General features: G+C 31.3%; 16 protein-coding genes across 25 annotated transcripts in view; 10 read left to right on the forward strand and 6 right to left on the reverse strand.

Annotated features, from left to right (window-relative positions):
• The first annotated feature begins 1,456 nt into the window (after positions 1-1,456).
• Positions 1,457-3,341, forward strand: LOC113863047. The gene is made up of 5 exons (XM_027496429.1): positions 1,457-1,709; positions 1,800-1,903; positions 2,025-2,196; positions 2,283-2,402; positions 2,495-3,341. Exons 1-5 carry the CDS (start codon positions 1,542-1,544, stop codon positions 3,206-3,208), a joined length of 1,278 nt encoding a protein of 425 aa, XP_027352230.1. The 5' UTR covers positions 1,457-1,541; the 3' UTR covers positions 3,209-3,341.
• A 661-nt stretch (positions 3,342-4,002) lies between these two features.
• Positions 4,003-5,041, reverse strand: LOC113863048 (30S ribosomal protein 3, chloroplastic-like). Its single transcript, XM_027496430.1, has 2 exons — positions 4,730-5,041; positions 4,003-4,383 (listed from the first exon to the last, which is right to left on the reverse strand). Exons 1-2 carry the CDS (start codon positions 4,931-4,933, stop codon positions 4,102-4,104), a joined length of 486 nt encoding a protein of 161 aa, XP_027352231.1. The 5' UTR covers positions 4,934-5,041; the 3' UTR covers positions 4,003-4,101.
• A 2,530-nt stretch (positions 5,042-7,571) lies between these two features.
• On the reverse strand, positions 7,572-8,510 carry LOC113863520. Its single transcript, XM_027497124.1, has 2 exons — positions 8,409-8,510; positions 7,572-8,071 (listed from the first exon to the last, which is right to left on the reverse strand). The coding sequence occupies exon 2, from the start codon at positions 8,069-8,071 to the stop codon at positions 7,862-7,864; it is 210 nt and encodes a 69-aa protein (XP_027352925.1). The 5' UTR covers positions 8,409-8,510; the 3' UTR covers positions 7,572-7,861.
• A 1,316-nt stretch (positions 8,511-9,826) lies between these two features.
• LOC113862977 (NADPH-dependent diflavin oxidoreductase 1) lies at positions 9,827-15,711 on the reverse strand. 2 transcript variants are annotated; one of them, XM_027496318.1, is made up of 12 exons: positions 15,443-15,690; positions 15,215-15,292; positions 14,982-15,086; positions 14,661-14,752; positions 14,191-14,375; positions 13,589-13,686; positions 13,176-13,250; positions 12,865-12,975; positions 12,379-12,501; positions 11,482-11,601; positions 10,782-10,998; positions 9,841-10,695 (listed from the first exon to the last, which is right to left on the reverse strand). In XM_027496318.1, the coding sequence occupies exons 1-12, from the start codon at positions 15,569-15,571 to the stop codon at positions 10,166-10,168; spliced, it is 1,863 nt and encodes a 620-aa protein (XP_027352119.1). In that variant the 5' UTR covers positions 15,572-15,690; the 3' UTR covers positions 9,841-10,165. The 2 variants fall into 2 exon arrangements, with proteins under 2 accessions (XP_027352118.1, XP_027352119.1); XM_027496317.1 differs by having other exon boundaries at positions 9,827-10,695; positions 15,215-15,711.
• A 788-nt stretch (positions 15,712-16,499) lies between these two features.
• Positions 16,500-47,309, reverse strand: LOC113861939 (protein SWEETIE). The gene is made up of 48 exons (XM_027495054.1): positions 47,055-47,309; positions 46,318-46,525; positions 46,066-46,172; positions 44,575-44,811; positions 44,376-44,465; positions 44,210-44,297; positions 43,016-43,080; positions 42,006-42,110; positions 39,944-40,033; positions 39,718-39,798; positions 39,534-39,602; positions 38,647-38,772; positions 37,434-37,537; positions 35,946-36,078; positions 35,418-35,524; positions 33,593-33,700; positions 33,331-33,498; positions 31,991-32,077; positions 31,726-31,819; positions 30,554-30,622; positions 30,342-30,464; positions 30,193-30,261; positions 29,881-29,985; positions 29,452-29,540; positions 28,476-28,632; positions 27,726-27,875; positions 27,136-27,185; positions 26,941-27,040; positions 26,798-26,854; positions 26,643-26,710; positions 26,208-26,301; positions 24,205-24,410; positions 23,726-23,870; positions 23,540-23,608; positions 21,860-21,916; positions 21,539-21,625; positions 21,193-21,321; positions 20,898-21,101; positions 20,302-20,766; positions 19,818-19,883; positions 19,517-19,614; positions 19,301-19,400; positions 18,969-19,113; positions 18,475-18,782; positions 18,259-18,393; positions 17,966-18,130; positions 17,754-17,879; positions 16,500-17,549 (listed from the first exon to the last, which is right to left on the reverse strand). The coding sequence occupies exons 1-48, from the start codon at positions 47,220-47,222 to the stop codon at positions 16,770-16,772; spliced, it is 6,651 nt and encodes a 2,216-aa protein (XP_027350855.1). The 5' UTR covers positions 47,223-47,309; the 3' UTR covers positions 16,500-16,769.
• A 3,307-nt stretch (positions 47,310-50,616) lies between these two features.
• On the reverse strand, positions 50,617-51,649 carry LOC113863775 (probable carboxylesterase 17). Its single transcript, XM_027497473.1, has one exon. The coding sequence runs from the start codon at positions 51,640-51,642 to the stop codon at positions 50,617-50,619; it is 1,026 nt and encodes a 341-aa protein (XP_027353274.1). The 5' UTR covers positions 51,643-51,649.
• A 5,780-nt stretch (positions 51,650-57,429) lies between these two features.
• LOC113861510 (T-complex protein 1 subunit zeta 1) lies at positions 57,430-64,596 on the forward strand. Its single transcript, XM_027494364.1, has 15 exons — positions 57,430-57,694; positions 57,783-57,846; positions 57,950-58,085; positions 58,662-58,813; positions 58,955-59,002; positions 59,215-59,307; positions 59,746-59,852; positions 60,572-60,686; positions 60,823-60,909; positions 62,080-62,284; positions 62,417-62,511; positions 63,180-63,248; positions 63,335-63,442; positions 63,559-63,677; positions 64,053-64,596. The coding sequence occupies exons 1-15, from the start codon at positions 57,561-57,563 to the stop codon at positions 64,126-64,128; spliced, it is 1,608 nt and encodes a 535-aa protein (XP_027350165.1). The 5' UTR covers positions 57,430-57,560; the 3' UTR covers positions 64,129-64,596.
• A 1,509-nt stretch (positions 64,597-66,105) lies between these two features.
• LOC113861870 (2-alkenal reductase (NADP(+)-dependent)) lies at positions 66,106-68,617 on the forward strand. 6 transcript variants are annotated; one of them, XM_027494951.1, is made up of 5 exons: positions 66,106-66,375; positions 66,455-66,635; positions 67,066-67,232; positions 67,707-67,789; positions 67,983-68,617. In XM_027494951.1, exons 1-5 carry the CDS (start codon positions 66,151-66,153, stop codon positions 68,359-68,361), a joined length of 1,035 nt encoding a protein of 344 aa, XP_027350752.1. In that variant the 5' UTR covers positions 66,106-66,150; the 3' UTR covers positions 68,362-68,617. The 6 variants fall into 6 exon arrangements, with proteins under 6 accessions (XP_027350752.1, XP_027350751.1, XP_027350754.1 ...); XM_027494950.1 differs by having other exon boundaries at positions 66,138-66,395; positions 66,451-66,635; XM_027494953.1 differs by having other exon boundaries at positions 66,138-66,375; positions 67,722-67,789.
• A 2,559-nt stretch (positions 68,618-71,176) lies between these two features.
• LOC113860625 (14-3-3-like protein A) lies at positions 71,177-73,945 on the forward strand. 2 transcript variants are annotated; one of them, XM_027493066.1, is made up of 5 exons: positions 71,177-71,229; positions 71,463-71,983; positions 72,064-72,186; positions 72,794-72,910; positions 73,489-73,945. In XM_027493066.1, the coding sequence occupies exons 2-5, from the start codon at positions 71,498-71,500 to the stop codon at positions 73,549-73,551; spliced, it is 789 nt and encodes a 262-aa protein (XP_027348867.1). In that variant the 5' UTR covers positions 71,177-71,229; positions 71,463-71,497; the 3' UTR covers positions 73,552-73,945. The 2 variants fall into 2 exon arrangements, with proteins under 2 accessions (XP_027348867.1, XP_027348868.1); XM_027493067.1 differs by having other exon boundaries at positions 72,794-72,897; positions 73,518-73,701.
• A 742-nt stretch (positions 73,946-74,687) lies between these two features.
• Positions 74,688-78,775, forward strand: LOC113861489 (glycine--tRNA ligase, mitochondrial 1). The gene is made up of 7 exons (XM_027494331.1): positions 74,688-75,852; positions 75,937-76,131; positions 76,223-76,447; positions 76,761-76,820; positions 76,946-77,026; positions 77,119-77,524; positions 78,074-78,775. The coding sequence occupies exons 1-7, from the start codon at positions 74,869-74,871 to the stop codon at positions 78,304-78,306; spliced, it is 2,184 nt and encodes a 727-aa protein (XP_027350132.1). The 5' UTR covers positions 74,688-74,868; the 3' UTR covers positions 78,307-78,775.
• An 828-nt stretch (positions 78,776-79,603) lies between these two features.
• Positions 79,604-86,618, reverse strand: LOC113861199 (heparan-alpha-glucosaminide N-acetyltransferase). 2 transcript variants are annotated; one of them, XM_027493857.1, is made up of 14 exons: positions 86,489-86,618; positions 86,033-86,364; positions 83,418-83,555; positions 83,195-83,276; positions 82,906-82,982; positions 82,537-82,643; positions 82,213-82,327; positions 81,973-82,089; positions 81,770-81,861; positions 81,012-81,078; positions 80,846-80,924; positions 80,663-80,754; positions 80,285-80,428; positions 79,604-80,109 (listed from the first exon to the last, which is right to left on the reverse strand). In XM_027493857.1, exons 2-14 carry the CDS (start codon positions 86,306-86,308, stop codon positions 80,083-80,085), a joined length of 1,413 nt encoding a protein of 470 aa, XP_027349658.1. In that variant the 5' UTR covers positions 86,309-86,364; positions 86,489-86,618; the 3' UTR covers positions 79,604-80,082. The 2 variants fall into 2 exon arrangements, with proteins under 2 accessions (XP_027349658.1, XP_027349659.1); XM_027493858.1 differs by lacking the exons at positions 86,033-86,364; positions 86,489-86,618 and adding an exon at positions 83,622-84,029 and having other exon boundaries at positions 79,651-80,109.
• A 5,013-nt stretch (positions 86,619-91,631) lies between these two features.
• LOC113863393 lies at positions 91,632-94,018 on the forward strand. Its single transcript, XM_027496959.1, has 2 exons — positions 91,632-91,933; positions 93,511-94,018. The coding sequence occupies exons 1-2, from the start codon at positions 91,632-91,634 to the stop codon at positions 93,935-93,937; spliced, it is 729 nt and encodes a 242-aa protein (XP_027352760.1). The 3' UTR covers positions 93,938-94,018.
• A 1,018-nt stretch (positions 94,019-95,036) lies between these two features.
• On the forward strand, positions 95,037-101,029 carry LOC113861943. 2 transcript variants are annotated; one of them, XM_027495061.1, is made up of 4 exons: positions 95,037-96,528; positions 98,337-98,908; positions 99,007-99,226; positions 99,429-101,029. In XM_027495061.1, the coding sequence occupies exons 1-4, from the start codon at positions 95,308-95,310 to the stop codon at positions 100,776-100,778; spliced, it is 3,363 nt and encodes a 1,120-aa protein (XP_027350862.1). In that variant the 5' UTR covers positions 95,037-95,307; the 3' UTR covers positions 100,779-101,029. The 2 variants fall into 2 exon arrangements, with proteins under 2 accessions (XP_027350862.1, XP_027350863.1); XM_027495062.1 differs by having other exon boundaries at positions 98,337-98,907; positions 98,997-99,226; positions 99,429-100,920.
• A 13,372-nt stretch (positions 101,030-114,401) lies between these two features.
• Positions 114,402-117,685, forward strand: LOC113861672 (protein HEADING DATE 3A-like). The gene is made up of 4 exons (XM_027494639.1): positions 114,402-114,602; positions 114,850-114,911; positions 116,478-116,518; positions 117,462-117,685. The coding sequence occupies exons 1-4, from the start codon at positions 114,402-114,404 to the stop codon at positions 117,683-117,685; spliced, it is 528 nt and encodes a 175-aa protein (XP_027350440.1).
• An 11,564-nt stretch (positions 117,686-129,249) lies between these two features.
• On the forward strand, positions 129,250-132,068 carry LOC113861673 (protein FLOWERING LOCUS T-like). Its single transcript, XM_027494640.1, has 4 exons — positions 129,250-129,553; positions 129,670-129,731; positions 131,532-131,572; positions 131,686-132,068. Exons 1-4 carry the CDS (start codon positions 129,356-129,358, stop codon positions 131,907-131,909), a joined length of 525 nt encoding a protein of 174 aa, XP_027350441.1. The 5' UTR covers positions 129,250-129,355; the 3' UTR covers positions 131,910-132,068.
• A 4,692-nt stretch (positions 132,069-136,760) lies between these two features.
• The window catches only part of LOC113862606 (protein HEADING DATE 3A-like), a 6,091-nt gene continuing 609 nt past the window's right edge, over positions 136,761-142,242 (forward strand). The window contains exons 1-3 of the mRNA XM_027495683.1: positions 136,761-136,985; positions 137,098-137,159; positions 141,541-141,581. Coding sequence (XP_027351484.1) covers positions 136,785-136,985; positions 137,098-137,159; positions 141,541-141,581 — 304 coding nt within the window. The 5' untranslated portion in view covers positions 136,761-136,784. The remainder of the gene's footprint in view (positions 136,986-137,097; positions 137,160-141,540; positions 141,582-142,242) is intronic.

Raw genomic sequence — 142,242 nt, forward strand, 5'->3', positions numbered from 1 at the left:
ATTATTAATTATTATATAAAGATTATTATATTAAAAAATGAAGGTAAATTCCCCTCCAAAACTTATTGCAACTTTTTCTCCAAAACTCATCTACTTTTATATATATAAAGATAAAGATTTAACAATAAGAAAAAGATGATTAGTTGGTTAAGATTAGTGTTAAGTTATTTTCTTAGTATTTAGATTATTTTTAACTACATTTTTAAAAATGATGGTTAAAGTTAGGTTATGAGCAAAAGTGAAACATGACAAATTTATTAGCGTGTAATTTCAACTTTAAATCTTGGTACAATATTAAAAAATATGAAGTTAATACTAGCATCATATTAATTTAATTAATAAAAAATAATTTTATTCATTATCCAAAATTTGAAAGTGGTGTCTTTTATTTTCCCCTAACATATTTATACTATTCTAATTTCAAAATACATATTGAGCTAATTTCGTGTATATTTTAACCTAGATAATCTATATATTTAATCAATTATCGTTGCATGAGATAACCCATTCATATACTGCTCACATTAAACCTCATTTATCTAATCTCATTCACCACGAATTTGGATTCCACAAAGATCTTCACCGTTAATTTTGCAGATTATAATATTTTATAGTTAATCAATTTTATATTTTATCATAGGCAATTTTTCTGCCGGAAACGTTGGACTATTTGCCACATCATCACTCATTCCAACATTGAATGCCTTTGCTTATGATGAAAAATGCTTCTAAGATATTATTTAACATAATTTTTTATATTATATATTTTTTAATAAATTTCAACTAATATAAAATACATGTAAAAAATATATTCTAATGCTCTTTCTCTTGCTATTGATTTCAAGGAGTTTTCATTGTATTGTTCCAAACGCGTAGCCTAAACTCTTGACCACAATGACCGCCACCACACGTGCTCTGTTTTTATTTTGAATAAAAAAGCTTTATTCATTAGCTAAGTTAGACAGCAGCCACATAAGAAAATGCAATTACTACGCCCATCAATTTCAACTTTTGGTCAACACAAACGTATAGTATTATGGTGGCTTACCAAATCATCACTTTCTTACAACTTCTTCAGCCCAATTAGGACAACATAAATCATTAACAAAACATAAACGACAATAATACAAGGTTTTTGACCACGTCAAGCTAGTTTCCATTAGAAGGGGTCATCATATTCCACATGACAGTGTTACCCCTGTCACGTTTTCATAGACCCCATGCTAAATTATCAAAGTTTCTAGTCTTTATGAAGGAAGCAGATAAGAACTACCCAAGCTTGGTATTAGGCCAATTCAAAACAAAGAAGGAACTCTCGTAGTATGATACTGGGGACAATTTCATTTGTAAAGTGTATTAATTGAATAAAGTCAAATTTGAACTCTTATCTTACCATAGTGGTTTTCTTATAGAGGAATATCCCATCATAAAATCATTCATTCCCCTCCTCTTGTGGATACGTAAAGAAGCATCTTGTGCTATCTAATTCCATTCATAACTCGAATTCATTTGAAGAAGCAGGAAATTGTTGAAGTAGAAACATGGGTCTGCTTGGAAAAAGCTTCACTTCCAAATTCAAAACCATCACCACACTTGCTGTTTCTAGGATTTTTATCTTGAAGAACCAACACAAAGCTAGAGCCTCTTATGCATGGTCTGATGTAGCTCAGCTCTTGAACCTTGGTTACCATGATCGTGCTCTACCTCGTGTATGCACCCACCTACCCTTTTCTTCTCACACACTATCTAATTCTCTATCTTACAAATAAACATTGAATTTATTCTCTACTTATTAACAGGTGGATCAATGGATAATCGAACAAAACACGCTGGATGTATTTGCTATGATAGAAATTTACTGTAATTTCTTGAGAGAAAGAGCTGAAGTTCTTGAAAAGAACAAGTGAGTTTTATCATCTCCTTGCTTCTATAGTAATTGTTCATGAATTATTTAATGACACATGCATTTTGATTAACTATCCTATTTTGCTAATTTGGATTTTTTTGAAATAATGTTCACGTAGGGAGTGCCCCATTGAGCTCAAGGAAGCAACATCCAGCCTTATCTTTGCATCCTCAAGGTGTGGAGATTTTCCAGAGCTGCACCAGATACGAGAGATTTTGACATCAAAATTTGGGAAAGAATTTGCAGACCATGCTGTTGAGTTACACAAAAATAATAGAGTGAACTCTAAGGTGCTAATTAGTTATTATAATCCTGTGAGAACTCATTTCAAGTGAATTGTCCCATTATTCTGAGAACTTTCCTTTGGCTTATGTAGATGATACAAAAGCTTTCAAAACGGCCGGGCATGGAAATCAAAATGAAAGCGCTTAAGCAAATTGCTTCAGAAATTGGGGTTACCTTGTGTTTGGAGCAGGACCCTACATTGATAAATATGGTAAGGGAACCTTGTCTCAAAAAGAAACGACAACATGCACTAGCTGATTTGAGATATTTCATATTGAAACAAATTCTCTTCCACTATTGCAGGATAGATTGAATATTGGTGATCCTAAGCATAAAGAAAATAGCCAAAACGCCCCTATTAATATCCAGAATGAGAATTTAGCTGATAGGAATGAAGAAAGGAAGAGGTACAAGGATACAACGGCCGCTACTAAAGAAGCCTTGGAATCTGAATCTTCTGGGATTGAAGCCAGTAAACACTCAAATCATAGAGTTGTTCTTGACAAGGTGCATGTGCATCCCACGACGAGCTCTAGTTCTAATCAAGAGGATGTGATCATATCAACAAGCAACCACGGTATTGAACAGAAGGAATGGGAAAGGAGAGAACTTAAAAAACAATTTGCATGGGAGGAATCTCGTTTAAGTCAAATTCCAAGAGATAATGTGACAACATCAAAAAGAGAGTTAGTTTCCAAGGAACATGTAGAGGAAGCAAATGGAGAGGGTAACATGATTGTTGAGTTGGGCTCAATCAAGAGCTTCCAATTGGATAGCAATGATCACAACACTCAGTCTGATGCATCTACAGAAAATAAACACTTGAGTGAACAAAGAATTGACCCTTCCTCGCACGCTATAAGATGGAATCCACAGAGGTCTCAAGCTGATCCCGCTCTAAATCATATGGTAAGAAGACCTGTGATGGTAACTACGGGTAGAACAAATTTCCCAAAGGGGATACATACGCATCATGAACACGTGGACTGGAAGATGATGTCAGTGAGGACAAGATGAGCACAAAGATGAAGCCAAAAAAAAAATTGTGGAAAATTCAGATTGTTTTTCTTTTTTATTTATTCCTCATTTGTTGTTTCTTCAAGAGTGTACAAATTGGTAATCCTCAAAAAGTATTAAAAAAATGCAATTTTTAAAAATCCAAGTGCAAGATTATGTGAAAACCAATCCAGATCCTAAGGGCAACATCTTGAAGGCAATATGGTTTCCCTCTAGCATAATACCAGTGTAACAATTTAACTTAAGCCCCCAAGCATGTTCTCTTTTTGAACGTCAAACTTAGCCAAGCTTAAGCGGACAATCCATGGTATATTTTAAGCTTACCCCAGTAATGATGAAAATCAGTTACGCCTAATACTTAACAAAACTAGGTTATGATTGCTGGTAAAAGGGATAGACAAATTTGAAAATCAGAATAATTATACACTATCTAATCGACAAGTGTGGCCAATGCTTGCAGTAACATAGTTCAGTGTGAGCAACAGACTTGTATGAAGTCTTCTAATAATGCATGACAAGTCCAAAGTTCATTCTTAAGATACGATGTTTCTAGATATTTCAAAATTTGCGCTGCTGCACTCTGAATGCTACTGATTATCATACATTTGCATCTTATGGTCCTCAAAGAGAGATTCTTTTTCATCTAAACGTTAATAGTGATATCAAGCACCAACAATCGCCAACAGGTTGGCAATCGAACTTCAGTCAGTGATAAAAATATGACAGACAAAATACTAATGAATCATCTAAAAGAATTTGGTACTTGTCTGGTATACATAGCCGCAAATGCAATAAACAGAACAACTGTAACATTAAAAGGGGAACAACCTATTGTCACAAAACATTACCCCAAGAAGAAAGAAAAAAGTATGAAAAATCATTCAACATTGAGCTCAAGACAAGTTGCCACCACTTTGCTGCCACAGATTGATGATATCAGTAGCTTGATTGAGAAGAATAATCATCTGCTTTTGAGATATCCAAGGCTTGCTCTCAAGTAACTCCTTGAGCTCTTCCCAAGCATCTTTCCTTGGCCAAAAGTAATAAGGGCTCAGAGGAATGGTGCCATGCCCTGGTATCATCTGATCAAGTGCAATACCAATGTTCTTCTCCATCCAAATGAACTTTAACACAAGCCTTGGCTTGTCCGTTGGCTTCACAACCACTCCAAGCTTCTAAATTCACAACAAACAACAATAATTAAAAAAAAAAAAAAAGCGCTTCAACCAGATAAATTAAAATGTCTCATATGATAATACCCTGAAATTTCTGCACTCGTTTTAAACATTCTCGTTGGAATTACAAAGGACATGGATCTGCTTGTCTTCCATTAAGTTCATTATTCTTTCATTTATCATAAAAAAGGAGGAATATTTTACCACCCCAACTTCTTTATACTGAAAAAAATTAAGACTTCAGTATCCAATTAATCAAGAAAAATGGAAACAAAAAAGTGGGTTTTATTACTATTGACAGTGGGAGCATAAATTTGAAAGAGAAAAGTGAAAAGGGTGATAAAACCTGAGGCTGGGGAGGAAGAGGGGTGTCTTCAGCAACAGCGATTTCGGTGGCAGAAGCACAGAGCTTAAAGCGTGAGGGTGTTGGAGAAGCCACGTGAAGGTGTGGATTGGTGAGTGCGAATGAGGGTTTGGTTCTGATAGAAGGAAAGGTTAAAGGTTTCAAATTGGAAGTGGGAAGAACAGATGCCATTGATAATGTGTTCATCTCGCAATGTCTCTGTGTTTGTCACTCACACACACACAGGAACAGAACAAGATAAGGAAGATCCTTCATCTCCACTGGCTCCGATTCACTTTCAATCGGGTCACCCGCAAAATTTGTACGGCTTTAATTTTGGCATAAAAAGATTGAAAAATGATTGTTGTACATTCAAAATGTTTCTTTCAATTAGGATTTAAAAATACATTTAAGTTTTGTTAATTGAAAAAATGACTTAGGAGATTTTTATCCCTTTAAATAGATAAACTTGATTTTATTAAGATTAGTTGGAATCTTGTGTGATTTCTGAATATTAAGAATTAAAAGAAAATAGATGTTAATTATTATTTTTTAATTTTTTTTAATAATAAATAGTGTATTGTTATTTGTCTTTTTTAGATGTTGACAAGTATCTTTTAGATAATTATTATAAAATAAAAATATAAAAAAATTAGTAATATATATATTTTATTTTATTTTTTTGAGATAAAATTTTCTTACACTAGTGTAAGTTTAAAAATTATTACACTTAATCTTAACCTTTCATTTAACTTAAATTTAACGAGTTATAATTTATTACTTTACTAGCTATTAGATTTAAGTTAAATGAAAGATTCAGATTAATTGTAAAAGTTTTACTTACACTAGTATAAGAATATCCTTTTCCATGATTTTTAGTAAAAATTTTTCTTTCATTTGCTTAAGACACTACTCAATAAGATTTTTAATTTATAACTTAAAATGGTGTAAAGATATCAAAATTATTTTGTTATAAAACATTAATTTTAATTCACGAGAAAGTTTTTTTTTTTTTTTGTTAAAATTATTTCAACTATTTATTTCTTTATCAAAATAGATTTATTTTTGTCAAAAATTTGCTTTTCCAACCCTTAGTAAACAAAACTTATTCTTTCTTGTTTGATCTTATATAAAAATTGACTCTTTTTTTATGAGGTATTATTAACTCAAACTATAAGAGAAAAAGCAACAAATTTGTCTATAAACTCAAAACAAATAACACCATTTAATAATGAAAGATTAAACTTATCAAAGTCATCAGTCACATGATTAACTTCTCTGAGGATATGAATACACGCCACGCTTTGACTGCCATCGTCATTCTAACAATATGATTGACTAAAAAGTAATAAAGATAATCCCGATGACTATCTTCATTTAGAAATTAGACAACAATTAAATCTAATTCAATAATAAAAGCAGTCTCAATGCCATGATAAATAGCTCATAATTCTAAGTGGAGGACAGAATAAGTTTCAACCATTCTTGAATATGCAAAGATACTGAAACAATCTCTAAGAACATCTTTCTACAAATAGTACTCACCCGATCTTATATCTCATTCAACACTTGGTAAGAATTTAACTAAACTTGATTAAACACAGTCAAATTCCTAGCCTTCCAGTTTAAGTCCAATGCTACTGCAAACGTTGTATTCTATACCTAGTTTGGATCATTCAGATTGGCATCCAGCCATTGTTTCAGTTACATATTAAAGAAATCACAATGCAAAACTCTACTAGATAAGTTATGCCAAATTATATTAATAAAAATACAATCCCGAAGGATATGTAAAGATGTTTCACGAGCTACATCACATAATGGACAACTAGCGTATGTCGTTAAACCTCTTGAAAGCCTCCACTCATTTGAACTTCAACTATTATGAGCAATTTTCTATACAGACATCTAATATGCTCAAGTCCCTTCCATTTTCAGATTGAATTAAAGAAATAACGTAGACCAGTTATTATCAATAGAAAGAGGTCTAACACCTCTTATCTCATAAAAAATTATTACCAGAATTAGCTCGTGAACTGACTCTAAGACACATATATGAAGAATCATTTTTAATAAAATAACTTTCATTTAATTTTTTAATTTTGATTAAAAATATGCACATTCAACTTAGTCCTCAATATCAATAGACAAAACAATAGATAAGGTGTAAAATAAATTTTATTTTACAAAATTCAAAAATAATGTGAAAATTTTCTAAAATCAAAACACTTACAATTTAAGGTGAGAGGGGCTTTACTCAGAATTTTTTGTACGAATGTGAATTAGAACTGGACGATAATTTCAGGTTCATATAACAAGAAAGGGTATGGGAATAACAAGGATAATAGTAAGAGAAAATATGAAGGAATCCAGAATTGCATCCACTTCTTTCCTCGGTGGAGCTCAAGGCATTTAAATTTAGGAATCGTACCAAAACATTTGATTTTGGCTAAAATCAACGATGTTGTTTAAATGCATATTAGAAAACTTAATAAAACCACCATAAATTACGTTTCAACGTAAAAGTGATAATTTATAACGTTGAATTATAATTTTGAAATGAATTTACGTTTGGGTGGATTTGTCGCACAACCAAGTAACTATTTCTATCTAAAAAAGAATTGTCACAATATTGTCCTTAGAACGCACTTCAAATATATCTGTTCATACAAGTAAATGGAAATCATCTCATCGCACATAACCTCATTCACAACTAGAATAAAATTACATCCAAAAGAAGAGAATAAAGAGATCGAAGATATCTTTATTTCGTTTTTCTTCTACCCTTTGAGGAAATAAACATCAATTAAGTGAAGTTAATATAGGCAAACAGAGAACCAGTGCATATGGTTTTGATTTGAAGTTCCCTAACTCTCATACACCATAACAGTAGCAGCTGTTCTCACATATACTATGACCACAAATTTGTATCATCATCGAAACACCTCAATAAGGCCAAAACAAGATCTCAATTATAGTTTCCCTACCACTCAATCATTGTACATAAAACTGGTTGAAACTTGTTAACTACTAGATTAAATATCATTATTCTTTTTAATATTCTCAAACCAAAACAGTGAATACACTCAAAGCATTGTTTTTTTTTTTTTTTGTTGATCAAGCAATGAATGATCTTTAGACCTTTGATGATGGGATGTTTTCATCAACCGTATTCTTGGTCTTGTCAGCTTCAAACTTATCTATAGCTACCTGAAGTTCATCAGTACCTCCAACAGCTCTCATGGTGTAGAAGTAAGCACCAAACACAAAAGCTGTTAAACCACCAGCAACAACCAAATTCTTTGTCTTGGGTGCAAGGCTCCTATATCCTAAAACTCCAGCCATCTTTGTGCACAAAACACAAAAGAGAAATTAAATTAAGGACAAAGTGATCCAACACAACAGTGAAAATAACATAAAAAACTATGCGTGTCCTTAGAATGTAAACATTTCCACAAACAGAATGAGGGCAGTACCAACAACACAACTAAACACAAAAAAATTGAAAATTTCATCCAAAAGTAACAGTGTTGATTTCATGGATACTACTGGCTACTGCTATTAAGAAAACCTTTCAAATCATCATCATCATCATTATATGTTATGATCCAACAACTGAAAATTTTTCAAAACTAAAAACAGAGAGAGGGAGAGAGAGAGAGAGAGAGAGATTCTGCGTTACCTCACCGAACGGAACAGATCCAATTCACTTGCTTGTGAACAGAACAGAACAGATATCTTCGTTATAAAAACCCCTCTGCGACAGTGGAACATGATGCAGCCTTGTGCACATACATTTGGTTCTTATATACATGTCAATAATTTTTGTTTTTATTTTTCCAGTTCTTATATATGCATTAAAAGTAATATGTTTTACTCTTTTGCCAAAATTAAAAATGTATTACTTTTATAATTTGTAAAGATTATAAATAAATAAAATTTAATTAATTTAAAATCATTGTATATTTTAAAGACTGAAAATATATTCAAACTAAAATAAAATCAAAGGGTGTAAAAGCTTTTAAGATACCTTTTATTATACTATTTGACATAAAATTTAGTTTAATGATGATAATTTTCTGCATTCCGTCTGAGACTCATAAGATTAAGATTAGTGCGTTCGGTATATAAAGATTATATTTATAACTTTTAAGAATCAAAATAAATTTTTTACAATATTAAAAAAGAAATATATTCTATTTGTATTAGCATTTAACATTTTTTTAATCTTGACTAGTAAGTGTAAAAGTTGTCATATTATTATTTTTATTGTGTTGTTAAAAAGTTTAACATTTTAACAGTTTAATAATAATACATAATTAAATTGTAATATGAAATTTGTATAATAAGTTAACAAAAAATGATAATTCCACCAAGAAAATGAAAATAAGCTTGAAAACATTTTTAATCTTTAAATATACAAGGGATATCAATTTTAAACTATTTTGTGTATAACCAAGTGTACGCCATAAATGAAACTAATAATTTTGAAGGTTTGAATTGATATTCTCAATTCCTTTAAGTTATAACTATGAGTATGCCATAAATAAATAAAACTAATAATTTTGAAGGTTTGAATTGATATTCTCAATTCTTTTAGGTTATTTGACACCAAACTAGAGAAGACTTTTAGCTCAATCGTTAAAAAAGACTGGTTAAAAAATAAAAAATAAAAATTTTTGTCTAACATTCTAATAATTTTCTTATTTAAAGATGACTCTAAGAATGCATATTTTTATTAAGCTACATTAAGAAAATATGACTTTTTTATTATTTAAGTTGACCATTGCATACAGAATAATGTTTAGAAACTACGAAACCAATTATTCACAATATAAACTATCATGATGTTTACCATCAACTTAAAATATGACTAAAATATGCTTTGTAGAGCTTTGATAATACTCTAATTTTATCCTTTAGCTTTTGAGATAGTTAATTATAATATGCTAATAAAACCTTAATCAAGTGGTCTAGAATCCAATCCTTGCATGAAGAAGCATGTTAGAAATATACTATAAAATCATGGATATACCTTCACTTGAAAGCTTAATGATTTTGGGACATACACATGGAATAAGCCCAAAACCACATGTGGTAATAATCAGAATAAAAAATAAATATTCACTGGAAAATTTTTGGAAACTGTAATCTATGAGATCAAATGTTTGGGCAGGAAGGGAGGAGGAATACAAATGGTACTACCTAATTAAACCTAGAGATCCAGAAAAAATAAAGCAGCCCAAAAATAAATAAATAAGGGAACTATTATTGGCTATAATTACAATACCAAAGGTCCAATTTTACCATAAAATATCTGCATCACTCTGATCCATCGTCCATGCCATCATGCTGGATCTTGACACTTAAACTTCCCACCCAAAATAAGGAGTAGAAGACAAATTTATAAGAACATTGGACCAAAGAGGAGAAAGAATTCTAAGACCATGCCTCAATGTGATATTTACCACACTTATCTAATGCTCTAATCCACCTAATTGCATCTTCCCTTGAAACCTCATTTTCTTTGGATACAATTTCCTCAAAAGCTGATGTTACATCTGCAGGCATTTTGGTTGAAGAACCTGCTATATAAACAGCAGCCCCCTCAGCTAATAGGTTCCAGATCCTTTGGCTGTGTTCCCTCATCTTATGTTGAACATAAACCTTCTGAGGCTGGTCTCTTGAGAAAGCAACAAAGAAACCTCCACCTTTTGCTTCTGAAAGCACCCCATTGTTCTGTGAATGAGTCAACCAGAAGTCTCGGTACAAAAAGTCAGCATCTTCATTTCGACAACCAAAGAAGAAAATAATTGGAGCAGTGGAATTGTTTTTATTTTGAACTGCTCTTTCCTCTACAAATCCCCGAAAAGGTGCACATCCGGTCCCAGGCCCAACAAGTATGAGGGGAAGGGACGGTGATGGCGTAGGAAGGGAACCTTTAAGGAACCAGGCAGGAACATATATGCCTGCTTAAAAGAAGTACATAAAAGAGTTAAACTAATGGTTGCTTAACTACATAAACTGCAATAAGTGGTTTATTTTGCACTCATACCATCGTGGGGATCTAGTGTAGCCAGCCATGACGAGCATAGTCCTTTCTTTTTCCTCTTGTAAGGTGTTGTCCAGGACACCACGTTCACAGTCAAGTGTACTTGATTGGGGTGTGCCAATTGAGAAGAAGATATCGAGAATGCTCTTGTTTTCAGTGGAGGAACCAATTGAACTAGCCACTCAAATGGCATTTGTACAGAAGGAAAATCCTCTAACACCTATTCTCCATCAAATGAATAGAACATATATATGCATAAGTTTGAAATGAAACAAACAGGAAAACAAAAGCATACAGCAAATGAATAGCTTAATAATTGTTAAATCAAAGCTAAATTAGAAAACTAGCATTTCATTAAGGAGGCTTTCATATCCTCTCCCTTTCTTACCCATTATATAAATATTTTTGTCTTACATCACTAATCTAGGTAGACAATATTAATATGCGCCCTTTTGCAGCATATTTGAGTCAGGGTTTAAGAACCACCAAAAATTATCAATTTTTTTTTTCCAATTTTTTTTCCATTCATTGATCACTTTTAGCTTGTCTTAACTCCAAAACATAGCTCTTTAACCATTCCCCACTTTGTTGCATACCAAACATATATGAAGCTGCTTAACATACCATGAAGAATTCAGTGCATAAGAATAGCAAGTCACTCACAAAGCAAAATCATGTATGATGTACAATTCATTGACGTTACCTCAAGAACATTTCTCCTTTCCTTCTGGTTATATTGGTACAGGTCATCTCTTCCTTCAGGTGAAGCAAAATATTTCAGTCTTTCCATCTCATGTTCTGCAATTGCAAAAAAACTCATAACCTGGAACATAAAATTATTGCTTGGTTAGCTTTTAATGCAGGAAATTACAGGCATGTAAAAAAGCATGTTTACAATCAAATATCCAAACTGATGACCATTTTTTATCATGCTTCTGTCCTGTGTCTCAATATTTAGGAAATCATCATGCACCAGAACAAATTTATACAATACACATCATACATTCAATCAGCTATGGAATGAGGGGCAGTGTAGGAAAAAAAGAAAGAAAAAGGAATATACTTTTCAAGAATAAGGTATAAGAGGTTTTACATAAATTAGCACTAACATACATAAAATTGAACAATACATCAGATTTCTGTATATAATTTCAGTCAATATCTTTAGGTTTCAAGAGGATGGCCAACAGTCATTGTCTCTCCATAGCCAAGATGCAGCATTGGCAGTTCTATTAGCTTAATGCTGTCATTTAGTGGCTGGTAATTGATTTACCTGCCAAGTGACATGATCCAAAGACCAGCAGTTTGACCTAACAAGGATTTTTAATGGAGAATTTTAGTGGAAGTGGAGAAATTAAACCATTAAATATATTGAAAAATGAACATTAATCAGTCCGTTATGTTGGTTTCCATTTGATTCCACAATGCAATCAACTCTAGCAATTTATTAAACCATTACAACATCTAAACCAAGATGAAAAACTTACAATAAAAAAGAGAGGGAAGAAAATAAAATAACAGAGGAAAACATTGAATTCAACATGGAATTCTCTTTTAAAATGGCATAATAAAAGGTCAGTCAAAACCTACTGCATCTTGCCTCAAAGAAATATCGCCGTGGGGAAGCTGAAGCTACATCCATTGAAAATTGCACAAAAGTTCTTAATTTTACAGGAACTCTGGATCCATGAGCATTGCGATCATTCACTTCTCTAGGACTAACCTGAAATTTAGCAGATTTCTTAGTAGACAAGTTTACATACACACGTCAATGAAAAACATTAATTTAATAAAAAAATGCCAATGATGTAGAAGGAAGATACAAAGTAAAGTACAAGCAGAAATGAGCAATTATACGATTCTACTATTTCCAGAAAAAAAAATTCCAGGAGAAACAACCATAAGGCTTGTTTCTTTTATTTCTACATCACATTGAAAAGATTCATTTTAGCATATTAAATGTGTCAAACAATGTTTAAAGGATGCATTTATCTGTGGACATGAGGCAACATAGTGTGATGTTAATGCTGAGGAAGGTTGAAGAACAAAGAACCCAATTACGATTATCTCAATTTGAAAGACTTACAGTGATGAATGAATCAGGATCCAAATTACAACGTCGTATGAAAGCATCAACTGCAGTCGAATCTTGACCAGGGAGAATTTCAAGGACATCACCAGTGTCATATTCAATAGCCTGAGGAAACCATAATGCATTTTTAATTGAAATGAAGATATAAATAAATTTTTAGGTTGTAGCTATTAATTTCACATGATATAAAAATGGAATTTGAAGAAAAGTAATCTGTTCTTAAAATGTACCAAGTACCAACATCAACAAGTTCAAGTTTATACATCTATGTACAGCAAGGTTAAATAAGGCATAGGATAGCTTACATGTGAAACAAATTCAAATTCAAAATGCCGAACATCTTTTCCACAGTTCGATATTGTCAAAGGAAGATTCTTCACCTGCACATTCATAATCGAATAAATTGGGATGTTCAATAGAAACAGATGACTCGGTGGTATATAAGTTTCTTTGGAGAGTTTGTTCATGACAAATATAGACTTAGAGCACCATGTAAAACTGCTTATATAAACCACTAGAGTGATAAATATCAAGTGTATTATTTTATATTACAAAAGAGTTGATGAATCATTTATTTACTATATATACACTGGTTATTGATGGACAATGCAGAGCACCCTGTTCATTGATCACTACTACTGAACACTGTTTGTCAGCAGAATGGGCATATTCTAAATATTGTTTACAACTACAAGTGATAGTGTGTTTTATCCAATACCATCTTCAGAAAGCAGCCAGGTCTACTTCCGTCAGAAGATGATTTTCCAGGATGCATTGAACGAGCACTCCCAATTTGAATATTAAGATGCGTTAAATCTGAAAAAATCACATGTTAATTTAGTCAAACATATCGAAACAAAATGATTTTTTCTTATAAAAATGAGGGTCTGCAGCTACAGCTCAACCAAAGTTATCCATGCATAGTATTGAGAACACCAAGGCAAAATTTTCACAAAAAAATAGAGATTACATCATTATAATAACATATATACAGTGTAATGTGTTTTCCCAAATATGACAGGAATCATATGCTCTTGGCAGTTTAAGCACCAATAACTTCAAAGACTTAACCATTACACTGTCAAAGACTTAACCAAATCCAGCAACTCGCCATAGATTCCAGAAAATGACTATGTAATGAAGTAATGAAAGCAAAGGGTTCAACTTATCATCGAAACATATAATGTGTCCTACCAAATTTATACGGGGAGTAAATCATAAACAACAAAAGCAATATTCATACAAAGACTTCCTGAGGTCACAAAATAATTGCTACAGGAACATTGTAAGTGAACCAAGAATTTAATGAGTTTGGGATACCTGAGGCACTAGAAAAATGTGACTCAACATTTTCAACGTCATGATATGTGACCTGGACCTTGGGTTGATCAATCAATACTGTATCTTGAATCACAGCATCAGGACCATTTGGTAAGAATTCTGGTTTAATCTCGTTTAACATTCTCCACAGAGAAGACATCCAAGGATCTAGAGAACCTTCATAGCTACAAATAATTATACCATCTTTAGTCCCTTAAAAGATATTTTTACACATTATAATATATTATCTACAAAAGGAAGCATTTACCAAAGAACAGAAGAGACGTATTCCCATACATGACTGAATTTCAACAATTAAAAATAATAAAGAATTAAATACTCTACTAGTACATTCTAGATTAATAATCTATCCAACAACAGCAATGTTTTTCAAACTCCACAAGCATAAAGATATATATTTCAACTAAATCAAGCAACACTTTCTTAATTGACAACATAATCCATCATACCCTGAAGGGTGCTGATCATCTCCCAAGCCTCTTTCCACAATAGATGTTCCTCCAAGGTCCGTTAATCTTTTGTCTAGCTTCTTTGCAACAAACTGTGACAGTTCACATGTAAGGTTTTATCCAAAACATCAAGCCAAAGAGAATAAACACATCTGCCAAGACAGTAAAATCTCATCGATGGAAATTGTAGTCATGCATCAACATGTACATAGTCAACAAACAAAGCAGCACTCATGAGCATTACAATACTTCATCTAACAAATAAGACACAAAACAAGCAAGAATAAATATTTCCCTAAGATAACAGACATGATTGATTACATTGTACTTCTGATAACTAGAATCACCCAAGCCAAAAACCGCATAGAGAACCCCTTTCAGCCAATGCTGGCTTAGGTTTCTCTGAAGAAGATACCTCCAAAAAACCTGCAAAGGGAAAAGAAGAATCAACACAACTATATTAAAAAAAGACCCCTAAGTCAATCCCACGAGAACCTAAATAAAATGAAATATAAAAAGGTATATAAAGACCGTTTTGACTTAGAGCTAATTACCTTCATGGAATCAGGCGTATCACCCTGGCCTGTGGTAGAAACCACAAAAATAACAGCCTCCTCATCTGGTAGCAAACTCTGTACATAAACCAAGCAACATTGCATTGAAAAAGCAGCAAAAAATTCAACTTTGATTTCAAAAGAACAGTTTTTGCCACACCCAACAGTGCAAAACGAAAGGCCATAAGAAAATGAAATCACACATGAAGAAGAGGAAGAAGAACACACAGGATCATATTCATGGACAGATTGAAGGTTAACGGGGCAAGCTCTTCGTTCAGCTTCGCGAGTAATACGTTCAGCTGCATCCAATGCATTGCCAGTCTGAGTGCCATACAGTATCAGCAGTTTACGCATCTCTCTCTCTCTCTCTCTCCCAAAAATTGAAAAGCTAAGAGCTTTTTTATGAATAACTAAAAGGGTTTTGGAGTGGGATGGACAAGGAGAGGATATGAGCGGCGGAATGACTAACGAAAGTTCACGACATTTTTTAGAACCGAACTAACCATATAAAGTCAAACGTACATCTTATTTTCCACATTATTATTATTATTATTATTATCTCTTTCCTTTTATCTCTCTCTTTCCTTTTGCTTATTTCACACCCCAAATAATTTTCCACAACGTAATATTCTATACTTTTTTACGCTTTTAGTTTAATTTAATATATTTTAATCTTAATTTTAATACAAATAAGTATTAATTGTTTATTAAATGATTTTCTTAGAAATTTAAAATGTCTAAAAATAAAAAAAATGATAAAAAACTACTAAATACATAATATTATATAAAAATGTTCTTAAATGATGTTCTATCAAGACTGCTTGAGCGATTATGCATTTGTCTTTAATTAGAATGCGATATTTTTTAATGGTACATTACAATATTTAAATAAAGACTGTTAAATGAACAATTTTATAAATAATTAAAATTATCAATAGTTCACCATAATTCTTATAAATTATAGACTAAGCTTTAATGTTGGTTTTATTAATCATTGTACTTCTGAATGATAATATAAGTTTTGAAAGTACTAATAAGCAAATTGATATTCATTTATTATCATACTTTTCTATATATATATATATATATATATATTTCTTTAATAGCTACAGTTGTCGCGACTTACCAAAAAGAATTATAAATGAAATTTTAATTTTGTTAAATTTTTTCACTTTTTTTTATTTTTATTTTAAGTGAACGTAAAATAGTATTTTACATAACATCTTATGAGAATGAAGTAACATAACATAAAAAGTAAACATTGAATAACTTGTATGTTTTGATATAATAAATACTTTTAATATATTTTTAAAAAAATTTGTTCTCTTATACTAATGAATACAAAATAACAAGCCCTAAATATAAAAGTAGATGCTACAAATTTTAATTAAAAAAAAAGTGGATACTACAAATAATATAATGTTGGAATGGAAAAAATGGCACTAGTGGACGACACAAATTTACAAGGCTTCAAACTATGATATTTTGCCGCGGTTTTTCTTGCAATGGGAGTTATAATTGATATATCTTATGCCTTCAATATACAAATACCTTACGCTTTATGGTCTTCAGCAAATGGTTCTAATTTCGTACTAGACTGTTCGCTTTCTATTGGACTTTCAGACATTTCTAGCTGCGAGTCATGACTTTCGTTTTCATTTATACTGTCTTTCTTAGCATCTTCATCGCATCTGTTACATGGTTCACTGTTATCAGGTTCACAAAATCCCTGTTGAAGTGCCAGAGAATCTGACACTTCTTCCTCCTTAATGGATCCTTCAGCTTCTAACTCAGGCTTCTGTTCACAACAAACCTGTTCATTTCCTGGGAATGACATTCCCTCTTCTTGAAGCCCTGAGTTTTCCAAATTTCCCTCCAGCTCTATCTTCTCGTTATCATGTGGCCTGTCGGCACCAGGATTAGTTTGATCATATTTCTCAACAGCCTCTAGACATTCATCGCCTTTCAGCTCCTTTTCACTATCGATGGATTTGGAAATAGAACATTCCTGAAACTCAGAATCTCCAATAGAACCTTCCATTTCTGATGACATTTTAACCAGGTTAAGATCGTTGCCTTCACCAGCATGCTCTGCTTCTGATTCATCTCCATCCTCAGTTTTAGAGACAGGAAAAGACTGAAAAGCATCCCAATCATCTTCGCTGACTTCATCTTCTTCCTTGTCATTTTCATCTGTTTGCATCACAGCAGCCGATGATGCAGACTCTTTCTCTTCAATTCCTTCTGATGGCTTTGGGATTTTTATGTCCAAAACTGGTAATTTTAGATCTGTTGGATTTTTATCATGTGTTACAGAAGCTCGGATTACATCCTGCATGTAGATTATATTAGAAATTATAATGGGAACTTATTATCACAGAAAAAGGAATTTTCCATTTCCAAAAACACAATCTTCATCAAGGTCTTTCAGATAGTCAATTAGTAATTGTAGAAAATAACGAGAGGAGATGTTAATTGAGCAAAATAAATGTCAATAATCAGTCCGCATAGGCACATATTGGTGACACAGAAATACCTGGAGTTGTTGGCGATGTAGAGGAGGCATAGATAGTAAAACATCCTTGAAATGGATGGCTGATGAAGGAAGTAGAGCAAGGCGGGAAACAAGCTTAATGGCTGTGCTTCTTAAATCACTGAATTCCTGTCATTTGTTCACATGATCAAAAGAACGTATGACAAAATTAAGAGCAGCTAACTTCAGCAATAGAAAATCTCAGTTTACATTACCTGAGAGAACCCATCTTCCGTTGACAAGAAAATCATGACAACAGCCTCAAGTAGTAGGGTCATGAAACTTCTCTGGCAATCATTACCTTTTGACAGGGTTTGTAACAGCACCATGAGACTCAAGCATTCACTGGCAATGGTTACCGATTCTTTTGTCATAGTATTCTGGTATCAATAGAAATAGAATATCCTTTAGCTACACAATAAATTGGAAAATTCAATCAGCAAATAAAATGAACTGATAATGATATTAATAGCAGTAATGGCAAAATATATGCAAATGTTGCCTATACCTTCAACATTTTGTGGATCAAAGCGAAAATATCGGTAATTAGCTCCCCAACAAGAAACATTATAAAAGAGTTATCTTCCGTATTTACACCTTTTTGAATCTTGGCTTTAAGAAATTGCAAACCTATTACTTGAACCTGTCACGAAGAAAGTTCTGTCATACATATTTCTTTCAGGGTAACAGCCATGGTCTGTGTTATACCTATATATTCATTTACCTGCATATTTGAATCACTAAGTACAGTTTGGATACATCGAATGCAATATCGCAATGCACTAAAACAGATGGAGCTGCTTGCTTCACAATCTTCAGCATATTTACTTTCACGAGCTAGTTTAGAAATGGATATAATTTGTTCAAGAGAAAATGCAAGCTTTGTATGTATTAGCTTGCGTTGGTTGAAACTTTTAACCTCCTGTAAATGGAATCCCTCAATGCAATCCTTAGTCAGAGCAGCAACCACGCTCAGACAAGTTCCAAGCATATCTCTTAAATGGAGAATGCTATCATCAGGCTCACACTCATCTACAAAACAAAATTAGGTAAAGATCCATCAGCTGTGCTGTTGAATGAATCAAAATTGATTTTTCACTCCTATATTGGTACTGAAACAATGAGGAAACACACGTCATGTATTAATATGCAAACTAGCAATTCACATGGAAGCAGACAAGAATATGGACCAAACTAGTTCCAACTAAAACGGCTTACCATCAATGATTCTCTTTAGTAATGGATTTGTACAGTTGACCATGTCAATGGCTTCTGATAAGCACACCTCAGTTGAAGCCTCCCTAATGCACTTGTAGCCAATTAAAACTAATGCCAGAACCACCGACTTTGAATGCTTATGTATCTTATGTATCATAATAAGAGAAAATCAGCAATGAAGGTACTTTTTGAGAATGAGTTTAACAAAAGACCAATTTATGAAATATTGCACAAAGACTTCCATTAATACAGAATTATAAATGTTTCGTTTGACAAAAAGATATTGGCTCAGATAGAAAACAGTTATCCAGTATCAGAAACAACAGACACACCTTGGCCTCACTACGGTTAATGACTGACTTTGTTGCGTCACAAAGTGTGTGTATCTCATTTACTTCAGAATTCAGATGAGACACTGAAATTGCATCAGTACTGGACAACAGAAATACAGGAACACTTTAGTAGAGAATAAATATCCAATGCAAAACGTCCATCAAATAGTTGAAACTACAATAAATCATCAGTCACAGGAAACACAAATTAAATACCTCCGAGACACTTTAAAAAGGTAGTCTAAACAAAGTTCCACTGTCATCAGAGCAAAATTTTCACTATTGAAAATTTCTTGTGGGCAATTCTGTGCAACCTGTAGGGAAAAAATAGAAGCTTGAACTTCACACATCTCAAAAAAATTCAACAAGACAGTAAAAAGCTTATTAGATTAACATGGGAACATATTCTGCTTTATCAGGAATAGAGTGCTTTTAAGTGTTATCATAAATCTACCCCAAAAGGGGATAAAATAAAATGCAGAGACACAATCCTTAAATCAATTGATCTAATCTCTACCTGTGATAAAATGGATATAGCAAGACTATTCCAAGAATTATCGATGTAGGTGGAATATGAAAGAATCTGCATCCATTAAACATAAAAGGGTAAGTGTACTCTTTATGACCATTCCATATAATATGCTTTTAACCATAAGCATAGAATTTATCATGAATGTAAACAAGCAGGACTCTTCTACACTCCAATCTCCTTATACACTGTAGTGTATTAGCAATGATATATAGACAGAGTGCAGATAAGTCATCAATCCTTTCTCCTTTAAATAGCCAAACATTCTACTCTGAACCAATAAAGACAAAATAAGGTATAGGTACTAGGTTGTGTATTTATATGTCCAAATGAAATTAAATGGATAGGTTCAAGGAAATATCATTTGAAGTAAAATCGGTTATCTTAATAGGACTTGCTTCAGTAGCATTCACCTACATTAACATTTTTTCTTGGAGCTGTAAGTCAAAGAATCCCATAAGAAATAACCCACCTGCAGCAGTTCTTTGCAAATATCCAGGGTGAGTAACCCCGCTCCAAAAAATCTCTCAGTCAACAGAAATTGAAACATAGGGAGTACAATTTCATATAATTTCAAGCCTGAGGGTTTCACTTCATTACTTGGCAAGTTCCCACCATGCTTAGCATTACCAAAAGCCAGCTGTATAATTGATCGGCAAAGTTTAGGATGTTGTGACTGAAACAGACCAAGAAGAGAAAAGCCCCACAGGAACTTAAAATCTTCACACTTCAATTCCACCATGCTACATTGACTTGTAGCGATACAGTGTTTTTGGGTGTCTTCTACTGTGACTTTGGCACAATCATTTCCTTCAGAATTCACAGGAACTGCATCAAGTGCAAGTGCTTGCAAAATTACTGGCCAAGATTCATCTAAGCATGGACGCAACTTTGAAGAAACAATAGGTGATTGCAGTCCATCAAGGAACAGATTCCACTGCAAAAAAGGACCAAATAGAATAATAAGGCAACCATGAAAATATTAATAGATTCATGCTGAACCAGGTTTCATCTCCTAGATGAAATTATGCACTCATGAATACATGGCAAGGTAAAATTCAGACTTACCTTCCTCTTTGGGCTCAGGCATAAACATATATAACTATAATCCTTCAATGTATGGATCCAGTACTTCCCCAGAACACTTGAGCTCTTCTGGAACAATGGTAATAATGCCAGGTACTCATCAGGAACTGCATTTTGGTGCTTCCTCATGGATGCATATATATAACACTTGAGAGAAGCATGAGCAGCAAGAAGTCTTATTTTGATCTAAAATATAAATCATAAATAAGATATAAGAGTTAGATATAAAAATATCTAAAAAGTTCACAAACACACGATAACAATTAGAGTCACATGCCTTGCTTGTGACCCATTCTGCAAATGAAGGATAATAAATGTCCTCAAATTCATTCAATGGGCGTGAAATTAATGAGAATATGCGCCTGACCACCACTTGATCTCCACTGATAATTCCACTTGTCAGTATCTGAAAATTTCACATATTACTGATTTAAATTGGATTTCTTCATGTATTTTAGGAACTTCACAAAAATATTTCCAACATTCAAAGAAGTAACATAGAATATGTTCAAGAGAAGCCATCAATTGGATTTGCATAAGTAATATTGGGGAACTTCTAAACAAGCAAATAAACCAATTACAAAGATTAAAAAGAAAATGAGGAGAATTATGAAGCCTCCTACCTTGGTAGCCAAGTGCAATCCTGCCTCCAATAAGCTAGGATTAGAAGATGTGTCCAAGGTGGTACGAACTGCAGATACTAGCTGGGCCTATTTTCAGTGCAGTTTCAATTATTCCAAGTGAATTGCAAAACTCATAATCTACTTAGTCATAAGAATGACACATTAGTTCTATAGGACCTCTTAATAAATAGGCTTGTGAATTAACTAAATAAATAATCTTTAAAGATATTTATAAAAGTATTTGACTAAAAATTGAGATGTTGTCATGGAAAACAATTTGAGAAGGGGACTGGGGATGTTGAAACACATCTTGTCAAATACCTGATACTGTTCCAACAGAAGATGCCCAGGAAGCTCGGGGTCAACTACTTTTTCAAACTGTTAATCCAAATCCACATATAAGAACAAATTAATAAAATATGACCAGTAGGGAGATGACAACATTAAGATACACCTCATAGTACACATATCATAAAATTAAGCAGAAAATAAACACTGGTTAGTACTCTCTTTGGTCCTTTTCATAAAAAAACAAATAACTAATTCATCAATGTCAATAAAAAGTAGTTATATGTAATGAATTTATAGCTTATTCCAAAAATATTCATAGTAATAAATGGTCAAATTGTTAGCTCATACATTAAATGAATAAATATATCCACTTAAATATATCCACTTATATGGGTAACAGATGAGTGTTTTGTTAATATAAATCTCATAATAAATAAGGGTATAGAAAGACTTTAATAATTAATGCATCAAAAAATGGTTCTTTCTTTATTATATTTTGAACCTAAAAATAGTGGTAGTTGTTCCTTATAAGTAGGATTAGAGGGAGTATATTCCTACATAGATTCTAGATAATTAAAAAAAGTGATAGAGTTTGTTAAAAAACTTGGACCAAACTCACTCCCAAAAGCTAACTCATAAGAGAAGGACTGTCCTAATTCTTATAAGGAGTATTCTGACTCTATTCCTAACCAATGTGGGACATCTTAACACACCTCTCTCACACCCAGGACTGGACATCTGGTGCGTGAAATCTGCAAGACTGAACATCTACACGGATAGACCCAACAGGACTGGACATCTATGGACAGTCCAACGTTCAAACTGAATAGGCTTTGATACCATGTTAAGAAACTTGAACTTAACTCACTCCTAAAAGCTAGCTCATAAGAGGACTGTCCTAACCCTTATAAGAAGTATTCTGGCTCTATTCTTAACCAATGTAAGACATCTTAACAAAGCTCTTCAACTCTAGGTCAAACATTTTATTTGTTACAAAGTAAGCAATGGTTAAATTCCAACCCCCGCCCAATTGCTTAGACAGAAGAAAATATGTCCCTGACAGTATTAAAGTGTATCTCAACTGTAAGTTAGTTATAGACGGTTGGAACTGTGATATAATTAGTAGCTAACAGCAGTCTGTTCTGTCTATGAGTAGTTAAGAGTTACAGATCTGTAATCAGATTGTATTGAATGCAAAAAATTATCTCAGAAACTCTAAATTTTCTTTCAGTTTCAATACTCAGTGTGTGGATAAAAGTACTACTATTGGACAGAAGAAATAAATTACAAAGAAAATAGGATGATAAGATGTCATTAAAGGCAAAGGTGCATATGAGAAACATAGAAAAGACAAACTAAGCATTTAATACAATAAGGCTCTCCAATGCCTTTGCATATCTTTTAGGGAGGCTCACTTAAAGATACCATGGGCTTAACACCAAAGAGAAGCCAAAAACTGATATGAAGAAGTGAAAAGAATTCATGAAGATACAGATATTTCACTCAATCCAAATAGTTCAATATAACAGAGTATTATAGCTATCAGACCACCCTAAAGCCTCTCCCTTAGTTCTATAACAGACCCTCAAGCTAATAACAAGAAGGACTTAATCTGCCATAAATTTTTTGCATTGCCATAAAAAAAGACCAGAAGGGGAAGAAAAGGCATAGAAATTTCCCAGCCATCATATTTCACAGAGAACATACTACCTTGTCCACAATAGTTCCAAGAAGACTGACACCAACTGGCTGCATGTTCTCAAATTGAATTGTGCTTATCTGATATGGGAAAAGATGAGGAAAGGGCGTGATTGATTTTAATACATCTTTAATATTCAATTCAAGTGCAAAAGGTAAGTCATGCACAGAAAATATATTCTACTACATAAGCAGCACCTGATAAGCAAGTGATATTAACTCTTGCAAGTGGAGAACTAGCCAATCACCAGTGGCCTGCCCACTTGCACGTTCTTTCCTTGCCAGAAAGAGATCAAAATGTGCAGGATTTCTTCCTACAGCATCAGTTAGATGGCTCAAACATCTGCAATAACATTAATTATTCAAATGAACAATAATAAAGAAAGACTGAAATTGGATTCTTTAATCAGAGAAAATGATTAGCCAGAAAATATAAATCATGACAAAATTTTAAAATTATTTATTTACTAAAGGATGGGGATATTTTTAGCATTAGATACATTAACATCACATGACAGAAGCCTTTTTTAATTATCTGTAATAATAAAAAAAGGAGGTGCTTATATTTAAATTTGAAATAGGGTAAATTTATCATTTTGTCAGAAAAATGTAAGAAATATATGTTAAGTTTAATATTTAGAGTCAAAATTTAAATTACATAATTGATAAATACATACTCTGCCGCAAAAAGTCTGGTCCTATATCTAAGATACTTCTCCCTGTTAGTGGCACCAATGGAACCTTCAAACTTGTAACTCTGCACACCGTTGGAGCCAGGAACCATATTTTCATCATCCCCAAGATTCAATCTTGAATCACCATCAGGGTTATCATTTGCTGCAATATTATTGTTTTCAACATTCCTGATTGATGTTGCAAGGACCTGTAATAATCTCATTAAACAATTGTGAAGAGTATCATAAACAGTTGAAAAAAAGTATATGTTGGCCAAAAATCAAGGGTTATCATTTCGGAGTTGCTTCCAAGTAACTGGTTGGTATTTGATTGAGGGATGAATGATTGACAGAATATGCTTGGAATATTCCTCTAGCATCTACTGTAAATTGAGGGGTAGACTGGGAGCAATTTATGGACATCTAACTTTTCAACATGGTATCGAAGCAGCATCATCCACTGTGACTTGAACCCATCTGAGTTTTAGTCATATAATGTTTGCTGTCTTTTTTCTCACTGACAGTTTACTGGCCAAAGTAGTTTAACATCATTTAAGCTTGCTTGCCTTTTCTTTCGTGCATTAATCACTGTTCTTTTTGCTGCATCAATGATAGAATACCATTTTCATTAGAGTGGTTTGGTTAGAGGCAATTTTGATTTGGTACACGGTATTTAACCATAATTTGGAAAGGTATGATTGTCTAGCCTGATATTGTATGATAGAGGGGATGTTGACTTGATCCAGGCTGTTTACAAACCAAAAAACCTAGGTTTCTGGCTAGCCACTGCTGGATATGACAGGTCAAATATTTCTGGTTATTCTTGGTCCAATTTGGTTCTTGTCTGGTCAGATGACTTCAACTTCACATGGTAGGTAGCATGGTTGAACTACATGTTCGTTTCTTGAACTTTGGCTTCTGTATAAATTGAGTTTGTTGCTGGGTGATGTGCAAACCAGGTTTCAAAACACCATCCAGAATGGAGTCACAGCCAAAAAAGGTTGACAACCTCTGGAATCAGTGTTGTGCCTATTTGTATATGAAGGTTGAGAAGCTGAGAGAAGATTGGCAGGGATATTTAGGAGAAGAATCTAACAGATGTAGTTTGCAAAGATTTTGCTATTTGACAAAGGTTTCCCTCCATGATTCAAAATGAAAATTGCATTTGGCCATGGTGACTTCAAGATAAAATCTTATTAAGGTGGATTGCTACTATGTTTTAGTACCTGTTATTATTAAGGACAAAGGACACACTCAGGGTTAAGAATGCTGATGCAGATTAGTCATGGTCTTCTAACAGACCCGAAATCAAGGTAGTGGATTATCATTAAGCTTTGACTCTATAAATATGTGAGCTTTCAGAGTTGAAGAAGTTATCTTGGGAACTGTAGTTAAAATAAGTAATTTGCATCACGACTAAACATATAAAAGTTTATTACCATTTCATTCCTCAAAGGATCATATCATAGTGCATCACTACTAACTTTGCCAACTCAACTGATCAACAAGCAAACGTTTTTGCAAATTGGCCCCTCTCGTATTAGCTACAATTCTAACAAGATTGATACATACAATGCATTTATGTGTCACTATATTACAGGTTATGCATGAACCATTTTCTCACTGTAAATAAGACACAATTGTATGGGATGAATTCACTGAGGGTTTTCTGCATTTTCACATGATCAGGTTCACTCTCACTCCTTCTTTGCTTCCTCCCTTTGTTTTACAAGTTAAAACCCACATCTATATATATCCTTATACTAAACAATTCCATAGATAGCACCCAAAAAACAAGCCATTAATGCCCAAGTCTATATGTCTAATGTGGATTACAAGACAGCTCTTTTACTTTCAAACCTTTTGCTAACAGTTCATGTGAAAAACAAATGTTCATATCTCCCATATGTTCCTAGCCTTACTTCCCTTTGTGTCTTTTGAAGAACAGTTTCAAGACATTGCAATTAATAAGGCATATAAAAAATCCAATTTTTAAAAAAGCTTACCACTTTGCGGCATACTGAAATCCAATGTGAAGGACACGAAGGACAAGATGCATAGAGTAATCGCATAATTGTGGTTTGGACCAAGTTACCGATTCTGTATAAATGAAAGAAGTGAGAACTAAGCAGTCTGAAAGCCAAATGCGAATAGCTATGGTTGGCCATAGCCAATTTGTTGACAAAATATAAATGATAAATATGGTTGACCATGGCAATGTCCTCATCCACCTTTTTCATCTTAAATGAATTCTTTAAATGACCCCCTCTCCCCACTCATCTCCCTTCAAAAATAAAATAAAATTGTGAAATGCAAGGGAAAGCCAACAAGCAATCTATTACCTAAAATAATTTCACAAAAATAATAATAATAAGGGTGTTTGAGCTTAACCCAAGAACTAATCAGCAAGCAAGAGTAAGAAAGCTCTTTTGTGTACATACTCAGAATCAGTTTCCTCATCCAGCATAAAGAACAAGTTATCTTCAATCTGCTCAGTAATAACAGAAGCCTGAAAAGATTAAAATTAGCTCTCAGCACAAAACTCTGGTATGCTAATACTTCTACATTGAAAAACCTATCAAGATGAGGAACTAACTGGATCTTTCTCAATTAGATGCCTTAGAGTAGACACAGCAAGATGTCGTAAAGTGGGCTGCATTTTAAAAAAAAAAGAGTAAGTAGAAAAGAAGAGTGAATAACACATTATTACCTATAGAGAAAACTGTACAGGAAGAAAACCTGTCTTGATGACAAAGTAGAGAGAAGAGTCTGCACATGGGAGTGTACAGAAACAGCTTGGGGTGCAAAAAGAACAAGTTGTTGGGTGAAGCGTGCACTCCTGTAATAGAACAAGCAAAACTTACGATAATCATAAATAAAGGTAAAGCTTTAACAGAAAAATACTACTCCCAAAACCAGAATTAAGAAACATACTCGAGCATAGTTGAAGTTTCTTGCCAGTAGCTAATCTCGGCAATGGCAGACTGAAAACAAAAAAAAACTCTATTAGGTGCAGAAATCCCTAGATTGTGTGAACAATCTATGCCTCACTTCAGTGCCTATGGTTGGAATAAGATTAGGAGTTTGAATTCTATTTGGTATAAAGCTCATGGTCTTTTAAGGGAGCTTCCCAAACAGACATGCTGGGGATTTGGTAGCATTGGAGATATTTATAAATAATATTCCAAATAGAAAATAGAATTAAAAAATGTTTGTTTGATAAAAAAGTTCATAATTAACTATTATTATTAAAAATATAATAAATAATAGAATTAAATAAAAACAATACTCCAAAAAGAAAGGATTTGAAATGTATGATCTAAAAGCATATTTTTCCCCAACATTAGTGGAAAGTATTCTATTGTGCAGGGCTTTAGGGGTCTCTTGATAGAGATCAATTGTTAACTCCGAAATGCATTGTCTCCTATCATTGATATAATTTTTTCAATATTTTTCACTTGTGTTGTTCTTTTATTAAAGATGATCCCTTATTCTCCAAACTCTGAAATTATAAAACAATTCACCTTGGAGCGTGAAAAAAAGATGCTTCCAGGTGCAAGCTCAGGACCGAGAACAGTAACTATAGCATTTATTAGGCGTCCAACTCCCTGCTGAATGTCTACTAAACCATTCTCATCAGATAAAAGAATGTCCATGGCAAGAGAAAGGGTAGCCTGTGAAGAAAATTTGAGAGATACATGTGATGTTTACTAAGAAAGATAATATTACACAATGAGGTACATCCATCTAATTAACAAATAAAAGTAGCAAGCAATATTTCTTCATTTGTTCACTTAATTATTAGTGTGCAAAAAGATAAATCAAATAAGTAGTTACAAGAAGGAAGTAGGATGCTGAAAAAAGAACTTCTGTGACATAGGCCAAGGCAGGTGGCAACTAACAAATGAAGTGAGAGGATATGTCATGGTAACAAAACAAAGAACTAACACTCAGTTCACTTTATTGATAAAACATTGGCAGCATTTTTCTCAGCCTTGTCCATCATTAAATGCATTAATTATAGAAGAGTTTCCTGTAGTGGAGAAACACGATTATTGTAATGATTAATAGTTATTAAAAATTACTGGATGGCTCAGATGAATCAATCAGTGCCATTACATAGTGCTAAGAGTTAATTTGGTCCTGAATAAATATTTTCACATGAGAAGCTCTTCATGCACAATTATTCTGTCAGACTCATCAGTTTTACTTGTGCGACATAAAATCAGAAATCTATTATTGATACAAGATTCTGACATTTAAAATGGTAATACCTGGACATGAGAAACAAAGGACAAGCCAGCAGCTTCAATAGTTAAAAGAAGCCCATGCATAGACCAAATCTGCAGATTAGCTACCAAACTTTTAGCCAGAGAGGAGAGAGAGCTCACTGTTGCAGGCACTAAAGTTGACAAAGCAATCCCTCCTGCACTGCAGTCAACAGATATAAGATAAAAACTGTCAAAACTTGTATAGAGAAAAGATAATGTTGTAGACTTGGGATAGGTTGCCTGATTTATAAAAAAAAAGAAAAGTTGACCCTATAGCAATAGGAAAGGAAGTAAAACCAAGAATCAGTCATATGTTTGAAATAGTTGTTAGATTTGCATAGCCAAATATCTAAGCTGAGATTACAAATGTACAAGAATAATGCAAAAGAAGAGTTCAAACTTCAAAGGTCATGTAAGCCCTCTACCAGAACCAATGTGGTTTTTTGCAGTCTAATCCTCCAACGAATTAAGGGTCCATATGTTATAAAGTTGAGTGGAATTGATTTCAATAGTATTATTTTGAACTGTTGATTGTAAATGGGATATGTGATAAAAATGATCTTAGCCATAGAATTTTAGTCAAACATGTTTTTCATTGGAAAGTGTGAGAATTCGTTTTCAAATGGTTACCAAATAAGCACAAAGTCGTCTCATGAACTGGAACGTATTTTTTAAATAAACTACCGTAGAAGTGTTTTCTTTATGTTTGGTTCTTGAGGAGGATTTCTTTTCCTCTACTCTTTGTATCTCTCAATCTTCTTACTAGTTTTTTGTCATAAAAACTATTAATCACATTTTATTTTAGGTCCAAAACATTCAAAAACTCAGCATAATAGTGTTTATACTCTTCAAAGTACAGACAAAGACAGTTCAAACAAATCAAAACTCATCAGTGATTCAAAATGAAATCTTGGGGGAATTAAAAAAAAAACTGATAAAATAAACATGCATATTATCAACTGGTATCGTAATAAATGACCTGCGATGAATGCAGCCAAGTGCCAAAGCAATTGATCCAGCATAGTTGGAATCAGTTGCTCCATTTAGATCACCTAGTAGTGATCTAGTCTGCTTGCCACCATCATTGATGAAAAGAACAATCAGAAATGAAAACATTAAGTAGCATGGACAAAATCTAGAAGCTACATGTGTGTGTCAAGTGATATTGTGAGAAATTAGAACAACTAATCTTGACCATACAACTATATGTGGATAGTTAATATTGCTTTTATTGAAATGTATTCTTAACCATCTGCGAATGGTTGTATGGTCAAGATTAGTTATTTTCGTTTATCAAGTTCTCACATTTAATGCTCCTTATATTAGGAAGAGGATGTTTCACATATTAAATCAAAGTTACAACAGAACAGTGGAACATGTATCTTAAAGAGTGGACTGAAGAACTTGCCATCCTTGCAGTGAAGATATCATTTCCAAATCGAGCTAAATATCCAAGACCTTCAGATGATGCTCTACGCTGCGATGCACAAATGTCTCCCTCCGCCAAAATACCCTTCCATTTAAATTTGACAAACAAACCATAACATTTTGAAAGAAAAAAAAAAGGGAGCAACAACAAACAATAACAACATTTGGTATTAACAAATAATTGAAGATTAATTCTAAATACTCCTACAACATCTTCCTACTAATCCTCGAACTTATTAAGTGAAGATACTAGATGCATTTATTTTTTGTATGGGTAAAAAAGATTTCCTACCAGAAAAATAGACTGTACCAAACCCAAAATCTCCTTTCCTAATGTTTGTGTTCGAAAAGAGAGCAAAGCCTGGAAATGATAGCAAAACCATTATGTTAGGCGAGATCCACACAAGATACCTAGATAATCCCAATAGAAGGGTGGAGAACCTTAAAGCCAGCAAGCAAGGCCACACAAATATTGGTAAGACTAGCTGTACGCCGGTGTTGTTTTTTTCCAGTTTTCAAACATTGCTCAATAGTACCGACAAGGGAAAGCATGCCACCACTATCCTGAGATATAAAACACCAATTGATGTCACAATACTAACAACCATTCTCTGAATTCTGCAATTGTATGCTGAGGTTGTGGGCCGAACTACCTGTGAAGCAAATATGATCCCAAAAAATAGGAGCATCTGGTTCACCAAACTCTTGCTTATTGTCTCCGGCTTCAAGGTCAAAATTTAGTTGTTACTGAAGTAGAAATCCATCCAATAATAACAACAACAACAAAAATATGAATTGCATGTGAAAGACAAAATAAATGAGTTGGATGAAAAAATCAAAGTTTTTCTACAACTAAAGGGAAATTCAAACATAAATTGCACAATAACAACAAAATCCTTTTCCCACTAGCTTGTGTCAAGTTACATGGATCAAATGACACTCAAGTTCTATCAAATACCAAGTCTTCACCAAAGGCTATTTTGATCAAGGCCTTTTTAAATGGTTTAGGGGTTTTCACTATCTTTCTCCACCTCTATTTATCAAGCTATGCTCCATATAATCAGCTCTTCTTACCAAAGCCTCTCTCAGTCTTCTCAAAAAGCAAAAAGTCGTACGCAAAATCTGTCAGCTTTTTGAAAATAAGGTTTAAGTGTTTGGAAGAAGAAAAGAGGTAAAAGTGTCATGGAACTATCTGGTATTTTCTCTGTTGTGGAGCCTTTGGTTGGAAAAGAATGTAAAGATTTTTCACTTCTCTTTGGTGCTTGGCCAGTGCTCATTTCAAGGGGATTGTCATTTCAGATTTGCATAGGGATAGGGATGCACTATCCACTGTTATACTTGAGTTTTGGTTTGCTGGTTCTACGTATCTTTTGCTCTAAGGAGTTTTCTAGTGAAGGATATCTTATCCTCTTATATTTGTGTACCTCTTGTTTTGATCATTCTACTAAAAACATGTAAGCCCTAAATCATTTCTCCATTTTTTTAAACATATGAATGTTAAGCATAAGATTTTACATAATATTTCCTAGTATGTACAATAAAGAAGGGTCAAAGCAATTAGTATTAGACTATTAGTTCCGGTAGTTAGTTAGAGGACACTCCATTAAAAAAATTGGGGGAAATAGTAGAAAGGAGACATTCAACATTTTATATTTGGAGAGAAGTGTACAAGTAAGAATTCCTGGCAAAAATATTTCCAAACTTAAAAAAGTTAAAGAAAAAATTATAAGTTAGGTCAACATAGATAATCCATTAAACAATGTTTATATACTGTTAACTACACATGCAGTTGATTGTTAATGGTAATTCTCCATACAAATAATACCTGAGGAAAGCTAGAAATTTCATTCTCCCATACACATGGCACAAGGCCATCTTTACCTCCTTGAAAAGCTCGAAGCTCATCTTCAAACCAATCCCTGGACACAGTATATGGTTCATATAATTAAAAGGCAGACTTTTTATCATTTTGTGAACAAGATAGGAGATCCTTGTAATTTCATCTGATATCAAAGATTCATTGTAATTTACTCTGTTAAGTAAGAAAAAGATATACTACAAAGCATAATTAAATAAAAGCAGAAAGAAACCTTCCAGGAATCCATGGACCCAACCATGCATCTCTCTTGTCTAAGAGCAACCTCAAGCATGAACTTTCTTCACATTCTGAAGCATGTCTTATTAAAAAAAATGACAAATACACAGATCAATCAATGCCAATTTAACAGTTAATCAATTGTTACAAAAGTGAAAAGAATGCAAATAAATCATTTTAACATTTTTAGAACCAATTTTCATTGAAGTATATACCAATAAGAGGCCAAAATTTAGCAGAATTTCTTCTCTGTTTTAAAGATATTTTATAATTTATTCAGAGTTCACATGATATTCACTTTCTCATTTCTTCTTACATTGTTCGGCACCTGTTTCTGCTTGAAACTCTTTATTTGGAAATGGCATTTTAGTGAATATTTGGTGTACTCTAGCCCCTTAGGTCATTGTACTACTTTTTGATGATTAGCTTCAATAGTTTTGGTAAAAGTCAAGAGGCTTAAAGTCCTACTACAACGTGCAGTCTACACTACAATTTGGCGTATATGGTTGCAGCGTAACTCTAGTATCTTTAAAAAGGTTTCTGTGGCAAAACAATTGATCTGGGATAAGAATAGGCATTTGGCTTTTATTTGGCATGAGCACATGGTCTTTTTAAGGGTGTTTCCCTAACAAAAACATTGAGGAATTGTGCAGTAATTCTTTTTTTCTTCTTTGTAGTCTTGTGTTTTGATCTTTGTTAAGGAGGATTACTTACCTCAAATTCATCTTAATTTCTTCAATTCCTCATGAAATTTCTTTTTCATCAACCCAAAAAGAAAATTCTCAGAAACAGAAAATGGTTGAATATAATATCGATTGGCAAAACCAGAAAGAAAAAGGTATCATAAGGGCATTTTTACATATTTTCTCACAACACCAAACATTACTTACATGGCATTTAGAGGGACCATTACTTCACAGACAAAAGAAAATTGGAACATATTTTTGATGTATTGTTAGACACTCCTATATGTGTCAGGGTAAAAGTGGGATTATGTAGGCTATAAAAAACTTGCATATGTGGCAACAAATGTGGGAAGCATGGTGGTAAAGTTAGAGGCTGCTTGGGATACAAGGAAAAAGTGGGCAAATGAGAGAGGTAGGCAATCAGTTGGGAAGTTTTGGGTGGCTCTACCTACAGGGCCGAGAAGTTTTTCCTTCTTATTTATTTGCTTTTGTTATCAGTTTCTATACTTTTTGCATGTTAGCCTTGTGATCAGAGCACTGTTCTGATTATTTATTTTATTAGTCCAGAATACTTACTTCCTATCATGTATCAACAAATAATGTTCAACCTGAGGATGTAAATGACAGATAAATGCAGTGTAAACACTACCTGAATGGAAATGTACATAGTTGAATAATCTGAGGATGGTCATTTTTAAATGACATGGGATCAGGAAGAGATCGGTAAGCTATTAAAGTTTTGATGACGAATACATCCACTGCAGGCTTTACATATGGCAGATCCTTGGCTCTTAACACTGATATGTATGATAATGCACTGCTTTCAACATAGGTTAGGAATCACTATAAAATATCTCATGAAGTCACAACCATAAATGAAAAAAGAGAAAGCATACAAGAACAAGTTATACCTACTGAGGTATACAAGAACTGGTTGAAGTAGAACTCCATTTAAAACATTAGGAGATATAAAGCATTTTATAAATGCTGTGAGTGCATGAACAGCTGCAGACCATACACTACACAAATACAAGAGGAGATAATGAATTATACATGCACAATCAGAGCCAGTACACAATTATTATTCAAGACAAAACATCTAACCATATAAAGTGAGCTAAGAAACTTTAATTTTTTTAAAAATTTAAAATTATAAGAATAGTTTGGATCCTGAATACCTAATCACCTATCATAACTTAGTTCAATGAAAATTAATAGTAAATACATGTGCATTTTTTTTCTTTTTTCTTCCTTATAATAGAGCAACATATGAAAACAGAAAAATGGTAAAATGCAGGATGATCAGATGAAGAAACTCATTCAAAAAATCCATAATCCAAACCAACATAGAAGTTAGAGAAACAAAGCTATATGACAAAAAGATGTGTGGCATGTGATAAACAGCTAAGAACTCAAGCACTCCGCTCCCCAACAAAAAGTACCCCCACTTCTGCAACTAGATCAAAACACTCCTTATTCTCCTTTTACACTCAAAACATTTAAAACAACAAAAAAGGACCTACAAGTTAGGGCAGTCATATTCATATCAAAAGCTGTCATTATGAACCAAACTGTCCAAACAATTTTTGGGTACATTCCTCTTTTCTTTTTCTTTTATGTCTTGTCTAATCATACACCTGTTCAATCCTATATCCCATACACATAAACTTGTCCTTGTTGGCACTGTCCTGCCAAGCATTTACTCCCATAAAGCATCGCATGTCTGGTAGCTCCACAGCAGAGTTTTTCATTGAATTTGGAAAGTATTTTGCAAGCACAAATTATATCTGAAATGTTAAACTGTTTCATTCACCAATCTTGAATCTTATGTGTGACATCCCCATCAATCTGTAAGATGCATCCCAAGATAACTAAACCATTCAACTTGTGGAAAAATGTGATACCCCATTTTTTCTTTAAAACTTCATGTCTTCTTGAATTCACATTTATATGCTTCATCAAAAACCATTTGATACCGAAGCTCATCTCAATAGCTTAAGTTTATAATTTCTTTATCAGTAAAAAATATATATTAACGTGCCAGCTCCTGTATATGCCTAGTGAATACATCGTATACCAAAGGAAATGGTATAGGCTAAAAGTTGACCATCAGAATAAACCTATTGTTATCAGAAAATCTTAAACTTCTACAAATTTCTTGCAATAAAATTTGATGATTTATGTCAGTAAAATACATAAAATTTTAGTTTTGAACCAATGATATCAAGTTTTTGTATGACACTTTCAATGGAGTTAATTTTATCATTTTATTTAGCTATGTCTTTTAAATTTTAAATCTTTAATCACTTGTATTTATTACCAATTATTATAATATATGCTCAAATTATGTATATTGCCAAGTAGACTATATGCCGGCCAAGGTAAGCTCGTAGTAGCTGGAAAACATTTTTAATTGTTTCAGGGTTTAGATGGACCTTGATAGATACCATGTTAGAGAGGGAGAAACATTGTGGAAACTGTATCAAATGTGGAACCAGCTATTCTTACACCCAACTTATCACTAACTAACCAACTCTAATCAAATAATCACATAGTTAGAACTACTACTTGTGGCCCCTTAAGATTTTATGCAAACATTCACCATAGGGAAGGAAATTGAAAAATAAATTACAAAGATTAAGATAATATAAAAACAACTTGAGCACAGGAAAGATACAGGATCATGATCAGCACTGCATGATTAATAAAGATTAGTAACACTTAAGATGCACTTACTATATCCTTGACATTAAATCTTCAGTTTTCATAATTTCGTTTTCTGGATTCCCAGTAAAGAGGCTAGCCCAGAGGGCAAGAATATCAAAGACATCCTCTTCAAGCTCCTACATGCAAGGAAAAACCCCATGACATAAGAATTTTGCTTAAATCAATTATACGGCATACCATGAGATCTTATTCTAATAAAAAAATTTCAATTTCACCTTAACAATTCTTATGAAATGTGTAGGAACGTCCTGTTATAATTTTTCAAGAGGATAGATAGCTATAGAAAATAGGAAATGGACATGGACTTCAAAAGAGTAGGAAAAACTAACGAGTATTCTTAAGGAAGCCAGTAAGACTGACTCCCTTGAATACACGATTTTTCTCCTTAACGTTGTTCTGGAATACTAAGCCTAAATTTATGTAATGTAGATACCAAATATTTACATACAGTTTCCTTTATCATTTTTTTATTTAGTTTTTTACTATCATAACAAAATTGTAGCTTAAGAAAAACCCGAATTATCAATAACTTCAAACCTCCTTTGGTAAAGAAGCCAATAAAGATGATAAAAGCAACCATCCAGCTTCTTGTTCAACTGTGGCCGCCACCTGGTTGCGACTATGCTCTGTCAGCATTTTCTTTGAAACCCCAAACACTAATCTTGGAAGCCTGGTTAGGGCAAAATATTTCTTATTAGTACAGCAAATAAAGCATTAAATTCCATAAAAGACAATTTTTCTGTTGCTACCTATTATTGTGTTGTACATGTGTCCATTGTGTCATTAGAGACTGTCTGTTAGAGAAATTTAGGACTGTTTGAGTTATAGCCAGCGTGCTGATATCCACTCTAATGACAGTTTTATACAGTGATCTCATACATGCATACATGAATCCATATAGTGAGAAATCATTTGAAGTCACATGACCAACAACAACAAAAATCACATGACCACTTAAAAAATCCATTAGCCAACCATGCCTAATGGGATAAGCCATTTGTTATTGTTGTTGACTACTTAAAAAAAAATAAAAACAATTTTATAATTTAATCTTGACCATCCATGATAAGATTTAATTATTAATATTTATCTTTCTCACTCGCACAAAAAAAAAACCATCTCACTTAATGTATGACTACTTAAAAAAAGTTATTAGCCAACCTTACCCAGTGAGATATGTGATTTGTTATTGTTGTTGACTACTTAAAAAAGTCATGAATTTTTAAAAACTCACATGATTTATCCTTCACATTCACATAAAAAATATTGTCTCACTTAATATGTCTTGTATGTGTATATACTCATAGTTGCTATATTTCTAACACAGATCCAATTATCAGTAACAAACCGACTGAAAGTTATGAAACTGGTTCACAGTCCCAACTAACAATATTGAATTGCTAACAGTCTCCATTGACACAATGGACATGTGCCAACACACTAATATTATCTAGCACCATAGTGAAACTAATATTGCAAATTACAATAGGAGTTGACTGAGCAAAAAACTTTTAATCTGTGTCAAAGAAGAAAGCAAGAAGAGCATATTCTGTAAAAGCACTGGATTGCCCATGATGCCCTTTCATGGGACACCAATAAACAAAAGAACTAAAAAGATATGAAGAAGAATGAGGTGTTGACTGACATTTATATCAAGTATCATACAGCCACTGAAAAAGTACAATTGTAAAGTACTACTACAAGTCCATGAATTATTTCTGACTCTATATATACAGTTTTTTTTTTTTTTTTGGGGGGGGGGGTTGGCAGGGGAGAATCCTTCAAATAATTGCACATCTAAATAAATCAGGTGTTAATCAACTTCCAGTTTCATCACAAGACATGGATAAAAATTATGATTCAAGCAAAAGGACTATGCATTTCCAAATCCAAGGCTTACTCACAAAATACTTACAAAGGGAAAAACAATTCATCAATTTGGTGTAAAAGGAAATGTAAGTTGTGCAGATATAAAATAAAATACAAAATCTAAAAATAATTGAGGGGGAAGAGAAGACAGGTTACCTTGCTGGGTAACCAAGAGGTAATTTTGGTGAAATAGAGACTAAAGCTGCCAAGACAGTGGCCTGCCCATGCAAAGAATCAAGCTCAAACTGTAAATTGCTTCCCTGCACATAACAAACAATGTCAATTCATAAAATGAAAAATAATACAAGAGCCACGAGTTGAACATAGCTTTTTCATAATCTCTCCACAAATAAAACTAAATTGAAAATTTTTATGTACAAACCATTTGAATACTTCTTGTCTTTTAGCAATTCACTGTACAAAATCTATCTAATTAGCTTTATTTCAATGGTAGGGCTGACCAAAATCAATTTCTGCAGTTAGTTGTTATGTGGTATAACTGTGCAAATTTACCCCCGTGTCAGTTGGCCTCCACTCAAATCAATGAAAATCCCTCAAACAACCATAAGCAGAACACCAAAGTGAATCCACTACACCATCTTATCCAGTTATACATAAGCAATGAGATGCACTTGAAGATGTGGGCATTCACTTCACACAAACTGCATGTGATAGATTATAAAACCAATTGAACAACATTTATTTGCTGTCCCAAAGCCACAAACTCATTCTCAGTCCAAATTACAAGACAACTCAGAAATAGGAGGGGGAACCTACTCCTTCTACACAAATTCCTGCTGCTAGATCAGCGAAAATACTAATGTGAATATCAAACCACAACGAAAACAACAATTTGCATAATGAAATGTAGGAAACTGGATTTTTATCTTTTGATAACAGATTCCATTCAGCTGCTGACTAAATTCAGTTATCAACACAGTTATCTCCTTTGTGCCCCAGCTATGGAGACTTCTCGTTCTCTTCTTCTGTTGTGCCCTTTTTTTCATGCTACTTTAATAAAACTTTTTTATTGATAATAATAAAGGATGCAATAAAATATAGATTATGATAGCAAACTGTTAATAAAGTGAGTATGCGTTAAAAGGATTAGGAGAGGGGTAGGGGATCAGAACCCAACTAACTGAATTAGTTGGAGGTAGTTAGTGAGAAATTGTATATAAAGAGAATATGAGAGGAAAGGGAAAAAAGGAAGGAACAGAATTATTGTTCGATCTTATTATTGTAGCACTTTCTATTACTTGGTCACATTGATTAGGGGGTATTCTTATGAATAATAAGATCAATCTGTTTCTTTCTGTCTATATCAATCCAGTTCTATCTGATTATCATAAGATATAACAGATTTTACCTTTTCAAAAGAAACACTCTCTCTTAAAGCAGTAAGATTGGTCACCCCATATGAAGTTAACCCACCAACACAAGTTGGATCAACCTCAGCCAATGCACGTAATGCCAAAGCAGCCTCAATCCGAACCTAAAAATATCCATATTTCAACAATATATTACAAAGAGAAAATTGTAGCCTGAAAATCAGAATAATACTGCAATTCCATATTCATCACTAACATGAATTCAAGCAAAAGGTTTTCTTGAAGGATATAAAAAGCAAAGACTGACCACTACCTTATGCTTAAATTTAATTAATTAATTTATGAAGAGAATGGAAGCATTAAAAATCAAACTCAGAACAATTGGTCCAAAAACCTTTAATACCATATGTAGGGCCCAGAGTATTCATTGTTTACATCTCTAACATCACTCAACCATCAACCTAACAAAATTACATCCACAAGCACCTCTTCCAATTTTTCTTAATTTCTTTCACTAATAAATTTTGCAATGTTTACCATCATCATGCAACATCACTTGTTCCAAACAATATAGAACTCAAATTTCATTTTTCATAATTGAGGAAAACAATCCTGTAAATTAGCATAAGAAGCACAATTATATATAAAGGCCTTCAAATAATAATGTGAAGAACTCAAAACGAAAGGCATTTTCATTTTTCTCCACTAACTGTCATCCTAATTGAATTTCAGTCATCTTGTTTCCTTGCACATTTTTGTTGAAGAAAGAACTATCCACAAGGCCATATCTTATTTTTTATTATTTCTTTCTACCCCAGAGATTAAGATGATGTGTTAAACCAAACTAAGCATCAAATCCAAAATGAACAAGGATTAAATATATGAGAATAATAAATTATATATATAAATATGTTATCAAACTCACTAGCTTTGAAGAATGCGACACTGCTGCAACCACAGTGTCATCAAGAACTTCCTTAAATTCAAATGGAACCTGCAAATGGAAAAATTGTAATAAGCACACCTTGAGACATCCCGGTTCCAGACATTGTTCCTCCGTAACAGCACCTAGATTTCATTAACTAATAGAAACATAAGTTATGCCTTACCTCTCCCAGTGTCTTCAGAGTATATGATAGTGTACGTAAGGCAGCCACTTTCATGGAGGGACCAGCTTCAGGTGACTGGAGCTATAATTTTCCAAAAAGCGAGGAAAGAAAAGGGGGGAAAAGGAGTAAACAATTCAGTACACATCACTAAGACAACATGAAAGATGAAATACCCAAAACTTGAATAACTTATGGCGACTATTGATTTAATTCAAGTAAATTGCACCTGCTTTCCTAAAAAAACCAAAAAGCTCCTTTGAGTTGGTTCAGTCATTTGATCTGTTATGCCGACACGAAGGACATAAAGAACACATGCCTGTAGCAAGAAATAAGACACTCAACAGTTTATAATGCAGAAAATCTTACACTACTCAACCTTGTTTATTGGAAAGCAGCAAATGGATAGTTCACAAACCATTTGTACCATTGACAACCCAAATTTGAACCTAATTGAAAGATGTATCACAATTAAAGCAAGAAAAACTATTCTATGATTTCTATCCCTATGACAATGCATTTAAGAAAATCACTGGCTGAAAATTCTAGCAGTTTGATCTAACCACAAGCACCACGTCAGCAAGAAAATCACAAAGGCCCCAATATTTCCCTCTCCTCTAGTCCCAAAAAATCAACAACACACAAGTAGAGGATTTTGCAAGTCCTCAGAAAAACATTTCTAAAATGTATTCATATCTTTGTTCAGTCATGCACAAAGTTGGGGAGAGTCTAAATTTAAACATTCAATCCTCATAGCACAAGCAAATATATTATTGCTTTTACTTGAACTTCTTCCAACTTATATTTTTGCATCATTCAACCATTTCCACTGGTTGACTTTAGATGGCTTTTAAATTTCAGTGAATTTTCAATTCCATAAGACTTTGAACAGCAAGCATATCCATGTGCTGTTTTCCTACTTACTATCAAGGTTAATTCTGCTTAAGATGATTTAGCTAACTCAATGGTTTGTTTTCATAAGCTTCAGTTTCTAGCATGTGAAAATAAGCCCAAAATAGCTTATGATTTTAAAAGTTATTTTGATCAGCCATTCTGAATAGAACCAAAATCATGGTAGTCAAAATCGCGTTTTGGATTGTAGAATCGTACGATTCTACGATCTCCAGCCACGCCTCTGTGCTGAGTCGATGCTGGGAACACGAAATGGTTGGATCGGTGGGATTGTTCTTGCTGGGACGTAAAAACGTTGAAAATGCATGATTACGATGTGCAAAGAAGATATTTTGGGCCAACGACCCGCGACCCGACCCGACTTCATTAAAGGAGTTGGAACCCTAAAATCCCAAAAACTCCGCACTGCGACTTCTTCCTTTCTTCTTCATTCTGTTTTGCGAGACTTTACGTCTCTATTGTGCGACTTCTCTGTGTTTTTCCAGCGACTGCGATTTGGCTCCCCGACTGGATTTTTTATGTGATTTGGTCTAGGATTTTCTGCTTTGTGTGCTATGTTTTGGTTTGCGATCCCTGTAGCTTTCACTCCAATGACTGTGTCTGCTCCGGCGAACTTGTCTATGCCAGCACTGTGCTTTGCACCGGCGACCTTGTCAAAGCGGAGCATTTTGCTGTGGTGGTCATCCCAATTGTATTTGCAACCATCGGAGCGTCATTCGCAGTGCAACAGTGCCGTTGGAGTATAAGTAGTCAACTTTCCCTTTCTATCGCCAGAATGAAACAAATTTTAGAGTTTTTTAAAGATAAAAAAGACTTTTTAATTTTTAAAAATAATCTGACTTTCCCTTTTAGCCCTTAAAATGACTTTATTTTAAATCTTTTTTAGGGGTAAAATAGTCTTTCTAACGGAATACCTTACCTTATCCATCTTTTCCTTCTTCTCTATCTCTTTTTTTAGCATTTCCTTGTCTCTGGTTTGAACTCTTCCTTCATTTGTCTTTGTTTTACTTCCCCATCTTTATATTTATTCTATTTTACATGCATTTATACAATTTTGTAGAATCTTACGATCCGTGTTACGATCCTACGAGTTACGATCTTTCATCCCCTCTCCGATCTTACATAGAATCTCGATTTTGACTACCATGACCAAAATGCTTCATAAGCACTTATTGCAATAGATAAGCTCAAATATGCTCAAAATAATTTCTTTAAAACAAGCTTACTTGCCTAAATACAAATTATAAAGTAAACAAATTAAAATAACGGAAATATTTCTATTCTCCACCCCTATTACCACCATTCTATCTCAGCAAGTGCATATCTAAAAATAAACTGAAAGCAAAATGTCAAATAAAAAGAACATATGAAAAAAGTACCAATGCATGGGCATCAACAGAAGTTTCAGCATGGAGCATTTCCATAACTTGCAAAGCAAAAGTTTGAAGCTCACTATCTGGAAGCAGATATTTTGTACGAATAACCTGCAAGAAAGAAATTACCAGAGAATAGCATTCACCATTTGAACAAGCAAGTGCATTTCAATTTTCTCTTTATCAATAACTAATTTAGAAGCTACAAAACTACTAAAGGGAACAATCTGGAAATACTTATATATAAACCAAAGATAAAAATATATTAAATCAAAAGACTTTAACATCCAAAAATATAAGGGTTTGGGAATGTTAGGCCTAACAGGACTAGAGATTTGTAGACAATCCAACTTTCAAACTGGATAGACTCAAATATTGTATAAGGAAACTTTGGTCTAACTCACTCCCCAAAACTAACTCGTTGGAAGAGAACTACCCAAACTCTTATAAGGAGTATTTTACCTCTATTCCTAACCAATATAGGACATCTTAACACAACGCATAAAAACAAGTTAACAAAAAGTCTTTGGCTAAAGAATCTTTGTTTCTAATCCATCTAAATACACCAAACCCTGGCAAAATAAGAACACTTCCATAAAGCCTCTACATATTCCATGTCTCCCAACCTTAGTAAGTACAAGTGTTTGGATAATACCATAGCTCATCAGAGATGGAAAAAAGTTATTTGAAAAGTGGTTAGCAAAGCTAAACTATAGACAACAATGAAAAGTAATATGTGTTCCAAAAAAATAAGATAATAAAGTAACAAACCAAACTAAGAAATAAAGACAAAGTAAAATGACAATGTTTTGTTAAAAGTAACTGAATTCATTATTGATCAAACACAAAACATGGCAGAATAAGGACAGGTATCCCCTTTAATAAAGCACAAAACAAGACAGGGTTCTATGTTCTGACAAAGAAAATAATAATGCTATCCAATCTACAAATATCCACAAGAAGAATGCCTCTAAATAAACTGTAAGCTGAAAATTTATCAAAGAAATGTAATTCACCTGCAAGAAGAATACCCAAGCTAGTGATAGGCCAACCCGAACATCCCTACACCTCACTCCATTTGCTGAAATGGATATAATAGAAGTCATTACATGCCCACAAAGAAATCACAGTATCAATGGAAGCCTTAACAAGAAAATGAGACAATTGAAAATTTGTAATTTTCAGTAAAATTCAGTGTAGTGTCTAAACAAGACGCAAACTCCATTCTTTACATCAGTGTTATCACTTTCAGCTAATATTAATAAAACCCAATCAATAGCCTACCTTTTTTGTTTCACAGACATGTAAATATGGTATAAATTTATCAGCAAATACAAAGAAAAAGCATACTGAATTGAAATGCAGAAGATGTATGGGAAAAAAATCGGTAGCCGACTTGAAAAAAATTGTGTTCCATGTTCAGAAAAAACTTTTACTGATATTAAAATACATTTTAAACAATATTCAATCACCCCCTCCATGCAGACTAGCACTCATTACTATTAGAAAGGGTAATGCTCAACTGTCTGGGCAACTGACAAAATCCATTTTCTGCACTACCCAAATGGAAGTTCTAAATATTGCCACCAGTCATCCTTGAACTCACTTGCAATTATTCATTTGATCTCTAATGATCAAATACTTACCAACATTCAATTGGCATTCCATTAAATACTTTTAGAAATCAGAGAAAATGGAAGAAAATAATAGCAAATGTGGGAAAATAACAGAAAGTGAAAAAAAATATATAAAAGAGAGTAATTTCAGAATTTTAGATCTAAAAATGTGAAAATGTATATTCTGTTAACTTTCTGTACAAGCTTCAGCTATATATAGTTCGACAATTCTGTTACAGCTAAGCAGGAATAGAAAAGAAATATAAATTAACTATACAGTACAATAGGAACTTAGAGGAGTTAGCTTGCAAACACTACAGTACAGTGAATTGGCTGCATTAATACAATAGCAAACCTAGCAGTTATTTGACAACCACTCTAATGAATACAATAGCATAAGGAGCAATATAATGATTCCTAGCCTCTATGACTAATAGTAACCAGAAAAAAAAAATGGTATTTATTACCCTAAGCCCTGCAAGATGAGTAGAGAATTTGTTGGGGGAAGAGGGAGTTGGGTCATGTTGAGCAAAACCTTGCCATCATATATTGTCACCATCTTGGTAAACAAAGTGATAAAACAAAGCATTATACCTTTTGTGAAGGCCAAAATCAAATGCTTCTGCAATCCACCTTCTGGTTTTTTCACTTGAGGTAAAGAAGTCTTTCCCCTTGGTTGAACCTAGTAAAATTTAGGGAGAGGAATTATGAATGATGCAAGAATCAAGAAAAAAACCAGAGAAAATTAAAATATAGAAACCTGTGCTTCAGCATTCTTTCCAAGAGCAAGCAAGGAACCCAAAGTCTCAGCAAAGGCATCCCGAACAGAGGAAACAGGGTCTTCAAGGGCCTATCAGAAGTAACAGTGACAAAGAAATGTAGGGATTACTATGATTTTGCACCAACAAATTGACGTACTTTTTAGTGAAAGGGATGAAATTGAGACAAAAAATACCTGCCTTGACACAGTAAGATGCTGAATTGTCAAGTTCTGCCACACCTAAGCCTGGACCTCCAATGCTGGCAAATGCCTTCAAACATCTTCCAGCAGCTATTCTCACAGCAAATGACTTATCCCCAGTGGCAGATTTTATTATGAGACGGAATGCCTCTGAATATGCCGCTGAAGCAGCACTACCACCGGAGCCTTCTAAGGCATTCCGAAGCATATATAATGCCTCTTGTCTTACGAACTCCTAAAGATAACAAAATTATTAAAAGAGAGTGTAGCTAACAATAATATAGAGTAGGTGCCTCTGTTAAGTCAATATTGAAAAATGATGCAGAAAGGACAAGCGCAAGAGATGGAAGAGGGAAACAAATAAAGGCACATTGGCAATTTGCAGACCCTCCCAGAATCAAATGGAACACTGATTCATAGAACTACCATTAAATCAGGAAAGAGAAGTAAAGAATGAACTAAACTTCTCTACTTTGACCAATGCAATTATTCATATTGAATTGCCTATGATTTCCCTCTAATTGTCATTTTTTTAGGCAATTTATTTAAGCAAAGGAGATATAAAAATGCATGATGAATGATTTAAATTACTTAATGGAAGATATAAAAATGCACGATGAATGATTTAAAGTATTTAATAGCAAATGTACAATTTAAAAATGGAAGAAATTAACAGCAAACGTCAGTTCTTTTTTGCGCTGAAGAATAAACAGCACAATTGAACAGTAGAGAAATACAAAATCAAAAGATAGCCTCCTAAAAAGAATAAAAAAATGAAATAAAAAAAGGAAGAAACAGAAAGACAACTCAACTAAGAAAAGTTCAAATTCCACTTATAATGAATTTGACTAATCTATCAGACTAAAAATGTACATTCTTAAATTGTAGCATGTTGAAAATCTTTAAAGCCTTATGAATTGAGTTCTCTCAATCATTCGATTTTTGTTCCTAAACCATTTACCAACTTTAACCACTCTCTTCTGCACTTTCTAAGATCTGATTCTGATCAACCTCTTTGTTCCATACCTCAAGTGCCATATGCCTACATCTATGAAAGATGAGCTGTTACCAGATATTTAAAAAAAAAAAGATATTCTTATTTTCATTGTCTTAATCTCAGTTGATGCTTCTTGTTCATGATCATATACAAATGCATTTACTTCGAACTAACTTAATAAAATCCTCTAGTGATGCTAAACACATTCTCTACAACCTAGTGCCAAATTTTTTTATGGATATTACAGTCCAATCAAAAACTGCATCTTTTCACTCAACATTTGGTTTACATGCATTTCAATATATATTAAAAAAAAAAAAAGATAATGAATCTTTCAACTTAAATAGGGACAGAAAAAGAATCAGAAAAAAAAGGTAATTAAAAGGTAGGATTAACCAACAACACCAACCAAGGGAAATTTTTCGATGTGCCAAATTTGAATTTGGCCCTTCACTTATTAGTAATTTTAACATGCAAGTTGAAAGGAAATACCTCATTGAATTTCATGAGTTTAGTTGCTATGATTGTTGTTTCAAGTAAACCTGAAGTGATTCTTCTGCCAAAGTGCTTATACAGTTCTCCCAAGCATTGTGCAGCACCTATAATATCATGTTCAGGAAAAATACGATAACAGAAACAAAATCGTTAGTCTTCTTATAATTAGAACTAAAAAGAATCAATCACAAGCATGGCAACAATTCAATATCCATCTAAAACTTCAAGAAATATTTAATTTTGACAAACCAGCAATTTTCTGATGTTCACTTTTCTTCCCATCAGAAAGAAATCCCTGAAGGCTGCTTGCTCTGGAATAAATTGATATTGCATCTCCCTTAGATATGATCTTTGCCATCGCTACCGATGCCAGGTGACGCACAGGCCGTCGTGCACCAATAACAAGCAGGGAATATAAAGCATCCTCACATCTCCTTTGCCACAATAAAATATTCTCCTGGACAATATATTTTTTAACATCAGATGTCGTGAATCAACATTGCAAGCGTTTCAAGTTAAAATATAAATGCCAAAACCTCTATAAACCATAAAATTAAAAGAATAACATAGAGATGTTCACAGTATTCTATTCCACAAGAGCCCATTCTGAAAAACCAGTAAGAGCTTTATCTTAGTCTTAGGTTACTAATTCAAATATTCGAAGTGTCATGTTGTGCATGCATTGAATTTGAAACTATAGCTCAGCTCATCACAGAATGATAGCGAGGTAAGAACGAAGCAACAACGGCTTATCCGAGCTGACACAAGCAAATGTGTATTATTCTGAATCTCAAACTTAACCTACTACGAAAAAAGATTTGAGCTAAAACCGTGAATGAATCCAAACAGAGAGAAGAACACAAAGTAAATCAGCGGAATTACAAATCAAATATCAAACGAACTAAAAAATGCGAGAAAACGAACGACCGATGATAAAGAAGAAAGAATCCAGTGCGATGTGATGGAAGGTTGAGAGAGAGAGAGACCTTGGTGTCCTCGTCGATGGCGGATATGAGATCGGAGAGGAGATCGAAGCAGAGGAGTGGCTCCGGAGATTTGTGAACTGCAGAGGCGACTATGGATTCCAGTTGCGCCACCAGCACACCGAACCGTGACAGCGGCGCCGTCGCCGCCGCCATGTAATTCTTCGCCATTGAAATCCAACTTTACTTTGTTGCAATGCACTATGTGTCGAGAGAATGTTCTGATGATCGTTCAGGGAATTGCCTGGATCCGTCGAAATGGTGTGAGCGTATATGTGGAATAAACTGCAAATTACCTGCCTCAAGTTATTTATTTTCTCTTTTTTTTTAAGATTTTGAATGAAAAATCAATTTCATCGTTAGTGACGATTGGATTTGAGTTATATTATTTTTAAATAGTTTTTTAAATAAATTATATTTCTTATAATAACTTCTATTTCTTATTAAGTTATAAACAAATATTACAATAAGTGATTTGTTGGTTAAGCTATGAACCTCATCACAAAACTTGACCAAGTTGATCATATGTTGGAGTTTTATAATTGTGTGTGTAATAGTACTTTAGATGTGTGTTTCTCACATTTGAATATTATATATTAAGCATTAGAGCATATCATCTTTAACTCTGAATACATAAGCAATGTAGCACCGCTCAATACCAAATCACATTGCACCCATCCTCCTTGTGTCTGTTGAACCAACACCACATCACTTTTAAAGTTATAATAATATGATATTTTAATTTTTAACATTTTTTATTTGTAATATATAATTAGTATTTAAAAAGGTTAATTTTGTACCAATTTGGTCCCAAATAAAATCGTTAATACTAATAGTCCCTACAAACATTAACCCATGTATTTAGATTATATTATTTTTATAAATACTTTTATATCAAACTTTATCTTAAAATATAAAATTTGAAAAATAATTTACAAAAAAATAGGCAACATAAAAGTTCAACAAAAGTGACGGAGTTTACTACAAAAATGCCAACCATGTTAATCCATTATGATTACAAGATAACACATGCATTATAAACAGGGAAGAGAAACAAAGGAAGGAAAAACTTAAATGAGGATAAAATGTTAACTTGTGTGTTTTTTTTATAAATAATAATAATATTTTATTTTTTTTTGGCTAACTAAGATTGAATGAAAATGTGCAATGCATCCTCTGATTTAACAGAGGTATGTTAGGCAAAATCTCAATGTAAATATTAGTGATTTTTATAATATTATAATCCAACAATCAACATATTGTCTTGATGTCGGTGTAATTAATCCAAAAGTATCAATCATTGGGTTCATATATTACTTAAGAAAAAATGTTCTAATTTATTTAGAAGTTTTAGTATGGACTTATTTTTATTACTTGAAATTAAACCTTGAGTTGAAGCTCACAACCCACCCTACCCTTCTTAATCCTACTACACAGTTTTTTCTTTTTAAAGCCTTATAGTTTGTAGGTTTTTTTTTGCATCTAAATCCTAGTATAAGAAAAATTGTGGGTTAAGTTCAGAGTTAGGGTAAGTTAACTCACATGTTGTAGGAAGTAATTAACAATTATTATATTATTTGATTATAATATTTACTAAATTATTTTATTTAAAAAATTATATTTTAAATTTAAAACTTTTTAAAATATGAAATTTATTATTTATTTAATTATATTAAAATTTTATCATACAAAACAATATCAAATAATTACATTAAATAATATTATAAAATTAAATTAAATTTAGCTTATGCATTTGTTTAGTTTTTTTAATTAAATTTATCATGGTATATTAATCATTTGTAATTTTAATTAAGAAATAATAATGATTTTTAACTATAAAATAATTAAAAGATAAAATAACATTTTATAAAATAAATTATTAAAATAATAATTAATTTAAATAAAAGTAAACAGACAACTATTAAATTTTAATAATTATATTGGTAAATTCAATCAATTCTAGTATTTTTCATTTATTTTTATTAGTTTTAATTTATTGTTTAATTTATTTTTTTAACTATATAATAATTAACTTTATTTTTTATTAATATACATGTAATATATAAATATGTATTTAATTTAGTGTATAAATAATATTTTTTAATATCATATTAATACTATAGTGTAGTTAATTTTATGTATATTTATTGGTTTAAAATTATAAATTAATGAAGCAAATAAAATTAAGTATTTTATAATTATTTTAAATTAATTATTATTATTATTGTTAATATATATATATATATATATATATAGTTTTATCACAAAATTCTAGTTAAGATAAATATTTAGAAACATAATTTGTTTCAATTTAAAATTAAATTATATCATATTAAAATGAGACAAAAGTTTAATTTATAAACATTTATTAACTTTTTGCATTAATGAATTTTATAATATAAAATATTTTATGTTTACAATTTTTATAAGTATTTATTTTCTTATTTTTTAAACATTAACTTTCGTTGGCTGATTCAATGAATTAAAATTGAAAATATTTTTTTAAATAATTTTATTTCTCTACGTGTTTATAATAAAAAATATATTATATAAAAATAAATATTTTTAATATATTATTTTATGAGATAGTATATGACTATCCGATAAAAAAAATGAGTTAAAATATTTTTTTTGAAAAGGTGGGTAGTGGTGATATCTAGTTTTGTAGGTTTATTTGGATACCGGTAGTACTCTTAGACCAAAGAAAATAATTCAGAAGGTGCCATTTTGCTATGATGTCCATAATGCTCCCAATCACATGCACATAAGTGGTCCTATGGCACAACGAAGTTAACTACGTCCTTCTAGTAAAGCAACATTCCTTTTAAAGAAATCATGACTCGTATTCCTTTCTGAAGAACTAGTTCAGAAGATGATATCTCTACAGGAATCGCACTAGAATGTGGCTGTTCAAAGACAATTTCTAAAGAAAGAATAAAGATACTCAGAACACGGACCACCCCTTTTATTAATGTTTTCGCTTTCATTTCTGTTTCTGTAATTTTTTTCCCCTCATTACATTGAAATTTGCACGTGGATGTAGCTTAGTGCGACACTATTCTGAGCTTAAACTTCAGGTATAATGGAATATGGTGCAAAAAGGAATAACACCATATCTATCCGAGTTTCTGAACTCAAAATCAATCAAGAGATTTTGTTTATTAAAGGTTTAATTATTAACATTGGGGATGGAGACGAGCAATACTGTTTTACAAAAACTAAGAAATATTTTGAGATAAAAGTTAATTGAAAAATCTGATAATTTTTTTAAAATACTCTCTATTATTACTATTGATTGAAATTTATTCAGAATTATAAAATTACATCGGTCAGTGTCACTTGTAATTAACGAGTTCCACTCATAATTTGGCCAACAAGCCCAGATTTGAGTGATACAATAATTTCTCAAACTCGTGTAAATCTTTGTACAGATAACGGATGGAAACTATAGTTACCATAACTACCAACCACTCTACGTAGTTTTCATGTTCTAAAAATCACTATCAAATTGTGAACAGATATTCTGAACAGAAAAACAACATACATAAGACACGCAGCGCGGGAGTTACTGGTTAAGAAATGTCTTGATATGAGATATCATTTCTTGGGTCCTAGAATGGGAAAGATGATAATTATGCAGCACTTGGAATGCATGGCCTACACCTTTGTAAATAACTGTTTCAACCCTTTTCCCTGCTTTTGCCAAAGTGTTTGAGAACTCCAAGTTCCTATCTCTTAATATATCCAATTCTGAAACGCACACCATAAAGGGTGGAAGCTTCAAATCTCTCAACTTGGCCATGCCATGTGCAAGAGGGTTGCAATATGAGTGGTCACGCGTAGCACCAAGAGGAAGTGCTAAGCGCCAATAAGTGTCAGAAACTGATAAAGTCAGTGCTGAATTGGGTGGCTGATTATGTGAATGCTTTTCAGTGTTTGTTCTTTCCTCTCCTCCAAAGAAAGGTTGGATCAATACAAGACCCTTGAGAGACAATGGATTTAGACATGAAGTGCTTGATCCCATGCGTGTGGCCACATTGTAAGCTATGTTGGCCCCTGCACTGTCACCAGCTAGAAAAAGGAAAGAGAGGTTGCAATGACTCAACCACCAGTTTTGCACACAAGACCCATTTAGTGCTTCTCTCTTGACCCACATGAGAGAATTGAAACCATCATCATATGCTGCAGGAAGACAGTTCTCAGGAGCTAATTGGTAATCCACAGAGACAATGACACAGTTTGCTTTGGAAGCAAGGTTGGTCAAGAACTCATGGTAACAGCTCCAAGCAGCAGATCCAACACAGAATCCACCACCGTGGAAGTAAACAAGCAAAGGAAGCTTGGTGTGACAACTTAGTGGCACATAAATACGTGCCCATAAATTGGTCTCTTTGTTGATCATAACATCTCTGGCAGTGACAACACGTTCTGATGATGCCACTGTGCATGAGACATAAGGCACAAGTGGTGGCCTTTCAACACGTCCATCTCCGTGAACTCTTATGAGTCCTTGGATTTCTTCAGTGATGATTCCACGTTGTTGATGAGTGTTGTTTACTTGTGGGTTGTGCCTAAGTGAAATGGTAGCCATCGCGTTGACTCTTGATATAAAGCTTGAAAAGCAGTGAAATGAAAGTTCTCTTTGTCATGGCATAATGGTGCTCAGGCTTTCTCCTTTTATAGGGATTTAGGTCCGTTTAAAAAGTTTTATTAACACTGAATTCATAAAAAAAAAAACTTATTTCTTTTATACTAATAAATTTTATCGTTAAATTTATGGCACCAAGTCGCTGAATAAACCTTTAAATAAGTTATGTACATAGTCTGAGAGAATAAGAAGATAAGGCGTCTTGGCCAATGAGAAAGCTTCAAGTTGGGGAGAAGCTAAAGCTTGAGAAGAAGCTTCTTCTGAACAAGTGGGGAAGCTCAATCTTATTACCATGTGCTGTTGTGAAGATTCTCGCGTGAAGTTGGGAAATCTTATATTTTGACTCTTCAATATTTGAGATTTTAAGATTTCTATGTCTTTTCCAAAAGCTGTTATGTCAAATTAATCCTTACAAAAAATCGAGGATGAAATTAAACAAGGAGAATCTAATTGAATGAGGGAGTTTTCAGGATAAACAATATTCTTATCTGATGATGGAGGTGAATGCAGCATTTCATGCGTTACTTTTGTAATAAGCATGAGTTGCAACTTGCACCGCTTATTGTGACGTTTAATTCTGTGACTTTTTTCTGCATATAAGGATGAAATTATAGACTTGGTCTATCTGTTTGAGATTTTGATACCCAATTCGAAATGCAAAGTGAACTAGGACAATAACAGTTGTTAAATCCCGGTTTAACCTTCTGCATTTTCTTTTTCGTGTCATTAAAAGATTCAAATTATAATCTACTATTGTTCTTTGTCACATCAAAATCTCCTGTTGGTTAATGGGCAACCCATTTAGCCCAATTCTCAAAGCTATTTTATGGTTTCACTTCCCATTTTAAGTCAATTCTTAACTCGCAGCTTATTAAGCATCTTTGCAAATTGTGCTGTTACATGGGTCATGTCTATAATCACAAGAAAATTAGCATTCGAATCTTCGACGATTATGCACGGTACACCTCGCAAGCTTACTCGTGTACATGATTGTATATTATCCACTTCCATTCATATATAATCAACAAGATTTCACTTGATGAAATATATGATTTGTTCACTGATTTTACTTTGTTCGTATAAACACTAACGCTACCTTTTGTTTGCAAGTACCCCTACATGGTTTATCACCAACCTCGCTTATGAGCTCCGTAGCAACATATTTTGGAGTTTTTGTTATCATCGAACTCACTAGAGGCACAGCAGATCAGTTACATTGTTATAATCCACAAGTTGAAATGTATTGTCGTGATACGTTTGGACTGAAAATAAGGTTATGTTTGAATTAAGTTACTTTGTAAAATAACTATTCATGTATATAAGTTTCATAAAAATACTTTGGAAAAAATGATTTCGTTAAATTTAATCATTTATCAAATTTAGTTAAGTAATTGTTTATCTTCTTAATTTTTATTAATCAAGGCACAAAAATTAGCATTTTAAACAGTTTTATAAAACATGTAATTTTTAGTCGTTGTTAGGAAAGTTAATTTGATCGTGATTAAAACAACATCATCTATAAAAAGAAGTGATTTAAAATGATATAAACATTTTTTCTATTTTGTTATTTTACTTTCTCAATATTTAATACCATGTACTTTGTACTTTAATTCTTATAATACTTTTTTCAAATAAATTCAACAGACTCAAAATTACTTATTATAAAAAATACTTGTGATTTAGGCCAAAAAATTTGCGTTGAAAGCTACTAAACTTACAGGAATTAATCTATGTGAACGAGCAAGATAGACTAGATAAATAGGGAAAAAAATAAAAGAATGTTCTTCTAATTCCAAGTACATACAAATGGAAAGTTAACTTTATTCTTTAAATATCCCATATCTCTCTAGAAATATGCCTTTTATTCTCTCAATCTTATTATTCTAAATTTTGTTTTCAATCATTTTTTAAAACTGAAACGAAATAGAACAGCTCATTTACTTTGGAAAATATATATTAAAAAAATTGGCAATCTTTGTTTTTTGGTTCTTTGGTATATTTTTGTAAATCAATTAAATTATAGTATTATTATTATTTACTTTTTTTGTCATCAAATGACACTTTTATTGACATTTAAATAATTTAAAATTACTATTTATTGCGACGGAATTGATGCCATGCAATATTAAATAATTATTTGAAGAATTAAAGGGTGTCTGATATATTAAACAGATTTTTTAAAATTTAAGTTCAACTTAAAAAATGAATTAAATAGGAAAATATTTGAGCAAAATATTTAAAATTATATAAGGAAAAAAATAAAACAATCTAAATAACAAATTGAAAATGTTTATGAAGAAAAGAAAAACACAGAATAGCTCTCTATTTTGAAATTAATGTATTGTTCATGATTAATTAATCAATACATTGAACCCAGGATACCTTTTTTTTTCTCTTCAAAAGTATAGTTTTTTAATATAAACCAAACAGAGAACATACTTTTTAGTTTATCCCTGAAAAAAAAAATACATACTTCTGGTACCACTTTCATATCAGAATATGCTAGCATCTACTTAGTTAGTCAAAGGTGAAAATGAAGAAACAATAAGCAAAATCAAATTTGCAAATATGATGAAAATATGATTATAAAAAATAATTTAATTTTCTTTTTAACAAAAAGGTCCTCTTATTAGTCTAATTTCTCATTTAATTTCTCCAATTTTTATAAAAAAATATTTAATCTCTTAAATATTACAATTCTTCATTTAATTTTCACAAATATCATACATTTTTATATTGTCTTCTTAAATTGAGAGAGCAAATGAAATTTTTATGATATTTCGAGGGACCAATTAAAAGATAAACAAAAGAGACCATTTGTTAAAAAAAGGGACTAATTATGAAAGATTTATTTGAAAAGATAAAATATGTGTAACAAAAACTTAACCAAACAAAAGAGATTTATGATTTTTTATTTTTAAAAAGAAAAAACTCATTTTATTATTTTATAGGAAACCTGTAATTCTCTCACAGGAAGCAAATGGGTAAAGAAGAGGACGAGCCTCATGCCCCGTGCGATTGTTTGGCAACCCAACATGAACATCCACTGCTTGGCATTTAGCGCTACTATCTTCAGCAATGTAAATCACCATAGATTGTACCGCATTCTTAATGTTAACAATAATACAATTTTTTATTATTAACTAAAATTTATTGATACTGTAAAAATAATATATATTTCATTTTTTTCTCATAATATTCTATCTCTTATGTTTTTTAAATTTTAATTAATAATAAATAGTATGTTAGAAAAAAATATTAAAAAATGTATTATTGTCAGTAAATTTCTTTAAGCAAAGTTGTAAGTTAACCTTGAATTTTATTATTATTTAAACTAAACACGATTTCATATGAATCATTATATAACATTAACTTTTAATGATATTTAAAACATATCAAACATATTTTTAATATTTTCAAAAATAAAAAATATAATTTTTAAAGACAAATAATTCCATACCTCGTATGTTCCTGTAAAGGTGTTCTTTTTCTCAAGTTAATATCTTAAAAACTTATTATAATTTGAAAGAGTTTTACAATAATTTAGGGAACATAAATTTCTAAAAACACTGAAATATAATACATCTCAAGTTATTTATATTTTTTTCTAAAGAATTATGTGATATCATTTTCACATTTGAATATATTAAATATTAAAAATAAATACCTATTAATTATAATTTTGTATATGTTAAAATAAAATTAGTTAAAAATATACAAAATAATTTTGGATTTTTTTATAAAAGTTTATAAATTTAATTCAGTTAATTAGAACTTTCAAACGAGTGATTAAATTAATAAAACTCACTATCAATAAAAGATTGTTAAACAAAATAATTTAAAAACCTAATATAAACAAACCTTCCCCCACACGTATCATCATTTAAGATAAACTAGCATTTGGTAAAAAGAATAACCTGTGGTGTCAATATCCACGTGTTTATTCACTTGTGCAAACACCACGCCTAGCATCTCTAATCAAATTAAGTTGTGATTCCACCAAGTCTTTAAAATTTCCATCTTAACCGAAAGTAAGTAACTAGACAACGCTTCTCATTAAGTTTTCTAATAGCATGGAAATATACGTAGCCATTGTTTCACATTTTGTTTATGGGTTTAGCAAAGCATGCTTAGATCATTAACCTTGATCTTCAAATGTTTTCAATATTCAATAGGTCCCATTTGGAAGATTTTGTTCCAAGAATCTAAATCTCATGCAATTACTTAACGTCGTGGAGGTTCATGATCCACTGAACTAAGGCGTGTAGAAATACTCCAAATAATTCTCATCTATATACTTAGATTATGCGGTGTGGCCCACGTAAAAACAATGGGTCATATTAACCTTACAAAAATTTCATGGTGGTAAAAGTCAAGATTCTTTCCATCTACATACCCATATGAGCCTGTCAAGTTTCAATGTCCATAGATATGCCAAAGGCTTTTTATCTTTATTCTTTGGGTTAATTATTCCTTCTTTCTTCTCCTTTTTGACCGTCTCCATCCATATGTGTGTTGCCAGGGCAAAGATAAACCACTGAGACAGCGAAATGGATGAAGCTTCTCCTAAAGTGTCACATTCATCTCTCATTAGAGTGTTCTAAATTTCTGTTCATACTAGCTTGGGATGGAGTTGACATTTTTAGGATTTCCCATTTTGATTTTTTTATTTTAACTAATAAATACGCAAATACTATCTTATTTTTGTTTTGTTTTTCATTTTAAAAAGTTATATAAAAAATAAATTTTTGTTTTATCATTTAAATTTATATTTTATAATTATCAAAAATATAAAATTTTGAGTGGTTAGTTTGAGCCTTTTTAGTAAGGTCTTACATTTAAGTGTTATGAGTAAAAAGAAAACTTTGCCAAAAGAATTGGCTCTACTATACTACCAATGCTTTCGACTTAAACATTATTATGTTCTATAAAAGATAAAAGAAATTTGTAGTTCAAATAGAAAAAATAAAAATAAATGTCCTCATCTAGAGCAAAGTGATATTCTTGAAGTTCTTTGAACCATATAGATTGACACAACATTCATGTACCGACGATTCCCTCTTTTCTAGTAGAACAGGCCCCAAACAATGTGCATTAGAATGTCTTGAGGAACTGAAAAAAGGAAACAACCATTAATCATCCATAGATTTGCACAGCAGGCAGAGCAATAATACCCTTTGTATGACAATAGAAATAATTTAAAATCATTACAAGAACTTACTTGGAACTCGCATATTAAGACGCGATAATTTTAAAATGACATGTTACTGTTCCATTTTTGGGCCTCCCTCTAGTTATGAAGAGGTCTCATGCCACACCCCTGCATTGATCAGAGTATATATAATTTACATATAAATTTCAATCTCATATTGGTGCTGCTTAGAATCAACAGTGACATTACCCCACAAACCCCAAAAAACAATATGAGAGGGAGGGAAATAAAAATAATAATCAATTTATTTAATGTAAAATATTAACTTTTTTAAATAATAAAATAACAAATAACATCAACCTAATTAATTTTATATTTAATATTTTTTTATCGTGACAATTAATAAATTTTAAATAATCAATGTCATTAGAAAAATATACAAAATTTAGTAAGACCTTTTCTGGTCAAAAGATATTTTTTGGACTGAACAGAGGATATTTGGAGAGAGGCCCAAGAAGTGAATTGCGGTGTAAGCCCAGAAACCATTTTAAACGACAAGGTGTATTTCAGCGTCGCGTTTGTTTTGTAAGGCATCGAGGTGCCGTTTAGAGTGCGTTGCAGAGACTAAAATCAAACCCCTAGAAACCCCACTTCTTGTCTCTTCTTTTCACCTCAACGCTTTGGTTCGTTGCTTTTACTTCTCTGCACGATGTCTCTGCGAGTGCTGAACCCTAACGCCGAAGTGCTGAACAAATCAGCGGCACTTCACATGAACATTAATGCCGCTAAGGGCTTGCAAGATGTACTCAAATCCAACCTCGGTCCCAAAGGAACCATCAAAATGTATCTCATCTATAATTTCCTTTTCGTGTTTTGCATTTTCTTCTTCTCTGTTTACACTTCGTTCACTCTCTGTCTCTCATTGAATCAGGCTCGTTGGTGGCGCTGGCGATATCAAGCTTACCAAAGATGGCAACACTCTCTTGAAAGAGATGGTTAGGTTTTAATTATTTTTTAACTTGTTTTTATTGTGATCTGCAATACGAGTGCTAGAAAACTGTTATGGTGAAACGTTGATCTTTTTTGTGGTTGGTTCAGCAAATCCAAAATCCGACGGCTATTATGATTGCTAGGACGGCTGTGGCACAGGATGACATTAGTGGAGATGGCACTACTTCTACTGTCATCTTCATTGGTGAACTTATGAAGCAATCTGAGCGTTACATTGATGAAGGTTAACGAGTTTGTTTCTTTGTTGTTGCTGCTTTTGTGTCTTTATGAAGTTATTCTCTGTATTGCACTACTTGTATGCATTGTGTGTTGTAGGTTTTGGCTGTACTCCTAAATATGTGACTGTTGATTTTAGACCAGCTGCCTTAGTTGTTTTATTGATTCTCTGTACTCACTGAAAAATATGAATCACTGGTAATATTTTCCAGCTTTTAGTGATTAATTGGTGGGTTTTTTTTTTTTTTTTATAGTTATTTAGGCGGGGATTTAGGGAAGAGGAAAAATGAAATTAGGGTGATGATAAGATGTCCTCTAAAACAGGTTTAGAATATGCAAAGCGTGAGAACTGAGAACTCAAGACAAGAGTGTAACTGGGTTGAGAGTCTCTTTGCATGTCAGCAATGGCTACGACCATGAGCAGTATACCAAAGAGAGGTTGTAATTATAATCCTATCCTAAGTCAGTTTAGAGGCAACGAGATATCCCTATAATAGTAATAGGAGTGGTTGAACATTTTCATTTCATGCCTTTTTTGTCATTATTTCTTGGCAAATGTTAAGATGATATATGAATATTCCAGGTATGCATCCCCGTGTATTGGTTGATGGTTTTGAGATTGCAAAAAGAGCAACTCTGCAGTTCCTTGAAAAGTTTAAAACTCCTGTTGTGATGGGTAATGAGCCTGACAAAGAAATTCTCAAGATGGTAGCAAGAACAACCCTCAGGACAAAGGTAAGTCTTATTTTTATCTTTGTTTTAGATGACATTTGATCATACATGATATTACAGACAGAACAAACATATAATTTCTTAACATTGTTTTTCATCAAGCTTTATAATCTTACTATTTTTATGTTTACTCATCATTTGCAGTTGTATGAAGCACTTGCTGATCAATTGACTGATATAATTGTTAATGCGGTGAGTACACGCTGAGGTGTTGAAAACGAATGTTTTGCAAATATGACTTCAATTTTTAAAAATTTTCAGTGCGTTCTATTCTTATTATTTTTTTTTTGTAAATATGAACCTTTTGTTTGTGTGTGTGTTTTATTTGCTCATTTCAAGAAGTAAATTTTGATTGGACCTTTTTATGGCTGTGTGTTTAGTTAATTGTGGTTTTGCTATGATAGGTTTTATGCATCAGGAAGCCTGAGGAAGCAATTGACCTGTTTATGGTGGAGATTATGCATATGCGGCACAAGTTTGATGTTGACACACGCTTGGTATGCTTTATGATTGTACCCACTCTTTGCAGGACTGGGTTTAGTTAGTTGTATCTGTAGCATTTGAGAGTAATAGATAGGGGAAGAATTGCAAGGAAATCTAAGCCAAAACAAAAGTGGACCATATTTTGTTTAGAAATCAAGGAAAATAGAAGAAGAGATTCTGTTATTGATAAAATCTGAGCTAAAAAATAAAACATGAAACAAAGCTGCAACACTTGTTCTAAACAAAGCTTCAATATCAGTACATGTTGTACTGTATCGTTGACATTATTCATCAACTACAATTACACAAATTGCAACCCATAATTCAATAATAATTTACCCGCTTTTCTTACTTCACTTGTAATTGTAGTTCACTTTATGTACTTGCTGGTTTTACTTGTGTAGTTCTTGCATCTATCAGTTCATCTCTGTATGTGTGCGTGTTTTATCTAGGTTGAGGGTCTTGTCCTTGATCATGGTTCTAGGCACCCTGACATGAAGCGACGTGCAGAGAATTGCTATATCTTGACATGTAATGTATCTTTGGAGTACGAGAAGAGGTAATCAAGCTGATATCTTTCAATATCTTCCAATTTATGTTGTGTGCGTGTAGATGTCTGTTGTTTGGTTCGATTTCACCTGTTATTATAGAATGGTAGTCATAATGTATAAATTAATGTATGAAATGTTTAAGCATCCTCAATTAGTTAAATACAGAAAAGCATAAAATTTATATGTCTTGTGTCTGGTGATTACTATGTTTTTACTAACTGGTCTCTATTTTGGGGATTGCAGTTTCTTTTCTTCAGACAAAATATGTTGTATAGTAAAATGAGTTTGCTCGCATGAAATGTTCCCATTAGTGTGTAGTTTATGTTTACTCTGTCTTAATAAGGATGGCTTTGTTAACCCGAAGCAAATGAGGCATTCATGTACTGAGTAGGAAAATTTGGCACTGGCACATAACATCTTTCCCATTAATTTCCTGTTTACTCTGTCTATAAAAACTTATCTTAACCAAAAAAAAAAAAAAACTAAATGTTCTGCTACAAGGGAAATCTATTTCTTTCATTTCCTCTATCATGCTTGCTATATAATGATAAATTTAATAATTTAAACTCACAAACTTTGTTTGGCTAGCAGTTATATATCACTTTAGTCAATGCTGTACACATTGTGGTTTTTCGGTGTTAGATATCTGGCTTATCAGAACTAATCAGTTTTCTTGGATGGTTGGAATAGTCTGTGAGAATAATGAAGTCAATATTTCTTCTCTCAGTGAAATAAATTCAGGTTTTTTCTACTCAAATGCGGAACAGAGAGAGGCTATGGTTGCAGCAGAAAGGAGGCAGGTTGATGAAAAAGTTAGAAAAATCATTGAACTAAAGAATAAGGTAGAAAATATTTGCTCTTGTATGTATTGATTCTTACATGTTACCCTGGTCGTAAGATTTGGTCTGTCCTATGTTACTGTAAACATATTTTCATCCCACTGCTCTTGACTAAATATGTCTACTCTTGTGTATGCAGGTTTGTTCTGGTAATGACAACAATTTTGTGGTCATCAACCAAAAAGGAATTGATCCCCCGTCACTGGACATGCTTGCAAGGGAAGGAGTAAGTAACATACCATTATGTTGACGTTTTCTAAAACTTAAATATTGTGAACATGGGTTAATCAATATTCTTGGGAATTGGATCATGTGCTGGATAATTCATATAGAGATGTAGGCTTTTGGAAGTTATGGCTTTCAGAAAGTTTAATTGTGATTTTATACTTTTTATTTCATTTTTTTAATGAAACACTGAAAGTGAACTCTGTGCTAACAATGATTGTGTTATTTGTGACTTGTGTACTGTATCACTTGCACAAGTATCAGTTTTTTTTTTATTGGTTGAAAAATGCAAAACCCATTTTGTCTGAAACGTGTTTTTAAATTCACAATGTATAGGAACACATTTTGAAATTCACTGTTGTATCAATAAATAATAACTATCAAGGTAGTTAATGTTATCCAGACAGCACAATAATCTGTCAGTTGGTTATGTTATTTACCTATCAAGGTAGTTTTTATTGAAGATTCTATCTGTTAAATTTTCAAGAAACCTTATAGTAGTAGAGGTATGAGCTGATTCAGTGGACAATCATGACCTGTCACAAGTGGAATGCGCATGAAGATAGAATGATGTAAAAAAAAAGTTAAGAGAGGTTAAACTTTTTAATGAATAAAAAAGCAATCGAAGATCTGATTAATCCTTAGATTAGCAGCTATATTCTCTATTCATTGTGGAATAATGATTTATTTTTTGAAGATGCTAGTGCTTGCTGACTCTAAATGTGAAATGTTGTAACAAATGCTTTAAGTTATGGAAACATAATGTTTTTGCTCTGCCTGGAACAAATTCTTTTTGAAAGCTTTTCTTGTTTTTTTTTTTCGGGGTGGGGGTGATACTGTAATATTAAGACGTCAATTGCTGCTGTGAGGCTCAGGCTTAGAAAGTTCACTCATGGTTAGTTAGCCTCCTACTCCTACCGATGCATATAATTTGTCCAAAAGAAAGTGGATGCTTTGTTGCTTTAGAATAATGTTTATCAAGCCTGATTGTTCTGAAGGGCTTTTAAACACCATCCAAAGAGTCTATTTAGTTGAGAAAATAATGAAACTGTTAGAATGCAGCAAAGCACAAATTGCATGTTGCAATGTATTACAAACTCATAAGTTGATATCATTTACATTTTTTCTACCCTGTTTTCCATCTGCTGATTCTTTTTGCCTTGTGTTATAGATAATTGCCCTTCGGAGAGCAAAGAGGAGAAACATGGAAAGATTGGTTTTAGCCTGTGGAGGAGAGGCTGTAAACTCTGTAGATGATTTGACTCCTGAATGTCTGGGTTGGGCAGGATTGGTGTATGAGCATGTCCTTGGTGAAGAGAAATATACATTCATAGAAAATGTTAAGAATCCTTTTTCCTGCACAATCTTGATTAAAGGTAAAACAGATCATTTTATTCTTTATTATTTTTGCATGAATTGCTGTACAGTTTTGGAACAAACTGTATCATTTTATTGCTGCTGATGGGTTTTAAGATGAGATGATTTGCGATGTTATCATAATGATACAGGTCCTAATGACCATACAATAGCTCAGATTAAAGATGCCATTCGTGATGGTTTGAGGGCCGTGAAGAATACCATTGAAGATGAATCTGTTGTCTTAGTAAGTCTTATTTTTAGTCAATCAATTATTTTTATACCTTTATTGTACAGATATTTTTTCTTTTGATCATGTGCATGCCCATGCTGTTGAGTCACTCATTTTTTCATGCTGGTTTCCTCAATCAAATGGTTTTTCCCTAAAATGCAGAGAACGTGGTCTAGTTAGCCGTAGTACAAACAAAATACTTATTCAAGGTGTTGGCATAGTTGTTAGATGTTTCAGAATAACCAATCTAATAGGAAGCCTTTTTTTTTATTGCTAAATAAGAATTTTTGGACTTAGCAATTGCACCATAGTGTAGAATCTGTAGATAATTATTGTACTTCTGATTTAAAACAAGGAAAGCTTATTATAGAATTTGAAATATTTCCTAGAAGTTTCTTGACTGAGTTATATCAAAATATTAGCTGTGTGCATGAGTGGATGCATGAATGATTTTGATTTGTTCCAGTAGTTGTTTGAATAATTTTGAGCTTCAAGTTGGATCCACTTGTTTCTTTCAAGTAGTTAATAGTTGGAAAGAAAGCAGTACTGCTACAGGGAAGCAATCCGCATGCAATTATGCTCCTAGCTCCTTATAGAAGCACTTAATTGAATTCATATGACATCCAGTCAGTAATTTTGCTTCCACCTTCTGTTTGGTGATTGTAATTGATTTTACTGATCAGGGTGCTGGTGCCTTTGAAGTTGCTGCTAGACAATATCTGATCAACGAAGTTAAGAAAACAGTTCAAGGGGTAATGAGTGTCCCTGGTTTTTCATGTTTTTGTTCTTTAATTGTCAGTTACATATTTCATCACTGATGTTCATACCCTTGAAATAGCGTGCACAACTTGGTGTTGAGGCTTTTGCTGATGCTCTTCTTGTGGTGCCTAAGACACTTGCTGAAAACTCTGGGCTTGACACTCAAGATGTGATTATTTCCCTTACGGTATGCTTACCTTAATCTATTAAACTTGGCTTTATTTCCCCAATGTAATTGTATAGATATTCTCATATAAAGTAGAAGACAGATAACGTTATTATACTTGCCAAATGCTGTTTCAGGGAGAGCATGACAGAGGGAATATTGTGGGATTGAGCCAGAACACAGGAGAACCTATAGACCCTGCAATGGAGGGTATTTTTGACAACTACTCCGTGAAGCGTCAAATCATAAACTCAGGGTATGGTTAAACCTCGAGTATTTGATAGTCAATTTGACACCTTGAACTTGTCGTTTAGTTGTGTAACTAGGATCATGAAAATACTAGAATCATGTCATTACTAACCTGTTTGAGAGGGAGAAGAAAATTTTGAAATTTGAAGAGGAGAAAATTTTGAAAATTTATTTTAAAAGTGAACCTTTTCTCTTTTTGCCTTTATTTTCTCTTCCACCAAACAATAGAAAATGCATTTTTATCCATGTTTTCTCTCCTCTAATCTAAACATTCCAAACATACCATGTCATTCCATATATTTGAATTTAAACAGTAACTTTCACTGAAGTTGGTTTAGTTGCATTTATTTACTGATGTCTTCTATTGGCCCGTGCTATACAGGCCAGTTATAGCATCTCAGCTACTATTGGTGGATGAAGTAATTCGTGCTGGACGTAACATGCGGAAGCCCACTTAAATGTTCTTTCATATCTGAAGCTTCTCTTTGAGTAGGATGAATTCTTTATTTCAAGATGTCAGCAGCATTCGTTGGGATTGTTATGCATTCGTTGGGATTGTTATGACATGTTTCTTTTTATCTGCTCTGTAGCTTACTTTGAAACTGAAACACTGCTTCTGTTTCTGGCTTTTGTTTTTGTCCATTTTCTTTTGATTATATTTTTTTCATTTTCTCTCTCAAGGACTTTGTAATATATGTCTACTATGACTGAATTTTGGGCCATTATTACCTTTGAAATTTGTATGCATAATCTATTTTGTAGATCTAGTTGGAAGTGTGTTTTACCTTAAAAAGTAGCTTGTTTTTTGTTTTAACTCGAGCAGTAGTAGTGCTCTTTCTCTCAGCAACCGGGGCCATTGTTTGTGCAAGATGGCATCATCTTGCTATTCTTGTATGAAATATTGGTGGCGTTGAATTAGTATTGTTTAGAAGGGAAAAGAGTAAATTCTCAATTTTGTCCTTGCAATAATTTATCTTAATTTATTTTAAGCGTGTTTTAAAATTGCAATTGTGGGACATTCAAGTAGTTTTTTTATATTGAATGTAGGATCTAAGTATTTCGTGTTTGTAGTTAAGAAAGAATTTTATTTTAGGAATCAAAATATCGTTTTGTTTTTTCCAAGAATTAATTTGGGTATTTTTTACTCCGTAAAATTTTCATTTTTGGTATTTGTAGAACTCGGTTAAGAAAGAGTAAATTCTCTAGTTTGCATAAAATGGGACTATGAAACTCTACTTTTCCTTCCCTCAAACTCTCCCTCCTAGCTCCCCTCCCCATCGAATCCTCTCCCGCTCTCCCCACTCACCCCTTCCCCTCGAATTGGATTGGATATCAAGTTAGTTGATTTTGCATTTTTGCGAAAATGTAAAATTTTATTTGATTGCATCATCAAGTTTGTTTGTGTCAAAATGGGAGAGGATTTGTGTCCCGTCCCCAACTTTCTTCTTTTCTACAATTTTTGTGAAAAATTTTAATTTCTAAGTAAAAATAGAATTGTACCCTTATACGTGAACTGAAGTAGATTCGAATCCGTCTAAGAAGGAGAAATTTTTAGGTGGTTTGGTTTGGACTACCAGCAGTAGCTTAATTTTTTTTATAAGCAAGCTTGTCCTCTAGTATCGTTTGGAAAACGAAGTCGGAAGTCATAGTCACTACAGCAACTGAATGATACTAAATGGCTCTAATAGAGCTTATGGATGACCGGAAGGTATTATGCTGGGCTCCTGCCGTGCAACTTTCAAACATTACAATACACCATGAAAGGATTTCCCACCTGACAAACAAAACCAATAATTGCCTGAAATCATGGACCAGGCTTCCTTATCTTTTGTAATGTAGGATAGTCAGAGATCAAGGCTTGGCTGAGTTGATGTTAAATCGTATTCCTAGTTCTTAATAATTGCGTGAATTATCAGAGCCAATTCTTGTTAGATAAAAGTGGGCGTTGAGGATCCGTCCGAAATTAATTTAAACATATTCAAGTTTTAAAAATGGATTCAAGTTATATTTGGGCTGCTTGTGTTTCATATTTGTTTAACTTTTATGTATATATTTTTAGCAGTTATGCAATAATAATAAGATTCTTTGACTTAATTTTATTTATATTTATATTTTAAAATATATGATATATGAAGATAAATGTTAATTAATACCATAAAATACTCATTAAAAATTGTAAAATAAAATTTAATAATTGTTATTAATATAATTTTTAATTCCTTAACTTAGTACATTTGTTAGCAAGGACCCACCCTAAAATTAAAGCCAACCGTAAATTTTATTATTAAAATGTTTGCGGGGATTGTTGAACGGGAACCAAGTTTGAATACAAGAGGCGAGAGAGGACAACCCACACGTGTGAATGATGTTAGGTGGAAAGAGCTTGAGTTAGAATTGCATTACTAAAATCTAGCTACCTCCCATTCCCTTCCCTTACCGCAATTGTGAAGGTAGCTTAGGTATCAGTGTTGAGTGATCTGATGGGAGAAGAAGTGGAAAACAAGCAGGTGATATTCAAAGGGTACATTGAAGATGTTCCCAAAGAGAGCGATATGGAACTCAGGGTTTCCAAATTTGAGCTCAAGCTTCCCCCACAAGCTAATGCTATTCTCGTCAAAAACCTTTATCTCTCTTGCGATCCATACATGCGCGGTCGCATGCGTGATTTCCAGGGATCTTATATCTCTCCTTATGTTCCTTCTCAGGTATCTATCTACCAACTGGGCAACTACTAATTTCTTTTTCAATCTTCTCTCTCACTAAGACACCTCTACTTTGATGAAGCCCCTTGAAGGATTCGGCGTATCTAAAGTCATACACTCTGATAATCCAAATTTCAAGTCTGGTGATCTCATTGCTGGCTTCACTGGCTGGGAAGAATACAGCCTTATCAAAAGAACGGACCAGTTGAGAATAATTGAGACAGATCATCACATTCCTCTCTCCTTCCATATCGGTCTTCTTGGTATGCCACTATTTCCGTTGCTTTCTTTCTCTGTTTGGAATCACTAAACCAATAACTGTTTTGTTTGCTTTTAAATTTAATAATGTTGAATCAAGTTAGCCACTGACGAATAGGAATAGGATAGCATAGTTTTATGTTTAGTTATCATTGTCATATTCAAGGTTGGTAGGTACTCATGGAATCGTTTAATTTTAGAGATTTTCGTTGTTTATTCTTTTGACTGAAGAATACTGGTGGATTGCAGTTTTCTTCCACGTGCGAATGTGTACTTTATGGCGTAATTGTTAAAACCTTGAATTTTCTGTTGCTATTCTGGATTTATATTTTTCATTTTTCTGAATCCATTTTCCGCTCTTATACTCGTGACCCAGTTTCAGATAACCCATTTTGATAAATAATTAAACCTTCGTTTCTCCTTTTGATTTTATAGGAATGCCAGGTTTTACTGCTTATGCTGGATTTTATGAGGTCTGCACGCCACAAAAAGGAGAGTATGTTTTTGTATCTGCAGCATCTGGTGCCGTAGGCCAGCTTGTAGGTCAACTTGCTAAGTTGCATGGCTGCTATGTTGTTGGAAGTGCTGGCTCTAAGGAGAAGGTCCATTTTACTAATCATTTGTCCTATAATTGTAAAATAAAAAATAAAGAAACTTAATGCTTAAATTACATTTTCGTTCATGTATAATGTATGACTTAAATATATTTTTAGTTCTAATATTTTTGTGAAATTTTTATTTTAATCCCTCAAAATTTTTTCTTTTGATTTTAGTTTATTGTTTTTTCTAAACTAAGCACTTTTGGTCCCTCTCACTAATGTGACAATAAGTTGACACATAACAATCTCTTAGCAAGTCGCATCATCAATAAGGACCAAGTGCATTGAATTTTTAAAAAAATCAAAGATTAAAACCAAAAGAAAAAAATTGAGGAGCTAAAATTAAGATCTAAAAAGTGTGGGGACCAATAAGACATTTAAACCATAAAATATTGTCAATTAGACACACATGAATACACACACAAATACTTGAACCCAGTATTTAGTTCAGTTACTCATCGAATCTGTTTTATTTAGATTGACCTTCTAAAGAATAAGCTTGGATTCGATGATGCTTTTAACTACAAGGAAGAATCAGACTTGGATGGTGCTCTAAAAAGGTATGTAACTGGCTTGCAGATAATATAGAGTTGAATAGAAAATGCCTACGGAAAGGAGAATTATTTCCTTAAAGTTTGTTTGAGAAAAAAGGTTCTATACTTCCCAGAATTAGTACTGCTCTGCTCACTCGTTATTCTTCATGATTTCCACAATCAAAATTTGAGACGTAATATGTCCTCGCTAACATGACAGGTATTTTCCACAAGGCATTGACATCTATTTTGATAATGTTGGTGGGGAAATGCTTGATGCTGCACTCCTTAACATGAGGATTCATGGTAGAATTGCAATCTGTGGGATGGTGTCTCAGCATAGCCTTTCTAATCCAAAAGGGATATACAATTTATTCAATCTCATATCAAAGCGCATCAGAATGCAGGGTTTTTTGCAAAGTGATTACTTGCACCTATACCCACGCTTTTTGAAAGATGTTTCAAGTTACTACAAGCAGGGAAAGATTTTTTACATTGAGGACATGAACGAAGGCTTGGAAAGTGCTCCAGCTGCTTTCGTTGGGCTTTTCCATGGAAAGAACGTTGGTAAGCAAGTCATTCGTGTTGCTCATGAATGATTTTTTTTCCTAGCAGAAGCTTTCTATGTTGTCAACATGTCCATTTGCAGAATTGATATAATAAAATTCAAGGATTTTCTATATTAGAGTTTGATACATTGTTCTGTAAAGTTATTTCTATTGTTCTAATATGTTGGACAGTTTGATTTTGGGAAGGGGGTATCATTTTATTGAGTTAACAACTATTAGAATTGTTATTATGGGAGCAATTGACACGAAGTTATGGGTTTGTACCTATTATTATTATTGTATAAAGAATGTCTAAAAAACTCCCAAGTTATTAGGTTTTAAAATTCAGGTTTGGCTCAACAAGAACTAGTAGGGTATTCAAAACACATAGAGATTCATCTATGACTCGTGTGACACTGGCTTCATGACTTTGTGAAACTTGGGGTTTTCTGTGTTTTAAATTCTGAATTATGGGGTATCCTAACTAACCTCTGCATAGCTTGTTATAAGGAAAATCATAAGCTCTATATTGAGAATGATTGTAGCTGTACAGCTTGTTATGTTTGTAACACTCAGCACCCTCCTTGCTTTTGGTTGCTTATATTGACTAAATGAAGAGAAGGAACTAGCAAGTTCACCTCATTCTTGGTTTTCAGAGAGGACAATAGAGTGGTTGATTGGTTGGCTAATTACTTGCATTCCGAGTCCTTAAGATTTTGCGTAGAGGGTCGTGGGCAGTGTTTGGTGAAGCCTTTGTGGACTTCTCTTTTTCTTAGAAGTTAAAGTAGGCATGGGAACGAGGTGGGGTGGGATGAAATTGGGTTTTGTCCTTCCTGTCCCCGTGAAGGATGGGGATAGTTTTGGAGTAGAATTTGGAGAAGTGGACATAAAAACTAAATCCAACTTTATTCCCGTCAGATCGGAGAAATTTATGGAGAATCTGTCTCATCTTTTTAATTTTTCAATTGAATTGCTTACGTATGTTTTTTTTAATAAACCATATATTAAGTATATTTTAATTCAAATAACATATAATACAACATAAATCTTAAAAATAAGGCACTTGAAAACTAAATCTTAATTTGAGTAAAATATCCAATTTCATCTTTATTATTTAACTGTTCTTATAACTTGAATTATAAAACTAATATAATGATTTGTACTTTTAATCATTTTGAGAAATGAGAATGTATAAATAAAATCCTAGCTCTATTCGTGGAGTCTTATTACAGCAGACAAATGATTTCTCTTCTTTTCCACGATTTAGGTGGCTTTGGAGATGGAAAAATAAATCCATATACGATAATGATAAAAGGAAAATTTAGAATGTGAATAGGAATATGTTTTTGCTGCATGATGACACGGTTCTGTCTCTAAGGGAGGCAAGTAAACCTGAGTATCCTCTGTCAAAATGCGGGGTTTTTAGCAAAGTGATTACTTACAGTTACACCTACACCCACGATTCTTGGAAGATGTTACGACTTAGCATTACAAGCAAGGAAATAGTATTTTGTACACCAAACCCGAGAATTTATTTTTGATTTTCTTCTAACAGAACCGAAGCTTGCTGTGTTTTAAACTTGTTCAGCTGATTATTTTTTGTCGTACTTTTTCACTTTTTGCCTTTTCTCTAAGCACAAAATGTTGATAATCCAAACCGGCATTTACATTTGGTTTGGTTAAATTAGAACTACAAAGACGATAAACGAAACTACTAGAGAAATAGTTAAGATGTAGAGACACCAACTTCAAAAGACGTGAGGTCAAGTCGAGTTTCTTAATGTGAGCGTTGTAAGACGCAATGGTATTAAAAATTGACTTCGCAATGTACGAAAACACAAAGAAACTAATTGTACCAAAACTTGACTTCCCGACGTACGAAAGTGCAAAGAAAGTGCTTCTATATTCACTTAACTTTCACCATACAAACAGGCCTTAAAATTGTTTAAGTCCCGTGAATATGGATTAACCCACAATTTTCACCATTTATGAGTAATGTTAAGGTTTTTGTTTTTGAAAGAGCAAAATTAGGTTTAGATCCATAAATTTGGGACATAATAGCAATCAAACTTAAAAATATAGTCCAATTATATATGTCCCTAAGATATTAAAAAAATTAAAAAAATTGTATTATTAAATGATATTAATATAATTTTTCTGTAATTTTCAACTCATTTTAATGTATTTTTTAATATTTTCTTTTAATTTCTCTTGTAATATTATTTAACATGATTCTTAAATGCATTAGTAAATTAATTTTTTTAGACATAAATCAGAAGTTTAAATAATAAATTTAATTTTTGTTAACTTAACCTTTATAATTAAGTATAAACACTTAAACGTAGTAAAAAATAATAAAAATATATTTATTATATTAAAGATACGAAATCATAATAAAATAAATAATTTACTTTTTTAATAAAATTTTCCTATTGTAAGACACTTAAATTTAATCTTAAAAATTAAAGTGAATAACATTATAATAAATAAAATTTTAAAATGTAAATATAATAAATAGTAAATTCATATTAAAATTATAAAATATAAAACATTAATAGTATTAAATATTAATTTTAGTAAAAAAATTGTTTGTTAATTTTTAATGATATACATGTACTGAAAATTGTATTGTAATAAATGAGAAAAAATGATTACCTTAGTAGGGTGGAAAAGGAAAGATGAAAAGCATGGATGTTAGCGTGAAGGGCGAGGCGAGGGTCCCACGACCACAAGAGAAGACAACACCCAAATCAACGTCAACGGTCAACGCCTCCCACTTCCCACGGAATCTCCGCCACCCACCACGTGTCGCCTTCTAATTGGACCTCTCTTCTCCTCTCCTATATCTACGCCCTCCTTTCATTCTCGTTTTCTCTCTTCTCCCTTCTCATTCATTTTCTCACACCTCCTTCCTCTTAGGTTCCTCTCTCTCTCATCTCCTTTTAGGGTTTCCATTGCATTTCTCTATTTTGTTCCATTCATTCAGATCTGCATAAATTCTTCTAGGTTTTTATTTTCTATTGATTTTCTGATTCCGATTTCGTCTCCTAGATTTGTTCTGTTTTCTCGCGAATAATAATAATGATAACATGAGCAATGGAACGGATCATCGAATTCTGAAATTGTGCGTGAATTTGAATTTTACTTTGCAGGATAAATTTAGCGGCGTAATTCGCGAAGCGTGAAAATGGCGGGAACGGATTCATCTCGGGAGGAGAGTGTTTACATGGCGAAGTTGGCAGAACAGGCGGAGAGGTACGAGGAGATGGTTGAGTTCATGGAGAAGGTTGTGAAGGCGGTGGATGTGGAGGAGTTGACAGTGGAGGAGAGGAATCTTCTCTCTGTGGCTTACAAGAATGTGATTGGGGCAAGGAGGGCTTCGTGGAGAATCATTTCCTCCATTGAGCAGAAGGAGGAGAGTAGAGGCAATGAGGAGCACGTGGGTGTTATAAAGGAGTATAGGGGAAAGATTGAGGCTGAACTAAGCAAGATCTGTGATGGGATTTTGAATCTTCTTGAGTCTCATCTTATCCCAGCCGCTACATCTTTTGAATCCAAAGTGTTTTACCTTAAGATGAAAGGTGATTATCACAGGTACCTTGCTGAGTTTAAAACTGGGGCAGAGAGAAAAGAAGCTGCTGAGAATACTTTGTTAGCTTACAAATCCGCTCAGGTATTTACTGCTCTTACAGCTTTTGTGGAATTATTGTGCGTAGTGGTTACTCTTATTACTTGCTTGTTTACTTGATTCAGGATATTGCCCTTGCTGACTTGCCCCCCACACACCCCATTAGGCTGGGTCTTGCACTCAACTTTTCTGTCTTCTATTATGAAATCCTTAACTCACCAGATCGTGCTTGTAATCTTGCCAAACAGGTATCATTACTTGCTAGCACTATACGTGATCGAAAGGGGTTTTTGGTTTGTTTGTTTTTAAATTGCTCTTTGATGTTGCTTGTATATCTCAATGTTCATCGATGAAGAAATTTTATTTGCGTGTTATAGAGGTTAAATCTCAGTATTTGTTGGCGGTTTGTTAGTGTAAACTGATTTTTTGTCGGTTGGTGAGGCTCAAGATCCTGTGTATTGCTTGACGCGACGGGAATCTGTTGTGTTGTGTGTCCACCACCCACTTTACATTGCTTTGAAAAGTATGCTATGAACAGAACAAGTGAAAATTGATTACAAGGTCACAATGAATAAAATTCATAGACTACTCTATTATATCAAATGCATTAATGTCATTTTTTGAAGAATATTGTAGGAATTTAGCTCTTTTTTAAGAGACTGAACTCAGCATTGTGATGCAGATTTCAATACTGTTCATTCCTTAGTCAGTTTATGTTTTTATTACTTGACAATATTGATGTCTTATGCAGTTTGCTTAGCACTTTCATGTTATGATGGATTTTTTTTTTTTTTAATTTCCCTATTGTGCTTTCTCTTCTCTGTATGATTTGTGAAAATTGCTTAACCATGGCAGGCATTTGATGAGGCAATATCCGAGCTTGACACGTTGGGTGAAGAGTCATACAAGGACAGCACATTGATCATGCAACTTCTCCGAGATAATCTGACTTTGTGGACATCAGACATCACGGTCTCTCTCTCTCTCTCTCTCTCTCTCTCTCGTTTTGTACATATGCTAAATATTTCTTGATTTTTGTTTAAATGTAGATATTTTGTTGTCTATTGTTAAGCCGTCATTAATAGTTCTTTAATGAGTAGAACATCAACAACTTAAACCTTCCTCTTGTAATAGCCAAGCTAGTTTCGTGGAAGTTTCGAAACAAAATTTTTATTAAACTTTTTGGTTGTACAATCTTGTAGTTGTCCAAATCCAAGGACTAATTACCCTTTTCTTTGGAGCATTAGTTATGTTTCTGCTGGTTCCCTGTATTAGTCGTAAGAGTTAAGCTTTGATCTTTTCTTAATGGACTAGTAAAGTTTTATCCTCATACTGACTGAAACAAAGACACAAGCAGTTGGTACATATTCTTGCTGAAGGTCTATTGCATTGCAGCTGCCTTATGCTTTTTGTTGCTGTTGGCAGCTTTTAGATCAGTAGAGTCTCTAGGAGCTGACTGCTTTCCATTCTTTTCTTTCAGTCTCCCATTGATTAGATATGATATTTGTTTTTCTATGTTTTTCTTAGTTGGATTTCCTTTAATATTTCAGGACGAAGCTGGAGATGAGATCAAGGAAACATCTAAGCAACAACCCGGCGATGGGCAGCAGTAATGTGGTAGTTGATGGGATATGTATTATTACCCTTAATATAGATCAATGTGGGTTGCCATAGTAGATTGTATTAATGGATTTCATGATTTCAAGTGCGTGTTGCGCTTGGGATTTATAATGTTTCAATGGATCGTTTGTGTTTTATTGACGAGAAGAATGTGGCTTTGGTGGTTAGATTTGCAAGTTTTTTATTGTTTAGTATGCGAATGCAAGCGTTCTTGTGAGATCCATTTGCATATAATGCTGTTTATGCTCCTGAATCCCATACAGAGCACAGCGGGAAATATTTTTATCACTTTCAACTATCTTAGTACGAAATATCTTTATCGGGTAGTTATATTTTTATTTCATGATGTATGTTTCTGAGTTATCCATTAAATTAAATTAATATTTTTTAATTAGTTGTTTATTCGAAGGGGATTTTTTAATTGATTTTAATTAGTCTTTAATTTTTTTTATCAACTTTAAACAAAATTAGAAATTTGTAAATCAAACTGTAAAGTACTTGTTATTTAATTGAATACATGTTATGAAGCTTTTTTTTGTTTTTGGAGAAATCATTATTTTCTAAAATAAGTTAAAGTTAAATATACAGGTAATGAAGAATAAAAATATATAGAGAGAGAACTAATATCTAGTGTTTATTTAAATTAAAATGTTCCATAAATTTATTTATTATTTTAAACGTCTTTTCACTCCTTTCGAAGAAGTAATGAAATCAAAACTCAGGTAAGTGATAAATAGTACCAGTGCTCCATCAGTAACTGATAAGTAATTTCAATAACTACATATTGCAAATAAATCTCTAAATTGATCATCAATTGCAAAATTTGTCCGCATATTGCATGCTAATTAGCCGATATTTTGCACATGTGATAATCCCGTTTCAGATAATAAATTGACCTTTAATCACACGTTTCCTTGGCACCTTTCTAACACGAGATTAGATTAAAGCAAAAGGATAACGGAAAAGTAGAATGAAGAATTGCTTATTTAACAAAGAAAACAATTTTATATTACACTTTACTGGAACAGTTTGACTGAACAATGATAGGAAGACTTTGTGGCTTAGCAGAAGCATGGGAAAACCTCATTTGGTCTAAATATAATAAAACGAATCTGGATGAAGTCCTCCAAATGTGTTACCGAAAGAGAAACAACACACATTAGAAGAAATGAAACAGGTGATGATCTTTAAGAGTAGGGAAAGGCCCAGGTAGGCCCAAGCCCACGGCACTAAAAAACGCGTTGGTTCCAATATCCATTTCCTTACCCTATTCAATTCCGCACCGAGCAATGGTCTCGCCGTGAAATGGTATGCTTCTGCATTTACTGAGACTAAGACGGAGAGTGATAGCAACTGCATCAACTAAAATATCTTCTTCTTCTTCTTCTTCTTACTCTTCAATCACACTCTCACTATCTTCAATTCCAATGGCCGCCACCGAAGACTCCCTCCGCAAAGCCCTCGCCGACAAGCAATCCGCCGTCGAAGCCCAAGGCAACGCCGTCCGCGCCCTCAAAGCAGCCGCCGCCCCCAAGCCCGAAGTCGAAGCCGCCATCGAATCCCTCAATGCCCTCAAACTGGAAAAATCCTCCATCGAACGCTCCCTCCACTCGCTCCTGGCCGGCTCCGGTGCCGACACCCGCGAAGCCTTCCGTCAAGCCGTCGTGAACACCCTGGAACGGCGGCTCTTCTACATCCCATCCTTCAAGATCTACCGCGGCGTGGCCGGGCTCTTCGACTACGGCCCTCCCGGTTGCTCCGTGAAATCGAACGTGCTCTCATTCTGGCGGCACCACTTCGTCTTGGAAGAGAACATGCTGGAAGTTGATTGCCCCTGCGTCACCCCCGAAATCGTCCTCAAAGCCTCCGGTCACGTGGACAAGTTCACCGATCTCATGGTGAAGGACCTCAAAACCGGCACGTGCTACCGCGCCGATCACTTGCTCAAAGACTTCTGCAACGAGAAGCTCCAACGTGACCTTACCCTTTCTTCTGAGAAAGCCTCTGAACTGAAGCACGTGCTTGCCACCTTGGATGACCTCTCTGCGGAAGAGCTTGGTGCTAAGATTAAGGAGTATGGAATCATTGCACCTGAAACGAAGAACCCTCTCTCTGATCCTTACCCTTTCAATTTGATGTTTCAAACTTCCATTGGTCCCTCTGGGCTGAGCCCAGGCTTCATGCGACCCGAAACGGCGCAGGGCATTTTTGTCAATTTTAAGGACTTGTATTATTACAATGGCAACAAGTTACCCTTCGCTGCTGCGCAGATTGGACAGGCTTTTAGGAATGAGGTTCGTTTCTTTTTAACTTTTGGTTGTTGTGGTTTTTTCCATGTTGAATTTGAGTTTCAATTTCGATTTCATTTGGGTTTTTAGATATCTCCACGGCAAGGGCTTCTCAGAGTTAGGGAATTCACTCTGGCGGAAATTGAGCATTTCGTAGACCCGGAAGATAAGTCGCATCCCAAGTACCCTGATGTTGCTGACTTGGAGTTCTTGATGTTTCCCAGGGAGGAGCAAATGACAGGTCAGTCTGCTAAGAAGATTCGTCTTGGTGATGCTGTTTCCAAGGTTGGTTTTGAGTTGAAGAGCTTTTGATGGTTTTGAGATTGCTTCTTATTGTATGATGTGTTGTGATTTATTTTTTTCTGGTGGTGGTTAGGGAACTGTGAATAATGAGACTCTTGGTTATTTCATTGGGAGAGTGTATCTTTTCTTGACGCGTCTCGGTATAGACAAGGATCGCTTGAGATTTAGGCAACATCTTGCCAATGAGATGGCTCATTATGCTGCTGACTGTTGGGATGCTGAGATTGAGTGCTCCTATGGCTGGATTGAGTGTGTTGGTATTGCAGATAGGTCTGCATATGATTTGCGTGCTCACTCGGTAAGCATGTTAATTTGCTTTAAATAATGTATTCCTTGTTGTATGTTGTGGCTTTTGATAAACCTAGACATCGCAATTATTCTAATGGATGAACTGTTCTTTAAGTGTCTGGAGGATAACATGCATTTGACTTGACTAAAAAGTACTGTTTTCTCTTGAAATCAAATTACATTGAAGTTGAGGAATGGCTGTATCTCAAAGGGGGTAAAAAACTAAAATGTATTTTATGGTGTCCAAACAACTAAGGAAATTCTCTTATAATTTGAGGTGTTCTGCATTCTCATAGTGCCTGTATCTGTATTTAATATTGCAGGAGAAAAGCGGTGTTCCGCTAGTGGCTCATGAAAAATTTTCAGAACCCAAGGAAGTGGAGGTACTGTTTAATTCTAAAGGTGTTGATTTATTTATGGATATAAATGACTGAATCCTGCAAATTCATGCACAGTCATCAAAAATCTTAAGACATTATTGATTGACTTGGTTTGCACATTGTTTCAGAAATTGGTTATAACTCCAGTAAAGAAAGAGTTGGGTCTAGCATTCAAGGGGAATCAAAGGATGGTGGTTGAAGCACTTGAGGTAGTTGATGTTGTAATTTTTTTGGTGTCTAGTACCATGACTCTTTGTCATGAGTGCTTGCATTACTTTTGACACGGAATCTTACCTGGCAGGCAATGCATGAGAAAGAAGCTTTGGACATGAAAGCTGCTCTGGAATCAAAAGGGGAGGTGGAGTTTGAAGTGTGCACACTTGGGAAGACTGTTACTATTAAGAAGAGTATGGTGACCATTCAAAAGGAGAAAAAGAAAGAACACCAGCGTGTTTTTACACCATCTGTGATTGAACCATCTTTTGGAATTGGGCGGATAATTTATTGTCTCTTTGAGCACACATTCTACATGAGGCCAAGTAAAGCTGGGGATGAACAGTTAAATGTATTTCGCTTCCCTGCACTTGTAGCTCCTATTAAGTGCACAGTTTTCCCTCTGGTTCAGAATCAGAAGTATGAAGAGGTTGCTAAATTAATTTCCAAGTCATTGACTGCTGCTGGAATTTCACATAAGATTGACATTACAGGTATGTGGATATAATATAAGTTCCCATTAATATATACTTACAGATAATGTTAATTAAAATGTTAGAGGTTTACACTGAATGAATGCATGAATACTTGTTAAAAAAAATTGTATTTCCAAAGTAGAAATTCAGCCTGTGGGATGAGGATCTGAGCATCCTCTTCTTAAAGGCTGTATTATTGTTCTTATTACATGTCAATTTGTCTTTATTTAATGTCAACATCTTTTGGTAGAATGGGTATATAAATCTTTGAAACTGCATTGATGAGAACAATTTTCCTTTAAAACCACATCCTGGGAGGGTCGAGTGCAGATGTGGTTTAGGCACCTGTTCTTGGAATATGCCTTTGGCTAGGTGCAAATATGGTCTTTTGGCTCTTCTATATATATATATAATTGACTAAAGGGAAAAAGGTTAAACTCCCTTCTAAGGTTGTTAATGTGTCTTACATTCACAAGTTTGTTTTAGGGATGGATTAATTCATCCCAGTTTATTTGTGTTAATACCTAAAGACTAATGTTATATTTTGTCTTATAAAAATGTTAACAGGTACGTCGATAGGAAAACGGTATGCAAGAACAGATGAACTTGGTGTTCCCTTTGCTATCACCGTAGATTCAACATCATCAGTGACTATTCGGGAAAGGGACAGCAAGGATCAAGTGCGTGTTGATGTGGAAAAAGCAGCTTCTGTTGTTAGGGAGGTAGCGGAAGGCCAGAGGACATGGGAAGATGTGTGGTCAACTTTTCCCCATCATTCCTCTACAGCTGCTGATGATTGAATTTTAAGCTAGTCGCCATCTGGGTTGACCTATCATAGTTTTGAGTTCTCCTGTTGCAAAATTTTTGTGATGTTTTTTGAACAATGAATTGAACTACAGGGATATTACTAAGTATCAATTAGATACATATTTCTTTTTGTTTAAATTAAGTTTCTGCAACATATGGGCTGAATGACACACGGTTTTACTGTTAAACATTAGTCATAGATATATGTTATTTGACTAGTTTCTTGTTTGTCAATACTCAATGGCTTCTTGAGGTTTTGTCATGCGGTTGGAACTTACTGCCTCAGTGTTAGGGGAGTCTCAACGAATCTGAAAATTACTCGATAATATTTTTGTTTGCTTTATCTGCTGAGGATTTTAGGCCCCGTGGTTTAACCCCGAAAAGAATATGTTTTGCATGAGTTATGTCTGGAATTGATCTCTTGTGGCAAGCCAGTGATTTTATCCTAATGCTGATAGAATTTCAAGCTTAGTAGTGTTCATATCTTGCACTTCAAAAGCTACAACTTACATTGTGCCACGCTAGTGATTTGTCCGAACAGATTTTAAGGACCTAAGCGTGGTAATAAATTTTTCGTTATTTTCTTAAATGATGGGTTAGGATGAACTCTAATTGAATAAAATGCTTTTGTAGATAAGATAGTAATCACTGTTGCTGACTATAAATTAAAATTAGGAATATCTGGATACATCTTATGGGGAAAAAAAATTCCTTTTCAAAGGTGGTGGTTCTTCATTCGATCCCTAACATGTTATCTTAAATTACGTGTGCAATTGGAAAATTGTCCTTTGGCATGATGCACAGGATTCGTTACTGTATCCTTCCATCCTTTCGTTAGGACTTGGGATTGGGATTGGAGTTGTGAATGCCAACCATTTAAAATACTTTTCAACCACAAGAAGGCCCATAAAGATTTATCTCTTAAAAACATTCTGCGTCCACGTTGTAGCCCAAAATGATTCGTTTCCCACTTCAAAGTCACTAAAACCCCAATATGCACTTTATCTTTCCGCATTTTCTTTCTTTTCTTGGTCGACGACATCTTTCGTATTTTCATACTTGCTTTATTATTCGTAGTGGAATACTCATCATTATATTGAATTTTGTTAGTCAAAGAAATATAATAAAATTAAGAGTACAAATCGAAGTGAAAATGCGAAAGCTGGATTACGCAACCACTTGAATTTTGACTTGCCAAGTTACTTTTCGAGATTACTCAATTTCCGCTTTAATCATAAAAGTTAACTTTAACCTGTTTTTTGGTTACAAAGAGAAAGCGGGCATTCTTCGGTCCAGGCATTTGGAAATGAAATTATGTTGAGTGTTCACATGCAATAAAGAAATTGGCATTTCTAGGCTAATAGTAATAATAAATATAAAAAGTAATAATTGTACATCGGTATCGTGTCAAATGCTTACTCCTCTTGAAATCTATCATTTTAATATCGCAGTCGTACTATAGACAAAAGCTGCTTCATATATAGAGGAACATGATTAGAGGAATGATTAGAGAAACACAATATATGCCATCAAGAAACGTAGCTACTCTCTAAATATATATCCATCATCCATGCAGGAGACGCCATCAAGAGATTAGAGGAACATGATTCACGCTCGTGAACAAAATGACTAGCTCTCCAAAACTCTTTTAATATATCAGCGATCACCACGTACGTGGTAACCTTTACTTTCAGACTTAGTGAAACAGAAAATGTGTCACCGTCTTACTGTATAGAATCTTTATCCGTCAGCATATTTATCTCCTCCTTTCAACTGCCAACTCCAATCAACTTCAGCTGTGATAGGAAGTTGCAGTCAGATTACATTGTCACCATGTGAATAATATGGAATTGCAAGTAAATCCCTAGAGCTTAAAATACCATCATTCAAAATTAATATTAAAAGAGCTAGATTTACGGTAGAAACTATGTTGAAAGTTACAACCAGACTAGAGTAGGAGATATAAATTACGATGTTATTGTGAGGATTTCCCCAATAAAATCCTTGGAGGAAAATAGGGAAAACATTGCAAGCCGCAAGGATATAAATCATCAATGCATGCATGCCCATCCATTCCATAACCATAGTCATTCGACTATATCCCCATACATCAACCTGAAAGTGACGGGGAAAAAAGTAATTCATCCAGAAGATGGTTAAAAATGATGTTATCTTTAACAAATTCAATGATGACTAATAATTGATAATTATGAAAAACGATGCATATTAAATCAATACCAGCATATAGAAGCAAGGTAACTTGATTCTATACATTGCTAAAGTAGAAGAGAAAACTAAAAGAGAACAGTTTGAAAGCTCTTTTATAAAGCGAGAAACTAAATATCTAACCATCAAGTATATTGCGACAAAGAGGATGCCTGCAGCACCAGCAGTGACACACATATAACTGAACGAGTATAGAACCTTATTTATGTGCATTCCTAAAAGAAAAACAACGTTAATATTTACAAAGATATAAATGTCAGAAGCATAATGGTCGTGTTTAAGAAATAGGTAAAAAGAAATAATTACCAAACAAGTCCAACACAAGGCCAAAAACTATAAGACAAGAGGTTGGAATCATCCAGTATATGACTCTAACTCTGTGATCCTGCATGTAGCAATAAGGAAACAACTATGATAAATTGATACTTAAACTACAAGTAAAAGATAATAAACACAAAAGTACAGGGATTACCTTAAAATGGACAATAATATGTCCGTAGTGCAAGCCCACCAGGCAGGTAACAATAGCCATCACTGAACTATAGTTCCACAAAACACAAAATTAGGGGATAAAGAAAAGAAGTCATGTTTTATAAAGTTCTCTGAAGTTGACAATGAGGAATAAGAAATAATATCCCTGCCCCTGTCAAATTATATTACAAAATGACCCTTTTGTGAATCGTGACTGAGGTGTCAAAATGCCAACTCTTGCCATCCCAAATCTCATCAAATTTCATAGTTTTGATCCTCCTCATTTCTATTGAAACATAATTGTATTTGTGGAGAGAAAAAGACACGAACAACTCATGCACGATCCATGCAAAAAAATAATATTTTCTATATGGTACTGCATACATGCCTAAAATTATTCACATAGAACAATAGAATTAGAAAATATATATTAATCATAAAAAAGGTCAAGAATTTAGAGTATGTTGTTTGTTTGTATTTTAAAAAAGAGACAAACATACTATAAATTTCTCATGTTCAAGAACTTTTCATGTTTTTGGACTCTGGAGCATAAAGTTGAGTTTTAAGTTCATTTCAATGGCCCTTCTTAACAATTGTGGGTTATAAATTTCAATACATTTCTAACCTATATTGGTGTTGCTCAAATGGCAAAAAAATCAAATTAATAATTTCACAATCAAATATCAGTCACTTTCTTCCATTATACTTCCCTTATTGAGAATCACATTTTAAAAAACAAATATGATACAGTGAACTCACCTTAAGAGTCCTTCAGGATCAAAAGGGGCCTGACACCAAGCAGGAGCATCAGGAGGCAACGGTCCATAGTCAGGGGAATTAATACTACACTCCTATTGATAATAATAATTATAAAAGAAAAATAGGTAATATAATTAGAAAAATGAAAAGCAACAAGAACTACCAAATTGAGTCAGAACATCTAAGAATTGAGAGGATCATACAGGCATCCGTGCATATATTGGTCTACTGTACAGGTGCTGTATACCCAATATCTTACGATCAATCATACCAATAGCATTACAGGCTGGTCCAGTGTCAGCCCTTACTCCACATTTAACCTAGCAAATGTGTAAATAAATACATAAATACCGTTTTAAAGCAATATCAGAAGTTAAACTATTCACAAAATGACGTTAAACCTCCAAATAAAATGAGAAAAAAACGAAGACATCAATACTCACTGAAAATATCTTTGGCACTGAAGAAGGATCTGTTGGGATTTGATACTCCCAATCAGGAACGTACAATCCATATAGCAAGCAAAGATAAAGGACAGAAAGAAACAAAGCCACAGCCCTGTCACAGTCAAACAGATTAACAAGGCATGGCCATGGTGGGAAAGAGAGAAATAAATTATAAATCTACATATAAACATCATTTGAAAACCCCTCTCGATCGTTTATAAAATTCAAAAGGAAAAACTGGTAATTTCAGTACAGTAAAAGGTTGTAGCTTCACCAAATGTCAAATAAGAAACTAATAGTCTAGAGGAAAACTAAGCTTACCACTGGTATCGATACTTCATTAACAGGGATGGACCTGAATTAACAGTATCATCACTCTTGAGCCAAATTTCACACACTGCTGTAATCAAATACGCGACAGCAATTCTCTGACATCCAATTAAGAAAATATGGAATGATAATTATAATACAAGAAAGAAGACAAGTATAAGTCAAGATCTTCACCTCATTTCCATAACCCAAAAACTAAAATTTAACATGCAAAAAATTAGAGAGTTAACAGTTAAATTTTGTTTTTAACTTGCATTCAAACTTCTTTGTGAGGACAAAAAAGTTCCAGCAGTCATTTCATGTTTTTCTTTTACAACTTCCCACAAAGAGAGGTAGAGAAAAACAAATGAAAATGCATACCTGTAGTATTCCCATCCATCTTATTTGTTTCATATCCACTCCATATGTCAGATCATTTAGGCGGTGGAAGTAACCTCCTGTGTGGAAGGTCAATTTTAGACATTCAAAAAGAGAAATTTATAAAAAATGCAAGCTTCCAACATTTTTACATACAAATTATATAACCGCTATCTTGTGTTTAACATTTGATCTTTTCAGCTTGACAATTGTTGAAAAGAACAAACACTAACAAAGGTAAAAATTTAGCCAATAATTGGCAACAACCAAAGCCAAAGATTCAGTTGATCACCTTGAAGAAAAAGGCCTAACACAAGAAGCTTAAGAGCTCTTAAAATTGCTTTTCTAGTTGCAACTACTCTGCAAGACAGTTTCTGTTGAAGAAAAAGATTAGTTAGTATAAATGGACCATTTGTCATTAAAGTTCAACTAGATTGAAGAATTGCAAGAAACTACATTATTAATCATAATCATCACATTTTTTTATAAACTATACAACAGTTTCAACTGAATACCTTGTATGTGAGGGCAAGCGAGACACCAACAATAAAAAGGAAAAAGGGCATAACATAATCTGCTAGTGTTAAACCATTCCATGGGGAATGATTGAGCGCTGGAATGATTCCACCAGCATCATCAACCAATATCATCAGCTGCATCAAGATTGATAAATTCATTAAAAAAGAACAGGAAAAAGAATCTGAGTTTGTAATAAAAACTTTCCATTTTGCCTAAAAATGAAACATCAAAGGTGCAGAAGGTGCCCCATTTGTTTGATGCTGAAGATTATCGAATCATTAGATTAATCTTATTATTTGGACTGTTGCAACTTCATCTTCTTCATCAACAATAGGCCAGTGGTTTGGTTAAGCTTTGCAGCAAATGGTATAATTTACACTATCTCATGTGGGCACCAACCATTATTTAAGGTTAATAAGACAGCTTATCTTATCCAGTCCAATTTTATTAGGGCACCAAACAAAATCTAAATCTAAAACCATTCCACATGGGAAATGATTGTTTAGTAATATCACAAGCTGCATAAAATTGACAGAAGTATACACTAAAGAAATAAAATTTAGGTATTTAGACTACTTATTCAATTGTGCATCTTTGCCAACAAAATATGATAAGCATGTAACATCTAACATGTTAAAATGATCATGGGTAGGATGCTATTTTCTAAAGAGAATGGTAAGCATTGCTTTTCTTTGTCATCTCCAATTGATAAAGTAATACAAAAGTAAGTTATAGTGGTGACCAGTCGGTTAGCCATTACATCTAACCAACTGCACGTTATGCCACCACTTTAATTAGCAATCTAATATTAATATATAAACTTGTTAATTTATTTTAAGACTAAGATAATCAATAGGCAATTTCAGATTAACCTAATCCAGTTAGAATAATTTAAATGGAAGAAAACTACTGAATCATGGTTCGAAAGAGGTGAAAGTGAGACTGGATCAGAACTGATAGTGCAAAAACTGATGTTTATTGCGTAATGGCTTTAGGGTAAAAGGTAAAAACATTATCATTATGAGCGAATATATTATACTTGTATAAGATAATTGTGATTTCTTTCGTTAATTATGATCGAAGGGTAAAGGAAGTTGAGAGATAAAAGAAAAGAAGCGCAAGTATGCTCGATTTATATGGCCTGTAAACAAGTACTTTTACTTTCGTTTAGCAATCAGGTTGTTATTAGGAGAATTACCTTATTTATTTTAATTAAACATGAATATTTCATACTTTTGTGGTAATTTTTCTTATTAAACATACCAATTTCAAATTTTGAATTGTATACAAACAAAAGTAATTTATTCAGGGAAGGAAACCAAATAATAAGAGACGGGTAACAGACACGAAAGTACTTAATCGCTTGGGAGTTGGGATATGTCCCTTCTTGATATAGATTAAAAGACCAGAGATACATTATTGATTTCTCAAATCAATAATTGCAAAAACTATTATTTTTCTTAACGTACCAGGAAAAAAAACAGACGAAATTGATTTTTGAATGAAAAACGCATTTAGAAAAATAATATACAATAATAACGAGAAAAGTAGATAGACAGTGTGAATTTAAAGAACAATTCATGGCCCTTAAAAAATACTAGGAACTATTTATTTTAATTAAAAGTAAGTGTGTGTGTGTGTGTATATATATATATATATATATTATAATCAGAGAATATTGTGAAATTTTATTGAAAGGACAAGCAGTCATAGTGCTGTTTAAATGGACGACTCTCCACAAAACTAAAGAGATAAATAAAAAATATATATAACTGAAACGGAGGGTGTAAGTAAAAAGAAATAATTATAGTGAGAAAGCAAATAAAAAATTAATTTAATATGTGAGAAAAGTATATAAAGAATGTGAAGAAAAGAAGAATAAATACTCGGAAACTTTTTTCTTTGTTAAATAAAAAAATATTTTTCTATTAAAAGTAAGAGATATATTGTAACCCGAGAATATAGAGGAAATCAATCGAAACGGGGAAGTAGCCGTAGTGCTGTAATATGGACGGCTTTCCGAACGACAAGAGATAGATGAGTAACAAACTATATCTCTAAAAAAGGGGGGAACAATGGATGGTAACACCCAACGCCAAACGCTATTCTTTTCTTCAAAGTAAAGCAATATTACTTTAACACGTGCACGCTCTTTGGAAGTTTAGATTCTCTCAAGAGTCAAATTGGGATTGCAAATCAAAACCAGAAAAATCCCAAGAATCTCTCCCTTTAACTCTTCCCCCTAATCAATCAATCTTCCTTTGTTCCATTCACCATTTAACATTTAATTAAAACGACACGCCGGTGAGGTGAGTCACCATTCACGACTCATGAGTCAGTGGTGCGCATTGCGCATTTACAATCATTTAGTTTAACGTCGTTACTTTTTGGACTACCCCCGAGTCCAAACCAAGTCCAACGGAAACGAAACGACGTCGTTTGGTTCTTCCGAAAATGCAAGGAAGGAAGCAACGTTACTATTAATAAATCCCAATTAATATGACAGGTTAACAGCTAAAAAAATTCACTTTACCTTTATTAGACAAAATAATAATTTATTTTTATTTTTAAGAAATGAACAAAAAAAAAAAGAGAAGAAGAGAGAGATTACCGCCACGGTGAGACCCCGAAAAACGTCGAGTGAAACAAGACGCTGAGATTTTGTTGGAAGTTGAGGTTGGTGCGTGGAAGTTGAAGTGGAAGAGGAAGAGGAAGAGCGTTCCTCAATCTTGTTGTTATTGTTGTTGTGAATGTGAAGCCTTGTGGTTTCGTCATTGGTGAAAACAGTAGCAGATCTTGATTCAGAGATCTGGTTGTGGTGCAGTGCCATCTCCACATCTTCATCATTTTCATCATCATAGTTCTTAATAGCCTCGTAACTCGCCATCTCTCAAAATTAATAACAATGCCTTCTACTCCCTCGTCTCTCTTCTCACCATCTACCTTTCCATCAATTTATAAAGAAAAAAATAATGTTAATATCAACGACAATAACAACAACAACAATGATTATTAGATTAAATCCCTCTTTCTGATGAACAACGAATAAAGAAAGGACTCCTCTTACTTGAAGAAGCAATGCAATGGGAACAACCTGCTACTGTTTCTTGAACTTGTTCTTTGGCTTCTTTCCCTTCTTCTCTGCTTTTATAGGCGATTTGGCGAAGGAGATGCCACACACAACACAAACATTTTTTTTTTATATTTTGCCTCTCCTTTCCTATATTTATTATTTTTTTAGGCCCCAAAAAAAGCTTCCTCGGATAAGATTATATATCTAAAAAAGATTATTGAAAATTTACGATTGCACTTAATTTCCTCCCATTTTTATTTCAAAAATAGTATATTATAATTGATATTTATGATTTTGTTGATTGATGTGCGTGCCATTAACGACGATCGTTCCTCCAATACGTTACCACGCTCTTCTTGTTACCACCCGCATACCCCAAGGCCAGTCGTTATCCCAAAATATATAGTTATAATTAACGAATTAATCGCTTTTAAAAAATATATTGGTTTAACTTTTCTGAATTCATCTTTTTAATATATTACCATTTTAATTAAATAATAAATATTTAAATTTCACAAAATATTAATTGTATTCTTTTCTATTTAATATTTCAGTTTTTTAATGCAAGTTAAAGTACACGTCATAAAAAATTCATAAAAATTAGTTATTAATAAATAATATATTTTATTTTTTAATACTATTGATACATTAAATCATATTTATTTAAAAATTTAACATTTTATATAAATTTTATTAACCAGTGCCGTTAACATATTAGTTAAAGAATTAAGACTACCATAAAAAATTTAAAATTACAAAAATATTATTGAAAATTTGCCTTTCATTATTTTTTATTTTCAATTTTAAACTAATATCTTGTATTAAAATAATAATTAGAATCTGTGATTTTATATTGAGCATGGAAATACTATTAAAATATTTTAAACAAATTCAGCAAAACTCTTAATTCCGGAGACCCTTGGGCATTGTTTTCGGCCACTGAGACTTTTGAATTTTGAGTTCGTTAAATCGGAAACCAATAAATTATTTTTGCGGATAATTTAGTCAATTTGGGTCAAAATATATTCAGCCTTCAATTTTGATAATTTAATTATATTATTTAATTTTTTTCCTTTTTTTAACAAATATTTTAGATAAATATGTTCGAGAGAAAATCATACACTAAATCTGAATGTGTCTTTACAAAATAAAAATCTATTTCAATGCCTCTAATCACATGTAAGCAATATACAACTCTAGTTATAAGTGTTGAATGCCACGAGCAAAAGTGACTTGAGAATATTATAAATAAAATCATACTCTTGTAAATACACAATAACATTTACAAATTGAATAACAAAATAAGTTAAAAACATTGAATAAAAATGGAAGGAGATGTAAAAAAATTACTGTAATTTAAATATACATTGTTATGTTAACAAAAAAATGATTGACTATTATAATATTTATTTCAAAATTATATTTATCGCATATTACAATTGTTTAATAATATAAAAAGTAACCTTTAACAGTATATGAAAATTAAATTGATAAAAAAAGTTTGAAAAAATATTAACCTTGATGTTGAAAACTGCCTGCTGGAAATTAAGGTTAGCCTTGGGAATCCGTACCTCAAGTTGCTTCTTTTTAACCAGAAATAAATTGATCAATAATAAGAAACATGATCTTCAATGGCTGAAAGGACCTTACAGGAAAATTTCCTCACCAACTACAATACAGTATTCGAAATACCTCGTGTTTGTTCATGACCGGAGTTAATCAATTTTCAAAAATTAATTAGTTTTTAAGGCATAATTCATTGCCCAATGACTATACACACTTATACCTTTGATCATTAACTACCATGCCAAACTTTCATAAACTGTTCATTTATAATGTATTTATTTATCTTGCAATATAATTATTTATTTTCACTGCAATTGCAACATATCATGCTTGATTTAAACACCAACTAAGCATTTTTGGTTTCTCAACACTTGTTAATCTAATTATATATCTCTTGTTTTTAAATGAGTAAATTTGTTTTTTGAATCATTTTTTCTCTTAAAAACTTTTAATTCTCATTTTTATATTTAATTTTTTAAAACAAAATCTATTAAATTGTTATAAGCACTCTTGCATTCAAATTTACTAATTAAATATCATATTTCGCTTAAAAGAAATATTTTCTTCAGTTTCTAATTTCATACCTTACAAAATAATGTTATTAAATTTCTACTCAGGTTACTACGAGTCACTTTATTTAAGTATATAAGATCCGTCATACAAAAGCAACAATATAAAAACAAACGAAGATATAAACCATGGGATTTAAGTGAGATAGATGAAGTGGTATCATAAATACTTCGACTGTTATTTGTGATAAAAGGGTATCACTCTGACTTAAAAGAAAAAAAAAATTACACCATAATTATAAGACCTATAATGTTGTTTGAAACAGAGTGTAGTGTGGCTAAAAATTAACAAGATAATAAAATTTATATAATAGATATGAAAATGTGGCATAGATGAACACACTAAACAAAGTAAGATTGTAAATGAATGCATTATAGAAAAGTTTGAAATAATACATATATATAATAAAAGAAAGTGTTAACAATTATATACGCGTGAAAAAGACTTACAAGAGCCGCAGTAAGGATACAACAACAAACTGAGAATATAATTTGACAACCATTAAAAACTATTTAAAACTTTATATATATACAGGTAGAATATTACGTCTAAAAATTTTTATACTTAATTTAAATTTTTTATTTAATTTAAATCTAACAATTAATAAAATAATAAATTATAATTTGTTAGATTTAAATTAAATAAAAGACTTAAATTAGATATAAGAGTTTTTAAACTTACAATATTAAAATTTTTTTCATATATATGATGTCATTCACTGTACATGAGTAACCCTTTTTAACGGAAAAAAAACCTTGACTGTTATGTTGTAGTTGAGGAAGGAGAACTCGAGATTAACCCTTACCCCTTTTCGTCAACCCATTATTATATTTAGTGTATACTGTTGTTATATTAACACTATAATGCGAAAAAAAAAATCCATGCATCAACAGTTGTTTAGTATGTCTTCACTGGCATAATGTTTTTTTCTTAACTATAAAAATTAAACTATTGATATAAATATTGTGACTTTGTATTGAGAGTATGATATATCATACTATTATTAATATGGTAATATATATATATATATATATATATATATATATCGATTTTCTATATAATTAACTTGTCCGTGCTGTATTGTAAATGTAAATATTAGGCAAAGTCTATGAAAAATTGGCAGGGACAAATTTAATAATTAATCGGTGATATTTTTTTTGAGTGTTTTATTTAAAAAACAGACAAATTAGGTAATAAGGTAATACTTTATGGTAAATTATATATGTAGTAACACAGCCATAAAAGAATTATGGGAAAAGTAAATATTTATTAATGATTTAAAGTATACATTAGCACAAAAACTTCATTATCAAATTATAAACAGAAAAATTGCAGAAGTTAAGGCAGGTTTGATTTTTTAAAATATGATAACGACTGAGAGAGGATATATTGTGATTTATTTTGGTTATGTTTTACCTACTCCTTTGGCCACTATTAAACTAACAGTTGGAAACTACATAGATTCTGGACAGGTTGCTTTATAAATCAGTCGGTTTGTATGCAGGGTTGCTTTATATCCCAGTTGCGATTGCTTTTATATATATAAAACTCTGATTCTTTTAAGATTAATTAATTCAAACTATTTAAAATTTTGTTCATATCAAATTTTATTGTATAATTTTATACACGTATTAAATAAATTGAAATTAAGAAAGAAAAAAAAACCAAGTTAAAGCAGTTTAATAATAAATGAGCAGCTACAACAACTACCTTAACGATCATTGGTTTAGGTTTGTCCCGTTTGAGACACAAAAATTGTGCACATCACTGACCACAAAAAGGGGGAAAGATAATTGAAATTAACAGAGTTGCATGCGTTGTTCATGCCATTTCCATTATGCTATGCGTGTATGCCATGGGCGGTGCAGCCTCGTCATGCTTATCTATAACCTATGCCCAATCATCTTATCTCGGGTGGTGAAGTTAGCAAAAGAAAAAAAAATGAAAATAATTGTAATTTTAATTTTAATTGAATTTAGAAAACGTCCTCATTTTTTGGCTTTTCCAAAATGTTAATTTCATTTTGTAACATACTTGATGTTTGGTGCTGTCACAGAATATAAATTAATGAATACTTACTTAACAAATTAGGTATAGTATCCAAAACAAAATTAGGTATTTCACCAAAAAGTTAGCAATTACAAACCTCGAAGTGGTTGTCCTAATTGGAGCTTCGTAGATTAATCGTGACGAAATAGTGAAGTACACCTGCTTACACTTCTGCGGCTATGAGACATTGGCATGTCAAAATGGCATTTAAATATATTAGTGTATATCAAATTGCTGTATGATACATGCACAATGTAATTGTTTTCAAAGCTAAATTGAATTATGTCATTGTTGCTTTCAGAGAATTTAACCAATTTTTAAAATGTGTATTTAAAGATGTACAATAAAAAATTAGATTTTATGATGTTCTATAGTTTTTAACAAGAATGTATTATATATTTTTTAACAGATAGTTATCCTATCCATTATAAGTAGAAATTAACCGTTAAGTCTGGGTACAATGCCAACCCTCCCTACAATCTAATTATCTAAAGAGAGTTTTGAGCTTTTAAAAGAATAAAACGTGTTAAATGTAAAGAGAGTTTTGACCTTTTCGTGATAGATCCAGTCAACACTGCTATTTTACATAAGTCAAATAAAAGTCTTTAGAAACTTGATTTGTGAGAACCGATGTTTGTTTGCTTTATTTTATTTAAATTTTTGGACAGAGTTTATGCAAACAAGCAATTTATAAAAACAAATATTTTTTTTTGAATAAGTACTTAATTTTGTGGGTAAATATTATTATTTTTTTTCGGTTGATAATAAAAAGTATTACACAAGTCACAAAAATATAATTTAATATTTTTATCATTTTAATATGTTTTTATATATTTTTTTTGTTTATGATAAATATATATTTAACCATGATAATAATATGAAATTTGATCATAATAGTGGTATGAATAAGGTAAGGTAAGGTAAAGTGGGAGAGGCGTGTTGGTGAGGGAAAATGGGGCGGTGGTGGTGGAAAGTTGCGGCGTTGGTGGCGATAGTGGCAGTGTGGAGAGGGTGGCAGGGACAGGGATGGGAGAAGGATTCTATGCTCAATTTTCTGAGTGATTGGTCTCAGAAATTAGGGATTTGGGCGATTCCTCTTTATGTCTCTCTCCACACTCTCTCCATCGCTCTCTGTTTACCCTCTGCCATTTTCTTCGAAACCGCTGCTCCTCTTCTTTTCGGTTTCATCCCTTCCGTTTTCTGCGTCTTCTCCGCCAAAATCCTCGCCGCCTCTCTCTCCTTCAACATCGGCAGGTCTCTCTCTCTCTCTCTCTCCATTTTCAATTTTTCTTATCGCAGATCTAATTTTAATTCGTTATGATACTAGATTTGTTCTTCTAGAGATGATGCTTGTACCTTGTTAATTACTGATTAGGGAACTATTAATTGATGGATTAGTTTTAGTTACTGCTAAATGTGTTGGCACCTTTGTTGAAAATGAAACTTGATTTGTAATGTATTTGGTTAGAGTTAGAGCATTTTGGAGATGACAACTTGCTTGATTTGTCATGTATTTGAGGAGGCAGAGGGAATAAGGAATTGGAATTCTCTTTTTCGGTTTGTCATTAATCTTGTTGAGCAAGATTGCTCAGACAAACTTTATTGGAATTTCAACGTCCTATTGTATTTGGAAAATAACTTTAGGGTCATTGTCTGTTTGGCGTTTTCTTGTTTATGTCAGGGTTTCCACCTTTTCCTGGCCATCTCTCGTACAAATATTCGAAGGGATTTGAGGGTGTTTTTGTGATGACTCTCTGTTTGTTTTTATTTTTGTGTTTTGTTTGCAGAGGTTATATTCTTCTGTTTGGTCTCTCTGATTGTTTTTCTCTTTGCATTTCTATAAAACTTCTCCCTTTTAAAAATGAGTCGGAATAATTGTAGGCATTTGATAACCTGTGCCATCATGTTAAAGAATGATATGCTTTTTTTTTTCATCCACGGATTCCATACATATAAACTTTAAAATTTAGAAAATTGTTTTTTTAAATCCAAAATTTAGCACCGTTTGAAGTCATTAGGTGGGGACTATGTTAGGAGTTTGATTAGTTTGTAGGTCGAATCTGTGTTGCCATGGTACCAAAAATTGTGTATTTTTCTAAAATCATGTGACTTATAAATTTCCTTAACTTGTGCCCTTAGGCACATTTAGGTGGACCTAATTTATATCCATGGCACATTTAGATCATCTGATTCAAGTTGGTCTTAAAACGTGTTGAATTCGAACTTTGTAGCTTCATTAGAATAGAAATTCAGGGCAACAATTGCAATTTTTCTCATAGTTCTTTGACTTTACCACAGACCGACAAAAAGAGCTGTTGGCTTATGCAATAATAAATGGTAATTAGTATAACTGAATGAGGCAGTTGTGTGTATACTATTGAAGTTTAACATGTTCAGTGACTAGTAAGTATTAACAAGGATGTCCATGAGTCAATGCTGTGTCGTCTATTGCTCTCCCTGTCTTGCACTTTTTATTTGTGTCAAATTATTTGTCACTTTAAAATATCAAGAAAGTATTTATCACTTCTTTCTAATAATACCCTTATTTATTAAGGGATAGTTTTTGCCAACTAACAAATAAAACAACTTTAAAATTAGTTATAACCTAACTACTGCAAAAACTTAAGCACTTTTAATAGGGATATTTTAGTGAAATCAATATCTTTATCATAATAGTTTGTAAATCTAATCATTTCTTAAAATATGTGCATTAGTACTAAGTAACAACTAATATGAGACAGAGGGAGTAGATTAGAATGTAGTCCATGTAATTCCTCGTCTGTTTATCTTCGCTAGTCTGGACTGAGTTTATGTCATGTTGGTTCTTTCAGGTTGATATTTAGGAATTCAAGCTCAGCAGTTGAGTGGGCCCAAAGAAACAAATATTTTCATATGATCTCGAGAGGAGTTGAGCAAGACGGTTGGAGATTTGTTCTTCTTGCCCGCTTCTCACCTGTGCCCTCTTATGTTATTAACTATACCTTGGCTGCTACTGAAGTTGGGTTCTTTTTAGATTTTCTTCTTCCTACTGCTATTGGATGTGTCCCCATGATCTTGCAGAATACATCTATTGGAAGCCTTGCTGGTGCTGCTGTTGCTACAGCCTCTGGTTCTAAGAAATCTCAAATTTGGTCGTACTTTTTTCCTGTAGTTGGTATTTTGTCTAGTGTACTTATTTCGTTGAGAATTAAAAAGTATTCAACCCAAGTTTCGGTATCTGAAATCTCTCCCAGCAGAAATAACACAGCTGATTCGTGACAAACCTTATCTGGCAGTGAAGAGACGGAGTACCTATGAAGAATTTAAGGGTCATTTTTGTATTGAGTTAGCATTACATTATATATATATATATATATATATATATATATATATATATATATATATATATATATCCCTATGAATGTTTGTTGTGACTTGATCATCATTTAGTCTGCTAGTTGCACTTCACTTCAGTTGCGTAGACTCTGGTTGTTTTTTATTATATTTGAAGCTTTTTTTTTAGATAGAGTAGTGGAACGCGCACAATAAATCTTCGCACTGCACACAAACTAAGCTGCGGCATCAGTGTACGGGTCGGTGGTCCTACTCCTACTTGCACTTGTTTTTCTACGAAAGAGCTTAGATGTAAGACTAAGAGCCGACGGTGCAATTACGCAGGTTTGTGAATGGAATGGAAGGAGTATGCTCTCTCTACGATGTTTAGTTTAGTTTCGTTTTTATCGGTTATATTCGTCTTGAATGCATTTATGTTTAATTGAAGAGGGTCTTAATTTTTAGAAGGTAATAAACGCGAATTTGGACAATAAACATTTGTTATTTTATCAAATTATCTTAATTATTTGGAAAGTATCAGTACTCATTTAAAATTTAAGAAGGTAACTTGACATCGAGTGAATTGTACGCTACCAACATCCACCAAAATAATCTTTGATATTTAATGTGGACGATAATGATATGCCTGCACAACTGTTGTGTAGTGTAAATGCGCGTAATAGGTGGCTGCATTGGCATTTAAGAGCAGCTCCCCGACCCGTCTGTCACCATCAAGGGGTTTCAGCTTCAGCCTGATATGTGAAATGCACGGCAGTAACATAATGCTACGATGCCGACAAGAAAAAGAAGCGTATTTTTTACTTATCCAAAGGGAAAGAAGATATCGATTATTGAGGAAAATGAAAGTTTTATATGATAAAATTAATCCTCCACATAATAATAATAATAATAATAATAGTAATACTAATAGTAATAATAATAATAATAATAATAATAATCATGATGATGATGATGATAATAATAATAATAGTAATAGTAATAGTAATAGTAATAGTAGTATAATAATTATTGAAGGGTGTTTTCTCTTTGTTGAATCACTGTATTGTGGGCTTCTGTGGCCCGAATCCCAGCCCAGTGAGCCCACAACTAGCAGGCCTCGCTTCCTGTCCCCAGACCACGAAATCCACAGCAAATACAAATCAAACGGGCTAGCCCATAGTTTGACACCCCTAAAGAGAAAAAAAAAGAGAGAAGAAAAACAGAGAAGTCGTCTTGGAGAGAGAGCGAGAATTGAGGTTCTTGTTGCTGTGTTAGATCCCTCTGAAGTTGAGTGGAAGAAGAAGCTATAGAGTAAAATGCTGCAACCACGCGCATTCCGCCCCTACATACCATTATCCTCATCCACCAGTGCACCTTCCTTCTCTTCTTCCCCAAACCCTAACCACAAAGCCACGTTCCCATCGCAACACGACAATGGGAGCAGCAGCACCTCCTCCAACTCCAGATCCCTCAAAACCCCCTCCTCGTTCCTCCACAACTACCGGATCGCCATCGCCCTTGTCCCCTGCGCTGCCTTCCTCCTCGACCTCGGTGGCACCTCGGTGGTCGCCACCCTGGTCGTCGGCCTCATGATCGCCTACATCCTCGACTCCCTCAACTTCAAACCCGCAGCCTTCTTCGCGGTGTGGTTCTCTCTCGTCTTCGCCCAATTCGCCTTCTTCATAACGGCCTCATCCTCCCTCTTCGCCGCCTTCAACTCCTCCGTGGCCCTCGCCGTCCTGGCTTCCTTCCTCTGCGCCCACACCACCTTCCTAATCGGCGTCTGGTCCTCACTCCAATTCAAGTGGCTTCTCCTCGAAAACCCTTCCATCGCGGTGACTCTCGAGCGCCTTCTCTTCGCCTCCATCCCTATCTCCGCCCCCTCCATCTTCGCCTGGGCTTCCATCACTGCCGTCGGAATCAACAACTCAGCCTACTACTTCCTGGCCTTCAACTGCTTCTTCTATTGGCTCTTCTCTCTCCCTCGCGTTTCCTCCTTCAAGGGGAAACACGAATCGAGGTTCCACGGAGGAGAGGTTCCACATGATAGCTTCATCCTTGGTCCCCTTGAGAGCTGCATCCACACCCTCCATTTGCTCTTCCTTCCTCTCCTTTTCCACCTTGCTTCCCATTACTCCCTCGTTCTCTCTTCCCCTGCTTCCTTCTGCGACTTGCTTCTCCTCTTCTTCGTTCCCTTCCTCTTTCAGCTCTACGCCTCCACCAGGGGTGCGCTCTGGTGGCTCACTAACAACTCCAACCAGCTTCACAGCATTCGCGTCGTCAATGGTGCTGTTGCTTTGGTCTTCCTCGTTGTTGCTTTAGAGATTAGGGTCGTTTTTCATTCCTTTGGGAGGTATATTCAGGTGCCCCCGCCTCTGAATTATGTTCTTGTTAGCATCACCATGCTTGGAGGGGCTGCTGGTGGTGGTGCCTATGCCATGGGTATGGTTTCCGACGCCCTCAGCTCTGTTGCTTTCACCACTTCCGCCATTGTCGTCAGCACTGCTGGAGCCGTTGTTGTGGGTTTTCCCCTACTGGTGAGCAGTTTAACACTTGTTTTAGTTTGTTTTATGATCCGTGATTCTCTACAAACATGGCTTCAGTGTGGATTCGATATACATTGTTTTTGGACATTGATGTCTGCCCTTATATCTATCTTTAGGCTGTTTCCAATTCTTGTAGAACTGGTAGTTTTGATTTGATTTCATAGATGATGGTTTATACAAACTATGGCTTGGTTTTCCTGTTTTGGAATAGAATTCATTAAGAAAGGGAATATGACAAAGTCTATATTCTATGGAAGTCAAGTGAATAACTAAAAAAATGTGTTAAAGGAAAGAGCAATGCAGTCACTTTGCAAGTCCTTCCTTGAAACACCCTTAAATAATTTGACCATGAGCAGAAACCCATAAAAAAAAGAAGCTAGGAAGCCGAGCCTGTCCCATAGATTTTGTTGTCAAAGATAATGATTTCTAAAGTGTCTGAACTTATGCTCCATTCTGTTGCGGCTAGTGAGCAACCACTTTCTGTCAACTGCACAGTGCCAAAGGGCCTGTTTATTCTTCCTTTATTCCAAAATCCTTTGACTCTGTGTGTGTGTTCATACAGAAAAAGCGGCTTATACTTGTTTTAAGAACTCCTAACACATAACGCAAACATTTGGGGATTTGGGTCTTCTCATTTTACTTGTTAACATTAGAGGGTCATGCCATGAGAGAGAAAGAGGCAAATTTTATCATTGTGGGATCCACCCTTAGTTAAGGAAAGGAGATGTGTGGTGAGCCTTTCATACTTGTTGCTTAAGTTTCTTCTGCTCAACCTCTGTATTTTTGCTGTCACCAGCTCTTTCTAAGTCAAGTTCTGTGTTCTCTTTTTACAAGAACCTGATCCATTGCATTGCTGGTCTTTCCATGCAAACCAAATTGAGTTGCACCTTTGCTTTCAGTTTTGTCAGCAGTCTAACCTAATTGGGTCACTACCATCAAAGCTTGGCAATTAAACCTTTTTTACCTATTATGGACTTCAAATTGCTGTCCAACTGTGTTTCTATTCTATGTGAAACCGGATACCTTTTTCCATGGGTTGGTTATTATCTTCCTCAAGTCTGATCCCCTGCATCTCCATCCATTTGTTGAGTAGTGGCCAAATACCCTCAATTGCACCTATTTTTTCTTTGTATTTCTGCCACATTTTGAAATTTTGGTTTTTGACTAAGCTCAGTGGCATCATGTGATCCATGTAACTGACATCACTTAGTGAGATAAGACTTGCTTGATGTTGTTTCTGCCACGTTTGCATCTAGTAAATGTAACCCCTGTTCAAATGGTAGACAGCTCACGTGCTTTGCTAATGATATATAATTTACAGCCATATACTTTTTAGATTTTTATTGGCTCATTACTTATGTTTATGTCGCTGATTACTGTTACCTGTTCATGTTATTTGTTTTTAACACTTAATTTAATTATTACTTTTATGTCATGTATGCTTTAATTTTTTTAAACTTTTTAATTATATTTACTATCTTCAGTATAGTAACCACTCTATGATCCATTATACCATTATAGTGTTATTTAGGGCAGCTTTTGATCCGAAATTAACTACCCTGGGCAACATATTAAATGTGGAAACTGGAAAATGCTGTTTGATGTGCTAAAATTTATATTGCTTCATGAAACAACTGGTTGATGAACTTCACGTCATTTTTCGTAAAATGTTCAATTCCTGCTGGCTTCTTTGCAATGATGATGCTATAGCTTAATTTAGTGGTTTAATATTTAGATCCATTAACCCTTTTAAAATTCCTCTCTCTTTTACTGAGATATTATCAACCTTTGATATGCAGTTCCTTCCTCTGCCTGCAGTTGCTGGCTTTTATTTGGCTCGGTTTTTTGAAAAAAAGAGTCTAGCATCATACTTTGCTTTTGTTATTCTTGGGAGCTTGATGATTACATGGTTTGTTCTGCACAACTTCTGGGATTTAAATATTTGGATGGCAGGCATGTCACTTAAATCTTTTTGTAAACTTGTAATAGCAAATACTGTCCTGGCTATGGCTATTCCTGGTTTAGCTCTTCTACCTTCAAAGTTAAACTTTTTATCTGAGGCCGGTCTGATAAGCCAGGCATTGCTCTTATGCTACATTGAGAACCGATTTTTCAACTACTCCAGCATTTACTATTATGGATTTGAGGATGAGGTGATGTATCCAAGCTATATGGTTGTGATGACAACTTTATTGGGTTTGGCTTTGGTGAGAAGGCTATCTGTGGATCATCGAATTGGAGGAAAAGCTGTTTGGATTTTGACTTGCCTCTTTTTTTCAAAACTGGCCATGTTGTTCATATCATCAAAGTCTGTTGTATGGGTTTCTGCAGTTCTCTTATTGGCTGTTTCTCCTCCATTGCTCCTTTACAGGTATTTGTGAGTTTGTGACATTCTCTGGAACGTGTCAGTTTGGGGGGATCCTAAACTTTACTGTCAACCTTGTTAAATTTCACTGTTGGATTTTGTAGGGATAGATCAAAAACAGCTTCTAGGATGAAACCATGGCAAGGTTACGCACATGCCTGTGTTGTTGCCTTATCAGTATGGTTTTGCCGTGAAACAATCTTTGAAGCCCTCCAGTGGTGGAATGGAAGGTCTCCTTCAGATGGTTTAGTTTTGGGCTTCTGTATACTGTTGATTGGATTGGCTTGCATTCCTATTGTTGCTATTCATTTCTCTCATGTTTTGGTATGTATATTTATTTTATCCTGTGTTTTTCATTCTTTTATTTTTGGAGAGGGCATCATTTGATATCCATTGCAAACTTTTGGGTAGTCCCATGATTCATAACCAATTAGACATTATTTATGGGCAACAGAAAAATCAATCATGTCTTCCTAATTAATACATGATATTAAAGATTGATCATAAGCTTTTGTTTTGTCTGCAGTCTGCCAAAAGATGTCTGGTGCTGGTCGTGGCAGCTGGTCTACTTTTTATTTTGATGCAGCCACCTCTTCCTTTGTCTTTGACTTACCAGTCGGACCTAATCAAGACTGCCCGTCACTCTGCTGATGATATCTCAATTTATGGGTATATAGCTGGCAAGCCTACATGGCCTTCTTGGCTGCTTATTATTGCAATTTTGCTGACTCTAGCATCTGTTACATCTATCATACCGATTAAGTACATTGTTGAATTAAGAACATTTTACTCCATTGCTGTGGGGGTTGCCCTTGGGATCTACATTTCTGCGGAATACTTTCTCTGGACGGGGATTCTGCATGTTCTCATTGTTGTCACTATGGTTTGTGCCTCTGTTTTTGTTGTCTTCACTCATCTTCCCTCTGCAACTAGCACAAAGCTATTGCCCTGGGTATTTGCTCTACTTGTGGCTCTCTTTCCAGTTACTTATCTTTTGGAGGGCCAACTTAGAATTAAAAATATTCTTGATGATAGTGAGATTGGAAATTTGGGTGAGGAGGAGAAGAAGCTTACAACATTGCTAGCTATTGAGGGTGCCCGAACATCTCTTCTTGGTTTGTATGCGGCAATCTTTATGCTTATAGCCTTGGAAATAAAGTATAAACTTGCTTCAATTTTACGGGAGAAAGCTGTTGATTCAGGTGGAATTAGACATAATCATTCAGGTCAAAGTGCATCTGCTAGTTTCCTGCCAAGAATGAGGTTTATGCAACATCGTCGAGCTTCTACAGTACCCTCTTTTACAATTAAGAGAATGGCTGCTGATGGAGCCTGGATGCCTGCTGTTGGCAATGTTGCCACAATACTGTGCTTTGCTATATGTCTAGTCCTGAATGTTAACCTTACAGGTGGCTCAAACCGCTCAATATTTTTCCTGGCTCCTATCCTGCTTCTGCTTAATCAGGATTCAGATTTTGTTGCTGGTTTTGGGGATAAACACAGATATTTTCCTGTGACTGTTGTTATCTCAGCCTACTTCGTTTTAACTGCCCTCTACAGCATATGTGAAGATGTTTGGCAAGGTAATACTGGATGGGGTCTTCAAATCGGTGGGCCAGACTGGATTTTTGTGGTGAAGAATTTGGCTCTCCTCATTCTTACGTTTCCCAGTCATATACTTTTCAACAGGTATGTATGGAGCTGTACGAAGCAGAGTGACTCACCCCCATGGATAACTTTGCCCCTCAATCTGCTTCCTATTGCATGTACAGATGTACTCAAGATTAAGATCTTAGGTATATTAGGAGTTATATATTCCCTGGCTCAATATCTAATTACTAGGCAACAGTATATCTCAGGTCTTAAGTACATCTAAACAAACATGTATTCTGTACGATATGTTTTGTCAATTCAGGTATTGATGCATGTGCTTGTCTTCCTTAAATTTGTCTGAGGAATATGCTGAAATGCATTTTTGTTGTTACACATTTAACCCATCTTTAAAAAATTAAATCAGTCTTGATGAATTAATGGGTTAGCTATTTATTTGAGTGTAGTTTGACGTTTCTTACGACCTGTTTTAAGCTTCTGATTATTCATGAATAAACGTTATGCCGAAACAGTTTTGGCAAGTCAAGAATAGGTCGTTTAATTGAACAGCCAAAATTTATCTTGAAGATATTAAATTTCATGTGAAAAGTGAATGTACTCGAAATTTATCTTGATCCTTGTATTTCACGTGGACCATCAATTTCTTAAACGTGTGCTTGTTTTCGCCACTCGTGTTTAACATCATATAGGTAACAGCTTTTGAAGAGTTTATTTATCTTTAAATTTCCGCAATATAAATATAAATCAAAACATCATTGGTTGACATGGATATATTTTGCTGTTACCTCATGAGTGCTATGCTTTGGTGCTGTGCCATGGAAACGTGATTTTAAATCTTTATGGACTAAATGTTTAAATATTTATTAACTAAATTTTTCTCTGTTATCGGTAGTTCAAAAATAAGAACAGAGCACTATTAAGTCAGAATAAAACTAATGTGCAAATCTTTTGTGTCTTGCTGTACAAGCTACCGCTAAGACAAGGTTGAGTGGTGCAACTTGATAACCACCATCATCACTAAAGTAGAGACGTGTAACTTTGCAAGACTTCGAATCATTGCTGTGTATGAAAGTTTTGTGAGCACTATAGTGGAGGGGTTTGATTTTAAGACCCAGAAGAATCGCGAGCCCCAACTGTGAAAGATGAGACCCATGTTGTCCATGAGCCCATGTATGTGGAAGGCTTAGGTCAAAATAGTTGAGCAAAATTGTGAAATAAGTTAGCAAAACCTTGAAACACATAGTTTCAACATCAACCAAGTTGAAATATCGCATCTGCAAGTCCAAGCTGTATTTGAATGTTTTAAGTCGTATCTCAGTTGTTATCATAGATGCATTAGAGCACCATACACGTAAGTTTCATTGTATGTTAGTGTAAAAAACTTTGCTAACAAGCCCAAGGTGTATTTGAATATTTTCTGAGTACCGATCTAAACACACCTACGCGTAATAGTATTAGATGTACTTCCGACATTGATACTTTAACAAACTTAGTACTATTCAAGCCTCATAGATTTCTATCTATTTTTGTTGCTATAAATTTTGTGCAATTTCCCAACCATACAGCAGTTTGGTTGCAAGATAAACATTACATTTTGTTAGTCCCTAAACATGTTTAAAATTTTCAGATTAGTATTAAACTCATCGCATGCTCAAGGTTTTTTTTTTTTTTTTTTTTTTTTTTTAAACAAAGACATCTAATTAACCATTTTTTATTGGCAAGATTTGGTGAATAATTATCTCAAATCCTTTAAAGCAAATACTTTGCCTTATTGTTTCTTTATTGCTAATGCAATTATGTATGGGTACCAATCCTTATTGGGTTTGTAGAAGCATGACAGATTGAATTATTCAAAAACATCGTAGCCATTCTAGAACTCTTTCATATCTTGGAACGTGCTCTTTTAAGTTTACCAAGGGTTGGCAAGCATACATAGTTTTATTAATAATAAAGACGAAAAAAGGGAAAGTATATGCTTGTAAAGGATTTGAGATAATTGTCCAACAAAATTTCGCCTAACAAAGAAAGGTTAATTAAATGCGTTTTATGTAAGAGAGGTTTTTGGTATTTGATATATAATTTTAAATAAAATTATCTTCTATATAAAACTACTTATGGAGAAGAAAAAAAAAAAGAAGCAAAACCTCTGTAAGCATAGTTTCCACCTTGTCCATCATACTCCTTGATTAACCTTAACTTACATCACATCAAAGCCTTTTTGTTACCTTCCGAATATCTCCATTTTTTCTGATTATTCAGAGTTCGCGTTTTCGTTTATAGATTCACATTACAGTATTATCATTATAAGAAAAAATAAGACACTTTAGACCTTATATAGACTTTGTGCGTGAAGATTGTTCACATGAGCAAATATTCTTTTTAAATGATGGGGGTGCTATTAACATTAAGCCAAAGCAAAAAGGGAAAGGAAGAAGAGGCAAACTTTCCTTAGACCGGTGAAGGGCTTCATGTGAGACCAAAGGGGAAAGGTTGTAAAGATGAAAGTGAAAAAATTGAGGCTGTATAAACATGGATGGACTCAAAAAATACCTAAGAGTAAACAAAATTTAACATTTATTATATGCAAATAATAAGATTATAATTTATTTTACAAAAAGTTAGAAGGGTATATTACATTCTCACCTTTTAAGATTTAAGAAAATTTTACTTGACATTATCTCTTTTTTAACAGTATTTTAACTTCTCCTAATTTATATAATTATATAAGAAATCAGGAATAATGTATGTAATTAATAGAGTATGAAGGATAATTGAATTTAGACAATGAATATTTATAAAAAATATTTTTAATGAGTATAATTTAATTATATCTATAAATGGGTGCAATATGAAATCTACACACAAAAACTAAGATTTGAAATATTTTTTAAAGTTTTTTATTGAGTTACATATGATGTATTTTAAACTAATACTTTTATTTTAGCAATCTTAAAATAACATTATTTTATTGATTTGTACAAAAAAGACATATTTAATTAAAATAAATAAATAGTGAGTCCAAATATTAATATCAGATTTAAACAAAAATGATATCTTTATAAAAATAAATGTAAGAGTTCAAAATTAAATAAAGGACTTAAAACTATAATGCAATAACAAATACATTTATATATATAAAATAAAAATATACAAAAATTATACAAAATGACTTTTTTATTTTGTTTTACTTACATTTATTAACTACTTTAACAACCAATTTTATCAAATAATAATTCTCATTCAGTTAACTAAATTTATAATTTATAATCAAAAATTAATTTTTCATTTTTTAATTAACATCAATTAGTTTTTCCAAACATATATTTTGTCTGAAAGGCAAGGTTGCAAGTGGGATATGTGAATATAAAATCCTAGCTTGAAAGATGAGGCTGAGAACTTGAGATGCTAATATTCACCTTTTACAAATATTGAAACTTTCCCTTGATAGTTGATACCAACACCTTTTAGATGTTTTGCAAGAAATTATAAACAAACACACGTATATATTGACAATCTATAGAATTAGATACTCAGGATCGTTTCCTTCTTTCAATATGCTTCATAGATTTTGCAAATTAAAATGATTCTTTAGACTATTACGAATGCTCGGAGAGGGCATTGCCGTAGGATATCTATTTTCTGATTTTCAAATTGTAACATCTTTATTTTCGCTCTTTCCATGTGTTTGTGTGTGTAATGCGATTTTTTCTTTTTTTTCAAAAATAATTCAAGGTATTTTATAAAATTTTATTATTTTAGTTAAAAAAGTTTTGAGATAAAAGTATTTATTTTATTTTGTTCAAATAATTCGTTGGTATGTGTTTGATTTTTTTTAAAGATAGATCTCAATGCTTTGAATTATTTAGAAATCTCATAATTATATTTGAGTTGCAACTATTATACGCACTAGTAAAGGTAGTGTAGTAGTAGAAAAATTAGTCCTTAGTCTGGATTTGGAAGTCTTTGGGTTCAAACCTCACAAGGTAGCTTTCTCTCTTCTTCCCCATCACTCACCCTTACTCTTTGAACATCCAATAAGGTAAAAACATTCTTTCATCCTTGTTCCTTAGTGTTTTCATCGATCAAAGCAAAGAATTTTGCACCTCCTCCATGAAAAAGATTGAAACCTCCCTCATTACATTCACTGTGTGAGACATTTTTGACCCTCTAAATTATACTCAATAACTGTATATTTGAATTTTGCAGTGGAAAAGCTTATAAATGCAAGTGGTTTCACTTAAAACGAACATTGGATTCACAAGTTAGAGTGAAATCATTGAGATTGCTTTCTTGCTCTATGTTTTCTGCATTTTAGTAGTGAAGGAGGCTACTTTTAATTTCTGTCATCTCTAAATTTAACATGAAAACCTTCCTCTGTATTCCTTGCAGAAACACCTTTCCAATGGTATATTATAAGTTTTAATCTAATATCATTTACCCCCTCAATTGCCTAGAGTTCGTGAGTACTTTTATTTTTACGTTTTTATGTAGATACAGTGTAAAGAACCAATTTTTATGCCCTCTGTACTGATCTCTTTTAATTTGAAATTTTGATTTTCATAAATTGCATGAAGATATCTTTCCAATGCATTATCTCAAGCTTGATTTGGAGTCTGTTTCACCACTCAATGACTTGATCTCGTAAGTATGACCCAATCTTAATTTTGCTGGTCCAACAACCATGTTCTTGAATTTCTTGGAAAATTTTATGCAAAAAAACTAACATGTAAACCTTCCATCTTGTTCCTTATTGTCTTAGCTTTCAGACGCACTTTGTGGCTTGTCGATCAGACTTCAACTGATCAAGATAATGCAAAGTTCAAAGCTTCATAGAGAAAGTCTGTGTTTTTCATCTTGCATGCAATTTTTTCTGCATATTTCACTTGCTATACCTCCTTGTTTTTAACTTGACCTTATTCTTTCACATAGTACACTTTATTAGCTTTCCATAGTCGCTTTCGGAGTAAGATTTGGAGCAAAGATCAAGGAGAAAAACTAGCTTTCCATGCTATATCTGATTCTGAAAAAAATTTATGAAAATAGTGAAAAGAATGTGTTTTTAAATCCCTCTTCATCCAACTTTATGAATATTCGTAAACACTTATGAAATCCTTATAATTAGATCTTTCCAACAAGCTATCCTAAGCCCATTTTCGATTTCATTTGCTAAGTCAAAATGTCGGGACAAACAGAAGTTTCATTTCAAAAATTAGTAAACACACTCTACATTAATATGTGTTATGACCAATCTGTATTTTCAAAAATTTTAATGAGCATATTTTTATAAACCTCAATGTCTTAGCTTTCAAACAAAATTAGTTAGACTTGATTTGGATCACAAATTAATGAGGTATGCAATTTTTAATAAAGCTGTCTCATAATTACATTTTCTCTTCTAACAGCAGTATAAGTCTTCTTTTTGAACCACTTACATGTGATTTTACTGACATGCATTCACATACTTGTGTTCCTTATGACATAACATTTTCATCAAGTCATCTTGTGCGCAATTTGAAGTCTATTTGATCTTCAACGACATGTATGAACTAAGTATCTTAAATCTGCCAAAACAGTCAATGACAACAGAAAAACATCTTTGTAAAATCGTTATTTTGTACCACCTGTGTTCATAGAGAATTATTTTAAGAACATTTTTCTAATCCTTAGGATGTTATTTTTAAAATCCCTTTTTGCATAACTTAATTTAGAGGTCATTTTCCCTGCTTTTGGTCCAAAACTCCCAAATTGCCTAATGCAGAATTCTGCAGAAAATAATTTTTTGAAATTGCATGTAGCAACAACTTTCTCTCAATTTCTGAAAAAATATGCATATTGAAAACATTTTCTAAACATGTTCCTTAATTATAGGTTATATAAGCTTTCTAACAAGCTATCCTAAGTTTGAACTGGATTCCATTTGCTTCCCCAAAGAACGAGGATAAGTCAGCAACTCATTTTTTAAATCATGACAGTTTTACCTTTCCAAAGAGCTATCTTGAGCTCGATTTGGACACCATATCACTCAATTACCCTCAATTTGGTAAGTGTACCAAAATTTAAAATTCTAGTTATTCAAAACTAAGCATTTTGTTGTACCGATACTGTTTTTAACTAACTAAAATTCTTTAACTCAGTTAAAAATCTCCTCTAATAAGCTTTGTGTCTGTATTCTTGAATAAGAAATGCATTGGTACCTCACACACTTCATTCAAATTTTAAACGCCTAAGTTACATGTCCAATCACAAGAACAACTCAGAAAGGACGATTATTGATCTTGTTAAGAAAAACGAGAGTACAACCCAAACAAGGCTAGAAGTGGAGTATCTTTTTTACCAAACTGAGTTACTCTCTAAGGTGAGTGGGAGAAACTTTCATATGACTCGAGTTAGAAGTTGAGGGAATGAATAAAAATACACTTGATGAAATTATGAATGTTTTGTGTGGTTGAAAGCTCTTGAGAATTCGTCACTCTCTTGAGTTTATAGACATGTATTTGATATTGAGATTGATATGTTTGCTTGTATTATTGTGGTGCACATATATGTGTGAAATTGTGTGATTGAATGCTAAGTTAAGCAAAATTTCATGGTAAGTTTTAGACTCCTAAACTTGATGAATACCAAGAAAAATGAAAATTATCCTTTACAGCATAGTACTAAGTACACCAAAACTAGTTGAATGAACTAAGTTATAAATTGACATGTATATTCTATCACCTAGTAAAATCAAACAAAACTATGCTAGATAGAAACACTTAGACACTTGATTCTTGATAATTTAAAAAAAGATACGACCCTTTATTCAGATTGTTAATTAGAAAATCCAATAAACTAGCAAGTCCTATAACTTTAAGTCATGCTAAGTTTAATCATCCTAATCTATAATTTTAGTTAAAACAAACAATAAGCAAGAAATTGAACAAGTTTAATAGATACTTTAATAATGGATGAAAAAGGAAAGAGGAAACAAAGTCTCAATTTAGACATCTAACCCTTTAAAAAATTTAATTAAATGTGGTATAAAATAGGAACAAAATGACTTAAGTTGTGATTTATAAAATACTAGTTACGTTAATTATACCTGTGAATTTAGAAAAATAATAGCAAAAATAATAAAATTTAAAGTCCTTGTATATATCAAAGTGTCTAATGAAAAGATTGAATGAACATCTATAAGGAAACTTAAACAAACCTAATGTAGGACGTCTATGAGAATAAAATCCACCTTTACTGGTGATGATTAAGGCATTGTAGTTTTGAATATGCTATTATTTACATATGCATAAGTCTTGTATACATTGTGACATTTGAATATGAATGTGATGATTGCATGATTTTAAAGTCTAGTTTGATACATGTAAATTGGTGACCCATAGTTGGTTGAAAGCATGTAAAATGCATAGGCGGGTGGATAGAGGCCCCCATTGTGATTATGAGACCCTGAAGGGGGTGTATATGCGTTAATGAGAACACTTAAAAAATTGACATGTAAGTATAACCACACTATTGAGTCTAACCACTTGCTTGTCTTGGACCTAGAATTTGTAATAGAACCTTAATGATTGAATCAAAGAAAGCAAATGTTTGTGAAAATCTAACATCTTTTCAATCATGAGTAGTAAATTAACTAGGTGGATAAAATTGAAAATTCAAAGAAAGATACAAGGCTAGTGAGCTAGGGACCCTTAGTGGTTGTGCTTGAAAGCATTGGTATAAGTATATGTCAATCTCTTGTGAAAATTGTCTGAATAGTTGAACATGAAATATTGATCCTGGATTTAAACCAACGCTTGAGTGTGTGATGTGAAACAATGAAATATTAATTCTGATTTGAATTGGTGCTTGTGTGTGTGATATGGAGATTGAGCTCCAAAGAGAGATGAACTATTCAAATGGCAATAGGTGTGGATACCTCTCCCTTGTGAAGGAAGTCACGAGGTTATTTATAATTGCTGTTGGTGAAAGATAGAGAGGATCTCAACGTCTAGGAGATTTAATGGAGTTGGGTGACTTACCAATAGCCTTATGAGTGTCCTAGACCTCGAAACTCTGGTTGAGAGTCTCCACGTGATGTTCCTTTATCCTGACTTTCTCCTGAAACTTATTATGTTGGTTAAGCTAAATCAGTCGATAGAGGTTCAGATCTCTACCATACATGTGAAATGTAGGCTGGCTAGTGAAACTTTCAACAACTTCTGATAATAGGAATGGATCCAAGAGCCACATGAGCATAACAAATGATTTTAAGCCAAACAAAAAGTCAGCATATGCATAAGTCTCATGCATCATAGTCTAGCATTGAATTGGAAATGAATGAGATGCCTACTTAAGAATGAATGAATGAAGTTATTTATATTATATTGGTTAAGTTAATTTTTGAGAATCAAAGTTTTATATAAGTTTATACTTTCTTTTAATTATTTCCTTCTTTCCTTTCAAGTCCTAACTGTTTTTATGAATATTTAAAAAGTTTCATCTCTCTCTTTTATTCTTGTGTTGCAAATCTTCAATGTTGTATCTAAGGGCACAGGTACACTCGAGGATTGTAACAAGATTCCATTAGAATGATTGCTACATGCCGAAACACAGTTGTGTCAGTCAAGTCATGGTTGCACAAAGAGATTCTTATACACGTATGGAATTTCATAGGTTATATAGAGTTATTAGAGTCAATGGGTAAATAATTCTTTGATGTTGGATTTTACCAAAATTGATATAATACTAGTTAAGGATTTAACATTTATCTTGTGAACTAATGTGGTATGGGATGCATTCAATTATTGAAGTATAAAGTAGTATGAGTTGCCTTATGCCTTGTCTGAATGTTAAATCCGTCGCTAGGATTACTAAAAAGGAAAGTCTAACAAGTTGCTTGTAATTAAAAGTGTGTTTACTTGATTAGAATATACATATGACAAATTGTGTGAGAATGATTCACTAAGATAAAACTAAGAATCAATTTAGTTTGAGTAAAGAAAAATAAAAATTAACATTTTCATCATTTGGAAAAAGTTCATTACACAAGTCCCGTTTAGCATATGAGCATTTGTGATTCTATCTTTTCTTTATCTCCACCGTTCATAAAGTTTCCTTGCAAGACAAATATATATACATGACCATGTTTTACATGCAACACAAATAATTTAACTCCTTCGGTAATCAATGTTATGCTATATACTAACTCACAAAATTCACAAATTTTATGCTTCAATTTTGATAATATATCGAGAATACAACATGTCAGTATATTTATTTCTCTCATTTTCTTAAGAATGCTTGTTATTCCTATTTCCTTGGGTGCACACTACAAAAAATTGTCATAATTTAACAAAGTAGAGCGTTGACTTTGTTTTAGTTCATATGATTTTTGTTTGTTAAAAGATAATTTGTGAGTATAGATATTAAAAGTAAATGTTAGCAGAATGATATACTGATAATATACTTCAACTTTATATACTAATAAATAGAATTAAGCTATTATGTATATATTTTTTCTGCTATAGGATATTAAAGTTATCATTGTATATTATATCATTAACGAAGACCCACAGTATATATTGATTTTCGTTCAATAAAAACTATTCCAAGGGAACAAATTGAGTGATTGATATCAGGATAACATGTTTCTATCCTATTTGTGTGTTTATATAAATTACATTTATTCTTATACTATAAATAATTTTATATAAAATAATTTTTTTAATGATTCAACTAATGAGTTATATATATTATTTATATTATCTATTTTAAATTTTTATAAATAAAAAATAACAATAAATAAATAAATAATTTTTATTTATCTCAAAAATTATATTAAAATAAATTTTTAAATTTACATGAATGTGGTATAACTTTTTATTAATATAATTTTTTAAATATAAGTAATACAATAATTTTTAATCTAATAATGTATTTTGGATAAAACTCTTTATTAAAATGTTATTAAACTATATGTATATAAAACTCACTTTGAATAATTTTTTTTAATAAATATTTATAGGAGTCAAAAGTTAGAAAGTATAATGAATTAATTTTTTTATAAGTTGAAGTCAACTTATATTTTTTAATAATATTAAAGTTTACTCAAATAATACTAATTAATATCAAGTGAATTTAGCATGTAGATTTTACTATCTACTTTTTTATCCAAATTAAAGAAAATATTCGAGAGCTATATGGTGACAAAAATGAAAGGTTGCATTAAATTCTCATTCTTACTTTCTTCTTTCACCCTCTACTTCTTTGAGTGGACAACTAAAAGATACTTTTGGAGGATTTAAGATATTCGACAGAGTAGAATGCAGAAATATAACTTTAGAATAAATGAATGACTGATGAATTTTAATATCATCGAATTCCAAAGTTGCATCCACATATCTAGAATAAGAAAATTCTTTCTTTATTCTTTCTTAATCCCAGCAAAATATCCTTGCATGACCACAAGAAGTATCACAGGTGGGCGATGGAAGATGATAACATATGTGACTTGAACTGATTCAATTCTGATGAGTAGGAAAGGAAGTTAGAGACATAATCATTCGAAAACTTGATATTGCTTATTTGGTTGATGAAAAGAACATCCTCATTCACACACTAACATTTAGCAATGTACTCAACTCATTCACTTTGATAGGTCAAAATTCTTGTAAACTAAACACAATATAACTCTCTTATTGGCACATATATTATTTTCATTCGAAACAAAACATGCTCAACCTTGCTGAAGGTTAATTGCGTCAATTATACACAACATTGTGGAAGTGTTTGTTTTATTTATTTTTCGACTAATTAATAAACCACATCATGAAGATTGGTTTCTTTTGGATTACTGTAGTTTTCAATTTTTTTTTTCGTTGTCTATCATCATGCCCTCCTCTCATTAATTTTGATTTTCATGCATATTAACCACCGTTGAAAAAACTGGGACAGAATAAGGGGTTCTTATCTCCTGAGAATGAAAATAAATATGTACAATTTTTGTATAAAAATGCTTATAAGATGAATAGAATTATTCTTTTGAATGTTGGTGTGTCATCTCCTATGACGCATGGAGCTTGTAATTCTAAATAGCAGTTGTACTGTATAATACCCATGTGATACACATATTTATATACACACTTCAAATACTTTTAACTGCATTTTTTACTTTTATTTTTTTCAAATTCTATATCAATATACAAGCTGAAATACCAAAGTAATTAGGTATATTTGTATGTTATTATGTTTATTATAATTTATGCTTATATATATTTAAAATATAATTTCCCTTGCGATTTAAGTTTTTTTATTTATACTAATTTAAATTAATTTTGTATGTTGTATTATAATTATGTCTAGTTTTATGAATTAAAATTTTTCACAACTCTATATGTGACATACAGAATCTGTGTCACGTGTCATATTTGTGCTTTCTAGTTTCTCTACTGCATGCAAAGTAGATTTTGATAGTCAATTAATCTTATTTGTCCCCTTTTATTGTAAAAAAAAATTGAATTTATGTTTATATTATTATCTGTTCCATTTTACTAACACCAAAAATAAACACATTTTAGGAAATTCAAGATGAATATTGATAAAGACGTCTCACATTAAATAAAAAATTAGTTAAATGAAGATAATATGAATGAAAAGATTCATATTCTTATTGCTTTAAGGCTTTGGATCATACATAAGGTGTCATGCCTACAATTATTATCTTTTATTTAATCTATGAGGAAGATCTCTCAATTATTTTGGACTCCCCTTCGATAACCTTTAAGCAAGTCTGGCCCCGATCATAATTTAGAAGTGTGATCACATAGGACCAGGCTTAGAAATGACCTAAAGTAAAAATTGTATTCAGCTTTCACGTGAAAAAAAATATATTTTAACTCTTAATTGCAGTTTGCAGTTGAAAAAAAATAAAAAAATAAAAAAGACTCTTCAATTTCTTGCACTTCATTTATTATAAACATAGTCAACTCTTTGACTTTTCCAAATTCAAAATTTTATTTAATTCCCAAATTTTACTCTTCTTAAATTTAAAACTCATGGATAATTTTAGTTTTTTTTTTCAAAAAATTAATTAGTTCTTGAGTTTCTCAAATTTGTAGATTGTTATCCAAATATCTTAATTGTTTATAAAAATTTTTTTACCTCCTTGGTGATTGTAGCATTAGCTGAAAAAAAAATTTCAAAGTTAAAGTTGATCAAAACTTATCTAAGGTCATCAATGTCACAAGAACGTTTGAATAGTCTCATAATTTTATCGATCGAGAAAGAATTTTTAGAAAATATTAATGTTAATGTTATTATTAATGATTTTACATCTTAAAATACTCATAGAAAATATTATTTTTTAATTTTTTATATTTTTATAGTTGATTATAACATAAGAGTGATTTGAATAAAAGAACATTTTTTTTTTGTAATTTTATTAAAAAATCATATTCACTTAAAAAAGATGTATTATTTTAATAGAATTATTAGCGTATATTTTTATTTTATTTTATTATATTTTATAATTTTTTTGAAAAGGGCGTTAATTTTCTATTTTTTCTAGGCCCCCAAAAAGTTAAGAACGGGCCTGCCTTTAAGTGATATATTAGAGCCAATAATTTTGTTGGGTGGAATTCTACTTTGGTCTATATTGTAGAAAATCGAACAAGACTTGAGAGCTTTTAGTTGAGTGGCAACAGACTCGCTTGAGGAAGAAAATATTGAAAATTTAAGTAGGAGTGAAATTTTTTTTTATTCGTATATGTTGACAATCACCCTTTCTTGTATGTTGACATCGCCTTATATTATACATAGAAATAATATAGTTAGGACTAAGATTGTCACGAAATACTTAATTAAGATTACCTTTGAATGAAAAATTTTAAATTTTTTGAAGAATATAAAAGTAATAACGAAGAATGATTAAAGTGATAATCAAAAATAAAATATTATAAATAATAGTTATACAAAATTAATAAACATAATATATATTTTTTATTTTTTTTTAAAAGTATGTTCATTTGAATTTTTTTATTTGACATAAAATTTATTTAATTAACATTCTATAATGTTCTAAAAATGAATAGTTCTTCTTTATTATCTAATAAATACCTATAATCTGTTAATTTAAAATTAAAATTACTCTATTCAAATATAATCTACAGTAAGTATAGCTTACAAAATCACACTCAACAACTATTGTAATGACCGTAATTTTTTTGTTTTTGGCAATTATATGGAAAATGCATTGTGCTTTTTAACATACTTTGTGTCCAACGCATTTCTCCTTATTGTCACGATTATCACGAGTGTAATTACATTATGAAAAATCATGACTGTATACCTTATTTTTAGACAAGAAATTGAGATGAAAGGAAAGAGAATAAAAATTATAGAAAATAAAGAAGAGAAAATTTAAAAAAAAATGATAAATAACATGATACAATAGAAAAAAATAAAAAAAAAATGTAAATATACAAATATAATTACTATTTAATAACTATTACACGACCACCACGGCAATGAAAAGCATTTCAGAAAGTCATTGTAATTTGGATATTTCTATTCATGCATACAATAAAAATCCTTAACACATTTTAGTATAATAAAAGGAAAAATGTGATAAAATAAATTAGAAAGTGAAGTAAAAATATGTTGGGAATTTATGAATATTTGTTATTGCAACTTTCTAAGAGATGCTCCTTGTTCACACGCAGTCCCTTATTTGTTTGTTTCTTCTTTCTCTATAATACGGCACAATTAAACATAGAGAAAATAAATAGAACAAGATAAAGGTCAGAATCTATAGATGCCATGACCACAGTTCATTGAACTCACACACCAAAGCATATATAAAAGGCACAGCCATTTCCATTCCAGCAAGTGAGCAATTCATATATCATATCATATCATGCCTAAGGTAATGAACCCTCTTGTTGTGGGACGTGTAATAGGAGATGTTTTGGATCCCTTTACAAGTTCTGTCTCTCTCAGAGTTACATACAATAATAACAAAGAAGTCATCAACAGTGGTGAGCTCAAACCCTCCCATATAGTAAACAATCCAAGAGTTGATGTTGGTGGAGATGACCTAAGGACCCTTTACACTCTGGTTTGTATATTGATTGCTTACGTTCTTTATTTTCGTCATTAAAATATTCTTTATTTTGACCAATCATTATTCAAATTTCAGTTGAGAAATGTGCTGACTAATAATATTTAATTGTCTCCCCAACATATTTGTCTTTTATAAGAATATACCTGTGGGTTGGGGAATTATTATTATTTTTATCTCACCTATATATAGGGTTGTTGAGTTATACCTGTGGTGAGTTTATGGCATTGGCTTTGAGTTTCAGGTTATGGTGGACCCTGATGCACCTAGCCCAAGCGACCCAAATATGAGAGAGTATCTGCACTGGTAGGTTCAGATAACTAACTTTGATTAAACTGTAATCATTGGTAATTGATTTCCAACACCCTTGAAGTGCTTTAGTGAATATGTTCTTAGTTTGATCTTCAATCATATCGAAATCAAGTTGATTTGCTTCAGGCATGAATGAATTGATCGATCATGATACTTGACTGCATTGAATACGGAAAAGTTTCATCATCTGCTTACAGCTAAAACGTGTTTTTTGGTCAAGTGCTTTTTTTAGATATTTGTTATTATCAAAACTTTGAGCAGAGACAAATAATAGGGCCGAGGACGAATCATTTTACCATTGCACATCTTTTGGAGTGGAGACCACACACAAAAACCAACAAACTTTTATCTTCACTTGTCACATACATTATTCCCACTTTCTTTGCTGACCCAAGAGTATCTATTTTTATATAGTATTATATTTTTTTGCTAAAAAATTATCACCTGGTATATGTTTATTGACCTGTGCTTCTACCCTTTTAAATTTATTTTCATATGTAATATTACTCCAGTGGGAATACACAGGCAAATTTATATATCCTTTAAATTTAAGTAAAAAAAGTTATAATCAGAATTGAAATTGTGACTGATAATCCAAAAACCGTAATTAAATCAAGAAAAAATAAGACAAATTTAAGAGTTTTAATAATACAAATGATGTTTTTAAAATATATAACTACACAGATAAAATATCATTTATACCCAATAAAATGTATATCAGAAACTATTCTTTTTTTTTTCTGCATGAAACAAGTGCTTATGTACATAATAAATATAAAAATATATATTTACCCACATTTTTTAAATTAAATTTTTTTTATCTCTTTCGAAAGAAATTTCCCATTTGACCTATTATAAATTTATAACAAAAATTTTAGCACTTAATTTGTAATAATCGATCTCTCATACTCTTCTACTTTAGTTTAAAATTAAAACTTCTATAATATTTTTGGTGTGTATAAGTTGTATTTAATGAGAATGGAATAGGTAAGAGACATCAATGTTAATTATATAACTATATATATGGATGATTAATATATCAATTTCTCTTATGAAAGGATATCCTTATTCTTAATATATAGTTTAATAACATTTTTATTTTAAAAATTATCATTTTTACATTTGGTCATCTATTTTTAGCTTTTTTTCTCCTACATAAATTCTTCATAAAATGCTTTTTCATTGAATATTTTTTAATAAATTTTATTTTCTATTTGATCTTTCTAAAAGTTTTAAATAATTTTGTAATTATTTTAAATATTACAAGTTTCACAATTGATTCCTTAAATATCATGAGTTTTTCAAACAGAAACAAAATAAAAATCTGATATTTAAAAGAATAAATTGAAAAATAAAAATAATTATAATCTGTTTGATAAAATATATTTATGTAGAAATCACTTGAAAAAAAAAATTAAAACGCCAGAAATATAATAAAAAAAATTATAAACTTTTCGAGGGATTAAAACCTTAATTGCATATGTGTGTGTGTGTGTGTGTGTTTTGGTAAACTTCAATCATTATCAGTTATAACCTGTTTTTTCTTCGATGAATGCGTAGGTTGGTAATCAATATTCCAGCGACTACAGGGGCAACATTTGGTACGTACATAATTTGCTTTTGCCGGTTATTCTATTATTTCTTTCTTTGACCTTTTTTTATTCATTATTTTATTACAATTCCTATTATATATGCTATCCAAATTATTGATATTTTCAAGTGATGAAATGATAAATCTAACTTCCTTACTCGCCATCCTTTTATTTTGCAGCATTCCTGTTTTGTCAGATATTAATGCCCAATATTATTAATTAATTTTCCATTTTATTTATGAACAAAATTTTGATGACATGAAAAATTATAATCAATATATTTAAACAAATACATAATTTTCCAGTTAAATTTAAGAAATATATTAATGAGAGTGAATGTAAAATTAAATTGCTGAAATTTGGTTATCGTGTTTTAAAGTTTTTAACTTTATATAATGAACTTACTGGTGCCTGATTAATTTTAATACAATAAGTTTAAACTTTTGATTCTTCTTTTCAAATGTTTAGACAAAAGAAAAAGTTATTAGTTGCGTGAGTCTATTAATTCCGGTGCTACATAAATCAGCCCTTCAATTATGTGAACTTTTAATGCGACTGAAAGATGAGACAGTCATTCAATTAGAAATTGTTGAATGATGGATATATATCATTAGCTGGTGCTAATGATAATGAAAAATACTTAATTAAATATTTAGTGCCTGTAATAAAAGTTGCACAATTTTTATACAGTGTTTATAAAATATTTTTGTCATAACATAGTATTTATTTTTTTAAAAGACTATTATTTTTAAATCTAACGTGATTTATTGAAATATTGTCACGTATAACAATATTTATTTGATCATGTTATATTAAAACTAATAGTTTATAAAAAATAATTACTATATTCTAATAAATATTTTATAAGACATTAAGTTTAAATTGTATAACTTTTTAAAAGGATAAAAAATTGTGAATGTAACATTGCTAAATGATGGTTGGTATTTGATAGGAAATGAGATTGTGAGCTATGAAAGTCCACGACCAACATCAGGGATTCATCGTTTAGTTTTTGTGTTGTTTCGTCAACTGGGTAGGCAGAACATACCTGCTCCAGGGTGGCGCCAAAATTTCATCACTAGAGATTTTGCAGAGGTTTATAGCCTTGGATTACCAGTTGCAGCTGTGTATTTCAATTGTCAACGACAAGGTGGTTCTGGGGGAAGGAGGATGTAACTCAAATACATATATATATAACCAAATAAGCATAGTGATACATATAATCATACCCAACTCATAATACTTCTTCTATCTAGCTCAAAATTATCTTGAATGAAAGATATACGTAGTTTATATATATACATATGCATATATAAAGAGTATAGTAACCATGGAAAATGATGTATTTATTATTGCCTCTGGTGTAACTCTTGTTCGGGTCATTTAGCACTTCTCGTGATGAAATATAAAAATGAGAAGTGTAAGAGCATTGTAAGCCTCTTTAAACTTTCAAGTTGGGATCAAAATATGAGAACTGGTTATTTGCGAACATAAATATGCCATTAATTTTATTACTGTTGTTTTTTAGTCAACCGGACTTCAAATTAGAGCCAAAGCCCAAAAGGCTGCAAATTCAAGATGAGGTCCCGAGCCCATAAAAGTAAAAATGGGCCATTATTAAACCTTATTACAAAATAACACAAGTCTGTAAAGTATACAGAACCGATCCAAGAGACCGATTTTCTCTAAACCCTGTATCACGATAATGGATAAAAGATCCGATTATATACACCAACAAAATTTATTTATAATGAGTAAGTATTTATTCATTATATGAGTATGAGTATGAATATGAATAAATATTCACAAATTTTAATGGATAAATATAAATAAATCTCACAAATTTTAATGGATAGGTATATTTAAGTACCTATCTCGCTGTGTGTGTATTAATTGTGTTAGTTATGTAAATTTTAATTTATGTTTAAACTTTATTTTATAATTATGTATTAAATTTTTATATTATTATATTACTTATGTAAAGTTATATAAGATTAATAAAAATATATTCAATAATAAAGTAAATAAAAAAATTATTTTAGTTCATATTTTTAATAAAAAAATTATTTACTATTTTATATCATTTAACCAGGCTAATATAATTTAATTATTACATAATCGATATAACATTGACTTTTTCTAAAAATTATTTATATATGACACATAAAATATTTTTCACACAAATATTTTCATTAATAAAATCATATTGATATTTAAATCATAAAGTGAATAATAAATAATAAACATATTATAAATATTTTATAAATTTATTATTTATTAATAATATTTAAATTTTATATTTTAATTTAAAATAATATTCTTCTATACAACATATACATTACAAGCACAACTATAATCTATTGAATCTAAATAATATTATTTTTACCATTTATTTACATTCAAAATTTTCGTTAATTCTTATTTATTAATTTTTTTGAATAAAAAGGTATAATTTTTTTATTCTAAAATTTTATTGTGACCATTTATTTTTTATTTAAATTCTTTTTTTAAAAAATTTATATACATTATAAATATTTAATTTATTAAAATAATTTTTCAAAAATTTTATATTTTTGACAAAATATTTTTGTGTAGTACATGAGTTAAAATACTAGTATTAATATATATATATATATATATGTATATTATTAATTATATTATATTATTTTAATTAAATTCATTATTTTTCTTACAATTTCAATTCAAAAGTTTTAAAAAATATGTTATGTGTCAACTTCTCGTTATCGTTTAGTACTTGAACTTCTCTGCCCTAATCTTATTCGCATTCTCAGTGTCTGTCTCATTTAAAAATATTGCAGCAACCATAAATCGTTATTTATTAGAGTTAGTTGTTAATGTTATCACGAGAGGCCACTAAGTGATTCCGCACAAGAGACTACTGATTGTTCAAATCTATCTCATCATTATCATTGCTCTTTTATTGTCGTTTAGTTGAATCTCACATAAAACAAAGTCATCAATGACAAATAACTTGAGTATTTAGTTTCACTTATAGTTTCTAAAAATTTTAGTTTAAAAAATTGTTATATTAAGATACATTTAGTATTTGTAATATTTGAATATTTGCTTTTTATTTATGCTTGTACCTTTTTCGACAACTACGTATTGAATTTTTGTATTATTATAATACTCATGTGAAGTTATATAAATATATTTTTCTTTATAAATATTTTTTTCTCAAAAAAGAATGGATAATGGGTATGAGTATAGGCATGCGGATACCCATATAATACGAGTATGAAAATTAATATTAATACTTATGCAAATATAAAAATAAATATGATATTATCTTATCTGTTATCACTTCTAATATCATGTTGGACTTCCAATAAGCCCTGATAGTGGTTGTTGGAGAAAATCCTAATAGATTGATTGACAGAAAAAGATAAATGGCCAAACAGTAAGTGAATAAGCCCAAAAAAGAATGGACCAAAAAAGAAAAAGATAAAGAAATGAAAAGCTTGTTCTTTAACAATATTACAATCCAATTCAACATACTTGGGGGAAAAAAACCTGGTACCAGAGCTATAAAAAGGGTCAATTTAACCCTTTGGGTTGACTCACCATGACATAAATTTAAAAGTAAGTCAATCCAATGAGAATCACCTTTTTAATGTGTTAAAAAAAATTGTAATTGGCTTGTGGTTGAGCTAGGTTGATCCACCTAACTTAAACCAAAAAATAAAAATACAAAACTCAGAAATAAAAGAAAAATAATATGAGAATTATTTTCTGACAACCCCAGTACAATAGGTTGGAACAATTTATAGAAGATCTGATTGTTGCTTATACCTATATGCAATTATGCATCACAAAAGGGAATATAAAAGTGCCCAAAATCAGCCAAGAATATAATAACACACAATAATATGTTTGTTATTTAAAAAAATCCGAATAAAAAATCTACCTGAAGTTAAAAAACAATCCATACAATTCAGAGTGAAATTCCCTAAAAAAACTATTTTCAACATTTTGTAGTTTCAAAATATTATGATTGTTGTCAACATACACAATGTTTACAACAACAATAATACGTATAATGAATTTATTTATTTTTAATATTCTTAGAATGAATTTTTTTGGCATATGAAAAAGCTTCCTTTCCTTCTTAATTACAATGACATTTTTTTCACTGTTTTTTAATATTATCTCTACACTTACCATTTCTATGATACAAAAGAAAGAGAGGAAATTTAAACGAGTTTCTTCCTCTTTCTTTACTAATAGGGTATTGAGATAATGTAAAAAAAATTGAAGGTAAGAAAGATGATTCTTACCTCACTTTTTTTTTCATAAAAAAATGAATGTATAATTAAGCCTACAATAAGTGAAGAAACATTTTGACTTGTCAATTATTTTTATTTTGGAAAATATAATTAATTTATGTAACTTTTTTTTTAATGAATAAAATTTTTTAAATTCGAAACAATTTTATCTTTAAAGTGATGGAGTGAAAAAGTTTAAATCGGATGGCCAAAGAAATAAAATAGATGAAAAGTAATTTTTTTCTAATTTTTTATGATGATTAATATGCAATTTATATCTCTTAAATATTAAATTTTTTGAATTTAGTCTTTTAATGGTTCGAAATATTTTTTAAAAAGTAAAATTTTGATAAAATTTGAATAATTTTATAAATATATGTTAAGAATTCAAACAGGTTAGAGATATTTAGAATTTCATAATTTTAGGTGAAATAAAATAATAATATTTTAATAAACTATTATTGAGGGAAAATTGAAATATTTTAGTTTGTAAAAATTTTAGAAGAATTGAAAAAAAAACAGATAGAATTTTATTGTAACCGTTTAAATTTTTTTAAAAAATTGTTAAAAAATATTTTAAAATATATATTATTCATAATTATTGATTATTTAATATATATATATATATATATATATATATATATATATAGATAGATAGAGAGAGAGAGAGAAGAAAAGAAAAGATGAGGAGGTAAAGATAAGTTCTTTTAAAATTATTTTTTATAAAAAAATTTACTTAATAGATTATTAAAATATTAAATTTAATTAATATAACAGTTGAATAAGATAGAATATGTACGTTTATTATAGATATCATATTTTAAATAAATCAGGTCCTCAAAAAGATATAATTTTAAATAATTTACTTATATTTTTTAAAAAATCTAATAAACATTAATATAAAATTATCTAATAAATTTTTAATTAATTTTTTTATCGTATAATTTTTATAGGCTCTATTTATTTAAGAAATTTTTTTAATTTAACAATTGGAATAATAAATTTTAATGAATGTATGTAGGGACATAATCTACTTATTCTCTATGTTATTTTATTTTTTATAAATTTTATTTATAAACACATAAAAAATTATAATATGAATTTATAATACATAATAAAACTTAAAAAATTTATAAATTTTATAATAATATTAGCATACTTATAAATATTTAATTTTATAAATTTGATACGCATATTTATATAAATAAAGTTACTAGATTCAAAAGTGAGTAAATAAAATTGGATGTTTATAAATAATGATAAAGAAATCTAAAAAAAATTTGGGGGAGGGCCCTCAAGCTCTGGGCTGGTTGTGTAAAGGAATGTGGTTATCTTGGGAAAAGAATGTGGTCTCGACAATGGAAGCTAACAATGGAAGAATATTGGTTAGGAATAGTTAATGATCTGCTTCTGAATTCTGATGTCTAAATCTCTTTTGCAGAAGAGGATATTCTCTCGCTTTCTGTCTTCATAACCATAAAAGCATCTTTGCAAGACCACAGAATGTGAGGACGAAGCACCCTATTCTCATTCCTCAGTTAACTCATTCCACCAATGGTCCACTCTCTCATGGACGAAGGTTCCACCTTCCACCCAATAACCATCCCCACCCTTTTGTTTTTATTAAGGAAATCATTCTTTTTTGGCATGATTTTCTGCAAGTTTTTCATTATTTTAATATATTATTGTATGCAGATACATAAATCTAACCTAAAACACACAAGTGTTCTTAAGGACTATTGTGTTTTATTGAATTTGTTGTTATTGAACTTGTAGTGGCTTTTTCTTCCTTTTCTTTATCAACTTATGAAGAATTAAATGACAATCTCATTTTAAAAAGGAAAGACTATGCATAACATCCTAGTTTGATCATGATGAATTTAATTATAATTACATAAATTACACTTTTAATTTAATGATTTTTAATTATACTTTTATAATTTTTAATAAACTTTAACAAATGAACGAGAGTATATTAAGAATAATATATTAGATACACCTTTCTATATCTCCTACTGATTATTCCCAGTGGTTTGTTGTGTAGTTCAACTAGTGAGTAAAGAAGCAACACAAAGGACCAAATAAAAAAAAGGAAAGCTAAGTATGCAGCAGAGCAATACCATAGAATATGGAAGAAGATAGGGTCCCAAGCCAGTGAGGGAAAGGCTAAAAACTTTAAAGGAATTGAGTTCTTACGTCCTACTTTTGCCAAGAAATCTGCACACATATTGCCTTTCTAAGAGTGTGATAGCAATGGAGTATCTAGTCTTTATGGAGCATATCCTTATTCTCCTTAATAATAATACTAGTATATCTATGAAGAATGAAGGGAGAACCACTTATAATGTTTGAGAGCATCCTTTGAATTGGAATAACATAACACCTTTGGAGCACCTTTATTCCTAGCAGCATAAAACCAAAACCTTGCAATATTGAATTTAACTCTTACCTTATGGCTTTCTAAAAAGTCAATGGACCATAGAAACCGATAGTCTAGCTTTTGTGGCCATCATCAGGTGTTCTCCTAAAGAACTCCTGTAGTTATGGTTTCAATTTCAAATTCTCTTCTCATCAAAGCAAGGAATTTGACTTGAAAACAATAGGGTAAAGATTATTAAATACTTTGACTCTCATGATTGGAAAACTTTTTTTTTAAGTGAATATTTGTGTTTAAATTTGATAACAATATTTGTTCTTAAACTATAGTGAATTATTATTTATATAGGCACTGGTCAGATTTTGAATAAAAGTGTCAATTAGCTTTTAAACTTTTGACAAAAATCACAATACATATAAAATTAATTAAAAAAATGAATATGTTCTTGTTTACTCTGTGTGTACATTAAGTTAATTATTGTATTATGTTAATTGAGAAATTTCATTATCCTAAAATTATTCAGTTTTTAAATTTTAAAATTAAAAGAATACGATAAATTATATAAAAAAAATTAATCGACTTGATAAGTTAAGACTTGTTTTTGCATATCCCGTTGTGTTAATGTGTATATATATATTTTAAATTAATAAGTATGACTTGGCTTATATATATATTAATTGGTTTTTATTTATAATTTCTTGTAATTTTGTAGTTTCATTATCAGCTAATCAGCCTATTTCTCCGAAAATAAAAAATCTAATCACATTGTTTTGAAAAAAAATATTTGCATTTTTTTATTTTGTGCAAAATTTTCATTTAATCCTAATAATAATCAGTCATTCTTTAAAAAGGGATTTTATTTATTTTATTTTATTTTATTCTGTTTTATTCCTATATGAAACCTACTAAAAACTTAATATTTATGTTTTTTTAGATTTTTTGTACTTTTTTCTATCCTGAATAAAATTAACTAAACCTAACTAGAAAAAATCTAATATCCTCAGCATAAAAAAAGAAAGAACAAACAGTAAAGAAATAAAAATATATGAATTTATTATAAAATTTTTTATTAACTTCGGCTCTTAGAAGTATCGATAAATAAAATTTTTTTATAAAAAAAAGTGCATAAAAATTTAAATCTAATAATATACTCAAACAATATCAAATTATTTATCATCCAAATTAATCTTTGTATATAAATATTTTTTTAAATAAAATTTTATTATTATTAATTATTTATCTTTAATATTAAGAGTCAAAGTTAACAAAATTCTAGTCATAATTACCATAAAATAAAAAGAATGTGTAAATCCATAATTTTTAAAATGAATATTGAAATTATTTCTAGTATTAGATTGGGATTCCCAACAATGTCTCGGGTACCCTGATGAACTTATTGAAATGACATTCTTATTGTTAATATTCAAAAAGATTTTTTATCTTTCTTATTAATAAACTTGACTCTTTTAAAATGGGTGTTTATTTACATTTTATTGATATTTTATTAAAATATTAATTATATATGATAAATACTTAAATTTAAATAAATAGCGTGGAGGCGAATCCTATCATTAGGACACGAAATATGACTGCATGAGTGCATCTGCAGGACCATTGAACGTAGGGCATGAGGGCGACAACCCTCAAATTCTCTCAAAGTTAAAGAGATAACAAAAAATCCCACAGGCTTGGGGAAGGATGATTTTGGAATATTGAAAGTTGAAACTTGGATGCCGCACCAATAATCAATATTCAGATCCCTACTATTATTATTATCATAATTAAATTTTGTGTTTTTAATATCAATCTTTAAATCTAAATTTAAATATTAAAAGACAATAAATATATATGTATTTAATTTTTTTTATATTATTATCATTATTATATCAAGAATATAAAAAATAATAAACATTATTTTTTAAACGAAAGAGATACATGCATCCCACCAAGGCATTTCATTCCACAAACGGACCACAACCCGGCCCAATATCAGCAGGCCGAAACGTTAAATAAATATTTAAAAAAACATATGAACAAAAAACGAAAAAGCGTTAATGAAAAAATAATTGAGTACATTGTCTTATAAAATTTGAGTTTAAGGCATGTTAATTCTAGCTTAAACAACAGTTTTGAGTTTGTGTTCAATAAAGGAAGCTAGATTAAACCTAAATATACATTTGGTTTGTCTATCATTTTCCAAAAACATAATATATAGTGGTTTAGAAAATTTGATATGCATGTCATATACTACTTGATTTTTACAAATATACACATACGTACATATATTTAGTTGGAGTACGAGAGATGGGAAAAACTAATCTCAACTTACAATTATATCTCTTGCTTGATATTTTAAATTTATATATAGATTATTAAGATTAAAATTAATTAAAATAAATTTCATCATCTATGTATAAATGTGTATATAAATAACTTTTTTTCAGCGCTCAGACTCTAATTAAATATGTTTCTTTTATGAAAAACTCATTTTTTTTATCCAATTAATTATATTTTCGTATTAATGCTATCAAATTATAAAAAAAAATAAAATTAAATTAGACTTTAGAATAATAAGTAGGTCATAAAATTTTTTAGGTTTTGTTTGAAAGTATGGAAGAAAAAGAAAAAAAAAAGTTTGAAGGGAGAAGAAAAAGAAAGAAAGAAAAAGAGAAGGAAATTAAACCTCTTTCTTATTTAGATGTTTAATGTTAAAAAAGGAAGGTGATAAGAGGATTTAATTATATAAATAATTTTAAATTAATATTTTAATTTTTTAATTTTTTTTAAAAATAATTACTTAAAAAACTAACTTTTTTTAAAAAATTAAAAAAATATTATTTGTGAAATAATATGAAAAAGATAAAACTTTCAAAATAAAAAAACTCAAAAAATAAATTTTTAAAAAATTTAAAAAAATTCTCAAAACCTTCTTCTTCGTGTAACTAAATAATTCTTAAATAAAATTAAACTTCTTTTAATCCCTTCTCTCCTTCTAAATTTAACTATCAAATATAGCCTTTTGGTAAAAAAGTTGACACAATAAGCATAAGTTTATTTGAAAAAAGAAAAGAAAAGAAAAAGAGGAATCGTTTGCTTTATGTAAAGTGAAGTAGGAAAGTTGCGTTGTAAAGGCATAGCTTAGTAATTGCTGATTGGATGGTAAATTGGTGGATGGATGAATTTGGGTGATAAGATTAACATGATGTCATGTCATGTCGATGTGTGGACGTATCTGTGGCAAGGTACACGAAGGAATCCTAGTCCTTTTATCGTGCACCTGCATATCCTTTATTCTATACTTAATTTTCTTTTAATTCCATTTCGCTAGTTATTAAAAAGGAAATTATTTATATCCAATTATCTCACTTTATTTACTTTTAATTCCATTTGGGTAATTAATAGATTATATCGACTTTTGCTTATAATAATTGGTGGTTATAATAGATAACAATAATAGTGTCAAAGATGACATTTAAAATCATCAACCTGATTAATTGGGACATCATGGTTATTTTAATTTAATTTGTAGTCTTGAGTTTGAGTTTTAAGAAATGTAGTTGTTAGGTTAAATATTTAAAGTGAGAGTTTGTCACTTAATAATGATTAATTAGTGATAACAATGATAATTTTAGTGATAATAATAATAATATTATTAATCATCTTTAAAGGGAGAGAGAAAAATAAAATGATTTTTATAAAAAATTAAAATTACTTTTTTTAATATTTTATCTAATGATAATTAATTTTTAAAGTTACATTTAAAAAAAACATGCAGCATAAAAAAAAAAAATACTTGCATTTGTTGTAGTTTTTATTTATCATATAAAAGATGCTAGCAATTTTTTTTTAATACACTCTTATTTATTGATTGATAATATTCGATGAGAGAATGATAAGATATGTGAGTTCTGATTGTGTTTTAATAATTCTTATTTTTAATTTTTTGAGCTTAAGAAATTTTAATTAATAATTAAAATATATTAAAAAGTATATATTAAAAAATTTGTTACAAATACTCCTTTTATTACAATTTTTTATTCTCAATTTTCATAAGTTTAATGTCATCTAAAGGATTTATATTCTCTTCGTCATTGAATATCAATATATACTTTTGTAAACTAAAAAAACTTACGATATTTATTAACAGAAATAATGAATTTCATAGTCAATTATTGTGATTCCTTTTATGATAAAAATTATATAATAAAATAACATCTTATTATTTAAAATATAAAATAATTTAATTTAACCTTTTATGACCATAAGTATAATTTAAAACTTTATTTGAAACATGAAATTTTTAAGTGTAAATTCTTTTCAATTTGTTATACTTAGATTGATGAAAAAGATAAAATAATTAATAGAATAGAATAAAATTAATTATTACTAAATTTAAACCGTGATGGAATAAAGTGAAATATAAAAAAAAAAAACTAATACTAGAAACAATAAATTTCTCACATATAGCTAGGAGAAAATAGAGTGACAGAAAGAGAGATAAAAAAAAGTTATCAATGTGATTAGAAAAGAAAAATATTAGAATGTAAATGTAAAGTTCAAATATAAAAAATTAAGTTAATTCTATGCAAGTCTTATATTTTTCTTCTCTCAATTTAAGGAATAGAATAAAAAAAAAGGTAAAAGTAACTCAATCTTTACTAATTTATTTTTATTATTATTTTCTTTTCCAATAACTTTTTAATTTTAATTTTATTTTATTATATCTTATTTTATTCTTTGATTTGAGTATGGTTTTTTTATCTTATTTTTTTTTCTAAAATTTTGATTTTAATTTCTTAATTTTCTTGTTTTAGTTCTTGCTTTTTAAAAATTTAACAACTTTAGTTCTTAATAAAAGTATCATATAATAAAAAATGACAAAATTATATCTTTTATGTTTTAGCTTTTTTTTTATCTTTTAATTTTTAAAAATTCTAATTTAACTCTTTAATTTTTAAAAGTATTTTAAATAAGTCATTTTTTTTTGTTAAAAATTTTAATTTTGTTAAAAAATTTATTTTTATTTATCATGTGTACTATTTATCTTCTTTCTCCTTAATTTATTCTACCTTTGTTTCTTTTAGTTATCTCTTTTATTCTTCTTTTTTCTTCTTTATGTTTCTCCTTTTCTTCTTCTTCTTTTTTGACTTTTTTTTCTTTCTTTCTTTTCATTTATAAACTCACATTGTTCAACTATGGTAAGAAGATAAGAGTGTAGTTACAAAGTTTTTGAAAGGAAAATAAAGATTATAATTATTCATCTACTTCCTCCTCACATTTTTAATTTTTTCTACTTTTTCTTCTTTTTGTTATCGCTTTTCTTCTTCTTCCTCATTCTTTGTGTTCCTTCTTTTTCTCTCTTTTTTTTTTGTTTTTTATATTCCTCTTTCTCTTCATTTATGAACTCACATGATTTCAATTATGATTAGAGAAATAAAGGTTTGGTTGTAGATTTTTGAAAAAAAAAAAAAAAAAAAGCCTATAACAACATTAGATAAACGAACGAGAGTGCAACGAAATATACTCCAACTTACAACATGCTTAAATATAAATTATTTTGATGGCTTAGGTAAGAAACAATGGTAGGTGAGTGATATTTTGTGGTGGTAAATAACAGAGAAAAAACAATAAAAAAAGGGAAAAAATAGACAAAAGATTTACAGATGATAAATAATACCCATGACAACATGAAATATAAAATTTGACAAAATTAATGTCAATAAAAAAAGAAGCCTATATAAAATATTTTTAATAATTAAAAGACTAAATTAGAAATTTTAAAAATTAAAAATCAAAATAAATAAATTAAAGGATAAAAGATATAGTTTTGCCATAAAAAAGTTATTTAATTTAAAATTAAATTTAGGTAAACAAAATTAAAATTTTTACAAAAATACAGAAATAAAAAATATATCTCAACATTATTTTACTTTTTCTTAACTTTTCATTTAATTTCAACCACTACTAAATATCTAAATATAATCTTAAAAGATACCTCTTTTATACACATGGTACATCCTTTTTTTTCTCTCCTCTTTCTTTCTTTCTTTACAAATATAGAAATAAATCTTAGAAGAATAAAAGAACAAGAATCTATTGACTACACATCAGAACGTATATAAATATGCACAAGTACTTCTCCCATTCTAATAATTCCAAGTTAAAGCTTATCAATATTAAACTATGCCTAGATCAATGGACCCTCTTGTTCTTGGACGTGTAATAGGGGATGTTTTGGACCCCTTTACGAGTTCAGTGTCTTTGAGAGTTGTTTATAACTACTCAGACGTTATCAACTCTTGTGAGTTTAAACCTTCCCAAATCGTCAACAAACCAAGAGTTGATATTGGTGGAGATGACTTAAGGATCCTTTACAGTCTGGTATGCGTAGTTTCCATACATTCTTCACTTCAGTCTTTCGTTAATCCTACATCTATGTGGCAAGCTCGTTATAGTGTTGTTGAAATAATGGTGTGCTTATTGCATGCAATGCGCAGATAGTGGTGAACCCTGATGCTCCTAGCCCAAGTGACCCATATATGAAGGAATATTTGCATTGGTAAATGCCTTCTTTCAACCCTAATCACACATCAAGTAACGAACCAATACAATATAATTTTGCATCTTTTTCTAATTTTTTTCCTCACATTTCTCATTTTATTCAACATTTTTTTTTGTTAAATTGTAAAAACCCTTATAAAATATTTACAAGTGTATAATTACTCTACTGTATATATTAGAATTTAGAATAGGTTAATTGCAAACTAACTAGTTCAAGGAGGAGAAATTATCGAAGTCATTATAAAGAGTACCAACCTATAAAACACACCAAACTCATTAATTCACTGTATCTCAATTCATTTAATAAAAATATTTAAAAATAACATAAAATTATTATCTTAATTTTAAAAAGTTTAAACATGTGACTGATTTTTATAATATAATATATTTTGTAATAAATTTTTATAAATATTTTTTGTTAAAATTTAATTTTTAAAATATTAAAAAGTTAATATTTAATCTCTGATGTCAACTTTCTTATATTAAGTATTAAGTTACTTGATAAATAGTTAACTTAACATTCTCACACGATATATTATATTATTTAATTTTTTAATATTTTATTATTTAAAATTAATATTTATAAATAAATTTTTAAACATATTTAAAATATTTAAAAAAAAATCTCTTAAACTCAAATCTCCTTCCAACGCTCATTTTTCACACCAAACTCATTGTAAAATTTCATAACCATTTCTTCAAACATTTATGAAGCCCATTATTTATAAATCAGTGGAAGAATTCTAGCCAAATGAAACTAATATTACATAATTCAACAAAACTTACAAGAATTTTTATAACTTACTATTATATTTAACAAATTACATGATAATTAAAAAAATTTGATGTTTGTTGTGAAGTGGAAATAGGGTGGAGGTTTGGAAAAGGGGAAGGGTTGGGGGTTAAGGGAAACAAGAAAATAGGTGAGTTTGAAAGCTAAATTGTAAATATTTAAAATATATTTAAAAATTTATTTGTAAATATTAATTTTAAATAATAAAATATTAAAAAATTAAATAACATGGTATATCATGTGAAGTTTTGAACTAACTATTCGTTCAAGTTCAACACTTAACATAAAAAAGTTAACGACATAGACTAAATTTTAACTTCTTAACTTTCAAGACTAATTATTAACAAAAAATTTAATAAATATTTATCATAATTTTGTCAAATACTTTTAGGCGCATTTTAATAACAACAAAATTCAATATGTGTAAGAAATATGTACTATACTTTAATGACATTGAGATTGAATAAATCACTAGAATTATAAAATTTAACGCTACAAATTTATCAAAAATAATATTTAAAGCATATGCTTAGAAATTAATACATAATGAATTATATTTTTATTCATGATAAACAATTTTCATATTCATTTTTTTATCTTCTAAAATGAACATGTTGCAAGGTATCTTATAATTATGGGATTGATATTGTTTCTATTATACTATTTTTTTTTCTTTTAACTTCTTTTCATCATCTTTCTTATTATCACCTATTTCTTTCTTTCTCTCTTTCTCTCTCCTAAATCTCCTTTTTATACGATATGTTATTGAAAAATAAGCAACTAGCATTTCTCTGTTGAGAATACCATTCTGTTCCGGATTCTGCTCAATGTAGCACTTCCTAAAATTATTCACTACTCGACTTTACTAAATTAAAATGACTATCAAGCATTATAAAACTCACAAGATGACACACCAAGAAAATTGTAGATATAATATGAAAAATATTTTGCGGTGAATTATAAAATTCACTGATATATACATTATTTTCTGCAATGGATGCCTAGGTTGGTGACCAATATTCCAGCAACTACAGGGGCAACCTTTGGTACGCACACAACTTTTACCACATACACACACCAAATCTTGTAAAATGAGAGACATTAATTTTTATTCTGTTATTTAAACTATGTGAAAAGTGCTACATACTGAATTTTATAGGAGAAGAGATAGTGAGCTATGAAAGTCCACGTCCAACATCAGGGATCCAACGTATTGTTTTTGTGTTGTATCGACAATTGGGTAGACAAATCGTGCATGCTCCAAGATGGCGCCAAAATTTCGACACTAGAGATTTTGCTGAGGTTTATAATCTTGGATTACCAGTGGCTTCTGTGTATTTCAATTGCCAACGTGAAAGTGGTTGGGGTGGAAGAAGGATATAATGTGATGATGACCTTTCTTTGATATAACCAATTTAGCAAACATAACACATCAATAAGGTTGATCAAGTGACGCTACGCACTTTGTCTCAATCAATATTAGTGTGTAACACATTTGAAGCCTCTTCAATTTTTTTATGGCGATTGGAAGCCTCTCTCTCAAACTTTGTGCCCTGAAAGAGTATGATGCCGATAATATATAGATATAAATGTGATTTTAGTGTTTATAAGTGTAAAATTTTCTGTTTTTTTTTCATTTAACTTTTTCTTGTTTCTGATATCTTATTTTATAAAATTGTAACAAATTTACACTAGAGATATTAAATTTTATAAATAATCTTATATGTAAAAGCAAAAATATACAAAATTTTCAAATAATAAAATAAGAATTTAAACTTTTCCCCGACCAACATTGTGCTACTAACAATAGTTGAATCTCCTTTTTAACCAAATTAAAGGATTGAAATTAGAAAATACTTTTGTTGTTATCTAAAAAAGTACACAACCATGATTTGAGTATATCGTTTTTTCTATCTTTCGGGCAGAATTTAAACATTAAAATTAGAAAGTACTTTTGGCATAAGATTTGAAAGTATGTGCATCCTCTCAAATGAGTAATGAAAGGAAAAGTAAGCTCTAAAGCCCCTCAAATTTAATTAATATTTTTTTCAACACTAACACACATTCACATTGCTTCAACAAAGTTAACATTTATATATTATTTATTTATTTTATATTTTTGTTCAATCAAAATATAGATAAAAACAAACACTATCCTTTGGTGTTTCTCTTTTGGTCAAGTAGCCTTTGTTTATTTTGATAAACAGAAATTCAAACATTCTGCTAAGGCCCATTATCACTTACAGCCCGAAAGCATTGTGACACAGAGCAGTTTAGTGTTTGGGTCGACCCAACAAACAAAATACATTCTTGGGCCTGTGGTTAGGCTAGGCCGTGGATCAGCCTAAAACAGATAATAACAACATACTCCTATTTTGTTTTGCTTTTGCTCCACGTAATAGCATAAAAATAAAAATAAAAATTACTCCATTTTTTTTAATTTTCTTTATCGTAGGTTTCACCGGTTTTTTTTACTGATATGTTATGAGAAGTTGTCAAAGTAAATGGAATTTGTACAAGTTGTCTCATTAGATAAATAATCATATCGAATTAGATGAAGCTTGAATATCATAGACGAATGGAATGAGAATGTGAGTTCATTTAAGATACTTTTAATCTTGTTGGATTGGAATGAGAATGTTGATTGATTTGCTAATAGTTAAAATGATGCAATGTTGTGAAAATAAAAGGTTGATTGAGTTGTTTATACTCAATTACCCATAATCAATGCTTACAAAACCGTACTTTTCCCTAAATCAATAAGAGGGGATGTTGAAGCCTTCATGCTCAATTTAGGATTGAATGGAATCGGTTTTTCACTTATTGATTTATATTTTATAAATACAAGATAATAAATCACATTACTAAAAAACTATAGTTACATAAATATAAATAATTAAAAAACATTGATACTGTAAATATTATTTATATTTTTATTTAGTTTTGAGTATTATATTATTAAAAATAACTTTTATAGTAATTATTTTAAAGGTTATATCAAAATATTAATCAAATAATTAATAGTATAAAATATTTATTCTAACAATGAAAGAAGATTAATCGAACTTTAATTTATAAAAAGAGAAATGTTATTAATATACTTTTTAAATATATTTTAAATTATTGTCTAAAATTTATTAAGGACTATAAAAATATGATAGATATACATTAAATTAAATTACATAATCTTTATAATTTTTAAACAATAATTAAGAGTTTGTTAAAAATATATATTAAAAAATATATTATTAATATTTCTCTTTTAAAATTATTTATTATCATAATATCTATACTTCCACAGAACGCGTATCTAATAAACCTTTGAGTTAAGTTGATGATAGGTATCTAACTATAAATAAATCTTCATCCTTTATTTATATTCAATCTTGGATGTTAGTGTCTTTTTATCATCGAAATCATCTATTTTTATTTTCTGATTTAAAAAAAAATCTAAAGAAAGATCTGTAAGGCGTAGTTGTGCGAAGATGAAGTCCTTTTCATCTGATGATTTATATATATAAAGGAGATTTAACATATTTTGTTGAATGCCCACTTGTTAGCATGTAATCATATTTATGAACCAGAAGAATAATAAAGCCTTGCTGGCATTACATGCTTATAAGAATCTGGATTGGGAGGTGTGATTCAGAAATTGACCCAAAATACCACAGCAAACTATAAAATGGTATTTTGTGATTTAGAATCTAACAATACACAGAATGGTATTTTGGCATTACACGCTTGTAACAAATGGAGTTACGTACCAACAATTAATCTTGACCCAAAATACCACAACAAATTAACCACAAAGAACTTACAGGCGAGAAGAAGACAACAGAGAAGTCTAGATCAAGAACAGGAAATATTCTTTACTTTGGCTGCTTCTTCTTTATTATTATTTCCCTTAGATTTCAGAAAACATGAACAATAAGAAAAGAGTGATTTAATAATAATAATAATAAAGCCAAACAAGTTAACCTAAAATAAGGGTCATGAGATGAGTTGCACTTTAGTGATTGAAGTCCAAATTAACAGAAAAATCTATTAGAATAATACGCAAGAGAACGATGCCTATATGAATTTCGATATAGAAAAATCTATAAGAATCAACAAGAACAAATTGAAAGTTCTTTAAATGAATTCACTTTCTTTTTGCTCAAATTAGTCAAAATTAAACATTGCTACTTTCCACCGTCCAAATATACCGCATGTCCATTTCCATTTGCATGAGAACGATGCCTATATGAACTCCGATATATTCCTAAGATATTCATTGAATTGGGCCTTAGAGAGAATATAAATATAACTCCTCCGTTGCTCTGCCATTGTCAACACACCCCTCTTCCTTACAACTGATCATAAGCAATACATTGGAAAGTATTTAATTTGCTTTCTTAATTATTCTTCTTTCCTTCATTAATGTATTGTATTCTGACTATATCTTGCAAGTGTCAATAAAAATTATTATTATATATAAATTCTTGTTGTGTATTTGTAGTACATGTTAAAAAATTGGTTATATCAAACTTGGGTTATTGGAAGTTAAATGGTGCACTAGTGAATCATTTTTAGGGGTTTAGCCGTAAGTGTCATGAATGTGGTTATCATCTTTTTGGGCTAACGCGAGATACCATTAATGCTCAGAGAATGCTTATTGGCAGATGAAGCTATCTTCATCCCCATAACGTATCTTTTTGCAAGACCACAAAATGTGAGGATGAAACAACACATTCTGATTCCTCAGTTTCAAATGACTTGCTAGCGAGAAGGAGAAAAACCTCCAAAATGCTAAAAGGCATTGAAGGTCCCACATTTTTCAAATTCCCATCTTAACATTCCTCCACGTAGCCCCAAAAAAATTCCTCCACCTTTTTTTTTTTCATACATATTAAATATTCTGAAAAATCAAATCTCATTGAGTACTCCCCTAAGCTGAATAATGCAGCAACAGTTCAATTTTTCAAAAAACACAATTTAGTTTATAAATTTGAAACGGATTTTCTAAACCTAAGGGTTAAAAAACGATGTTTTTTAATATCGTTTTTAGTGTTTTTCTTAATTGCATAGATGAAAACGAAAGATGTTACAGAGAATTTGAATTTGTAGAAAAGTTCTATGTTCCGCGTATAAAAGCAAGGTGAGGGAACATAAGAAAATCCTCATTGACATGAACGTGACATTTCCTTATTTGGAGAGTTATTTCCAAAACTACTAATCCTTTCTCACAAGGCAAAGAGAATACCAAAACGTATTTTTCGTGCCGATAAATCCTTTTACGTGAATATTCTATAGCAGAACTTTTGGTATGCCTCGTCTTATCCTTCGGGATTTTTGGCATGTCGCTTACATTCTGATCGATAATATTAGAGCTATATATTTTACAACCATTCTTTTTCGTTAAGAAAAAGGATACAATTTTCACATTTATATAAGAAGTAATCGACAAAAATTTACATATGTATGACTTATATTTTAATTAAGATCTCTTTACTAATACGAATAATCTTCTTTGACCTTTGTGGGAGAATCCTGCAGATAATATATGCATTATTCGATATTTCTGTTAACACCGTATACTTGGACGATGAAAGGTGACGCAATTTGCTTTTGCCGTAAGGGATCGTGCGCAATCATGTATAGAAAATTGTACATACGTACATATATACATATAAATTATTGATTGTTTAGAATTTACTTCATCAATATTCTCATTAACGATTGTGTGACGTTTTTTAATGGAATAGTGCATGGTAAAAATGTCTTATAATAAAAAGATTCAGAGATCTTTATTAAAAAAAGTTTTAAAATATTTTTTACTATTGTATTTTAATACATTTTTATTTTAGTCCCCAAATATTTTGTTTAGTTTTAATGCCCATATTTTAATAAAAATAATATTCAGTCCTAAAATTTAAGCAAATCTACGTGCTTGCATTACACACTCATAAGAAGGGTTAAAACATGCATTAAACGTAATTAATCATATAATTACAAATAAACAAACCCAATCAAATTTAAATAAAATTAATCTTGATCATCCACAAGGACGTGGACCAAACCGATTAGGTTCTTTCACCTAGGCAATTATTTACATTGAACTCAAGAACCTTTATTTTTTAGTTTGGTTGCAACTTTTAAGAGAGATGCTTCTTTTCCACAGACGACCCACTCACCAAATCGTGTATAAATAGGCATAGGCATTTGCGCCATTCTAATTAAACCCAACAAAAAACACAATGGGTAAAGGTTATCAATATAATGCCTATATCAACGGACCCTCTTGTTGTTGGACGTGTAATAGGAGATGTTTTGGAGCCTTTTACAAATTCTGTTTCTATGAGGGTTGTGTATAACAATAACCCAGAAGTTATCAACTGTTGTGAGTTCAAATCCTCAGAAATTGTCAACCAACCAAGAGTTGAAGTTGGTGGAGATGACCTCAGGACGTTTTACACTCTGGTACCGTCGATTCGATTCCCAAGTTTTGGTTATATCTTTCACTGTGTCATTTTGAAAATTCTACCTCTCTATTGCTATAGTGGTTAGTTAATTACTTGCATGCATTTTGCAGATCATGGTGGATCCTGATGCACCAAGTCCAGTTGATCCACATAAGAGAGAATATTTGCACTGGTAAGAAAGTGCCCTGTCGCTTGCTTCTGCGTGTCTATTAATGTCTATGCCACGGCTGCGGCAACCCTAGTTGACCTTTTGCATGTAAACTTTTTTAAATAGAAGTATGTGATGGAGGTTTGAGTAAAATTTTAATGTTGGGTTGATTTTTGAAAAATATTATATCATCAAATTTATTATGCCTTGGGTGATGTTATTAAGTCACGTAGATATTTAACTTTTTTTACAATATTTACTTTAAAAATTGAAAAACCTATACGATTCAAGTTGCTTCGAATGAATGAGTTAGAAAGATATTAACTTGAAGGCCAATCCAAGTCAATTGAGTTTTTTATAGTTGACATGAATATCAATTCTACTTTTATCCTTCAAATTGGACAAAGGTTTTGTTCGAGTAAATTTTCAAAGAAGTTTTCTTAGAAAGAAAAAAAATTTAAAATAAAAATTAACTTATATTTTTATTTTTAAGTTAATTTCTTTAAAGTATAAGATGTATGAATTAATTTTAATTTATTTTTAATCTTTTATAAGTGTTTTATAAAAGTTCTCCCAGATTAAATCAAAATTGAGTGGGTTTATATTATATAGATGAGCATGATAACATGATAGGGTTCTTCTCCCCACCTCTGCATCCGTCTCGGTTGAAAAAACGAAATTAGTTCGTGAGAATGAAAAAATAAAACAACTTTATCTTAGTTGGGTTAAAAAATTCCCTCAAAACTGATCTTTTTGCAATGTAAACTCCATTAGTAATATCCTCATCGGCAAATGAGGTGGAATAACGAAAAAGGTTGAATCTTTAGTGAATGAAAGTTCGATAATCAGTTTTTATATATCAAATTTAAATCTTTATTATCAAAAAAGATTTTTTAAATTTATTTTCAGTAAGAATATTTTTTTAAAATATTTTCTTTCTTATGCATCGTTATGTCACTTTTTTTTATTAAATATTTATTTATTTTTATTTTATTCTTATACCTTTAAAATATTTTTTTAATTTTAAATTTTGATATATATAACAAATTGAAGTTCCTTCTTTTTTAAGTAAACTAAAATTTGTAATTGTTATAATTTTAATTTTAAAATTTAACTTTTTCATAATTTTTCTTAATTTAAAAAATGCTCTTCTTTAATTTAATCTTGTTTAATATGATAAAATATATATTATTTTAATTTATAAATTTTACTAAACTTAAAAAGTTTCATATAATATATGTATTTAAATAAATAAATAATATATATAATCATATTTTTAGTTATTAATTGAAGTTTATTGAAAATAATGAGAATCATTAAATTAAGAGACAAATTTACTTTACTTTTATGATTTTCAAGAAATTTTAATTAATAATGAATAATATATTTAAAATTATATTTACTAACATTTTTCTAAAAATAATAGACATAAATTAGTAATGATATATAGAATAAATTTGAATATTCTAAATGAACATGCACATCAATTAAGATTGATCCCCTAATATGGAGAAATCAACATTTTTTCGCAAAGCCTTGTTTTTCTTTTCTTAAGCAGCTATCTTTATAAACTTGCGTGTCTCTAAATTGGTGAAAGGTTCTTCCAAAAGGGCATTAGCCCTATATAGAGTGTCATAAAGAATGTCAAATAATTATTTGGAGTCCTTCTCCGTGAAGTTCATGTGGGTACCATACCATTGGTCATAGATAGTGCGAGAAATGGTTCTCCAATATATGCCTCTTGAAATTGTGATTTGATCACATGTATAATAATTGCATGACCTAAACCTTTAAAGTTAACCAAGTAAATAATATTAGGTAATACATAGACTACGTTAAAGATAAAAGAAATTTAGAAAATATCCTATCTTTCATCAATTGAAAGATATTCTTTTTATAATTAACATAATTTGTATTAGATGTTCAGAAAAATGTCAGAGATTTTGCTTAAGAAATTCTTAAGATAAATATATAAAATAATATAATCACAATACAAAAATTAATATAAAAAGTCCCTTTAGATAGATAATATAATGTAATCACAACACAAGTTAATATGAAAACTTAAACACAAATTCTTTTCTTAATCATTCTATCACTCCAATACATTCACATTCTCTAAAGTTACTACCTAATCTCATAATATTCTAAGACAAAAGTTTAAAGAAAAAAGTAGATTGAAATACAGTGTTTGTGGCGAGTATATATAACTTAAAACAAAAGACTTATTATTTTAAAAGCATACATAATGTATGGCTTATTTTAATTTATTCTATTCTAACTTAGAAACATGATCATAATAATCGTGACTATGTTTCATAAAAATATATATTACCAGCAATTATATATCTTCATCGGTGTCATCATCGTTAGGTTGCTTCTTAATATCTATGTGGTGAGTCTTATGATCATAGATAGCATGAGTATGATGATTGAATGTTAGAAGATGGTTTTGAAAACCCTAGGGTAAGAAACACAACAAATGGAAGCACGTAGAGGTGGATTAGGTAGGAGCTTGCAGTCAGCTTATGCATTGAACCTAACAATGCGTATAGGTCTTCATCAAGAGCAATATAACTTGGTATTGTTCGATAATTCTCGTCCTCTTACCCATATTAGTAAATCACCAGTGCCTTAACCTGATATCGTGTTGTAACACTGTATAATAATATGTTGCAAAATAATTTTTGCATATAAAATAAGTGTCTATCTATTAATTTATTTAATTTAAATAAATAATAATTGTTATATGTGAGGAGGATATGTCTATACTATTAGACAACAATAATTGTCATGAGGTCTATTGCATGGCTTTGCTCGTTTAAGATGACGCTTATCATCATTGCACCTAACAAAATTATATTTGTTATCTCATGTTAACTGAATAACTTTATAATACATATTCTTAAAAGGAAATAGCTTTTAAAGTATGCCTTAAGGGATAAAAATGATAACACTTGTGAAAAGTGCACAGAAGAAGCGAATAACAAGCTATTTTAGATTATTTAAAATTACTAACAAGCTAAAAAGTAAAGTTTTCGACCAATACTTAACACAATAGCTCAAAATATTGAAATGGGGATTGGAAATTGCAAGAAAATTACAGTTTTAAAGGAATCGAAGTCAGACCATTAGTAATAGTCTTTCTTGATGTCAATTTCAACCATAAATTTTTCATTTCAGAAAATTAGTAAGTTAATTTTCTAATTTTATCTTCTATTTTATTTTAATTTGATTTGATTTTTTATTGTATTTTAATCTCTCATTTTTATTATGATCCTTTGACTTTTAAATGCTAATGAAATACATTATATGTTAATTATATTTAACTATTTTATTTACCTTTTATTATTATTATTATTATTATTATTATTGTCTTCATCATTTTCTTCTTTTTCTTTCTATATAATTATTGCAGTCAAATATAATAATAAAAAATGATTTTTTAATTAACGTTTAAAAGTTAGAAAATTAATATTAAATATAAAAAATTTAAAGTATCAAGCTCAAGTAAAAAATAAAATTAAGAAAATGACATCAAACATATTCTCAAAAGACTAAAACATCAGTAAAGACAAACAATTTCCACGTCATCCAATAATATATTTAACGCTCATAAAAAAGAGAGAGTTAACTTTGTAGGTATTCGTTTATATAATGTAATTGAAATTATATCTTTTTAATTCTCTTTTTCAATTTCATCCTTCACTTCTAAAGTGAGCTTAATAAATAATTATTGATAAAATAATGTTAAATAAAAATAGTGAAAAGTTATCCTTATATTAATTTTCTTATCATATGTACGGGGTGCATAAGTTCAAAACATAAAAATAGAAAAAAGTTATAAAAAGAGATTCTTTACTATAATAAAATGCTAAAATTATTTAATATATGTTTTATAAGTAATAAAAACACATAGGAAAACATGTTGAATGTTCCATATTTGATATACCTGATGCATATATAAGAGAAAATAATTGCCCAGTAGTGAAGTTTATGAAAAAAAGTAAGTATAGCAATACTTATATTATTTATTTCAGAATAATTGTTAGCGTTTGATCATGAGTTTCAAATTGGTAAATCATTAGAGTAAAAACTTTTACATTGTTAAGAATTATTGTTAATATGATAATTCATAATTAAGTACGGACCATGTAAAAAATATTTACACTATCAATATGTTTTTAATCAACTTTTTATAAAATTGAAAAACATTAAAGATTATCAATTAATATTACAAAGAAAATCAAAAGATAATTATAATAAACCAATTTCAATTAATGAATTTTAAAATTTCTAAAATTCAAACCTTTTAAAACGGTAAGTATTTTCAAATGAAAATAAAAATAAAAATAAATACAAGTTATTAGCTGTAACTTCGTTATGACCCGCATTGGATACGCAGGTTGGTAACCAATATTCCCGCAACTACAGCCGCAAGCTTCGGTGCGTATATTTCGCTTTCATTTTCTATTCTCTTTCTCTCTTAAATTGTTTGGGCCACTTTTTATCTAACTACTTTATGTATTTATTTTGATAAATTATATTTAAATATATTATTCTGAAAGCAATTATAATCCATAGTCTATACTTTTTTAGAAAAAAAATACATCTGAATATTCTTTAATTCTTAATTTTAAATTCAAATATTTGAAATTATTTTTGTATACATTTTTCATATATATATATATATATATATATATTTATAATTTTCAAAGTTTCACTCAAATCATTAATGTTCAATGTGTCTTAAAGTTAACATCAATGATACTTACATGTCTTCTAATTGTCTTGCCAATGATCAACAAAAGATTTAGATATTATTAGCAACTTCTTATATATATATATATATATATATATATTATATTATTTTTAAAAAGTAAATAGTTTAATTAAACGTACTTTATATAAGTCATACAGTTGTTGAATTATTGAGTCCATCATACAGAATAATGAAAAATAAAGAAAAATATAAGCTAAAAGATTTAAGCAGAATGGATGAAGTTAAGGAATGTATTATATGTTATATTTAACAAAAAGTACTAGGCAAATTTAAAGAATAATTTTATCATATGGCTATAATAGATACAATATTTCATAAAATTGA

The sequence above is a fragment of the Abrus precatorius genome, unplaced genomic scaffold (assembly GCF_003935025.1).
Source record: "Abrus precatorius isolate BTA unplaced genomic scaffold, Abrus_2018 Scaffold3, whole genome shotgun sequence".
NCBI lineage: Eukaryota > Viridiplantae > Streptophyta > Magnoliopsida > Fabales > Fabaceae > Abrus > Abrus precatorius.

Bases quoted from the DNA above. Each gene is read 5' to 3' on its own strand.
- LOC113863047 (XM_027496429.1), top strand. From the start codon at position 1,542: ATGGGTCTGCTTGGAAAAAGCTTCACTTCCAAATTCAAAACCATCACC. The intron at 1,710-1,799 runs GTATGCACCCAC...ACTTATTAACAG, and splicing joins ATGATCGTGCTCTACCTCGT to GTGGATCAATGGATAATCGA. The intron at 2,403-2,494 runs GTAAGGGAACCT...CCACTATTGCAG, and splicing joins ACCCTACATTGATAAATATG to GATAGATTGAATATTGGTGA.
- LOC113863048 (XM_027496430.1), bottom strand. From the start codon at position 4,933: ATGAACACATTATCAATGGCATCTGTTCTTCCCACTTCCAATTTGAAA. The intron at 4,384-4,729 runs GTTTTATCACCC...TTGTGAATTTAG, and splicing joins CTCTTCCTCCCCAGCCTCAG to AAGCTTGGAGTGGTTGTGAA.
- LOC113863520 (XM_027497124.1), bottom strand. From the start codon at position 8,071: ATGGCTGGAGTTTTAGGATATAGGAGCCTTGCACCCAAGACAAAGAAT.
- LOC113862977 (XM_027496317.1), bottom strand. From the start codon at position 15,571: ATGCGTAAACTGCTGATACTGTATGGCACTCAGACTGGCAATGCATTG. The intron at 13,687-14,190 runs GTATCCCAAACT...TGATTTTTTCAG, and splicing joins ACATTTTTCTAGTGCCTCAG to ATTTAACGCATCTTAATATT. The intron at 10,999-11,481 runs GTAACGTCAATG...GATGGAGAATAG, and splicing joins AAAGGAGAAATGTTCTTGAG to GTGTTAGAGGATTTTCCTTC.
- LOC113861939 (XM_027495054.1), bottom strand. From the start codon at position 47,222: ATGGCGAAGAATTACATGGCGGCGGCGACGGCGCCGCTGTCACGGTTC. The intron at 21,102-21,192 runs GCATGTGACTCT...TTTATATTTTAG, and splicing joins CAGAATGGGTCACAAGCAAG to ATCAAAATAAGACTTCTTGC. The intron at 19,615-19,817 runs GTAGAGATTAGA...TTTTCCCTACAG, and splicing joins CTATATCCATTTTATCACAG to GTTGCACAGAATTGCCCACA.
- LOC113863775 (XM_027497473.1), bottom strand. From the start codon at position 51,642: ATGGCTACCATTTCACTTAGGCACAACCCACAAGTAAACAACACTCAT.
- LOC113861510 (XM_027494364.1), top strand. From the start codon at position 57,561: ATGTCTCTGCGAGTGCTGAACCCTAACGCCGAAGTGCTGAACAAATCA. The intron at 58,814-58,954 runs GTAAGTCTTATT...CATCATTTGCAG, and splicing joins GAACAACCCTCAGGACAAAG to TTGTATGAAGCACTTGCTGA. The intron at 63,249-63,334 runs GTAATGAGTGTC...CCCTTGAAATAG, and splicing joins TTAAGAAAACAGTTCAAGGG to CGTGCACAACTTGGTGTTGA.
- LOC113861870 (XM_027494950.1), top strand. From the start codon at position 66,151: ATGGGAGAAGAAGTGGAAAACAAGCAGGTGATATTCAAAGGGTACATT. The intron at 66,396-66,450 runs CAACTACTAATT...CTCTACTTTGAT, and splicing joins GTATCTATCTACCAACTGGG to GAAGCCCCTTGAAGGATTCG. The intron at 66,636-67,065 runs GTATGCCACTAT...TTGATTTTATAG, and splicing joins CTTCCATATCGGTCTTCTTG to GAATGCCAGGTTTTACTGCT.
- LOC113860625 (XM_027493066.1), top strand. From the start codon at position 71,498: ATGGCGGGAACGGATTCATCTCGGGAGGAGAGTGTTTACATGGCGAAG. The intron at 71,984-72,063 runs GTATTTACTGCT...TACTTGATTCAG, and splicing joins TAGCTTACAAATCCGCTCAG to GATATTGCCCTTGCTGACTT. The intron at 72,911-73,488 runs GTCTCTCTCTCT...TTAATATTTCAG, and splicing joins TGTGGACATCAGACATCACG to GACGAAGCTGGAGATGAGAT.
- LOC113861489 (XM_027494331.1), top strand. From the start codon at position 74,869: ATGCTTCTGCATTTACTGAGACTAAGACGGAGAGTGATAGCAACTGCA. The intron at 76,132-76,222 runs GTTGGTTTTGAG...GGTGGTGGTTAG, and splicing joins TTGGTGATGCTGTTTCCAAG to GGAACTGTGAATAATGAGAC. The intron at 77,525-78,073 runs GTATGTGGATAT...AAATGTTAACAG, and splicing joins ACATAAGATTGACATTACAG to GTACGTCGATAGGAAAACGG.
- LOC113861199 (XM_027493857.1), bottom strand. From the start codon at position 86,308: ATGGCGAGTTACGAGGCTATTAAGAACTATGATGATGAAAATGATGAA. The intron at 80,925-81,011 runs GTAATCCCTGTA...TGCTACATGCAG, and splicing joins ATATTATTGTCCATTTTAAG to GATCACAGAGTTAGAGTCAT. The intron at 80,755-80,845 runs GTAATTATTTCT...TTTTTCTTTTAG, and splicing joins CCTTGTGTTGGACTTGTTTG to GAATGCACATAAATAAGGTT.
- LOC113863393 (XM_027496959.1), top strand. From the start codon at position 91,632: ATGGGGCGGTGGTGGTGGAAAGTTGCGGCGTTGGTGGCGATAGTGGCA. The intron at 91,934-93,510 runs GTCTCTCTCTCT...TGGTTCTTTCAG, and splicing joins CTCTCCTTCAACATCGGCAG to GTTGATATTTAGGAATTCAA.
- LOC113861943 (XM_027495062.1), top strand. From the start codon at position 95,308: ATGCTGCAACCACGCGCATTCCGCCCCTACATACCATTATCCTCATCC. The intron at 96,529-98,336 runs GTGAGCAGTTTA...TTTGATATGCAG, and splicing joins TTGTGGGTTTTCCCCTACTG to TTCCTTCCTCTGCCTGCAGT. The intron at 99,227-99,428 runs GTATGTATATTT...TTTTGTCTGCAG, and splicing joins TTCATTTCTCTCATGTTTTG to TCTGCCAAAAGATGTCTGGT.
- LOC113861672 (XM_027494639.1), top strand. From the start codon at position 114,402: ATGCCTAAGGTAATGAACCCTCTTGTTGTGGGACGTGTAATAGGAGAT. The intron at 114,912-116,477 runs GTAGGTTCAGAT...ATGAATGCGTAG, and splicing joins ATGAGAGAGTATCTGCACTG to GTTGGTAATCAATATTCCAG. The intron at 116,519-117,461 runs GTACGTACATAA...GGTATTTGATAG, and splicing joins GACTACAGGGGCAACATTTG to GAAATGAGATTGTGAGCTAT.
- LOC113861673 (XM_027494640.1), top strand. From the start codon at position 129,356: ATGCCTAGATCAATGGACCCTCTTGTTCTTGGACGTGTAATAGGGGAT. The intron at 129,554-129,669 runs GTATGCGTAGTT...TGCAATGCGCAG, and splicing joins TAAGGATCCTTTACAGTCTG to ATAGTGGTGAACCCTGATGC. The intron at 129,732-131,531 runs GTAAATGCCTTC...ATGGATGCCTAG, and splicing joins ATGAAGGAATATTTGCATTG to GTTGGTGACCAATATTCCAG.